At 44.6% G+C, this 144,179-nt stretch overlaps 1 protein-coding gene across 2 annotated transcripts; it reads left to right on the forward strand.

Annotated features, from left to right (window-relative positions):
• Window positions 1–205: 205 nt before the first annotated feature.
• OSER1 (oxidative stress responsive serine rich 1) lies at window positions 206–75,489 on the forward strand. Of its 2 annotated transcripts, XM_086932568.1 has the most exons (4): window positions 206–348; window positions 32,753–32,869; window positions 34,186–34,290; window positions 73,992–75,489. In XM_086932568.1, exons 2-4 carry the CDS (start codon window positions 32,793–32,795, stop codon window positions 74,677–74,679), a joined length of 870 nt encoding a protein of 289 aa, XP_086788694.1. In that variant the 5' UTR covers window positions 206–348; window positions 32,753–32,792; the 3' UTR covers window positions 74,680–75,489. The 2 variants fall into 2 exon arrangements, with proteins under 2 accessions (XP_086788694.1, XP_086788695.1); XM_086932569.1 differs by lacking the exons at window positions 206–348; window positions 32,753–32,869; window positions 34,186–34,290 and adding an exon at window positions 46,715–46,841.
• Window positions 75,490–144,179: the final 68,690 nt, after the last annotated feature.

Below are 144,179 nucleotides of genomic sequence, written 5' to 3' on the forward strand. Positions count from 1 at the left end.
TACATTTTAGCATTAACATATATTCATATATACATTAATATATCTCTCTTTTTCATTTGTCTCTAAAATGGCTTCTACATTTAGATCAACAAACCTGTTTCTTGTGAGAAAAAGGACACACAGCTCTATGGCACTTGTTATGCTTGAAGATATGGCGTGGGGAGTGTACCGCTCCTCTTTTCTCTCGTCTCTATGGGTCTCTGACGTCACTCAGAGTGGCGGTGTTGTTGCAGAGTCACCGTGTTTGAGCACAAACGAGCGGCTGATCCGGTGGGAGGATAAACACGGGGGCTCCCCCGTTCATCTAGACCTGTTCGCAGCCCCCTATCCACGTTGTCCGGCTCCATGGTAAGTACTCCGCCTTACCCATCGTAGTCCAACAGGAACGAGCAAGGAATCTATAGGTATCAGAGGGAGATCGTGCGTCCCATAAAACAAACATGGAACTTTACTGGGCGTACAGAAGGGTCACAGTACACTCTGTATCCTTAATTTTATTCCTTTAATTTGGGTATTTAGGTTGTTGTTTAGGTAGCTGGTCGGTGGGTACCTAACGAGTATGGTGGAACTGTATAACATATACTGATAGGTAACTGATTATTGGTAGCAATACGCTGTATGCCACGACTGGTATAGTAGTCACGCTGAATACCTGGTCACCATCCGTAAAAGGCCCTCGTAGCAGGCAGCATTGTACATTAGAAAAGCATATACGGTTAAGTGCTGTAGTTGTTGTGGGGGCAGTTTAGTAGAAGGCAGTACAATTTGTAGAAATTCGATGTAGTGGTTTCTTGAGAAGGGGAAACTGTGCTTGTCCTTTCACGTCTAGGCTAACGGCCTTCCAGGTCTTACGATCACTGAAATACCCACCTGAGTCTTTTGAACATTGTTAGGTGGTAGTCGGTGAATTTGCTGAGTCCTTGTTACAAAGTCGTGTGTGGCAAGTGTTAACGTGAACCCTAGGGTCGCATTCTTAAACGGTGTTTAGCGCACCGAATTTGATTAGCACTGGACGTCTTGAAATAACTTAAAAGTGGGCGTGTGAGGTCCGAATTTTTTCGGCCACATTTTTCTGCTTGATATGTCGTGTATCAGTTGACTTTCTGGGTAGGCCTTTGTAGTGATCTACTTTGTTTATAGACAGTTATTTAGTCTGTTCCCCTTTCTGAAATAGCTACAGAACCTGCAATTGCATGAATGCCAATTATAAAATACACCAGCACATGGAGTACGAATGCTAGGTCTTAATAGTAATTTACCTATAGTTTTTCAATGTTTATTACTTTTTCTGTATCGCTCCCTATTGTATATTTTACTTGATAAAGAATACATTGAGGCTGTATCTTAAAACTACATCTTACTGGATGCACTTGAGACAAAACCATGTCTACAAATGTGAACGTTGTGTTGGTTAGTTTAAAACACAAGAGCTTTAATCTGACACCCCAGGATACTGTGGCATAGATTAGTAAATTTAGGGACACAAAAACTGGGATTTGCGGCACAAAAATCTGACGTTTGTGGCAGTTTATTTTGCTACAGTTACACATTGCTGTAGCGTCCTCCCCTGGAGCATGTAGGAGACCATGCCACACATTATTCTTCTATTTTAAAGGATAAGGGAACCCAATAGGCAATTGGTGAGGGACCTTCGGTGCGTATATAATTTCTAAAGACAGGGGTCCCTAGGCGGTTTAGAGATACCCAGGGTAATAAATATGGGCTAAATAGACTCTATATTCTTTGTCCAGCCGGACAGTTTAATATTCAATAAGTGCATGGAAAGAATTTCATACAAAATTCAAGTGGGACAAAGCCTGCGTCCTACTAACACAAATAGACAGACAACCGTATAAGAAGGAATTGCTATCGAAAAGAAGACTACTTCCTTGAAGCGCAAACTCTAAGTGACAAACAATGTACCAGAAGCTACCTCCGCAAGCTTGTCCATCGTTCCCTGAAAAGGGATTGGTATTGTCAAAGAGATGTACTTTTGGAACCTAAGACCAAAAAAACACAGAACCGGCTTGTCTGTGTCACACGCCATAAGAAAAAGTGTTCTGAAACACTGGAAAGTAATCAATGCAGGTATATTAAACCTTGAACGCCCCATCTTTGCCTTTAGAAAGGCGAAGAATATAAAAGACCACTTAGTACGTGCAGCACTACCAACTAATGAAACCAAGGGCACTTTGAATGACCTCTGGGGGCTCCCACGTCTCGCTGGCCATGTAAAATGTGGTGAATGTATCGTATGTGACACTACTATAGAAGGTAAAGCCTTTGTACATGAACAAATAACTTTTGAAAGAAAAAACTTTACAAATTGTAATACTGCCAATGTCATAATGCAATTTTTTTTGCCCATGTAAAAAAATATACGTTGGTCAGACCACACAGAAGGCCCGTATTCGGATCTGCCAACACCGGAGTAGGATACGGTGCAGGACCGCCAAAGCACCATTGGTGGATCATTTCATCGCATCTGGGCATACTGAAATGGACTTTAAATGGACAATCATTAATGTGATTAAACTTCCTTCGAGAGGGGCAGATATCCATCAGTTGTTGAACAAGGGAGAACTGAAATGGATATTAAAGACTAACAGTATCCGCAATGGTTTAAACCGCGACCTCTTTATTATAATATATGCTGGTCTCTTAATTAAATTCTTCTGCCCCTGCTCTAGAAATCAAAATGTATGATTACCAATGTACTGTTTGGTTTTTATTTTTCTCCATGTTTTTAACCATTTCTATTTTCCATGTTTATAATTTCCTTCACAAGTGCTTCCTATTTAGTTTCACTCCTTCCGCTCCATCTTAAAATGGCCGCCATTTTTCACCCATGAGATTACGCTCTCTAGGACAGTCACATGACACACATCACATGACCGCCTCCCCAATTAACTTCAGTCGTTCACGCTGCGCTGTCTCGCTGTAATCCGAGCAGTTACTCAAGCAACTACTCGCCGGGACTGGGCCATATGGATACAACCCGAGATAACCCTCAGTAAGTTACGCTGCGCATATTGCTGACTGAGCATTACTCTGTGCACACAATTATTCCCGCCCTAATTGAAACTCCACTTCACAGGTCTTCATTTGTGAAGTCAGCTGCTGTCTGCTATTGCAGCACTGCGACTTGTATGTCCTGATAAGCATATTGCGGCCAGTCAATGTACATACCATCCAGGTAGCTACACATGGGCTATTCCTTAATACATGTTTGTTCTCTGCCGATTCCCACCGCGGAAATCATACCCAGCGATCCCAGCATATTTGAATATTAATTCCCTCTGTAAGCACTTTCTCCCCTTACATGCTAATTAAGAATTCACATAGTAAGATTCTCATCAACATTCACTTAAATTACAGGACACTGTATTAGGTCCTGAGTCACTTTACCAAGTGAATTGAGCCCAGCAACCTCTCCTCGTCGTTCGTTGCCCACATACTGGCTCTAACCCGGTAAGAAAATATAGCCAGCACCTCGCGTGCAGCCCTTCACCCTAGTATCACATGCGGTAACATGCACGGCCTTTAAACCTTTGTCCTATTAGTCACCACAGCAAATCACTTGCTACTTGGCTCTTCTCTATCCTTTTATTCTTTCCTTTACTGTAAGCGTCTTAGCATTCCCCAATTCGCTACACAGCCTTTACCACACAGTTAATTAACCCACCGAACCATCAGCGGTTGTCACCACACAAATAATAAAATTTTTTTGTAATATATGGTCCGACATTGCCCATAGTAATTGTATGTATTTCCCTTCTCTCCCCCTAACCTTTTTTCCATGATTTACACCACATGTATCAACAACTGCTTAATGTACTCAGACATGAATATTGTAATGTTCGGAGCTAATTGTACACATGCATGAATTTCATAATGTCCTGAAGATGATCCTCCTACCTTGCCCTAGGGATTGAAACGCTGTTGATAATTTGTACACCATGTGCATGTAATACATTGTGTATCCTCTTGTGCAATGGTGTTTCCATGTAATTCAAATCTGCTATATTCTATGTTATGCAGCCTCGCTCCCCTTGCCTGAATCCTTCCCTAATTGTTGTCTATTTATTTGTGTTAGTAGGACGCAGGCTGTGTCCCACTCGAATTTTGTATGAAATTCTTTCCATGGACTTATTGAATATTAAACTGACCGGTTGGACAAAGAGTATAGAGTCTATTTAGCCTATATTTATTACCCTGAGTATCTCTAAACTGTCTAGGGACCCCTGTCTTTAAAAATTACACATTATTCTTCAGCATTCAACTGTTAACTGAACACACTGTGTCACAAACTATTAGTCATACCCAGCCACACCTATCAGATTACATATTACTTGTAAGGAGTCTGAAGAGCAACGCTAGAATCTTCATACACAGGACACGTGACACCAAAACTGAACCTTTTATATCCGAACAAACCAACATGCTTTGAAAAAGTTGTAATGTACCCACAGTTTTCTTCCAGTTGAAGTTGATGGTAACCGTTGTTCAGTTCAATGCAGGAGAAGACTTTGGCATCGTTAAGCTTCGTGATCATGTTCATAATGTGTAGACCTGGCTGTCTTTCTCTTTCGAATAGTTTGTTGGCCTGTCACTTATCAACACGAAGGCGAACTTAATCGCCACTGTCCTTCTTTTTTTTTTTTTTTTTTTTTTTTTTTTTTTTTTTTTTTTCCCCACAACAATGTGCGAAACTCAGTGTGTCGGAACAGGAGCGCTCTAGATGTTGGCGAGCTTTAGCAGTGTTTTTAGCTGTTTCTTATTGGCTTTCTGTAGGTGAGAAGCAGTTTGCCGGTGTGCAACAGGGGGATATCTTCATTAATGTGAAGCTGTACCATCATTGTCTTAAGTTTCCCAAGTCCATGCAACAATGTCGGGAGTTGATTCACTGTTTCAGAAAGGACATTAAAGTTATAGTTAAGAGAGATTAGTCCCATGTCAGCAGCAGTATATAAACTTAATAAATATGGACTCGACGTACCTGCGAATACTTGAATTGGTGTTTGCACTCTCGTTTTCTTGTGCCGCATGGGTTCCACAAAGGATCCTTTGCTCTGCACTGGTGTAGAAGCTGCCCAGGTGTACACCTTTTCTTCTCAATGGCCTGAGACATGGTATTGGAGACCGTTCTTTGTACTTTTATGGTGCACCACTGTCTATAATGAAAGTTTTAGGGTAATTATTCAACTTGAGATGGAGTTTAGGACTATGTCCAAATGAACTTTGTTGCATCTTGTGGCGATTCTTTTCAAGTTTATGTCTCTCCTTGCAAAGGGCCAATCCTACATGCGCTCGTCAGTCTGTGACTGACATCACCATCGCACATTCATTTTCCTCACGGTCACTCGATGATGACGTCAGCGAACCGCTGGAAGATGAATTTGATACGGATCAACTTTGTTTTGTTTCCACTTCCCTTAGTTGGTCTTATGGGAGGGGCTAGAGTTCTTCTAGAACTTTCCTGCATCCAGCTTCTCTTCGTGACCCACTCACTTTCTGTTTCTGAAATGCTTTTCTTTCCCTCAGCCTTTGCATATTTGTCCTATTAGAAAGACATTTATCTTCATGTGGGAAGGAGACTTCACAGCGTAAACACAATTTCTTTTTGGAGACATCGTTTAGTGAGCCTATGCCTTGTGTTTTCTACTTACTTTTCATGCTTAATGCTGATTTTATTTTGTCGTTTTCTAGCTTCCATATCAACAGCTTGTGGTTGCCAATGGCCAGACTAGCATTTTTCCCATCGACTTTGTTGTGTTTGATGTATCATCCTAATGGACAATCGAATATCCAGACGTGGGTCCAGTGCTCACTATGCTACTGGATCCAAGCTACACGTGACTGATGAGTCCCGATCATTGCCAAACCAATCTGGGGTAGCTTATGTTCCCGGGAAGAGAGTATCTATCCTGCAGTTTGACTGGACTGTTCTAAATGTGCAGGGTAAAGACAGATTTGCATACAGCTATGTCCAACTGGAGGGGCATGATAGGCACAAAAAAAAATAATTATGAGTTGTAATGCTACTCACAATGATTGCAGTAGTTAGACATATTGCAAGCATTCCTCCCATCACATTTTGTGTATTTCCTTATGTTTAGTAGATGGGGTGACCTTGGTGCGAGGGCAGTCTGACATTTAAGTGCACACCCAGTAGCTTGTTAACAGAGGGAAAGACAAAACATTAATGTTGTCTTGTCCGTGAATAAGGGGGACCTGCTGAACACTAGGGCAACTAGTAATGTGGGCAAGATAAGCACAGTTGCCTACAAGCGAGATGCCAAGTTATACGTTTCAAAAGGGGGTGGTGATGGACGGAGCATCTGAATCAATCAAACACTCACACCCAGTCAAAAGATCTGGGTTTAATCCATCACCGGTTGTATCACTTTGTTCGCCCTAAGTTGGCAGGGTATGCTCAGACGTGAGTCCCTTGCTCACTTGGCCACTGGATTCAAGATAGCCTGGCTGATGAGGATTATGAATCCGAAACCGTTCCTAGGATGCTTATTTCCGGTCCAGGGAAGACATGGCTTGGCAGTTCGGGCTGGACTGTTCCCATGAGGCACAGGGTCAGACTGATTTGCATATGGCCATGTCTGAACTGGGGTGGCTGAGTGAGCTAAAGAATGGTGATGGATTAAACCCAGATCAGTTGACTGGGGGTGAGTGTTTGATGTGCTCAAACGCTCCGTCCATCATCCTCTTTTGTATCACTTTATAAGTTTCAACCTTCTCCGTGGACTGCAGTCAACTCCTGAAGATGGCAAATAGGCCAATCTATAGGTAAGTGTTTCTTATGAGGGCAAGGAGGCTAATGGTTCACTCTTGGGTATTGACGGAGCTCATATCACCGATTGGCTTGCAATGATATTGCAGCAGATGCATGAATAGACTTTTTTTTCTCGCCTATGTACACAAGGCCTATGGAAAGATGTGGATTCTAATAGTCTTGGGGGCGTTGGTATAGCCAGTAATGCAGAGAGTTGTGCGTTCCATCATATCAAACCTCAAGAGATTGAAGCAGCTATTGGTAAGACTATACCTCATAACCCCCCAGGAATTGATAAAGTCCCAGGCGGTTTGCTTTTATCTCGGATCAATATCTGGGGCCTGTATCTTTCAGTCGTTTTCAATGTCATCCTAACTGGAATGAGCATTCCCGAATCATGGGCTGGGGTCAAAAACATCCTTATCTTTAAAAAGGGTTCACCTTTAGACCCTGCTAATTATAGGCCAATCTGCCTTATTGAGACTACCCAAAAACTCTTTAGTAGGATAATACTTACAAGGTTACAGCAATGGTTGAATGACCCGGCAATCCTGAGCCCACTACAAGTGGGCTTTAGGAAAAACACATCAACGATAGACCAACCTTTTAGACTTCAGTTGATCTACTGGAAAACAGTTCTGATGACACAGGTTGCACCAGGTGATTTGAAACATGGGAGTTCCCAAATATCTATGTAATGTCATTGAGAGGTTACATGTTAACAATTTTGCCCAGGTATGCAGTGGGAAGTAGGGCGATACGACTGCCCCATTCCCAGTGGGCTGGGGCGTAAGACAGGGATGTGTAGGGGCTTCCGCTTTGTTTACATTGCACATAAATGACCTGACTTGACTAGGCCGCTGCGCAGCAGTGGGAGTAAAGGGCACCCAGCTGGTTACATGCAGACATGTGTACATGCGTGTGCACACGTGTACGGGCTGCGCAGGCGAGATTCCTGGCTTGCGCAGCCCAGGAGCAGCTACAAAGTGAATGGTGTGGCAGGACCTATGCAGAATTGGGTGGTGACATGGAATAGGCTTTATGCACTGTGAAGAAACATGTCAGGGAAAGGTAGTGTGTTTTACTGTTTTCACTTCATTATTCTCCTATGGGGATGTGGAGCCCATGGGCTAGTGACACTTTCCTAAGGCCTACAGATTCCAGACACGCACTAAAGTCCACTGTAACTGGCGTGAGAATTTTTCTGCAGAGTCCAAAGTCATATTTGTAATGCTTCTAGGTCATCCAGAATTGTTATATTGCTCTGAGTCAACTCATAACCAGGGCCAGGCTGGGGGCTAACTCTGCCAGGCAGATTTAATGCCCTTCCTCTCCAAGTCGTGGCCTCAGAGGCCCAGCACAGCACAACAAGCATTCCAAAGGCGAGGGCCTCCATGCCAAGAAGAGAAGATTGGTGGAGCTACAGGTTCATCCATCAGTAGCTGACACCTGGTGCCAGGCACTGGACCGCTCTGGAGGGAAGGCAGCCTGGGGGCTCTCGGAGACCGTGTGGCAGGAGACCCTGGACGACGCCATTTTGAACAAACCCAGAAGCCTGGTCAGGAAGGAGGGAGCAGGGGGCAAAGAAGTGATGTATCGCTGTGTGATAGGGCTAACAGAGACTTCCTGCCAGTCCCCTCCCCAAATCTTTAAAAAGAACTTGCTCAGGAAGAGGAGCTCTCTGGGGTCTGGTCTGCTGAGGCAGAGGGTGCTGGATCCTGGCGCAATGTGCAGTTGGAAGGAGGAACCCCCTGACTGTCCCATGATCCTGAACAGCGCCAGGAGAAGAGACCAAGACCAGTGCACAGAAGCAGGGGCCTCTGCGCAGGGAGTAGAGGCCCAGGAGAGCCAGGCGAAAGGCTGGCGCTGGGAGCCAGTGAAGACAGCTCCCTGCTGAATCCACCCTCTGTGAGCCCAGGAGGGTGAAGAAAAGTGCTCCCTGTGGCCGGGGAGCGCCACCAGGAGCAAGAAGAGACCAAGGTCACCAAAATCGACCGCCTTGGGCCGAGATATGCCCCCCAGAAGGCAGGCAACCGTTGCCCTCTAATTGGACCGACGACTAAGTGCATGGGGCTCTGCTGCCTGCCTCAAAGGTGCCCTCGGGGTGGGTCAGGTCACTGGGACTGCCTCCAGCAGAAGGGAAGCCGGGGAGCGCCGTCGCACTTCCTGTGAATATGCCCTGCAGGGGAGCCAGGAACCCACCCTTGCGCCCGTCGAAGATGGAGGCGGGCGGGGAGCACTGCTGTGCCCCCGCAAGGAGGTCTTTAGGGGTCCGTGGCCCCATCCCCCGGCCCGAAGCAAAGTCTGGGAGTGCTGTCGCGCTCCCCGTGAAGCGGAGCCCGGGGTGCCAGGAGCCCACCCTGGCCCCCAAAGAAGATGCCCTGGGGCCTGATACCCCAACCTCGGCCCGATTCCAAGTCGGGGAGCTCCATCGCTCTCCCTGTGTAGATGGCCCCGCGGGGGCCTGGGATCTCCAACTCCGGCCCCCCTTGCGATGCTGTGAGGGGAGAGTGCCGTCGCACTCCCCATAGCCGAGTAAAGGAGGGGGGAGTTCCGTCGCACTCACCCGGGCCTTCGTTGGGCCAGCGACAGTCGGTGTGTTGGCCTGCCGGAGCAGGCTGACCAAAAGTGACGTGCCGGCTCCCGCGGCCGCACACCGAAGAGTAGGCTGGGCAAGGAGCCGGCCGGGGGTGGGCTCCCCGAGCTACCTGATAAGGGGTCTGGGTGGGACCTGGCCCCCAACAGCAGGAGAGGCTGGAGGTGGGCTCCCCGAGCCTCAAGGAAGCACCCACCAGGGGTTCCGGGTGGGACCGGGCCCCCCACCGAGGGAGGAACGAGGCGCGAAGCAGCAGCGGGGGAGCTGCTGCTCTAGTATTCAAGAGTGCCCATAATGCCTTGCAGGCCCGGACCGGCCTGCAAGGGAAAACAGCGTTTAACCGGCAGGTGGTGGCCCCAGGAGGACGGGGTCACCACCAAAAGTGTGCAATGGTGCAGGTGGAGCTGCAGGAGAACGCAGTCTCCCCCAGCATGAAGAAAAGGAGTCCCTCTCTAAGTCTCATGGGGACTTGAAAAGAATAACCCCTCAAGGGCTCAGCCAGCATGTTAACTCCTCTTGGGCTGGAACTTTTGTTCTACAGCTGGAGGAGGATAAACAAGCATTTACAATGCAATGGTTTCGCCTTTGGAAAAGTTAGAGTTATTGGCATTGTATATGCCAAAATTTGTATTTATGTTTTTGTTTCGAAAACAGATAAGTAAATGGCATTGTCATTTACATTGCCATTACCTTTTTTTTGCAGTCACTTGGCACTCTCTAGCACTCCCTAGTACTCTTTTTGCACTCTGCATTTCATATGCACTCCCTGTGCACTCTGCACTCCCTATGCAGCACTCTGTATGCACTCTGTACTCTATATGCACCCTACACGCTCCACTTCCTATGCACTCCCTATGCACTCTGCACTTTTTATGCAGCACTCTGTATGCACTGTGCACTTTGTATGCACTCCACACTTCCTATGCACTCTGCACTTCCTATGCACTCTGCACTTATCATGCACTCCCTATGCACTCCCCTGTGATTTTGTGTTTTGTGAATCAACCTATTTGTATCTAGGTTTGTATGCAAAATCAAATTGTATTTGTAAAATTGGGTGAGCTAATTGTGATCACTTTTTTATGTAATCTTGGTACATCAAGCCCTAATTTATCAATGTTGTGTAGTGTCAAATAACCAGTGGTTGACACTCAAGCTGGTCATTTCTTGACCGCAGGCACCAAATCACCATAACAATGGGAGAAGGAAAAATCTGCATATGCAATGCGCATCAATGTCACTTCATCATAAGAAGCACTTTCACAGCCTTCTTCTGCCCTCTATTACAGTCACAGGTGAAATAAAAATGTAGTAATGTGTATTTAATATGCAGGTAAATACAAAATTCTCACTGCATATGTTCCTATATAAACAACATGCTGGGGTCTAAGAAGCTTGTGATCATATTTTGTTTTCACTGGTGTCCTGAAAAGGCCTCCTGATTAACAGAGCACTATAAAAAATAAATATTATTTCAAATGGAAGTGTGAAAGAACATTCAAGTTATTTTACTAAGGTAATTCACATGAATATTTTCCATGTATTTAGGAACTGACCATATGAATTAGTCAAAAAGACATTTTAAAACAAGGGTTGCACTTGTTTGGTGTATTTAAAAGGGTGAGTTTTTCAACAAGTAAATGAATTGCCATGAATGTTATAATGCGTGAGAGCTACAGGTATAAAAAGTGAGAGATGGCTTCGAATTGCAGTCTTATATGCCTCTGACACCCCACCATGGTGCCTTCGAAATGTCGAATACTTTTTAACTTCTTGTCTTACTGTAAAAATGTACCTGGCCATACATGAGCCTTGCGCATGGTCAGCCAGTAAACAATATAAAATGTCATCCCTCAATTCTTGGCCACTTATCATAAATCATAGGTGGGGTAGAAACGTCACAAGCAATTTTAACCTTGTGCCTAAGGTTGCATGCAGTAGAAAAACTGATTATTGCTTTGTCACAGAAAAAAACATGGCAGCAGAGGTACACAGGGAGTGGTATTAGACTCGTCCAATCCCCGTAAGCAAATTTTTGTAAACATGAATGGGAAACTGTGACAATACAAAATGACGTGTACACAATGGAGGGAAATACCAGATTACTCTCGATTTAGCTAGCTATTTTGAGCATTAGCCTTGCCATTCCTCAGTGATGGCTCCCATACTAAACAAGCATTGGGAAAGCCAATTGGTGTGGTGCTGCTGCCAGCCTTTTGGTGTAGTCAGTGATTATTTTGTTTTGCCATCGTTTTTACAAACCTTTATATTGAGGAAGCTGGTGGCCCTCCTCCGTCTAACAAACAAATGGCTAATAACAAAAATACTTTCTGGGTAACAGAAATCAAACATTGCCATGGTAGCCCAGGGCACTAAAGAGAACTACTTTGTGTGTGGATAGGCTTCTTCTGAGAGGGCAGAATGGCGCAACTCTCAGTGAAGTTAGCCAAGGGGTGAAGCTTGCCTGACCCTTTGCCACAAGTTGTGCTCTATAGTGGGCAGAAGAAAAATGTGAATGACACAATATCAAACCAATGGATGATGAGGAGGAGCTGAAAGCCCCTTGAGTAACTGTACTGTACATATCATTTTAGGAAAATCAAAAGAGCAAAGCTAACTCCAGACCTAAAAACGTATCTTGTCTACTTTAAAACTATTCAGTCAAATTCAAACCAAGAATTAATCAAAGATAAACTTGAACGTCCAACCCTGATAACTAGTAAGTCCCTGCTTGCCATTCACTAGGCTCTACCACAACCTGAACCACTGCGCACCACCAGCAGGCACGCCACCCACATTCAGACAGGAAGACCCATATGAGGCCCTCCCTTGGTGTCGCTACGCTGACATGCTGCTGCTCTGTTCATTTCCAACTCACAGCTATCTGCAATGCTAAACACATCCTACTGCACTCTCAGACGTCACTCCCTTTTCCGGCCACCAAAGAACACACGACCTGCTAAATTCTCGAAAATACCAATGCCGGCCTCTGAAATTTGTGTTTGTCAACAGAAATATGGACATTCTATAATCAGCCGAATACTGCTACGCGTGGTTGAATATTCAGATATAAAAACTGCAGTATTATATGTTAATATGCAACACTGAATATTTCCTGTCGGATAAGAGACGGCATCTCAGTTTGCTGGACAAATGCCCCGTCACTCAAATCGGTCCTGATAATATTGATGTCTCTGCAACCACAGGGGCACTTTGCAAGCGGTAAGGAAGTGTACTAATGGCGTCATTAATTTGATTTTAGCACAGGGTCCATAGCTCTTGATTCTATGATTCTGTCACAGGAAGAGCTGGATGTCACAAACCACATTCCAATGAGCCTTCATTCGCCATATTCGATTCCCAAACTGCATGATGTGTTTGCGCATAGTATAGTATTTTATGATGTATAGAAGTGCGTCACATGCTGAATGTTAGGCGGTATGTGTTTTTTAAGCAAAGCACAAATACACTGAGTGAAACATATAGGTTTATGGCTTGTCATTACGTGGCATGTCGGTCGTATTACGTGAATGCAGCGCACGGACTTCCTATCCCCCTGCGCTAGTTATGTTACTTTATAGGGCCAATGATGATTTGCGTCAGAAGTGAACTCAGCACAGAAGCAAAAAACATTATCACTGCAAGTGCAGCGAGATTGGAAATAGTAGGCACAGTGGCGCACAACTCTGACACCAACACTTTCCACGCGTTCCCTCAGAGTCCGCCCCTTCTGCCCCCACAACCCGCCCGTCGAGCTCACCTCGCGTGCCCATAATGCTGCCCAGTTTCTCATCAGCATACCTGTGCGCCACATGCAGACTCCCAGACAGCGACCGTCACGTGTTCCCAAAGACTCACCCTCGCAGGCACGGCCCCCGTCGCAGCTCCCACTGGCCTCCGCTGACGTCGAGGGTTCCCCCGGAGTCAGCCACTCACAGCGCGGCTCCCGGGGCAGATCCTGATGACGCGGCGAGGCTCCAACCAACGGCGGCGCAGCTCACGGGGACAGGCCCACTGCAGCGGCCAATCAGAGCGCGCCTCTGCCGACGAGCCTCCGAAAAGCCACCAATGCGGTCGCAGCCCCTTTGTGTCTCGGCCAAGGTGCCGAGCAGCTGCCGGTTGACCCCCGGGCGGATAAAAAAAATGGCGGCAGCACCTACGAGGACACGGGGGGGCGGGAGAGGAACGGACGGCGGGAGGGGGCGGGAGAGGACACAGGGGGCGTGAGGGGGGCGGGAGAGAACACGAACGGCGGGAGGGAGGCGGGAAACGTGCCGGGGGAAAAACACTCACGATGCCCAGGACAGCAGCAAGCACGGCCCGGCCGGAGGAGACTCGGGGGCGTTCCCGGCGTCGCGTGACGTCGACAAAAGCCAAAGAATCTCGGGAACGCCCCCGTGTCTGGTCCGGCATTGATGGACAGGCCCCTCGTCCAATGGCTAGGCTCCATTTATGGAGCTAGCCAATGGGACGGGGGGGCGTGTTCCATAGTGCTTACTATACTCAATAGATTTCTCTGGAGGAGGAGCCTAACGGCTCCGCCCCCCAGCGAAACCTAAAAACCATCCACACCAACGGATGCGTAATTAAACCCCGAGTTCAGGGATACCAAACTCGACATTGCACCATGCTCCCCGAGCCAGCTAGGATTATAGCGTTAATAACCCCGGCGGCCCATTCTATCCAACGGAGAGCAGGCTACCTCGCAATAGTGAAGCCCTAAGATGGCGGCACTTCACTATCAGGACATGCCAACTTGGTCAGGCTTGTCCTACCTTACACTTACAATGCACCCTGCCCACGGGCCTACCATAGGGGTGACTAACATGAAGCTACGGGAAGGTTGAAGGGACTGGCAGGTAGGTATACCTGCGCAGCCGACGTGACAGTGCAAGACTGCACGTGGGTCTCGCAATGACCGACCCGTAGACATTCGTTTACCAGGCCGCTCCTGTGGGTGGCACAACACGTGCTGCAAGCCCACGAGCGGCATTTGCATTTACAAGCCCCGGCACTCCTGGTGCACTAGACTAGGGACTGACAGTAAACCAAATAAGCCAAACATGGATACCATAGATACATCATTTTAACATAGGGAGCACTTGCGCTATGGCACTGATCAGCAGTGACACGGCGCCCAAAGCATATACCAGCAAAACATCGTAACACAGTAGAGGCAAACGGAAAACATGGAGGAGAGACTCAAGCCAATGATGTCAGGTCTAACATCATCCATCAGCTGATGTTCGAGCGATGAATAAGTGTGGAAGTTCATGTGCTATTCTCACTAGAAAAGTGGTATTGTAACCTCGGGATTGGCTCATGGATGGTTAATAGATGTAGAAGTGATGTCACTGAGGAAGGCACAAATGGGCTCTTGCATGCGTCACCAAGGAGCCAGGAACCTCATGTAATATGGTATGGAAGGATAAAGGAGAACGGTGGCATGGAAGTAAAGCTCAGATGCCACTGTCAGCGGAGAGCTGTCAGCACAGCAGAAGGAGACCCACAACGCGCTGAGGGAGTGAGTGACCCCATAAGTCACCATAAGAGGCCATTGCCCGGTTTGTACCAGGGGCATTGCCAACGGACCCTACCAGACCAAGCAGAGGCTGCAACATGCCCTAACGCAGGCCTGATCGAAGGACGGGGAAATGTTTACTTGTAGTACTTGGGGTGTTTGGGTTTTGGTTATGGTTATAGGTAAAAGAGGGGAAGACCTCTTTTGAGCATTCCCCATCCTAGGACAGGCACACGGGGATGACAGCCTCCCGCTCTGCACTCGCTCTGCACTCGGTCTTTCATAGTACCAGACTAGCGCCTAGAAGCAGAAGAGTGCGCGGGTCTATGAAGGTGACCGTGAGTAGATGTCACCTGCTGTCAGTCCTTACAGTATAGGTGTGCTATGTGGGATGCACTTCTGTGTGCCTGGGGAGTGGGTGTACATCTGTGTGTGTGTGGGCTAGCGTGTGTGTGTGTGCGTGTGTCTTTGTGTGCGTGTGTGCATGGGTGTCTGTGTGCATGTGTGTCCGTCGCCACCTCAGAAGCAGTGGTGAGCATGTCACCCCCTATGAAACTGAAAGAGCAGGTGGCCCAGGAGGGGACATTGACGTCCAGCAAAGCAGCCGCCAGATGATCGATCAAAGGCAGGCCGCAGATCAACTTGGCAACGAGGCCTTCTAGATAGGACCAGCAGTGGGTGTGTGCTGTGCTAATGTGCAGAGGGTACCGTTCTGTGCTTGTTAGAATGGTTGGTGCATGTGATCAAATATGCCTGTCACAGGGTGTGCATTGTATGCTCTTTGTGTGCATTCCAGGAGGCTGTGTTCATGTCACGATGATGTGCGCATGCACGTGTGCAAACTGTTGTAGTGTGTGCCTGTTGCAGTGTGTGTGCGTGTGCTCATTGTTGTGCTGGGTGTGTGTACAGGTTGAGGTGTTCAGCGCATGCTCTGCTGCTGTCTTCATGGGATGGTGGTCTTTGTGTGTATTGTGGCGTGTGCATGCCGCGGTGCTTTGTTCACGGGTTGTTGATTTGTGCGGTTACACTCGTATGAACCTAGAATGGCGTGTGCATGTTTTGCTACCGTGTGCACGTTGCAGTGGTGTGCACACGTGATGGTAATGTGCCCGTGTTATGATGTTGCTCGTATTATATGCCAGGTCCTCATTTCACAATGTGTTTATATTATGGTGTGTGCCTAATAGGGTAATCCGCGTGTTTTTGGGGTGCTTTGTGCATGCTCGAACGCTGGGTGTGCATGCTACTGTAGGGTGTGCATGTTACGGTGTCTCACGTCGTGTACACTCAGTGCTGGGAGATTGCTCCGTATATGGGATGTCCAGGTCTGAGTCCAGAGACGCATTAACGCATGCCCCCCTGACCCCAAACACACACAGGCGCTGCCGGGCAGTTATTTCTGGTAAACACCACTTTAGCACCATGAATTGGATTAAATTGATCCGGAGCAGGAGGTGTGTTATTGAGACATCACTGTCTCGGTGATGGATGGGCGCAGCGCCGTCCCATGAGCCGTCTCTTACCTTGCATTATCCCTTCTCTTCTTTTCTCTCCCTCTCTGAACGTTCACTTTTCTCGACGAACGCTTGTCTCTGATTGCTGACCTCTCCCATCTCCCTCGACCTTTATTATGTCTCTCCTTTACCTCCAAATACTTGATTTTTTTCTTTATAAATCGGTTCCCATTTCCGCGTTGGTGAGACCCGTGTGCGTCAGTCAGTGAATGAATGAATGTGTTAGGTTAGTCTGGAAGGTGTGGGGGGGGGGGGGGGGGTGTACTATGTTGTGATTTGAATTGACCTCCTAGAGACATAAGGGCCGAGTTAAAGGTGGGCGGCTCTGCCAAAAAGTGGCACGTGACCTCGGTGCTCCCGGCCCCCCAGGAGTGCAAGCCCCCTATCTAGTGCCTCATTAGGTGTGAGGCGCAAACTCCAGTTCCGTGGTAGCTTGGCATCCCGAGGGTAATTGCCAGCTGCAGTCAGTATCGCACGCCTGCCACTTTCATCAGGGTCAGCTACGGTCAGTGACTTCAGGTCAAAGCTGCCAACATGTGCTAACTGTTGTAGTGTGTGCCTGTTGCAGTGTGTGTGCGTGTGCTCATTGTTGTGCTGGGTGTGTGTACAGGTTGAGGTGTTCAGCGCATGCTCTGCTGCTGTCTTCATGGGATGGTGGTCTTTGTGTGTATTGTGGCGTGTGCATGCCGCGGTGCTTTGTTCACGGGTTGTTGATTTGTGCGGTTACACTCGTATGAACCTAGAATGGCGTGTGCATGTTTTGCTACCGTGTGCACGTTGCAGTGGTGTGCACACGTGATGGTAATGTGCCCGTGTTATGACGTTGCTCGTATTATATGCCAGGTCCTCATTTCACAATGTGTTTATATTATGGTGTGTGCCTAATAGGGTAATCCGCGTGTTTTTGGGGTGCTTTGTGCATGCTCGAACGCTGGGTGTGCATGCTACTGTAGGGTGTGCATGTTACGGTGTCTCACGTCGTGTACACTCAGTGCTGGGAGATTGCTCCGTATATGGGATGTCCAGGTCTGAGTCCAGAGACGCATTAACGCATGCCCCCCTGACCCCAAACACACACAGGCGCTGCCGGGCAGTTATTTCTGGTAAACACCACTTTAGCACCATGAATTGGATTAAATTGATCCGGAGCAGGAGGTGTGTTATTGAGACATCACTGTCTCGGTGATGGATGGGCGCAGCGCCGTCCCATGAGCCGTCTCTTACCTTGCATTATCCCTTCTCTTCTTTTCTCTCCCTCTCTGAACTTTCACTTTTCTCGACGAACGCTTGTCTCTGATTGCTGACCTCTCCCATCTCCCTCGACCTTTATTATGTCTCTCCTTTACCTCCAAATACTTGATTTTTTTCTTTATAAATCGGTTCCCATTTCCGCGTTGGTGAGACCCGTGTGCGTCAGTCAGTGAATGAATGAATGTGTTAGGTTAGTCTGGAAGGTGTGTGGGGGGGGGGGGGGGGGGGTACTATGTTGTGATTTGAATTGACCTCCTAGAGACATAAGGGCCGAGTTAAAGGTGGGCGGCTCTGCCAAAAAGTGGCACGTGACCTCGGTGCTCCCGGCCCCCCAGGAGTGCAAGCCCCCTATCTAGTGCCTCATTAGGTGTGAGGCGCAAACTCCAGTTCCGTGGTAGCTTGGCATCCCGAGGGTAATTGCCAGCTGCAGTCAGTATCGCACGCCTGCCACTTTCATCAGGGTCAGCTACGGTCAGTGACGTCAGGTCAAAGCTGCCAACATGTCCCAGGGGAACCTTCAGGGTAATTCCTGAGAGGTGTGTAACTTGGTACGGTTGCCACTGATTACTATTAAGTAAAAACACAGAATAGAAGGTATTTACTGCACCCAATACCTCGCCCGCAGTGTCGGTCCCTGCCATATCTGTTAAATACCTCATTCCCACCTGGGGCATTAATGTGACAGGGGTAACATGTGCCACCTGGGGAGACCCCTCTGTTTGACTTCGCTCCACGAAAAGCTCATGTGGCAGGGGGCACCTGTCCGTAGGCAAGCACAGGGCAGCGCTCTTCAGAGGGTTGATTTCTGGTGCCCCCGTTTGGAGGTCTGTATTCTGCGAGCAGTGACAGGCACAGGTGGGCTTTCTGCCAAAGTCTTGTCCCAGAAGTGGCTCTCGTTCCGTGGATGCAGCCCCGGTGGAGCAGGAAGCTGCCTATTGCAGCACTGGGGGTGGGTCAGATTTGCCCCTGCAGCCTGTGCAGAGATGGCAATCCGCCCATGCTGAGGGGGGCAAAGTCTGCCAGCCAGCCTCTAAACCAAGCCCACTGTATGTTAGCACAGTTCAAATGCATGTTTAAATGCGTGTTTAGTCATCTATAGCACCAAGAAGCTGGTGTAGCTGCAAAAACGAAATCATAAAATGCCACAAACACCTCTCACCGTCTTGCCTGCCTTTCTCGGCCCAGCCATTGCCTCCCCCACTTTGTCTCACACCCTTTAATTTCTCTGCTTCTCGCTCTTTTTCAGTCACTCTGTCACTGGCTAAAGTAAATTGCCGTGGGGTGGGGGCAAATGTGTTAATGGCAATTAAAATCCTCCCTGCTGCTATATTTGGAGGCTTTGGACGGGAGGGCCCTTCTTAAAGGCCCCCAAACAGACACACAAACAAAGAGGGGCTGCAGGCACCGACGTGTCTGTCTTGCCCCTTCTCCCGCTCTCTCTTTACCTCTGACTGCCCCTTCCTTCCTTGTCTCACTGCCCTGCACACGTCACCCCCCGCCCGCCCGCCCTTCGCTCCTAGAAACACGTTGTTAATCGCTGACCGGAGCCGCGCGCTCAGAGGGCGCGGACCCAGATAAACAGGGCAGGGTGGCCCCGCCCCCGGAGCACAGACTGCACGGGGATTAACACGACGGATTTTAAGGACAATACTACAAATGTTACTTTGTTTCGGGTTAAGGAGGTCGACATCCGGGTATCGAAGGCCAGCACCAGGAAACAGATGCGGCTGACTTAGAGCTCGTGCACACAGGACAGTGTTCAGGCCCAGTCTTCAGACTAGTATCCCAGACCATTCTCCAGTCTAAGGAACTGAGTCAGCCACTCACAGCGCGGCTCCCGGGGCAGATCCTGATGACGCGGCGAGGCTCCAACCAACGGCGGCGCAGCTCACGGGGACAGGCCCACTGCAGCGGCCAATCAGAGCGCGCCTCTGCCGACGAGCCTCCGAAAAGCCACCAATGCGGTCGCAGCCCCTTCGTGCCTCGGCCAAGGTGCCGAGCAGCTGCCGGTTGACCCCCGGGATACCACTATTTGTGAGGACACGGGGGGGGGGGGGCGGGAGAGGACGAGGGGAGCGGGCGGGAGAGACGAGGGGGGCGGGAAAGGACACGGACGTCGGGAGGGAGGCGGGAAACGTGGGGACGGCGAGAGGAGGGACACAAGGCAGGACAGCAGCAAGCACGGCCCGGCCGGACCAGACTCGGGGGCGTTCCCGGCGTCGCGTGACGTCGCCAAAGCCAAAGAATCTCGGGAACGCCCCCGTGTCTGGTCCGGCATTGATGGACAGGCCCCTCGTCCAATGGCTAGGCTCCATTTATGGAGCGAGCCAATGGGACGGGGGGCGTGTTCCATAGTGCCTTACTGTACTCAATAGATTTCTCTGGAGGAGGAGCCTACGGCTCCGCCCCCCAGCGAAACCTAAAAATGTGCTAGCTAGCATTCGCGCCAAGAATTTTCAATTCTATTAATGACACGGAGGCGAGGATTATACTTTTTTTTTTTTTTCTGCTACTCACAGCAGCCAATGAAAATCGTTTTGTATGCAAATAAAAACGACATTTCCCATGATGCTTGTCAATACATCACAGCCTCTATAGCCCTATGAGAGCCACCGTATCCGGTTTCTCCTCTTTCTTTGCTCGAACCTTGTCGTTCAAAAAACATTAACAATTTTCAGTCCAAAATTATTATTATTATTATTATTATTATTATTATTATTATTATTTGAAGCTCATAAAGCGCGCGGCTACCCCCAATGGGGTGTCCCATCAATCACCCTCCAACATGGAGGAACCAAATCTGGAAAGTTTACGTCTTCTTAACCAGAAGTACTTCTGCTCCGTCTTCTTTTCCAGAACCTGAAAGGAATGAGACCAGGAAAACCTGTAACATCTGCTTATACAGAATATCAAGTACATGTGGGTGGGTAATTATTACCAACATTGTAATAAAACCGGGTAGGATAATCCTCGCCTCTGTGTCCTTAATAGAGTTGAAAATTCTTGGCGCGAATGCTAGCTAATTTTTTATTCTATTACAGGACCGGAGACTTCGGTTTATGCTAGTTTAACGTTTATCAAAAGCAACTACAGTTATATCACACACCAGTGTATAACGAACTGTATAAATGTAGATTAAGAAAATCAATCCGTAAAGCTCAAGATGGCTTGAACATTAGAAATCATCAGAAAATATTGAACCCCACATACTTTGCATCAGCTGGAAAGCATATGTAACAGTTCTTGACAAGATGTAGCCCTGACATTACTACAAAATGAAACTCCTTCCCGAGTAGATACTGTACCTGTAAATGCAGGGCTTTCTCGTCATAGGAACACCGACGGGTAGATAGGTCTAGTAACATAGCTTGTACTAGAATTGCTGTCAACATATTATTAGTTGGCCATTTATCAACTAAGGAAATACTGTAGAAAAACCTCCCACAGAGGGGAGTATTCTGGTTTGGGGGACTTCCCTACCCTAATAACTTTCAATAAGTAACAGATTACCGGCGCAAGGCCACCGGTTTGCCCTCTATCTGAGAATGAACTGCAGAAACGGCCAAACAGCAGTTGCGAACCGAACAATACGCCAATCCCTATGACATTATTCCTGATAAAACATTCACACTGTGGGGAAAGGAAGCCTCCACAGAATCCACGCGTCTTGGACTTACCGACGAACCCAGTCTTCCCAGGTGGAAGAGTATTTTCTTTCAGATTGGAAGGAACCTGGTTTGTTAAGTGAACGCCTGCAGTGTGTCCAAAACCAGGCCAGTTCCCTTATTGCCAGAAAAACTTTTGTCATAGAGGACAGAGCTTCGATTTACCATTGGGCGCTTCAGCATGAGGCCCCTGGAGTATCTGGGAGGGCCACGGAATCCCTCTGGGCAGGTGCAGCCCGTCTCAAGGAGTACTGGAAAAAACCAAGGGGAAGACTTCCATAGGAGAAATGTTAAGCTCACCTCTGCTAATTGACGTGATATTTGCGTCCCCTCTACGGGAATTGGAATGGACGGAGGGAAGCCTAGTTCAGTTCCACCGACCGTCGCGCGACAGGGTGTTCATAGTTTTGCTGATATGGAATGTATCCTGCACTGACCGAAATTTGATAACTTAGGCCGAATGTCGGAAGTCCTTCACTATCTCCGCTGTTAGAGATGACCTTGTATCTTCTAGCTTAATGATAACGCCTGTTGAGTAGGATGTAACAAGACCTGTGAGGGAGAGGGTCCAGATCGTAAGCGACCCCACTTACCGCTCTAGGCAGTTGACCTGAATATATAACTCCTGCAAAGACCACCTGCTTGCTAGGGGGAAAAATGGCGCAGTGTGCTACCCGGGCCTTGACGGCTGGTGGTTGACACTAGACCGAACTCTGACTGTTCTAGGAGAGAGCGAGGCATCAGAGCCGTAGGACAGGCAATTTGACTGTGTCTGTGGGTCCCGAAAATGACTGGAGGGGCAGGGAAGATTGTTTGATAGATGATGTTAATAGCACCACTACTGTGGCAAGCGCCCAAAAGGGAACTGTCTGCATGGATAGCACCGGTATGAGCTCCTTTTAGAGATCCCTTTATTCGGAGCGTATAGGACCTAGTTGAACTGTATGGGAACGTCCTAATCACATAAGAATTCCACCATTGGAGACGGACAAGGGGACGAGATAATCCCGGAAAGTTCTAACCCAAGAAACACAAAAATACCAAATTTACAGCCAGAATAGGCCATTACATATTGTAACCCTGAAGGGAATTGGAAGCTGAAGAGATCTAACGTCAGGAAAGTAGTGAGGCTAAGGCCTATGTGTGTGTGCTAAGAGGAATATATATCCCGATAAAAACGATTAGGGGAATGCCCTGTTCCCTTAAAGGAGTAATCACAGATTTCATTAACTTGGTGAAGCACTAGAGCGCTGAGGGGAGCCCGAAAGGAAGGACCAAGTACTCCAACCATCTGTTCTGTCATCGGAACAGCAGCAACGATGGAGGAGAGGAAAGGTGGCGAAAAGATGGACGCCCTCTTTTGAACGTGTATGTTATGAATAGGAAAGGGAATTGAACCCTAGTAGTAATCCCTAAATGGTCTGTAAAGGGCCGGCATTGTGAAAGATCCTCATGATTCCAGAGGGTGTGACCAAGAGAGGAAACATTCCCACATATGTTGGAGACGTCCTGTAACGAATCTGTCCCCCATGGGGTACCCTAGCTAAGGGCTAGGTACTGCAGCTGCCATTTCGTCAAATTGTCCATCCTGATGAAAGGATTTGTGTCTCTCGGAAGAGATGGAGTAGAGGAGTTCTACAAAACTCTTATCGCTTTTGTGTCCAGTTCGCTACACATCCGGAGCCACAGGTGTGGTGGATTCCTTTGCAGCCAGAAACATCTGGTGTATTCTCCACAGCCTTGTTCAGATATTGTTTTGGGAGGAGTCCTCACCATGTGCACCTACTTATTTCGGTTTGCTCTACCACACCAGTATTTGAGGGGTCAAAGTAAGGAGAAATTCATGTCCAAAGGATTTTTGTCACTGATAATGATGGCCGGCTATCAAGGCTTGCTACACAGTGCTAGGGACGGTAGTTTCTGTGGCCCTGTTGACCGACTCTAGGACGGGGATATCCCAAGCGTCAACAAAGTTCTTCTAGGTGGCTTTTCTGCGCTCCTTCAGATAGATCCCATCTTCCTTATCTCACCCATGCAATGCTAAAGGGTGTCTGTATGTAATATTGTAGTGCAAGGCACAGAATAGCGGAGGAGTACAGGGGGAGCCAACCCTATGCACACAAGAGGTAAACATAATGCATCCAGCCCCTCAGCAATGCTGTAGTATAGGTTATTCCAGCCGACAAGGGCGTAAGAGCCATATCGTAATACCAGGAGCGTGTGCTCACTCCAAGGGCTAACCTATTGTTGCAGTCAGGTAGGCGTATTAAAACCACTGCTCTGTGTAAATTACGAGGTACTATGAGCCTCGGAGCAAACTGGGGACGCATGCGATGTGCGTAGTCCAAAACGTCCAAATGTAGCCCAATTGGGCTACGCACATCGGTGCGTTATCGGCTCCTTTCCGCACTCTGCAACTAGGGAAAGCCTTTGGCGGGTAAGCACGAGGGCGCGGAGCGAACAGGAAATATTTCCCGACAGTCACCAGATAAAGTACATTGCCTATACTGTAGTGGTCCAGTTGAAATTCTTAACAATTTGTGTTCTGTGTGATTCCCTAGGATCAAACCTATAAGGGAATGTCTCAAGGGATTGGTCTTGTGGACCTCTGGGCTCATTGTTATGTAGCAAACCCAGGTTGAAATGGCTAGCTCCTATTTGCAAGAGTCTGGGCACCAGAAACCACAAGGTGGCCCGTGGGATTTTACAAACTAATCTAGCTCCCCCCACCCCCCTGATTTTTGCAGCTTCACAATTGCTCATAATTTCCTGGTTTTAAAGAAGGTATAATATTCCTAAATAATCGGGTCAGTTTTATATGTTGTGAATTTTTTAGGGCATGGGAGTTTTACTATATGAATAGTTTTTTTAAAATGCTACTATTTTCAATTAGATTATACTCGTTTATAGTTAATTCATATTTTAACTTATCATTTCCTGTATGTTCAAAGTTATTTATGTGTCTCTTTTATGGTATCCCAAAAACCGAAATAAAAAGTAATATGATGATATTGCAGATGTTTTCTGCATTAAGTCTCCAAACTACTCGGCGGCTGGTCTCCTAAATACTTATCCTGGTGGGGCAGGGCTGAAACCCTAAAGATGATGGTAACCCCATTGGTAAACTACTTAGCAAGTATGCTGCCGATGACCTTCTCGGATGACTTCTTACGCAAGGTTGACAAGCTCTTTGGTACATGCTTGTGGCAAGGGAAGAAGCCCAGGATATCCATAAAGAAGCTACAATTAGCTAAAGACATTGGCGGCCTGGACATTCCCAACTTCAGAAACTATCAACTGCATTCCTATGTAAGCAGGGTGCGCAATGGTTGGCAAGAGATCTGGCTTACATCCCGCTGTGGTTAGATTTTGAGAGATCCCTGGTGGGTAATGTCCCCCTCCCTGCCCTTCTTACCATGGACCTTACACACCTCCCCCATTCAAATTCCATTATACTGAACACAAGACGTGCTCTTTTGAGACTTGATCAAGCCCACAAAACTGGCTTAAAATTCAAGAACTCCACCTCCGTAGCCTTATGGCGTATTCCAGCCCTTAAAATAGATGGGGAACCCCATCACTGGGAATATTGGTCAAAAAAAAGGTATTAACTTGGTATGCGACCTCTATGATGGGTTGGACCCCTTACCGTTCTCCTCACTCCAGGCCCTACACCAACTTGCTCCAATAGACTTCTATGATTTCCTGAAGCTAAAAGCACTTCTGTCTACCCGTGCTTTGAAACCCTCCGAACCTTGGCTATTGACCAATCTAACGTAATTCAGGACATCAGGACATTTCGTCTCCAGGATATATAAACTCCTCCTCCCTCTCCCCCGGAAAACTCATAGGCGTAGTGAGATGCGTTGGGAGGCAGAACGGAACTCAACGGGCATAACATTCGAGTGGGACACAATCCATACTACTGCTTTTCTGAACAAAATCTCTCGAATAATGTCACAAACCAAATATATGCTTTTGAACAGAACATACTGGATGCCAGATACACTTTTCAGGCTTCATCTACGAGATAACCCTAAGTGTTGGAATTGTGACTCAGGTGTGGGAGATCTGGCCCACGTACTTTTTGACTGCCCATTATTGGGGAAATACTGGGGAAACATTTTGATTGCATTGAACATGTTTTCCACATCAAACCTGTAAGGGAATTTGTCTATGTTTTACTGGGAGTACTAGACCCAAATCTTGCCAATGATAATGACCGCCAGCTACTTTATCTAATGCTCACCCTGGCATGTAAAGTGGTGTTATGTAAGTGGAAGAATGCTTCTGAGGTATCCTTCAAGATGTGGCAAGATTGGCTTTCCTTTCTGAGGGGGGCGGACAATCCTGCCCTGCATTCCTCCCCATGGCGCACTTCTCGTAAGAAGCTTTGGAAATCTCTTGATGCTTCCTCCGTGAGGGAGTGTAGGCAAATATACTCGCTTGACTGTGAGGTTTGATTCGCCCGTCACTGTATGCTTCGTGTCAACTTCCCATTGCTTTTGTTGGGGTACACGGGCACCTCATCCCCTTAACATATCCTTATGCCACTCTCCATAGGCACTAGACAATGTGAGCGTATTCGGATACTGGGGGAGTAAGACTCTGTGTGTGTTCACTGTATGTTCATTGTAGTGCAACCATATATATTTGCTTTCATTCTATGTTCATTCTAGCGCAACCATATGTATGTATTTGCTCTGATTGTCGCGTTTGGGTTTTTAATATGCGTTCTATTGCATTTTATGCTATCTTGTAATTGTGTTTTGCTCTGCTCTTATTTGGTATGTTCTGCTGAATTATGTACGTCACTCATTTCATGATTTAATGTACCTGTAAGATTTGCTTTCTTATTTTCGTTTCGTTGTTTATTTATTTTTTCTCTTATTTCTATAAAAATGATTTGAAATAAAAAAAAAAGTTAGTTTCCTGACCCATTTAATTTCCTAACCTCTGTTTATGCAGGAAACCCCTTTACCCAGTTGTATCTGAATGCTTTACCACAGTTGGCAAAAAGTGCATGTGAGGAATGCATTTTTGGCAATTGTTAACATTAAGGGTATATATTTTCCAAAAGTTACAAGGCCAGAGAGCAGCATGCCTACCTACCAATGGAACACTTAGTACACAAACTCCACGCAAGTCATGTAAGATTTAAAGTCTGTGCAAGCTGCTCCATTTGAGTTGCCTACAACCATCCTCCATGAAATACTGATTCTCCTGTGGAGTGGAAGGTAGGATGAAGAAATTGAACATTGTAGCTCAGGCGTGTGGAAATAAATAATATATCTAGTTTGCCATGGGATATGTTGCTTCACAAATCTACTTGTCCTGTTGGTACCATGCAGTGCGGTGACAAATTTTGCCAGCAGTCTCATTATATAAGAGGTTTTATAATTGCCTTTCTGACTATGATAGGCCTAATACTATATTTAGGGTTTGAATACTTGCAGTATCCCTATTTTGCTACTTTGCCGCTGATCTAGATACTGGAGCTGGAGGTAGTGGTAAGCAATAATTCCAGGGTTGGAATGTCCCTTTTGAGTTTGCGCAAACCTACTAACGTTCATGTTTTAAGAGTTTTCACCAGCTTCTCTAATCCTTTTCCCATACGGAGAAAGGTTGTATATTTACTCCTGACAAGGGCAGAAGTAAATCTTCCAGGATTCGGGGGGGGGAAAAGTGGTTGGAGGGAAAGTGAACTGATAAACGCACAACAGATTTTCGCATGAGCAAATCTTTACATGCATATTTGCTCATACTAAAATAAAGTTCACAGAAATTTTCTAGGAGTACGATTTCCTGGTCTACTTTGTGAGACTGTGAATTAATGAAAAAGTAAGTACGCATTAATCCAAAGACACATACCCTGGGTGCACGTTTGACTTTCTTTAAGAGGTAGGCAACTAATTAGGTATGGCGTTAACCAAGACCTTTTTGTTTTTATTAAAATTCTAGCTCTATCCAACTATTGGCTAGCTTCACTTGTTAAAGAGCAAATGCTATCAATCCAAGGAGCATATCGGCACCCAAAGTAGTTTTGTTCAGTGCCAGGAACTATTGAGGCAATATGTTTTTTTTTTGTTTGTTTTTTTATGCCAAAAATACTTTTACTTTTTGACAATGTATGTTACAATGGTGAGGGTCCGGCATCTCCCACAACTATAAAGTTTTACAAAAGCCATGTCAAAACAAGACCTGCATTGACAAAACCAAGCGACTGACCACCAGTGTGAGACGTCTTGGCATTGCCAATGCTTGCCCCCCCCATGTTTGCAATAATTTTGTTGAACGTGGTTACACTTTTTTTTTTTTTTTTTCATTGTTAAAATTTTTGGGAAATACTAGTGTACTTCAATACATTTGACTAAATATTGCTTCAAATAAATGGTGCCTAAAAGTTCACAGTAGTTTAGGAAAACATTTATTTCCTAGTTGCATATTTTGTGGACAATTTTTATTTTTTAACCAAAGAATAATCAATCTTGCTTTAAAGCTTCTGCAAATATTTGCATTTAATCAGAGCATTCTGGGAGCATTATACATAGCCTCATGTTGTAAAACTTTGCAAACGTGTGTACACACGTTGTTTACTGGAACCACTATCAATAGTGCAATCCGAACATAAAAAATGTATTTATAGTGCTCACCCTAATAATAAAGTCTTTGCATTAATGAACCTTAAATACAAGTTCGAACAGCATTAACATATGGACCCAATATTATCCCCACTCAAAACAATTCCCTATCCAACAACATAATATGGTATTGATACTGGCAGCCAACGTGTTTGTGGTGCAGGGAATTTGGCCTACTTTTCCCAAGGACAAAATAAACATGAGCACTTGTCATTGATTCCCAAACAATATATACTGTGTATCGGACTCTTAAGAGGTACTAATGTTGGCTGCCTCTCATGCTGCATAGTGTAAACTGCCCACTTGTGTGAAATATTTATTATTGTAGCAGGAATTAAAGTCTGAAGTGCAAATATCATAGGGCTAATGTAAAGTAGTTATTAGTTAAGAAGTTGTTGGAAGTAGGTCAGTTCCTAAAGAAGAGTATACTTTTTGGATCACTCCGCCTTCACACTGTCTTCTACATCAGTGGCTGGGATGCATGTCCTACCTGTTCCTCCTGGTGTTTTCTGCAGCATTTGATACCTTGTCTAACTCTACTCTGCTTATTTGGATTGGATTGCAGCATCTTAGTGAATGCACTTACCTGGCTCAAATTTTTGCTTGTTGGAACACTCCCAGGTTGTTCATCATCTGCCGTTTTATTTGCAATTTAGATCTGTTGTTTGTGGAATGTCTCTGGATTCTCCCATAAGCCCAACTTTTTGTATTTTGGGTGGTCTTCACCCGATTTTTCCTCAAGTTGTGATACAATCCAGGTCTAGCTTTCGATGCTACTATGTGAAGGTTGCCATTCGGAATAGTGCCTTAGGAACGATTACCTACAAAACTGAAGTGAGGATCATTGGAGGCGCTCCTCGACTGGGCCTCACTATTCTGGCCCTCTGAGCACTGCTCTCCTTCTGTCTCTTCCATACCATTAACAATGTGGATGTCTGCATAGATCACAATGTTGGCACCATTAAGTTCTCTCTGCTTTTGTCATATGCATTCTTCGAGACTGGGCCTAACCTGTCTAGTGGCGTCGCCTTCCTTGTGAACTACTTGAACTTAGTGCTCGATAGTTATACTTTAAAATACAATTTTGTGGATGGGGCGATCATTTTCGTGCCATCAACATCAATCCAACCATCTTTAATTTGGAAAACATCTGAAGACCGTGCTTCTTTGTGCAGTGGTGGTCAGTCTGCTGACTAAAAGGATCCAAGAGATTGGCTTCTGTTTTGCAAGAGTTGTGCTTTTTAGATTGTGACATCACAATTAGATAGTTATCCTGAAACAAGTGTTCTTTATTTTGCATACCTGGCTCAAGGTTTGTGTCGGGAATTTGAAAGAAAGCATGTTTTTGACGTTTCTCTCTCAAGCATTTTAGCATTTAGACTGCTTCTGTGTTAATACAGTATGCATTTTTGTAAGGGAGACGTACTTGCTTGTCCTGCTGATTGACTAGTGTAGCTTTCATACTGAAACATGTCAGTGAATAACACTGATCATTTATAGACTTCAAATTGTACTGAGGCCAGGGTTGAGCCTCCGTGGGAGTCACCAGGCGGGCCTTCTATGGTGCCCTGCTTTTCTGTTCATCAGGGTTGTCTTCCCTGGTTTCAGGAGGGCTGGAGCCAGCACAGATTTTGAAGATACCCATGCAAGATAAATATATGCACACGCCTAATCATAATGAAACTAATTTTTATAGTAATTAGCCTGAAAGTCTGGCTCTCCTAGACCTGTTCTGACCAACACTGGCCTGAAGATCTTTCACAGTGTAGGCTTAATAATTGTGTCATGGGCGAACTTCCTTTCCATTTATTAGTTGTAGTATCGTTGTGAATTGGTGTCGGGTTAGAAACCAACAGATATTTTTTCTGTCTCCTGAAATAAAAGGAGCTTGTTGCTGACTCAAGCTTTTCTGTTTATCCCTCCTCAATGGTCTCCAAACAAATAATGCTGTAGAGTCGACTAGCTGGAGTCCAGAAGACGTGAAAAACCGGAATGGCTGATGTTCAGTCTGATATCGCATACAATAGTTTGTAGGAGTTCTGCCTGGGGTTGTGAAGCGAAAGACCTATAATTCGAGTGTCTTTGTCCAAATGTATGGTAGGCACATCTAGTTAAGTTATGAATGCAGTTAATGTAAACTGCAAGAAACCACCTTTCACTAAATGCTACATGTAGACTCGAGTAAAACCATAAATACCTTTATCTAACATATAAAGGCAACATTTGATAAGTCTGTGTGCTAAGCTAGAAACCTTTTTTACTGATCAAAGGAATCTGCCATGTATACTCCTGAGCGGAGGAAGAGGACGCTGCTAAGACAGCAAACGACTACGTGACATCAGGTCAAAATAGCTCCAAAACTAAGCACCATAGGTGGAGTCGTTTTTTTTTTTTTTGGTTTTTTTTTTTTACAATGTGTATAGGCATTGTCACATCATCTCTTTGTCTCAAGTGATCCTCCTTATTATGAAGTTATTATTTGTTTCAACTCCACTACATCTTATCATTAAGCACCTGGTAGGTTTCATGCATATTGTAAACGCAATGTCTTACAAACAATTGCACGGTGTATTGAGAAGTGTGCCCTGTGCACATGTTTATTTGTTGACTAATTGCATGACACTTTCTTCCAGGAAATACTCATGTTTCGGTGCTTCCTTTGGCGTGAGTACTTCTGACTCACTCATGTAAGAATGAGTCAGTCCTTGTTTGCCTAACTGTTTTTTCTGTGGCACGTGGATCCGAGTAGTCGCCTACAGAAGTAGGCGGGGACGCAGAAAATGATCTGGAGCATTAAGATGCGCCACATGCACGAAGGACAGCTGATGGGCACAGGCAGAAATGAGAAAACCAATAGGAGTGGGCCAGTCTCTAAAGAGGTCTATATAAGCAAACTAATTTGAAGAGGAAGCAACTAATGAGCGTAGATATAATTGAATTAACGGGCAAATAGCATAAAAGACCATTGATGCTGAATTGCAGATCCCATTGAAGTTTTAGAAAAAACGGTTGCATTGGAGATTAGATTTCTCCTGTTTGGGAAATAGCAGAGATGACTTAGGGCCAGATGTATGAAGCTTAAATGGGTTTGCAAACTCCGAAATTCGCAGAATTTCAGCGTTTGCGATCGTATTTGAGCAAAATGGTATGTATGTAGCAAATTTCAGTGCAAAATAAGGAATTGCAAATTTGCGATTCCTTATTTTGCGATTGCATTTAAGGAATCGCAAAATTTGTGATTCCTTAAATGCAATGTATGATGCAAAAAAAATTGCTAATTGTCCCTAAGGAATCGCAAATTACCACCAACTTCAAGTTGGTGGTAATTTGCGAATTTCTTGAAAAATGCCAATTTTTGCATTTTTCAAAGTGCCATGTGATGCACATACATGCCCTTGGGGCATGTATGTGAACCACATGTGCACCCATGCTTATTTCAGGGGTGCAACATGGTGTCCTTTGGACACCCTTGAAATTATTCTCAATTTGCGATTAACAAATTGCGAATCGCAAATTGAGAATAATTTCACATTCATTCCTATGGGCCTCCTGGCCCATAGAAATGAATGGGAAATTATTCCTTAATTGCAATTAGCAATTTGCTAATTGCAATTAAGGAATTTTAAGAAATCGCTAAAAAATATCGAATTTTTACATACATACCATTTTGCAATTCTTAAATAGCGATTCCTTAAAAATCGCTATTTGAGAATCGCAAAAGTGTATCTTGATACATATGTTTGTTCACAGAAAGAGGAAATGTGGAATTTGTTTAAAGACTTGGTGAACATGGCGGTTTGCAAAATTTGAAGTAAAAAATAAAACCAACCGGTGTCCTCCTTCAATAAGGTCTCATGCAGATATGTGAATGAGTTTTTTTTAAAAAAAATGCAGCCGTGAGAACAGAAAAGTTCAGTCTGAGCTGGATTTTAGCCTTCATAATGCAAGCCTTTAGTATAGCAAACACGAAACAGAACTCTGAAAACCAGAAAAGAGAAGAATCGGAATATGTGGCAAAGAATTAGATTTGGGCTTTTAAATAGAACGTAAAGGTAAGATAATTTGATCTTTAGACATGTTGCATGCAATTTAGTAGTTACTGACTTTGGAACCCGAGGACAAACTTTCTAACTTTCCAGAGATCAATTATGGTTTGATAACTGGCAAATCATTTCCTCACACTGTAATTTTCCGATGTAAGTACCCGCAACTTTATTAAATTAATGTGTGAAAATCCCGATTTTTGGCCGTCCAGTTTCAAGCTCCCCATTCTACACAGGAAACCATGTACAGCAAATGTCTCATCTATGAGTTACTCCAATGTTAATACAGAAGTTCTCCATCAATCGTTCTTTTGCTTGGTGCCAAGTATACTGTACATATTGTTTCTGGCATGAGAACATTAATCTTTATAACAGACGCAACCAGCCCCCCACTTTCCCACGCCAATCTGTGTTGATCACCAACAGTAATACTCATAGAATTGTAAAATCTGACAAAAAAAGATTGATAGTTGTACCGAGTGCCAGCGATGCCCAAGTGCAAGAGTGGCGAGATGCTGGTGCTTGGTATATGAAATATGGATTAGCCTAGCCTAGGGAAATTTTCGAGGCTGTGTTTTTTTAACACAAAATTGAACTGAATTCATAACCTGCTGTTGTTGAGTCTTAAACAAATCCGTTTTCACTCTATTTAAGTTAGCTGTATGAGCTACATAACAGTTGGCTCGAGCAAAACCAGTATGTTCACCCTTTTTTCGCTGGTTTTATTTCAGATTTCTTTATCGGTTGGGGATTGTGGTTGAACAGTTGAGCATGGAGCCCGACGCTAAAGATGGGGAAGAGGAGAATCTGCAGACTGCATTTAAAAAGCTCCGGGTGGATGCTGATGGGTAATTATTCTGTGCAGTTTAAGCAAGGTCTGCATCCACGTTTTTGGCAGTTAATGTCTTATGTGTTTAAGGAATTCAGGGGCAGATGTATCTAGCACTTTTGAGTCCGCAAAAGGGCAGATTTGCACAATCTGCCCATTTGCGAACACAAAAATTGCTTTTCCGATGCAGCAAACCTAATTTAGCGATTCAGTAACCTGTTACCGAATTGTTAAATGGGTTTGCTGTTTGGTATTAGCAAGGGGCGTGTTTAGGGCGTCCCTTCCTAATATCGAACCGCATCGGTATGTATGAATGTTACAATTGCGGTCACAAACCATTCGCATTTTACCACCTACTTGAAGTAGGTGGTAACCCATTCGCAAATAGGAAGGGGTACCCAAGGGACCCCTTCGTGAATGTTTGTAAAACTATTTTAAGAGCAGACTGTGGTCCCACGGACCACTGCCTGCTCTTAAAAATGAAAAGAAAACATGTCATTTTACGTTCTATAAAGCATCTCATCTTCCTTTTCAGGAAAACGGGCTGCTTTACAACAAAAAAAGATTGCTTTATTGAAAAGCAAACACGGACATGGGGGTCTGCTGATCTCAGCAGGCCACCATCCCTGCTTTTTTGAGATTCCTAGGGGGTTGCAAATTGCGACCTACCTCATTAATATTCATGAGGTAGGTCATTTGCAACCCTTAGGAATCGCAAAAGGTGTACTACACACCTTCATACATTGCATTTTACGATTTCTTAATTGGGAATTCTTGTGATTCGCAATTAGGTAATCGCAAAATGATAGATGCATACATATGGCCCCTATTCTGTATAAAGGTGTGTTGCATTTTAATATGCACATCACTGAACGAAAGAACACAGATGTTTCCAGACAGCTTTATCGCAGAATGTTGGGGCTCTGAAGAAGGCTACTGAGAAAAGGACCTGTGATTTTTAATGTTCATTGGTACTGTTTTTCACTGTGATATGCTTCTTGTGCCAAATACAATACAAACCTACGTGCCATTCTGCGATTTGCACAACATTATTTTGTATTTTCATCCTCGACCTAGCTATTGCTTTTTTGACTGCTTGAAATTTAGTCTTAAAGCCTTCCATTGCCAATTCCAACTAACCCAAAAATAAAACATTCCTTTTAAATTTCACATTTTTGGACTTATTTCCCTGATAAAGCACATACATAGGGCATGTGGTGCTCTCTAAATATCAACAGTGCTATTTTTTTTTTTCGTGCGAGGAGTGAGCTGATTTGTAAGAAAACAGACATTTAGGTTTTTGGTCTTTAATACCCCCGTTTTCTTTTTTTGTAGGTCTACTGTATGTCTTTGTGAAGGAACAAGTCGAACATCAATCAGAGCAACTGCAGAAGAAATAAAATCCAAAGGTCTATGTCCTTCCAAAGAAAGTTGGCACGGGTAAGAAATGAACAGTTTTTCTGTTAATTGGACATTCATTCTTAGATCCATGTTTAAGTGGTGGTTGATAAATTTGTTGGTAGTTGTGGCATGTTTGTACCATACAGCACACATGATAGTAATAGCACATGATTGAAAGTTCTATGTAGATAACACCATGTGCAAAGAACTTTTATTCTGAAGTGAAAGTTAAGTGTGAGAAAACATGCTATACATTTACAAGGTTGTCTTTGGAATACCTTGAACTCAGTTGAACTATATTGCATTGAAGGATGGATGTTCCTGGATGCCTGGTAAGACTTGCTTCTGCCTAGCGTGAATGATGCACCCTACTTTGAGTGATTCGGTTCCCACTTCAATCTGATGAGATGCTCCAAGATCCTGCGTTGATTCTCTTTGTTTGTCTCTTGTACGCCACCATCTGAGCAATTGGTAGCCCTTCTGTTTGCTCTTTCCTGCCAATTCTTTCAACAGGAACGCGGGCTATCCTGCCCCACTCTTCGTGAAATGACTCTCTTGATATTGTACTTTCAGCCCAGAGTAAAAACCTCACCTTATGCTTCCATGAGATCAACACCCTTGCCCTACTTCAGGGACCCTCAGTCAGTCAAAACCTCGCCCATGACATCGCCCTCATCATTGTCTGCTTTTTTCATTCCTCCTATCCTCCACAGCCCATACCCAGCCTCCACCGTTGTTCACGCTGTTCCGGAGGACTCCACGTTATAGAAAAGTTGTCCTATCAGGATTTATCTTTGCACGAGGAATCTTCATGTTGTTTACCACTAGAGTTCCATGACATTATATACTAAGACAATGTGAATTTCCCAGGGTATTTTGTGGTAACAAAAATTGTCAAAATTGCTCAGATTTATAATTGTATCTAGCCAAAGTACGGTAACACGGTTTTCCACAATGCCCGAATTATAACACATTGCAGATTTCCATTATACACCTTTTACTAATGTCTGCAAGCGTTCACAAGTCCCACAATATTCAGTTTTTAAAATTCCATAATAGCCCTCTAGAGCCACTGACTGGTTTGGTTACACCATTTTAAGATCCAAGTTAAAGATTTGTTTTACTTACAGCTCCTGCATCAGAGCAGTCCTGGGTGAGTGCATCTTTGTAAGATCCATGCAGTCGACTATGAATTGTGAGGCAGACATATGATGCGTTTGACAGTCCCACAGTTTACCTAGATGCAACTGGCGGAGGAGCTGCACTTTCAATGACTAGTTTTTAGTGTTATAATTACCCAGAGTCCGCCTCCGGGCATGGTAGGCAGTTTTGGTCCATGGTTGTAGATACTGCCGTGGTTTGATCAAGGCACATCATCAGGTCTCACCAAGGCAGCACATGCGCTGTCTCTGCAAGACCTGCTGTATCTAGGGTATGGGCTTAAAAAAAACACCCATCTTTTTCGTAGCTTCCTCTTACTTAATCTTCATGTTAGTTATTGAGAGCATTCCTTTATAGGCCTCGGCTAGTAACACGCAAAGCGCGTTTTCACCAGAGAACTATAGCTGGCGTCTCAGCCGACAACGAGCTGGAATGTGGCTACAAGACCTGGCCGCGCGCGCAGCGTTGTCCCATAGGATAACGTTGCGCGCGTGAACTTCTGCTGTTTTCAGCATTGCAGAAATAATCTGATCGCGTTGCGCGCCTAGTGAGCATTTCCTTTGGAATGCAGGGGGGAGTCTGCAGAGGGGCGCGCGGCGCTGTTCACGAGGCGCGCGGCGCTGATAAACAGGCTGGCTGCAGTTAGCATAGTGTGCCGCCTGACTTTTTTCAGCTGTAAGCAGGAGCTTGAAGCTGATCCCTTATTTCAGCTTTAAATGAGGTTTGATGATGTGCGTGCCTGCGTGTGAAATACAAGTATTTTTGCAGCTCTGCTTGTTTTAAAAATGTATACCTGTGCGTTGCTTCTAACATCCCTGGTGTCCTCGTGCCTTTTTTATGCATGCCTCACATGCAGCACCCTTAGAAAACACACAGCCCTATTTCTCCGTTCCCGCTTCACAATTTGCATGAAAACAACCAAGAAGGCTGAGGCGGCTCTGCAGCTGAATCACTCATGCGCTTAGTGCCGGACGTGACTCAGGAGCACTGGCAAAGCGGATTTCAGTGGGTGTTATAATAACGGTTGATGTTGTGTGTGCTTGCATGTGAAATACAAGTATTTTTGCAGCTCAACTTTTTCTTTTATTTACCCTTTACCCTCCTCAAATGAATCACCCCCTGCTATTCTGGTACTGGGAATAAAACTCTCCCGATGGTTCTCGCTCTGCGAGTCATGCAATATTTGTGCTGTAGCACGTGAACTGTCGTTTCATGGACCTCCGTAGGATAAAAGTTCGAGCTTGCCCTGCCCTGATCAGAACCGGGATGTAGCTCAGTCTTCTGGAGCGGGTGCATTAACCCTCTTTGCTAGTTCAACGTTCTTCTTGGATACTATGAAATGGTCAGGTTCAGTACCAGTGCACAGAAAGCAGAGCATCGGCTGTGTCTTTTGCGGTATATGTACTCTGCAATGGTCCTCCTGTGCATGCACAGGATAGGGGTTTTAAGGAAGAAAACAGAGAAGGGAATGTAAAAAAAGAAAAGATGAGTGAGCATTGGACTGAAGGGGAGCAAACACTCCCGCTATATAATTGATGCCTAGGTGACGCGCAGCAGAAAGGTGGCAAGCAGTGATTGGTATAGCGCTACGTTGTCATTTGCAGTGATTCGTATAGCGCTGAGTTGTCATTTTCGAGCTTCTGATTCTTGGGTGCAGCCACTGTTGGCGATTACCCCTATCCATGGTGCCCTTAGTCAACACTTTAACAGACCGGAGCCGTGGAGAGCAGGTAACCCCCACTTAGTTACTTTTATATAGCGGCTCTGAAACGGTCACAATAGTATAGTATGTATGTTAAGTCGCTGTCCTCTTCAGCGGTGGAAGAGCCATGACCCTTCCCTCTCCGAGCTGTGAGGCACATAACTCGCACCCACAGTGTGGATAGCTATATAGCACGGACCTAGCGCCAAGAAACATATATTGGGTTGAGGTAGAGAGGATTGTGAGGTACAGCAGAGGCCGAGGTTGAGAGCAGAGCAGGGAGGTGCACAGTGAGGGGAGGAGGGAGAAAACGAGTTGAGGTAGCCAGTGACAGAAGTAGATTTAGGCACAGAGTGGTGCAAAGAGATGAGGAAACAAGATATATAGAGGGGGAGTAGAGCAAGCCATCTTGGGAGATCGGTGAGGGAGGTGAGGTGCAGAGGGGTAAATACACTAAGATTTAGCAGGTGTGGAGGGGAAGAGTTAGAGACAGATCGGTGAGATATAAGAGGGGGTGAAGTAAGAAAAAAACTACATGATAGAAATATTTCTGTTTAATTTGAGACTAGGGGTGAGAGGGTTAAACTTGGGCAGGCTGGGCAACCACTCTTTGGCGCTCTTTACGACTGGCCCAGTAAACTGCAGCCACGTGCTAACAACACAGGGTCACAATTATACGTGTGATAGATGGCATCGCACCGCACCCATAAAGTCCAATCCCCAAATGAAATGTGAGCAGGTCCAATGTGCTGAGATTTACTGGGTACAAATATCCAGTAAACACTGCAACGCGCAGATTTACGACCATTTCTTCCCAAATCCAGTCAGATTCCTATCTCACACATTTTACGTTTGAGGGAAAATACTTCCTCGTAGGATTAATTGCAGATTCTTTCTTTCTAGCGGTTGAAATGCACGGTCGAGATTGTAGTTATTTTGGAGTTAATGTTTTGGCCGAAATTATTTTAACGTGCGTGATGTCAAGTGCTGCTTCTCCTCCACTGATTATCCACAAAATGGTTATTGGAACAGTTGGCACCTAGAAATCCGGCCAGTGTGTACCATGCCATCAGGGTCACTGGAAGTATGCGGCAGGGTGGGGGTCAAATTATGTGGCGGGGTTCAGTACATTTTGTGGGAAGAAAATGCAATTTAAGCAGCCCTACGAAGCACATTTTCTGACCATATTACTTCATTATTTTGATATTTTTAGGCTTGTTAACACTGCCTGTGTATTAGCTGTTCCTCAGTACCAATTTAGCAGTTTAATATAGCAATAAGCTACAGAAAGTGACGAGTCAACCTTTGCAGAGGGCCTTCCCCTGAGTGGCAACACGGTTCGCTGTGTTTTTTTACGTATGGGCACAATGGCGGCTGCTTTATTTTGTCGTATTAGCATGTTTAGCATGGCTCCCGCTTCAGGGACACCGCACTGAGCTTATTTATTTATTTTGATTTAATACAGAGCAAGGCGCACACTTCACGGACACCGCTCTCGGTTAAATTCATAATTTTTTTAAATGTAATACCGAGCGCGGCGCCCGCTTCAGGGACACCGCGTTGTTTTTTTTGTTGTTTTTTTTACTTAATGAGCGCAGCGCGGACACCACGCTCTGCAATGCAATAAGTGTTGCTTTTAGTATTGTAAATGACAATGCCTTTTAATTTTTTATCAAAGGCATTGGCATTTACAATGCCAATGGCTCCAAAACTCGCAGTGCCGAGACCTATTGCATTGTAAATGCTTGTTTTGTTTGGTTTGTCTGCCCCAGCTTGCTAAGTGTTCTGTTTACTAGTGCATGAAACTTCTGTCCACTTGCCGTCCCTTGATCTCCCCGTGCCCCCTCCTCACCCATCCTAAAACACTGTTTGCAGGCCTCCACCTACCCTCCAAGGCCACTGCTCATTTTTTAGTTTGTTTAATTTTCACTTTTGCACTGCAGTGCCATCATTTAATCTGCCTATGCGGTCTCTTCCCCACCCCCTCACCAAACTACTTGCCTGCCTCCACCTCCGAGATTGCTGCATTGTTTTTTTGTTAATTTCGTCTGTTTCCAGGGGTGTGGAAATTAATAAAAGATCTACTTGTACATGGGGCAGGTTGCTTCATAAATCTCCTTGTCCTGTAACAAAGTCCACTTGTCCCTTTGGTGCAATGTAGTGCGGCGACAAATTAGGGCAGCAATCTCATTATATAAGAGCTCTGATGTAGCCTCTCAGATTATACCAGGGCTCATACCATAGTAGTGTTTGAATACTTGCAATCGCCTTATGTTGCCACGTTTCTACAGATCTACATTCTGGGGCTGAAGGTAGTGGTAAGCAATAGTTCCAGGGTTAGAATGGCCTTTTGAGCCTGTGCAAACCTACTAACTTGCATGTTTTTAAGTGTTTTGTTTTCAACAACTCTTCTCTAATCTTTTCCCTTACTGAGAAATGTTGGAAATTTACTTCTGACAATGGCAGACATAAACCTTCTTCCAGAGTTGGGAAAAAAGTGGTTGGAGGGAAAGTGAACTTGCAAACACACATATTTTCCCATGAGCAAATCTACATGTGCATATTTGCTCATGCTAAAATGCAGTTCACAAATCTTTTCTGGGAGTACTATTTCTTGTCCTACTTCTGTAAATTCTTGGGAATTCACGAAAGCGGTATAGCTGCACTTAATGGAAGGACATATACCATGGGTGCACTTTTGAGACTTTCTTTAATAATTGGGCCCCTAATTTGGTCTGGTGTTGACCATGACCTTTTGCGTTATTGAAATTCTGTACAGTAACTGGTTACACTGAATTTACATTATGAATATTTTTGGGAAATACTAGCATGCATCAACACGTTACTAAATGATGCTGCAAAGAAATGGTAGCTAAAATTTTACAGTAGTTTAGCAAAACAAATGTTTTGCCTGCTTTTTATTTTTTATGAACATTTAGTTTTGTAAGCAAAGAATCATCAATCTTGCTTTCAAGCTTCTGAAAATAATTACATCAAATCAGAGAGCATTCTTGGAGCATTATACATAGCCTCAAACTGCTAAATTTTGAAAACGGGTGTACACCACTGTCAGAGTTTACAACATACAGCGCTCACCCGAATAATAAAGGCTTTCAATTAATGAACCATAAATACAACTTTGAACCGCTTTAACATATAGACTAAAATATGACCTTAATTGCAGACAGTGTCCTTCCCTGATCCATAATGTGGTACTGCAGACTGGCAGCCAAAGGATTTGTGCTGCAGGGAGTTGGACCTACTTGTCCCAAGGACAAAATACACATGAAAACTTGTTGCTCTTGACCCCAAACAATATGTCCTGGGCGTCAGGCTTTAGGAATTCCACATCCCTGGTTCACAGAATGCCGCTCCTCAAGAAACTACCAAATTGCAGTTACAGACGACAAGTCTGTCATCCACAGTGACATCCATGTATTTTGTGGGTGAAACCTGTTCAGCCTGCAGCACACATACAAATATTTCCCATGTAGCCATTGCACTATTTTGGATTTAGATAACTAAAGTGTCACATTATCTGAACCTGTCTTACAATGGAACACCCAGACTTCACAAATAATACGGATGTTGTCAGATGGAGACTAGGAAGGGGACTTGGACAACGTAGAATATGTTTAGTCGGACACTTCTTCATATGTTTTTTAGTTTACAGAAAAGTGACCTTGACATATATGTTAGTGTGGCAGGCCTATGTGAGCCGTGGGGGGGGAGGGGCACTACTAACACTGCTCTAGGGCAGCGACCTTGTTGGTCACACTCTACTTCACAAGAAGCTCACAATATGCAGGGGACGGGGTTTCATGAACATGTTATTATACTTAAGTGGATCATCATTTCATCAAATGGCACTGATATTGATATATATGTAATGTTTGTGCCAAAGTGTGCAGCAGTATACATGCAATTATTTGGATGTGATCTGGAGGTTAGGAAAACATGGTAGTGGGAGCAATGACTTGGTTTAAATTCCATTAAATATTTTTGATGTTCCTTGCATCCGCTACCACGTCTTTGCTGGCACTGTATATTGGTATAAAAAAAAAAGGTGCAGTACCTTATGTGGCCAAAAGAGGTCCCAAGGGATACCGAGTGACAGCCTGTGGTACTGCACCTTTTTTAGGTCTCGCGACCTATCAATGCGCGCAAGCGCATTGAGCGGAGCGAGAATTCAAGTGCTCAAAATACTCGTGAAACCAAGGGTTTCGTTCGTGCGGTTTTCTTTGAGTTCACATGAATCACGTGACCAAACAAGCACGCTTATCAGCCTCCCTCCCTCCCTCCTAATTGCATTTTTTCACGGCCGCACAGCACATCAAAGGGCTTCTCCCAGCGTGTGCTGTGCGGCTTCTCCTCCCCTAATTATTCATGGCTGGCCGCTTCAGTTTCCCGGCCGCTCTTGGATTGAACCCTGTTTTCCTGCACCAAAGGTAATTCTAGCTCTCTCCTTCTCTAGCTTTCGCTCTCCACCTAACTCGCCCATCTATCTTTCTCCTCCAATCTACTTGCTCCCTGCTGCTAGTCTTCCGCGTCACTCTCTCTTCCCACTCGAGCCCACCTCCCACCCCTTCTGCCGCTCGCTCTCTTCCTCCTGTCGCCTCTCTCTCCTCTGGCACTGTCCTCTCTCGCCCCATACTTCCCCCTCTCTCCTCCTGAGGCAGTCTGTGTGGGAGCACCGCAGGCCCCGGCGCACGTGCAGAGAGCAGTGCATTATACTGCCTCGTAGGCTCACATGGAAAGCAGACTACGAAACGCAGTGCTCTCACCCGCAGCTGGGCAGCCAGTAAATTACAAGCAGGCAGTATGCAGATTTATTCTCCCGCTGTCTCTTCCTCCTCTCTCCGCTGTCTCTTCCTCCTTTCTCCCGCTGTCTCTTCCTCCTTTCTCCCGCTGTCTCTTCCTCCTATCTCCCACTGCCTCTTCCTCCTATCTCCCACTGCCTCTCCTGCTTCTGTCTCACCCCCCAGAATTCCCTGCGTTTCTTATTTTTCATAAACACCGGGTTGTCTCTTGCTCATGACTCTCACCTCGCTCCTCCCACGCGCCAGTGTTTCTCTTACGCTGCTATTTGCCTCACAATCTCACTTTCTCCCACTCACCTCTCGCCTGTCTTCACTATTTCCACCCCCACTCTCTGCCTCCTCTGCAGTTATCACTCCCACACCCATCTTTTCTTTCCCTCCGCCATTTACCTTCTGTGATTTTGTTCATACTTTTACAAAAAAAGAGAGGGAAAGGGGACATCGCTCCTATTTGATCTGCGCCGCTTTTTATCACCCTCCAGACTCTCCTCCTACTCCCTGCTTTCACTCTGCTCTCGCGACAGATAACAAACCTTATTTCTTCTTTTTATTCCTCAATTCATTGCTCTGGACGAAACCTGACGATGAAAACAAAGTCTTGGTCCCCAAAAAAGAGTTCTAGTGCCCACTGTCTGCGCCCACCGGTACAAATTAAGCACCGGCATTCACAATGTGTGTTAAAACGAGGCGGTTCTCTGAGCTCATGGCCCTCGTTTCACTATACTGAGATTAAACTACTTTGTGTGCATACGCCGCAGTGGTTGCTACAGTCCCAATAACCCTGGAAGCTGAGTTGACGGAGACGGGAGGGCAGTGCATGCTCTTTGGAAGTTACTTCTCACCAGACGTGGGTAGGACACCCGTGAGTGGAACAATATTTTCACCGCATTTTGCCAGAGAAAACGCAAGATGTGTAATACACTATTTCAAGCCTGCACTGCGCTCGCAGTGCATCATGGGAATTGGCATCCCTCTCTTGGCTAGGTCTTAACAGCCGATAACGAGGGAAGCCTCGCGGAGGACTGCAGCGCATTCAGATTGAATCGGAACCAACGTGCGCATCTGTGGGTTAAATCCAACAAACACACAACCCTTGGTCAAAGTGCGCAGTCGATGAGGTTTCAAGTCCAATGTGTCTTTTTGGCAAATCTCCCATTTGAACAATTATGTTCCACAGATGACGAATTTCTTTTATTAGTGCCGAACTCATTTTTATGGTGCACAAATAGTAGAACTTGCTACATACCTCGTATTGCACTTTGAAGTTTATTAAAACATACGGTTATGTCTTATTACTAAACACATATGTCTAATATGCACTAAAATAGCACGTAAACTCCGGAATTAATAAAACCCTGGTTTGGCTTTGTTACCATAAAACCAAATGATTGTTTATTTAATCACGGCTTCCCCGTTTCACCACATTGTGTGAGCTTGGACACTTTTTTTGCAACACTGCGCCTCAAATCTCTCACTTCACCAAATTGAGAGTGCGAGGAATCGGCCAATGCTCTTAAGTCAGACATGCTAAACCTAGAACATGCTTTACAATTTCATTTTTTATGGACACGCTTCATTGTTTGATAGGATGTCAATTCTATTATTTTGTAATTAGATTTATAAGAGCGTGTACCACTCAGCGCCACCCCAGCATTAATCTGCGCAACCATTCAACAACAACTGGTTCAAATATATTCTCTCAATGTTTCAAGCTTTATTACAAATGTCACAAAAAGATGTTAATATTTCACTTCTGTTTTTGGAACTTCGTCACAATAAAATACACTGAACATAATCTTCACAAAAGTTATTTACAAAAGTTTAAGCTATTGCCATTATAAATTAAAATCACTTTTATTTAAGTATTAATTATTTTAAAAAATTAAAAACCATTGTAATTTGTAATATCAATACATCTAAGTCACGTAAATACAAAACATGTTGCATTACAAATACTATAGGTGTCACATTTGCGAAAGTTATAACTATTGGCATTGTAAATGACAAAGCTATTAATTTAGCTATTTTCAAAACCAACACATAAATAAAAAAAATTGACATTTACAAGACCAATAGCTCAAACTTTCCTAATGCGAGACCTATTGGCAACGCCAGTGCTTGTCCTGCTTAGTGCAGATTAGAACAGTAAATGTTGCTGTACCCACAATAATGGACTGCATAGGTAAATACATATAAGGTCCCAAAGGCGAGACCGATTGCATTGCAAATGCTTGTTTTTATAAAGAAACTTATGTTTGCAGCCTACGTTCATGGATGAGATCACCACTAGGGTTCACAATGAAATATAAAGGGGGAAGGTGGAACGTAACATTCCTAGAATTTCCCACTGTCTCAGTAAATATTTATTTTCATAATTCCCTTAATATGTTTCTGTATGTATTATGTTTGCTCTTAACCGTTTTCTAAAATATTCCACTAACACTTTGCAACTTTCCAGAATTTATTATTCCATTTAATTTTGCAAGCTTGTCCAGTGGCAACAACGCACATTCTTTGTCATTCTATAGTACGTGGTAATTATACTTCATAGACTAGATCAATTGTGAGCATCATTTCTTATAATCTTTTTAAAACCTATTTCATATCATCATGGTTAAGTTGAGTAGTTACAGTACGCAGCAGCGGAAAAAACAAACCTTTCTAACACTCTGAGGTTGTTATGACTCCTCCCCTAGTTGTAAGGCTGGAAGACCCTGCTGCAGATACCTCTAGACCTATACACCATGTTTATCTGTATGCGGGCTCACTGGAATTATGTGTTAGTGGAGGAACAGATTTGCAGCAGGGCATACTGACCTATGCATCAATAAATGGGCAACTTATGCAGTTAATTTTTTGGCTGTATACTCTTGCTATATTATCATTTTAGCACATATTGATACAAAAGGGGTCCAGAAGCTATGCAAAGTTTTTTTTTTTTTTTTTTTTACCAGTTCATTTTCAGTTTTATTAGCTTTACACACCACTCTCGACCATCATATACAGTATCTGAGTGTTAACCCTACTGTATTGGGATACATATCGAAACATGTTGCAGTCTTTTAAATAGTTATCGTAGTCTGAAGCTATTGGATGTTGCTGATACAAAGTTTTCTGAAGAATTAGAAGTATACAGTGGGAGCCTGTTCAGGGGCTGTGGTTCATGCTGGAGTTACTGTGTTTCAGCTGTGATGATTATGGTCTTTTATCACTGACAAACCAGGACCCGACCTACTATAGCACTGCAAACTGGGTATTATGTACATTCATATACTTGCTGCTATTCTCAGTTGGTATCTTGCTGGCGCTGCACCGGCTTTCCTTGTAACAGTTATTTTTATGTTCTGTCTACAGGGAGAATTCATGTGTGGTGTGAAAATGATCTGACCATTACGTGGTACACATAATATATACTGTACAAATTAAGCTGCATAGAGGGGCTGTGGTGGCATCCATCGGCTCTTGTATTGGATTTCATAGATGTACACAATTTTCAGTAGTTGAACTTTAAAGTCGTAATAGTTTAAAATTCCTTTTTGCTTTTGTGTCATGAAACCTACTATATTGTGCTGGTCCTCCATCGGGTCGTTTTCAATTTGTGGACACCTGGCTGGATGTCTGATACTGCCCACTGCTGTTCTTTTCTTCCTGGCTGGGTTGCTGACCATCTTTATATGGTCTGTCTTGACAGTGCAACTGTCCCTAGACAATTAAGTCAGTATCACCAGGGGAGGGGCTCTGGCTCCACCCACATGTTGGGAGCCAGGAGTACATGTTGTAATTGATTAGAAGTGCTTGCTCTCCACACAGCTGTGATCACTTTATTATCCAGCTGCCTGAGCTTGAGTTTTCAGGGCACACGCATGCCATTGTAATGTTACTAAAATGTATTAGATAACTGTATAATTTATGACATTTCTCTCTGGCAGCAGCACAGAGTGGAGAAGGGCTGTCATTACCGTACATTGATTTTTCGATCTGGCTTGACCTCCCACTCCCGTCGCCCATATTTTTTATTGGCCCGTCTTTGTCCTTCGTAAATGCTGTCTTCTGATTCCTAAATAGGCTTGTTAGTCCCTCCTTATTACGGCCATGTCGTCATTTGTAACCTCTCATGGCTACTGGCCGTTTACTTGGTTGTTACACCGTACGTGTTCTATTTTGTTTAATGACTTTCTCCTAAGTTAGGCACGATACACGCCATGCTCGCGGCCACTTATTTGTAATGCCACAGGTCTCACATTTAAATATAAGACCTATAGCATTGCAGAAATGTTTGTACTCCGTCTATTCCTCCCCCCACCCCCCCCCCACCCCCAAGGGGCTGGATATCGTTGTTGGTCTGAGAAGTGGCCAAACACGGCGGGCGCTCAGAGCACAGGAGCAGCGAGGGCGGAGGAGCCCCGCTGCAGCTTAGCGGCTGCTAAAGTGTGACTCGCCTAGGGGGGGGGTACTGGGGCTGCTGAAAGGAAGGTGCGGCGGTGGAGAAGTATCGCCGCTGATCGCCAGGGGACCCGACTTGGTCCCAAGCCGCCGAGGTGAGGAGGGAGTCGGCGCATGGGTTCCTGGGGTACAGAGAGGCACCCGATGTGGACAGCTTTGTGAGGACGGATTGAAAAAAACTCTTTCTCTCTCTCTCTCTCTCTCTCTCTTTCTTTCTTTCTCTTTCTTTCTCTTTTTCTCTCTTTGTCTCTCTCTCTGTCTCTTTCTTTCTCTCTCTCTCTTTGTCTTTCTCTCTTTCTCTCTCTTTCTTTTTCAGTGCTGGTTTCGCTGTCTTGCTGGAACTGAAAGATATGTATTCCACTTCCTGGCGGTACTCCCGCTCCTTAACGTACCATTATGTGCCATGCATCCTAGTACCGATCTCAAATAACGATTCAGATGAAGAACCTGGACCACAAATCTGAGTGAGATGGAAAATAATGCGTGGCGTTAGCAGTGCAGCTGCAGAGACCAGGGGTCATTAACAAAGCACGCTTTAGAGGTTCGAGAACGTGCATACTCGCTGAGTTCTGTTTGGTAACTGTGAGAAGACGTCCCGATGCTAAAGGTGGGAACAGTTGTAGGCAGGGGTAGGGGAGCAGCTTGCCAGCTGGTTACAGCCAGGTCTGTGCAGGACGCTCATGCACATTGGGAGCACATTGAAAGGCAGCAGCCAGGACACTCAGACTGACCCGCTCTGATTATGAGCAGAACTGGCTGTATGTACATGGTTGTCATTATAGATTCAGGGAATATGTGAGAGAGACATGCTCATGATTTCTCAGTGTTTTTCTCTGCCTGAATGGTAGAGAAGTATGGTGGTCTATTTATGACCAGTTGTTACATTTCCATAATAGGCAGTCTTCCAGAGACCCGACTGTAAAAGAGGCCTAGTTTTCATTGCAATCTCGTCAGACTATGAGCAAATAAACGGAAACCACGTGTGCTCCACACATAACAAGTTGTCCTGTTTCACCCCCATGTATTGAGCCAGCGTGGTCGGAGTGGGACAGAAAACAGACACATGCACCAACATAAAAGTGGCTCCAATTAGCCAATCACAGTTGAAGAAGCGACCCACATATGCAAATCGGGGCAGTTTTGAACTTGCAAAGACTTGTTTTGTAGGTGATGTGGTAATTTCAGGGAATTCATGCAAAACCAACACACCAGCCCATAAAATAGCCCCACCCACAACCAAAAACTGTGCCCTGTCAGACCAGCCGTTCTGGCACTGCGATAATACCCTATAGATCAGTCCCGTCTTGTGAGCCAGGACCTTTCCAAGTGGATGGGGGAGGAATAGCAAAGCTACAGCCACTGCGGCCACTTTCAGAAAAGTATTGGTAGGGCACCAGTGCTCTCTTCTCCCCATCTTGTCCCAGCCCCTAAGTTCTGTCCACGCACTACCTCCTTTGCTCACACTTTACTGAAGCTGCTTCTCCTCAGACGTAGCACTCTCTACTGACACACTATGCTCTGCTCATACCATGCCCCACCTCCTCACACACTGGCTCCATCTGCTTCCTGTCCTCTCTGCTCAAAAACAAGCACCTGTGCTCACACCATATTCCCTCTGCTCTCCGCCCCTTCTCACTCACTAGCCTCTGATCGCAAATAGCCCAATGTGTTATCGGCCTGTTCTCAGATACAGATCCATCTGATCCCTGGATATTCTGCTCATACTCTGCCATTTTTGCTCACTCACAGCCCCTACTGCGCCCACACTTCCCCTTTTACTCTCACACTGCCACTCTGCTCCTTGACCCTCCTGCTCACACAGTACCCCTGCTTACATCCAATCTGCTCCTTGTACCATCTACATGTACACTGCCCCCTCTGTTTACACACTGCATTGCATCACTGCGCTCTGCCCACTGTGTTCATACTACCCTTTTTCATCACACTCCCCTTTCTTCTCACACAGTTCCTTCTTCTTTCTGCACCTTCTGCTCTCACATTATTCTTCTGACACCACTTCTGATCTCACATCCCCTGAGTTCAAACACTACACAATATGTTCCCTGCCCCTTCTGCCCACACACTGCCCCTTTCCAACCATTTGTCTGTTTTATTTGTACATAGCCCTTTTTGCTGCCACAATACCCTCTGCTCTCAAACTATTTTCTGATACCTGTCTCTCCCCCTCACACAGTGTCACTTTGCTCCCACACCACCCCCTCTGTTCACATACTGCTCCTTTTGCTTCCAGTCACACTGTCCATTCAGCTCTCTGCCCTAGTAGCTCCTCGTAAAGAAGTACCACCCCTTTCCTACAGTCACTAACACAGTGATCCCTTATCTTCAGTCTTCCTTAATAAAGGTGTTGTGATTACAGGGCTTCCTTTCTTCAAGAGCAGAATAGAACAATGAGATTGCTCAGACCACCTAACCTGAGAAAATTGCTGGGGCTCATGTCCCAGAGCCGCATAGAGGTTGATGCCTGTGGCTAAAGAAGTTGTTTACAGAAATATACATGGAAAGCAAAACGTGGAGTACATTTGAACACTGTATTAGATAAGCCCAGTTACTTGGATGATCCATGCAATAGTAGAGTAGGAGCTGAAAGCAGCTTTGGAAAATGTTCATGCCACCCACTAGAATACCTATTGAGCGCAGGGAGCATGTTCTACTGTGCAAAGAATGTTTGCGGGAGGGGGGAAACTTTATTCTTAGCTGCAAGAAAATTGTGCATGTCCCCTCAGTGTTGTTGCACGGCACCATAGCTGATGATCTCTGCAATCAAGTCATATCAACAGTGATTTTCCTCATTTGGATAAATTGCCAATCTTCTGTTGCCTTCTTATCCTCGCCTAATGCTGTTAGTGCTTTTGCCCATACACTCATCAATGAAACTAGATCCCATTTCAGTACCATCTAACAAACGCTTTGTCTCACATAGGTACATATTGCACCTGCTTCACAAAGGATCACACAAAAATGTGGAAACCTACAACTCTTAGACTCCAGTTTTTGATTTTGTTTTCAGCAGATTCAGCCGAAGTAAAAAAAAAAAAAAGGCTGAGCTACAAATGGAAATCTGTGCAAAATGTACATATAAGTCTTAAACTTACACGTTTTCCACCAGCAGAAAATCTTCCAATTTACCTTTGCATATTCCTCAATATTTTCCCCTTTTTCCCATTGGAAGAATATTTTTAGGTCTCGGCCTAGCGAAAAGCAGCGCATGCGCTGCTCTGCCATGCAGAGGACTTTTGGAATCTATACAATTCCAGTGTGCACGCGAGACAAACAAGGCAAAAGATGTTCATGTGGATATAGGCTCCTTTACTGGCGGCATGATACTCTGTGGACTTATTTTTTTCGCCGTCAGTAAAGCCAGTCCCCGCTGCACATCTTCTGTCCCACCGAATCCGTACGCGGTACTGAAGATTGAAAGCCTTTTGGGGTTAGGCTTTGACACGGGTAGCTCTGGCATCTCACTCTCAACAGATAACCATCGTACTCTAAAGATCACACCAAGACCTGCCGACGGCCTATGAGCCCGATCCACAAGCAGTGCACCATTTACGGCTGACAGCCATCCACAAAAAAACCCTTTCATTTTTAAGTCATAAGAAATTTTGTCCTCATATTATAGTTTGCAGTTTGTGTCGTACCCAGAATAACCGAAATAACCGTCCCGTTAGACTAGCCACATGAGATTCATGGAACATAGTTATTAGAATGTGGTGCTGAATATTTATTTTTATTTTTTTTAATTTCTTTATTGGCATTTCATATAATAGTACAATAGCACAGCAATGAAATCAACAAGAATAAACCAAAACGGACCATTCCACTTCCGAATTCATCGTCCAATGGAAAATACAGTATGTTTTTCACATAACTATGGTTTACAAACCTCTAAAGGAGACTGTCTACATACTGGAAAGTCGACACTTAATTGAAACAATAAGGGAACTGCTGCAGGAAGGCCTATGTCCGCATCAGATAAAAAAATAATTTTGAAGAAGTCTACGTGCTATAAATTCAAATGGAGGTGATCTGAAAACGTAGTCAGGCTGCACGGCTAGGTAACAGGTGCCGCCTTATCTTGGAGTAACAGGCCCATCCAGGTGTACCTGGAAAATGGTATCAATAGAGATACCAAAAATTAAGGCAAAGTTTTATTTAGAGGCGATTGTTAACTATTATCTTCATTTAGTGTGTTATTATTTCTAAAGGAATCCAAGTACTCTGCGATCGTCGGTCGCAAGGTAAGCTGGCATAGAGCAACATCGCCATCTTGCGGTCATTCTAAGTAAAGCCTCTGGCAGCATTATCACTAAAATTCATGAGTAATTCACGAGTGCAGTTTTTATTATCAATAGGAATGCAAACATCGATAGAAAGGAAGAGGCATTGGATTCAGGAAACTGCTCTTGAATCGTAACACAGAGGCAACAAAGCGTTTAATAATTTACTCAGCCTCACTGAAGAATAGATTTCCTTTGCTTTAGAGGCGATAATCAATAGCATTTTTTTAACGTAGGATCAGTAGCTCGGTAATTTGTTGGTGTTTGCAAGCTCCTCTCTCAATCTCTTTTCTTACACTGCAAGTGGTCAGGGATTTAAGCCAGTAAAGGGCTGGAGTAGCTTCCTTTCTAGGTGGGGAAAGGTAATGGTGCACACCAAATTTCGTGTTAGTGCAGGGGAAGAGGTTTCTCTGTGTTGGCTTTACACATAACATATCCCGGGAAAGCTTTCGCTGCGGATAAAAGAAGACAAAATGTGTATTTGTACGACAGGCTGCATTTCCCCAGAACAATAGCCCCCACCCCCCAACACCACCCGCTGGTGAAAGAGCAGATGATCTCCGTCCTAAGCATCCCTTGGCGTATTTGTGACCCTCGGAGCTCACACGCGTCTGTCTCCGCTAATGAAATCAGTGGCACACAGGCATTGTTCGACTGGCTGCTTCCCCTGCAAAGAATGTCTGTGGCCTTGCGCACAGACCAGCCCAGCCAGCAACTCGGCAAGAAGAAACCCGTTGTACAGTTTTCAATCCTTCCAAACTCTAATGGGTATTCCAAAATCTATGTTTATTTTTATCAGAACATCTGTCTGTCCGCGGGTAAATGGGCACTGATATTGTCGCCGGTCCCATCGTGATAATGTAGACTCTCTAAGATTAAAACCATTAGGGCCTTTGAAAGAAGAACATGCTTTCTCTTCTTTTTTTTTTTAACGAATCAGTGATTGATACGAATGTCAGAATGAGAAATGGAAAGGAAGGAATTCTCGTGAATTATCCTATTGCAGACATTTAAATGAACTATGAAGCAATTGAGCCCTGGTGGTGTGAATGAATGTAGTCAAAAGATTATAAAGGAAAACTATGTGAACACGGTAATGCAATTTTCTAGCTACTTTCCATGTGACACAGTGCATGTGTTAATAATTTCAGACACAGTTGCGAACAACGCATGTTATGGAATATACACAATAGGTTCTGACTTAAATGTAAGGCAGATGCTGCAGCCCGCTCGGATACTTAACGCTGTGACTTTCGCTGGAGACTGGAGTTAGCAACAAGACAATAATAGCTGATTTCAGCTGTGTGCATGCGAAACCCAATGCACATCCATAGTTTATTTCTGTGCTCTGCCAGGGGTCACAGGTCATAACTCCCGCACAGGGCCCACTCCCGGATGACCTGCCAACTTCCTTAGACATATTACCAAAAACTCAGCCAACACGAGTTGTATTTTTTTGTGGTCGTTGTTAGCCGCAGTTTTATTACCATTATATACCAACTCCTTTTCCTGTCCCCTGGGCATAACTTTTTATGGCCAGGGTCATAAATCATTATCATGGCTTATCATAAAACATGTCATACCTCATCCGTATGTCATAAATCATTTGTGTCATGATAAATTGGACGTCATACATGATTAGCGTCGCTTGTCATAAATCATTTTGTCGGTCATAAATCATTTGTCTGTCATCACTTATTTGCATATCAGAGGATCATACATCATGTGTCATAAATCATTAGTGTACCATAAATCATTTTTGTCATGGACCGCCATAACTTGGACATCATAAATCATTTGCGTTACATTGTCGTAAATCATTTGTCTTCCATCATTCTTAGTCATAAATCATTTGCTTGTCATACCGCCTTTGCATATCATAGAATTGTGTATCACTATGACAGTTCGTTATTCCGCTCTCTTATAGGCGTATCTCCTTCCTTGGCCCTTTTTGGGTCCAACTTGTTCTGTTGGTTTCCACGCCCCTTTGCATGTGGGGGGTATCCTCTCCCCCAGCGGTAGGCCCCAACTCGCTACCTTGCTAGTCTCTTTTGTGCCTGGCTGGGTCTGGGCTGCGAACGCCGTCTGTTTGCTACCCCCTTTTGTCAGGCCTACTCACCCTGCCATTCGTCATTCCATAGTGAGTGGCCCTCCTACACATCGCCCCGTCGGGGTGCCTCCATAACCATCCGCTGTACCTCTTATACGCCATGCCGCCAGGGTGGCTTACGTCTTTCTGCGGCTCCCCCCTCTCTGTGACGCCCGTACTTCCACTTCCGCCGCTCTTTTTCTGCTCCCTTCTTGCCGTTATATAGTAGTACGCTTGTTCACCGCTCGGCTTCATCGGCATCTTCTCAGCTCGCCATGGGCCATACATGAAAATAAAGTTGGGAGACAGCCAGCTGCAGCTTATGGAGGACTTATATAGCACCCAACGCCAAATAACCTCGCCCACTTCACCACTGCCCCTTACGGGCTCCCAGTACTGACTCACCGGATATCAACCGGTGGCAGGAAGCTGGCCTGCTCCCCTCATCTTGCCATATGCGCTGCTTACACCTGCACACTTATTCAATGTGATTGTGATGTGCCATTGATCCCCAAAAAGAAAAACCTGGGCTTCAGCGAGTGGCTTGGGTCTCTGGCATCTCCCCAGCTGCTTGTCCCTGTGTGCTACCCCAGCTGGCGACCCATAACTCTGGAGATATGGACCACCGGTCCCTGTTGCCCCACCACAATTGGTGTCCCTACAATGATGACATAGAAACTGTGCATATCATGATGACATAGAAACTGTGCATGTCCCCTGAGGTAGGGGCACAATTACAGTCACCCCCATGAAAGGGACGTTGTAACCTGCAAAAGTAAAGCTTGCTGACCTCGCTCGAGAAAGATGTGGTCACTTGCAAGATTCTTGTAAGCAACCTTACCGCTTGCTTGACGTTGTGGTCCATATCCTGAGGAAATATACATGTTCATATGCCGGCCATTTCTCATGGTAGGGTTAGCCACTCACTTGGATCCACTTTTTTCGCCACTGCTTACAGGCCAGGCTGGATGTGGCTTGCTATTTGTCGGGAACTAAACAAGAGCATGCAGCCCATCTCCCCTACGGAAACTCCCTTCTCGAACTGCAAGCATAACATTCAGGCTGCAGTACGTGGTTGTCGCCAGACAGTGATGCTCTAGCCCTGCTGTCCACCCTGGTATTTTTTTTTTTTTGGGGGGGGAGCCCCTATGTGAAAATGCATATATAAACTCTCTATGCCACTGTTTTAATGCCGTTATCAAAACAAAACAAATGCCAGTGCTGAGAGCCTGAATGAGAGGTAAGTCAACTGTGGAAGAAATGGTTGTTATGAATGCAACATAAAAACCTGCTTCATAAATTGCAACAAATGACTTTTAATATTTCTTTTTAGAGTTCTTATAACACTGAATTAATTTAGTACATGGGAATACAAAAACAGTTTATATACATACTATATACAACAAGAAAATCACAATAAAGTTTTAAACAATGCAAACACTCTTGGCCAATTCAGACATCCAACAAATCATTCATACCAAACACATAAACATAGATTGGACTCGGTGTCAGTAAAGACTTTCAACCATAAATTTTGAGGACAGAATCCTAAGCACGGTCTGCCACAGTCAAAGTCTTTTCAAGAATCCAAATTAAACAAAGAGTCAATCTCTTGCTATTCACAAACGTCCGTTTGTGAAGATGTTTTTCCAATGACCCGAGACCAGTAGGTAGGTCGACGCGTTTCAAACCCCGCAAATGCCGGGGTTCTCCTCAGGACCAATAATGCAACTGAAACAATAAAGAACATGGCTTTAGGACTGCAATCTATACTCAGACTGGCCCCTGTAATACAACTATGCAACTGTCATACCTTAAATTCTTCAATTGAAGACCCAACTGGTAGAATGTGGTATTCCCGAAGGTGGTAGTAAGCGGGGGCTACAAATGAAAAGAAAGATAACCCACAGACAACATTTAGTGCAGGTTCCCATTCGCACTACGTTCACAACTGGGCGGCGAAAATGGCGATTTACTTACACTCAGTGGGAAAGACTCCTCTGGCCCCGTTTTTCTAAATTAGCGTTCGGCGGTGAGGCAGCTACATCCGCTGTGAGAGGGAGATGAGACAAGAGGTTAGGGAGTGAGTGAAACCGAGACCGATATCCTTAATGCCTCGGCGGTGAAATAATGTCTAGCAAACCTCCGCAAGCTGGTTTGAAAATCCCGGTGGGTCCACTCGTTGTGTCTCCCTGGCTCACTCCTCCGTGAAGTGTCGATGGGCTGGGACTTCCTGTTTAGTCGAAGAGCTAGCAAACAGGAATGATGGGAAATGTAGTTCAATCAAAGGTACGTAGTTGCCCTTGCTGTCTGAACGGCTGGTGGCGAGGCAATGCGGGAGAATCTAGCTGCTGGGTTTATAAATCTCAGATATTTCATTCAGCCCACTAAAAGCAGTATTAAATTTCATTATTAGCAGCACTTTGCGCTGACTTAGCATAGCCTCCAAATCGCCTCCTCGTGGGTCTTTTTCGATTTTGGACAGGACTGTCCATCTTATGTCAGTCTGTTCGTGCTTTTGGCTTATCCAATGGTTGACTAACGGCGCATTCTCGATCCCTCGCCGGATCCTAGATTTATGCTGCGTGATCCGGTGTCTGATTTCTTGCGAAGTCTTACCAATGTACACTTTGGGGCAAGGGCAGATGATCGCATAGACCACATTGCGGGTTTTGCAATTGGTAAACACATCGTGTTTCCAATGAATGTTGTTGTTGACTGAGAACACCGATTCCTCTAATGTTGTTTCACAGCATATACATGTTCCGCACTTGTGGTGCCCTTTGGTTGGGGGTAGTCTAAATAGGCTTCTTAATGTGGGGGTTTTTTCAATGGGAAGGGCTTCAACACCCCCACTATTTGCCTACAAAAAAGACAAGAGCGTGGCTAACCATATTGTAAGGGCAGCCCTTACCGCAATGTTGTTTTTTGACTGTTTTAATGCCGGACATGACAGGCCCGGGGCCTCATAGCTGCCAGAACGTGTGCGAAGCCATAGGGAGCGGGGGGTTAGGGGGCGGGTCCCTGCAGGTATTAACTCGCTGGGCAGTTTCGGCCAGAGGAGCCCAGAATACCGCTTTCGCTCAGTCATTCTCTTTTTGGGTGATGGTCTCCTCCGAAGTGCGTGTCGGGCAATGGCAACGTCCACTTCTAGCCCGCGACTGTGGATTACACTAGCTTCCGTTTTATTATTAACTAGCAGCCCGTCCTGACGTTGTCCGGGAGCAAAAGGCTGCTTCTGGGCCCCCGCCCGCCCTGACCTTAAGGCTGCTTAAGCTTTTCTGTTGCCAAGCTCACGTAATCTCCCCCACAGTTCCCAGCGCCTTGAAACCTTTGAGGGGTAAGATGTAAGCACTTTACAAATACCAATTTGTATTATTATTATTCATTGCACCAAGGACGCTGTTCTCCTGTCCTGGATTTTTCACAACCTAATAAACTCTGGGAGGGGTCATCCCCGTTCACGTGACGTCGAGCAATCAAAGTGAACAAAGTCACTCAGGCATGGCACGGAGATGTCTGGCTGCCGGTTGCTGTTGTGGAAAAAAAGTCTCTGCATGCCTAAGCTAATCTGTGATCCTCTGCACAAAGCCCCTTCTTTCGGTAATTTCCCCTTCACGGGGAAATCCCCGCGCGCCGTCATCACCCCACAGCGGTGCGCCTCCATATGGGAAAAGCGTCTTTCATGACGTCTGAAACAATGCCTCTTTCTCAGGGTAACACCCCTTGCTCTGGGAAATGCCCTGTCTAATTAACCCTCCATTCAGGGGGCCGTCCGAGGAACAGAGACGGGTCTCTTTCCTCAGGTCTGCATGGCTAACAAACATCGACAATGGGTAATCAGCATGCTCCTGTGATGACATCGGTTTGGACTTGAAATACGGGTCGGGGACGTCATTACCCTGATGCCACCTGCATGGCTCAGGGTCGACCTCCGCTGTAAATGCCGGTAAATGACATGCTCGTGTTCAAAGTTCACAATCCTAAAAAACCTTGTTCTGTAAAGAAATGGCTGTTATTGACACACCCACTGAGCACAGATTAACTCTCACTAATGCACGCCTACCTTCATGAGCCTTTTTAAGGTGCATACAAGGACCCTGGAACAGCTACCCGAGGGAAAAAAGGAATTCTTTAAACTGTTCTGTAGCCACTATTGCTGAAGTAAGAAAGAGACCGCGAGAGTGTACGCTGCTCCTCCCCGCGCTCCTCTGATGTCAGCACTCATGTCGCGGCCGGCGCTTCTTCCATGGGACTACTTTTTTTATATTAAATTTTTTAAATAACGTATATTTGTTTTTTTTAATATAGCCTATGTCCATCTGCTTGCCCTGACGTTTTCAAAGATGTATTGGGTGTTTGGATTGGTGGTGTAGTTTTCGAGTTTACCTGGCTCAAAGGACACACTTCTCTCTTTATAATAGTAGTATAGATTGAATTTTTTTGTAATACCTTGACCCAGAAGTATCGGTTAACTTGGCGGCATATCCAACTCCAGTCGCGCCATTCATGACACCTTCGTGTCTGTTAGGCACGGGGGGAACAAGGGACCTGCCCTAGATCATGTGGTGTAGGACGTCCATGCCCTCGACTCAAACCCCCAGTTCCTCAGCCTTGCCCTCGACCTCACCAGCCGTTAGTCCAGGCCTTCCCCTTGCAGAGATTTTTCCTGCCATCCGACAGGCCGCGAGGTTTGAACCGTGTTTAAAAGTCTGGGTGGCGCAGGGCGTGACCTCACCTCCCTGGGGAAACTGGTTCTGGAAAACCTTCTCCAATTCGTTCTCTCGCTGGCTCGGTCTTTTTGGTTCCCGGGCACTTTGCACGCGCAACAGTTGCGTGGCGGACGCACACTCATTTCTGTGCATGGGGGGTTGGTTAATCCGCCAGAGTTACCGGCTGCTTGAGCCTTCCTGCCTGGAGCCTGGTGCCCCGAGTTCACAGCAGCTCGCCATCTGAACTTAATGACTTAGTTTTTCTTAGCCAGAGCTATTGAGCCACATCCATTATTATGAGCACGGGGTTCCCTTGTGACCAGCATCTGGTGCTTTCTAGTGATATATCATACCGGAGATGTGTATTGTATTCATGCAGGGGCGCCAACGTTGTGTATGCTTATTCCGCCGTTTGTCTTAAGCGGAGTCCCACCTGTTGATAGTTGCTAAAAACAGCAACTGTTGACCTTTGAACCCTTCCGGCTCCTGGCGAACCGTGGCAGGGAGCAAACAGCGCTGGGTTAGCACGTCCCTTTACTAACACTTAAAACCGACGTTGGAGCCCCATAAGTCCATAGCCCTCTTCTCTGGAAGAGCGCCAACACCTCTATCCGATCGCCTTCATGCACCCACCATGTACACCATAAAGTTTCCAATTACTGTAGGGGTTGCACTGTGCCAGTCTGATCGTTCAGCAGTGTGCTTCAGAAGGTGTAACTAAATATGGGAATAATCGTTATTTTCTCTGGCAGATCACCAGATTCCGGGCGTTGGAGATCTCATGATCAACGCCTCCTGTGGGGTGCCTTTTTCTGCCAAGGCGTTCCCATACAATAACTCCTTGAGCTTACGGGCACGCACAGCATCGCCTACTATCGCGCCCTCATTTATCGGGGAAATTACCATTGAAAAAAGAAACCAGGCTTTGCACCTACCACCACTAGGCCATAGTGACTCCTCGTCATCCCATCAATGCGCTGCCCGCAGCAAGCAACCTTTACCCCTAGCCAGAAGTAATCTTTTTACATACATAGCGTGGCCCCAAAATACTGGAGCGCTATCGTGAGATCCAGTTTAGTGCCCCCTGGCACGAGAATTAACATTTATCTTCCTGGTGATAGAGAGATTTGCCCAGAATCACAAGCTATTGGGCAGGGGCAAAGACTCGATCCTGGCGGAGGGCCTGGGTGCTTAGCTCGGTAAGGCATTTGTTTTTTAAAGCGCTACAATGACTTTCCATTCTGTTCATAGTTAGGCTGTCCGACCCTAAAGGCATAATGACTGGCGGGTACAAAGACCTTGATGATAGCGTATTTTTTTTATATGCACGAATGTACTCCAAAACTAATTGCTATCTTGTTTGAGGAGATCGCAAGCTATTGTAAGTTTCTAGGAGTTGCCGCCTGCCCTGGACTCGAACCCATGAAACATTGCTCTATTTAAGGTGTACAATCGCGCTGCGGTATTCCTTTGTGCTGAACAACAGATCCAGCGCTTCCTCGGAAACAAGCTAGCCCTTATTAATGACCCGCAGCACACCGCCTTGCGGTTTGCCTTTGTCCCCGGGAAGCCGATAAACCATTCCATGCTTCTGCCTTAAAATGCACCACCGCTTTGTTACCTCCCTTTTACATTTTTTAACATCCTTACTGTTTACATATGGGTTGCTGTTCGCCGAGGGGGGGGGGGGCTAAACTGCACCCCAAGCCACTGTGTGCTGGTACCTGGCTGCCGCTGTACTCCCTGCTGCATGCTTCTGCTCCTGTTACCTTTGCCTCGGCTCACTGTCGTCGCTGCAGGCATCCCTAGACCCTGGGATGTCCGGTGGGCTCAGCACGCTTCTGCGGGGATATATATTTTTGCCATTGACCTGACAGTCACGTCGCCAAAGAATGTGACGGTCCCCTGCTGGTGGGGGGAGGTGGGGGGGGGGGGGGGTCTGTTGCCTCAGCAGCACTCCACACTCCTTCCCCTTGGCCTGCTCAACGCAGAACTCCTGCGAAGTCAGGAGGCTGACAAAGCTGCGCTCCAAGGTCACATCGGAGCACCGTGCCTTGCCCCACTCCACATGGTACAGGCGAGGGGTGGCCGGGTCACACTGCCGCTAGTCCGGAGCTGGGGGGAGCAGACGTGCCTTCCTTCCGCTGGGGTCAGGACTAATTCTCCTCCCGAGGCCGGTGGAAACCCAATAGATTTCCCGTCTTGGTTGTGCAGGGGGTGCCGGTTCCGCGGGGGAGCCAATTAGGATTGCTGACCTGGCACTCGAAAATACTTCTGCGCCACTCCCCAGCTCCATGATGTAGTGACGAGGTGCAGTATGGGGAGTGGCGTCTTATAATACCTCCACAATTTTCCCGCCATGAAACGGGCGGTTGCTGCCATTTGGGGGAGGGTCAAACCTCACTTGGCCCCCCCATTGGCCAGGCGACTAGGCGCCATCCTGGCGCGAGTTTTTACCGCAATGAAAGTGCCCCTTCTGCTTCGGGGCACTTCCCGGCGGCTAGAACCGGATCCTTCCCGGGCTCTGGCGTTCATTATGGCACCGTCCCTCGAGGCCCCCTTCGGGGGCGACCTCTGCAACAGGGGGTGCCCAGCTCTGCAGTGTCTCTGCCTTTGATATGGACCCAATCCGCCCTCTGTAGCATCCGCACTAGCTGTGAGGCTTCACTCCACGGTGCTGCCTCAAGCCATGCGCGGGGAACAGACTTGACTCTGAGAGAGCATCATAAACCAGGGGCTGACATGCCTTGCCGGCCCTGCTGCGGCTGGCTTGCAGGCTCCTTGTGTCCGCGGGCAGATCACTGCTCCAGTTCTGAACAAGCATTAAAAATGCAATAGGTGGTCTTGCCTCTTATTGACTTAAAGCCATTTGCTTTGCTATACAATACCATAAGCAAAGCAAATGGCTTTAACTTAATCAAAGACGAGACCTATTGCATTTTCAATGCTTGTTCATTGTGCAGAGACCTTTTTTACTGTACCTCATGGAACCTGGGGACATTTGTTTGCTGTTCACACCCCCTTTACTCACATATGCCAGAATTTGCTGGCAATTTTATGTGCTTAAATCAGCAATGTGTGAATAGCGACAAAGCTAAGATAGTATGGATATGACTTGCTTCCTAAATCTCCCTCAGTCATCCACTTGAAAAATGAATGTTTAACTAATACACCTCAAATTCACTGCAGGTTATACGCTACGCTCCATCTGATTCTCGAAGTCTGGATTCTTTTGAGTCAGGATCTCAGAATTCTCGCTCACAGATTATTGTGCATCTAACTTCATCTTGGGTCCCTGTATGTTTAAGTAGGGAACATGCTTGCGATTTAGGAGTAAATTGGCTAGTATTTTAAACAAATTAGGTACAACAATGCCTGTTGATCCGTTGCTTTGCCATGTAGCTGTCACCAATGCATTTTACTCTCAAAATTTAAGGCTTGAGTACTATTTTGCACCTGAGTGGCCTGTGGGGTTAAAATTTTGGCTGCTAGACTTTGTCATTCACGCAAACCGTTCCATGTGGATTTTGAGCTTGTATCCTTACAAGCCTTTGTTTGCATAAATCCATAGGCGGAAGAAATTTATGCCCATTTGAGTCGGAGGTTGCAGGTGGGGCCCACCACTACTCCTGTTTTTTGGGGGATTGGCACTTACTTTTCCTCATGAAACTTTGACCCAGAGCAAGAGCTCGAAAAACACAAACGGAGGAAAATCGGAGGAAGAGAAAGGAAACCATGGCAAAGGGAACAAGCATTTGCAATGCAATAGCGCTCGGATTTACGTGAGTTTAAGCTATTGGCATTGTAAATGACAATGTCGAATGACCATGCCTTTTATTCATGTTTTGAAAACAAAAATAAAAGGCATTGTCATTTACAATGTCAACAGCTCAAACTCTCGTAAATGCGAAACCTATTGCATTGCAAATGCTTGTTAATGCTATGTACTGTCGTCCTGCACTATTTAGCAATTTTCGTGTGCCACTAGAGGGTGCCAAAGGACCACTTATAACCATTCTACACTCTCACTAGGCTTGTCTGCAAGCAGATAATGTTTTAGCAAAAATACATCTTGAAAATATAGAGTGGCTAAGTAAATTCATTCGAAAACCAGCATTGGCAAAGCCAGTAGTTTTCACTTTGCCAGTGGTTTGTGGTACTCTCCATCGGCCTTGCCCATTCCAGATACTTTTATAATATACCAGCTTTGGCAAAGTCAGTAGCAGCAGCGAACCGGCTCAACGTTTAGAAAACTTTGTATTCTGTACCTTAATGATGGCCACCACATTGCCGCATTTTTTTTATACTTTCATACGCTCACGATGAACCTTGTGGTGCGTAATGCAATGTTTTATTGTCAGGGTGGTATGGGTTCTTGATAGAATGTCATGGTGTGTGCTCCTGATGGAAGGTATGGTAAGTGTAGAAGGGACTGATAACATCTTTCAACATGAAGTTTAAATCCTGTTGGAAATTCAGTTGCAAATTATGATTTAAAGTTCACCAATGAAACTTGGAAAAGTTTGGATCCAAAACATTTAGGAATGGCCACATTTAAGAACTGTTCCACAATTTACTACATATTTTTATGCAACCTTCTTATTCAGAAAATAGTTAATTTTTAAGTAAATCACATGAAACCTGTGACCACACATTGCTGCAGGTCAAATTAAATATTACCATCATACAAAGGGAACAAGCAGCTATAGTTTCCCATTCAATAGGGACTGAGGAACACACATCAGTTAGAAGGTTAAAATGGAACTAGTACCAAGTCACTTTGAGTGTAAAGGTAAGCATCCTGGAAACCAACCTACTGTGGAGAACTGGACGAGGTGGATTTGTGCTCTAAAATCTACACTTCTCAACAACAACGTTAACCCACACGGACTGAAGACGAACACCTCACAACTCCGGCATAACAACACAAAACTAAATCTAATGATACGTAACCTAAAGAGGGCTAAAAGAGTGCATGGGATTGTAGGAACCCAAGAAACAAGGGAAAAGTGTAAAGATCTATACAAAAAGGGCACAACATCTGCTATGGTCTCTCAAACAAAATAAAATCGAGAAAGACAGGACAACAATACACAAGCTCTCAAAACCGCACAAACCATGTCGGCTTTGGCAATACATAGCCAGCCTGGAGAAAGGTAAAGTAGATGGGCGCAATTCCGTACATGCAGGTGCATGGCAGAGACACGTTTGTACAATCTACATAGAAAAGGAAGACCTTGGAAGCACCGGGGTTCGCCCCATGGCGAGCTCAAACACTAATGAGGGGGTCTCAATGGAATTTATGGGCAAAGAACAAGATTACACCGCTGTTGAAAAAGTAATCGAAAAGATAAGAAAAGACTGGGCACCCGGACCCAAAGGTCTTCCAGGAGCAATCTTTAGAGAAGATCCCGTACATTGGGGAAAAATCTTATCCAATCTGTTTATCGATTGTCGATTGCAAGCAAAGGTGCCTGATTCATGTCAAGGGTAAATTTTACTGGATTTTATGGGATTTCGTAAAGGCTGCTCTACAATTGGCAACATCGTGGCCATGTCGTATCTAAGTCAGCAAGCAAACCGTAAAATAAACCAGTTTTTGCATGCTTCGTAGACTACTTTGCTGCCTTTGATGGGGAGCCTCGATACAAGCTCTGGGCCAAACTGCGCAACTGGCATATCCCAGCAGGTCTTCTCAATGCCATTATCTCGTTGTAGAGCAACACCTGGATCAAAGTAAAGCTAGTAGACAACACCACAACGAAGAAGTGCTGGACAAACCGTGGATTAAAAAAGGGTGGTGTACTTGCCCCTACTTTACATAATCTATATACCGCTGATCTGGGAAAGAAGCTTCACAATACCAGCCTTGTAACTCCCAAAATCAGAACGAATACATTTCAAATATTACAATACGCAGATGATTTAGTGGTGATGGACTACACGAGCATTGGGCTACAAAGGGGTCTAAACGCCTTCAACAATGACCACGAAAGAAACTAACAAATAAGCGCTCAAAAGACCAAAGCGGTAATTTTCGGTCATTATCTAAAAAAAAGCATTGTTGAAATGGCATTGGGCAAAGAGATCATTTTGGCTGCAAAATCCTACGATTACCTTGGGCGCTGGCTAAGCGAAATGGGTAAAGCAACGCTATATCTGCATAAAATGAAGTCCAAAGCACAGTCAACAACCTATGCCCTGTGCAAACTACACGAGCTAATGCTAAGTCCAACAACAGTTCCCATCCGAAAAGTAATACAAGCTCAAATCAGGGCAACTATAGGGTATGCACAGCAGGCATTTCTGGGCAAAATGGAATCTGTTAGACAAAGCACAACAGCAGGCCTATAAACGCATTTTTAAATTGCCAAAATTCACCCGCAACAGACTAATTCGGTTGGAATTTGGAATGAAGCAACAAAACAAAGAATGTTTGTGAAAGCTTTCGAAATGCTACTATCAAGTACTCCCAACCCCAGCCGGAAGCTTTAAAGCATGCTGAAGCCGATCTACGGGGGGGTCAACTAACCCTTGGCAATGTTATATGGAGGCAGCAGTGGAAGAGTTGTGTTCAGCAATACAAAATTGGGTTGGGACAAAGGAGCAATAAACTATCTGGCCATTGAAAACTCAATAAACAGTGCTACCACCTGTCACTCAAAAATGACCCAGCAGACTATGTAACAGGAAGAGGTCAACTTGGGCTGATAACATCATATGCAGGGCATAAAACCCAACCCTACCTTAGTCAAGCCCTGGGAAGGAAAGTACTAAAAACATTTTATGGGCCAGACTAGTGCCCCTCCCAATGAAAGAATTAAATCCAGGTTTGACGTCTCTTGAACTCAAAATCAGATGTAGAATTTGTAACATTAAATCTGAATATCTGCTACATTTGATTTCTTGTTGTCCAGGCATGCTACAGCCCCGTCAAAATCTTTTAAAACCAATATGGCTGCGTAATGGGGTCCGACAGTGAGAGAAGCAGCTGTGGTTCTTTGTTCTTGCACCGTACCCTCAGACTTGGCCAGATTTGGGAGATCCATGACCGAGCTGCGTCTTAGGCTTATTAAAGAAGAGGGGCCAGGCAATACAGAAAGCCACCTGGTCTGTTAAATAATCAGTCCTCAGCAACTAGTTTGTGGTGATGCCGTTTTAAATGCCAACCTTAGTAGACATACCAAATTTGCAATAAGGTTGAACTGGTAATCTCTCACCTTTTTTTAAAGTATATAACATTATTTTTTTACTGGTTAAGATAATGCTGTACGTGAACTCATTTTGTATGAACTTTTTAAACAATTGTGATCTTAATTTTTTAAATTAATGTTTGTAAGTCCTATTGCAAATGGTTTTAAGTAACTGCAATAAACCAAGTTGACCAATAGCAGCTGGATTATAATGGCTCCTGTTATGGAGAAAATCTAGTTGATTATTTTATTTTTTTTTATACTCCGTAATTTCTCTTGGGTTTTTGTTTTGTCCCGTGCACACATAGGATTTATTTTTTATTTGTTACAAATTTGGCTCCCATCAACTGGCTGTAGCAATCTTGAATTACTAGTCAGCTAGAATTTCCAGCATGGTGGTTATCCTACAATGTTGAGATACCAGTGTAAATCAATCCCCTTTGTAGGGTGGAGCACACTTCAACTTTTGGCAAATTAACATGTTTGGCTTAAATGCTTTTTAAGCAAGTTTAATTTGTATTATTTTACACACATACACTGAGCAGCAATAGCTTCTCTTTTTATTTGTTAATCCCACTGTCTTCAGTCATTTTACCTCTTAAGGAGACCTTGGTAAAGCCAACACACCTAGCTTATATTAAAACTGCTACACAGACCTTTTTGCTTGGCCATCGCTTGTGTCTGTGCTATTTTATAATATTAACACGTTTAAAATCTATTGTCTGTATGTGCAACACTGTTGTTTTTAGTTCATTAGTGCCTTCATGTTGGTACACACCAGTGTTTGCGTGAGTGCTTCAAGGTGTGTTTTGCTTGCATTCTGCTTGTCTGTTGGTCTGTGCATGTGCTTCATGTATGTTGGTTTGTGTGTGTCTGATCTCTGTGGCCATGTTGTGTGTTTTGTCAGCAATGTGGGTATACAATTTGACTGTTTTGAGTGGGGTACTGCATGTTGTGTCTTTGAGTGCATATTCTGTACAGAAGGGGGGGGCAGAGCAACTGGCTTTGTCAAATGTTTGTTTTTTCTACTTCGCTAACATTTTATTGGTTTCTGTTTGTTTATAGAAAGTATTAAATGCTGCATTTGCTAGTAAAGTTTTTCTCTTATGTTTTCATTGTATGTCGAGAAATGTGCAGTCTTTGCTAATGTCTCAGTAAAGTGCGTGATAAAGTGAAAAAATAAATGTGGTAATGATTTGATGCGATGTGTGAAATATGGATTGTTCGATGTGAGATGATAGGAGCGTTTGCCTATTCCGCTATGAAAGGGTACGTCAAGGTTGAGTTGAATGAACGTAAGTGAGTAAGAATTGCATCGAAAATGATGATGGAAAGCTTTGGTATCTTTAAAAGGATTAGCAAGTGTCTGATGCAGTGTTTAAGGAGTAAGGTGTAATAAACACATACTGGTGGCTTAGGGGTTTGTGGGTCTTGAAAGCCCAGAAGTAGGCAGGATACTGGTGTATTTTCTTTTGTTAATTGCTGAGTTCTGCGTGCTGTTGAGTAGGGGGTGTTTGAATGTCGGGAACAGGGCGAAGTACATGATGGGGAAGATGACTGGGTGAGTGTGAGCATCATGTCTGATGTCCTTTTCTGAGAAGAAGGGATTATAATGTCAATTGAATCATGCAGTGACACATTATTTTGAATGCCTTTGGTCTATTTGCCTTGTTTCAGTCGGCAAAGAGTGTTAAGTCCTCTGCTGTGTATGTTAGTGGTGCCTTTCTTTGTAGTGTATATTGCCAGAGTATACAGTTCTGGAAGAGGACCGGGATGATTCTATGGGCGATTGGTTCCTGACGCCCTGTGAGGAAGTAGTACTGTCAGGTCTTCTGTGACAATATATGCACCTGTAGACCCCACATCGGCGTTTCTTGTGGAAGTATAATTCTTACACCAATTAGATTTTCAGTGGTATTAAGTGGAATATTGCTGTTGTGTAGATATTCGCACTAATTGGAATAATTTCCTAGGCATTGTCTTCCATGAATAAAAACAAAACAATGTTGTTTAGGCAACAGAGCTAGAAGCTGATCAAGAGCACTGAAAAGAAGGCATTTGGCTGCTCAACCGCCTTCAAAAGCAGAATAGAAACGTGTAAAGCATGTGTTCTTTTGGCTAAATGGTTATTGTTTTGCACAGTTAAACTACCAGTGTAAGGCAATGGCATAGAGCTCCAGATCTCATTGATACTGGCCGATATATTTGAAACGCCAGGACACAGAGTTTTTTTTTGTGCGTGTCTGTCTGTCCCCTTAGGACACAATGTTGAAATAAATTGTCAGTTGTATGCTCCTATTAGTGGTGTAGCCACTGGGTCACCTACATTTAAGGCATGAAGGCAGAATGTCATTATAGTTGTAAACTTGGCTTGGGCTTCTGAGAGCACCGGGGGAAATGATTCCTAGAGGTTTTTATTTTTTGTTTAACTTTTTTTTTTTTTGAAAAGCAAATGACTAGGATCGTTAGAGTCTCCAGACATGTGATCACCTTTATCATGACAAAAATTGCATATAGAATTTCACAAATGAAAGGAGCAAAAATAAGGGCATGGAAATATCCTTTTATCCCCGTGGTGACATCTTAGCCTACAGCTGTCTTTTTTATTTTTTAAATAGTTGTTTTCCTGTACCTCTCCACTGTTGTGAGTCTGTAGAGGTGGTAGCTGCTGCCTTAGAATTTTTAATGGGCTCTTTAAACTAGATCTGCCTCACCAAGGCTCAACTGCAGCAGTGTGAGCTGGGAAGGAATAGGCAAGAGTTCACAGCTTGCCTAAACTAAAAACAAACATGGCAAGGACAAGGGGACTTAATCACCCCACCAGCAGTGCGCAGAGAGGTACGTTTGCAGAGGGCTGGAAAAAAGAGGCTTGGCCTCCGACCACCTCTCAGCAATCCAGCTCTGTGTGGCTTACTGGAGGTAACAGGTGGGTTAGTTGGCCCCCCAAGGACTCTCAGCAACGAAGGGGACTTCATCATCCAAACAAGAGCGTGGCAGGAGGTGCATTTGCAGAGTTGTGGAGAAAGGGGACAGGGCCTCCGCGAGATGCCGGCTTCCTAGAATAAAAAATAGTCTTGGCAGCTAATCCGATTACAGCATGGGGACTGTCGGATACGCAGGTAATACTTATCCCTATATAAACATTTTTTTCCCAGATAATATATCTCTCAAACTACTGAAGGGATTTACACCAAATCGCAAACAGCACAATCTGGGTACCAATATCTAGCTTCCAGCCCAATTTGGTGTAATTCCGTCCATCTGTTTGGGCTGCAGGTGTGTTCCAAGGTCCTAGGGGAATTAACATGGAGTAGACCTTTTTTTTTTTTTTTTTTTTTTTCTCAGCCCCCGTTTGATGAACCACCCTCAACTGGCGACCAAAGATGTAGGCACTGCAAATCACCTTCTTGATAAAAACTCTGTCCTAATTAGAGCTATCTACTGGCGACCGCCTGTAGGAGATATATATGCTGAAAAAAAAAACAGAAGTTTCACACCAGTTATAGTTAAGAATTAGCATTTAAAAACCCCATTAAATTCACAGAAAAAACCATAGGTTTGACACCGGTTATAGTTAGCTGGAAATTTTACTGACATAAAACCATTGAAATTCCCACGTTATAGTTAGTTGGACTCACTATAACTTGCGCGTGTAATGCACTGCTGATGACATCACATATTACATCACTCATGACCTGGTCAGTGACATCACTCATGACATCACTGATGACACCATCCAGTGAATGTGTGTCTTTCTGAAAAATAAATATGTTTTATATATGTATATGTAAAGGTCGATGGAAGAATACATGTTTAAATAAGTGTCTTAATGGATGGTTTTTAAAAAAAAAATTGATTGGTTAACTGGCTTATTAAGTGTATCTTAGTGAATACATATATTAGCGAGTATTGTTTAAATATTTAAATGTTTGTATCAGTGTTTCATTTTGTATATAATTGGCTGCATGGGTTGGTGACTGACTCACTGTATGAGTTTAGAAGACAGCATATGTGCAGGACTGTATGGGTGGATGAGTGTGTATATGTGTGTGTTAGTGAGTGAATGACTGTCACACTAGTATCTTCATCATTAACTACATTTGTTCTAATCTAGTATATGTGAGTATTGATGTATTTAAGTGAGTATATGTGAGAGTGAGAGATTGAAACAGTTCTTGTTTAAATAAGTATGTGTTTCTATAAGTGATTGTTTAAGAGAGTAAGTATGTGTGTTTCCTTAGAAGTAAGGTGGTAGTGTGTGTATAGCTGTTTATGCATTTAAATGTATATTCAATAGTTTATTTGCATGTGTGAGTAACTTTTTCATGACTGTCGGTGTGTAACAGGTTGTATAGATGTATCACTACATATGATGAGTGAGGATATGTATGAGAGACTATATAGAACTATTGGTGAATGAGTGGATGTGTATATAGATGGTGGAATTACTGAATTGGTTGTAACTGGTATGGATATCTTTTTTTTGGAAAATTTTAGTTTCTTTTTTTGAATGTTTTTCAAGGGTTACATTACACTGAAAGGAGGTCTGTTACTCTGTCACAAGGATGGTGTCATCAGTGATGTCACTGACCATGTCATGAGTGATGTAATATGTGATGTCATCAGCAGTGCATTACACGCGCAAGTTATAGTGAGTCCAACTAACTATAACGTGGGAATTTCAATGGTTTTATGTCAGTAAAATTTCCAGCTAACTATAACCGGTGTCAAACCTATGTTTTTGTCTGTGAATTTGCAAGGTTTTTTGAATGCTAATTCCTAACTATAACTGGTGTGAAACCTATGGTTTTTTCAGTGAATTTGCAAGGTTTTTTGAATGCTAATTCCTAACTAAATAGAAGGCCTCAAACCTATGAAATGTATAAATTTGCTGTTTTGAGTAAGTATTAATTATTATTATTTTTTTTTATCATTTTTTCCTGGGGCGCTCTGGGTGCGCGCTCCGGTAAGCTCTCCGGAAAGCGCACCCAGAGCGCTACTTTCGTTCGTGAAAAAAATATGAATGAAAAGTTAATAACGCAAAACATTTCGTACCATACAAATCAAAGCAGTTTTTTTTATAAGGAAATGGAAATGATTTTGCATGTCCGTGAAACTATCAAGACGTCACTTCGGGGCGCCGCGTAAGCGCCCCCAGAAGCGCCTACGTTTGCGCCGCATATGCGCCCCGGAAGCACCTACGTTTGCGCCGCATATGCGCCCCGGAAGCGCCTACGTTTGCGCCGCATATGCGCCCCGGAAGCGCCTACGTTTGCGCCGCATATGAGCCCCGGAAGCGCCTACGTTTGCGCCGCGTGTGCGCACCCGGAAGCGCTCCGGTGCGCGCAGCGTCAGCGCGTCAAGTCATGTGACCTTAAAATAACACTTTTCATTGGTTGCTAACAGTTTTTTTTTTTTTTTTTTTACAAAGAATGAAATCCCCACCCATTTCCTTCACTTCTTCTTTCACTTTTGTGACTGAAAGACCTGTTTTTTGCTCCTGGATCTTTCTTGGTTTACCATGGCTGCCAGAGAATCCAGCAGTGATGAAGAGCCTGAGTTCATCAATGAAGAGCCTCCTCAGCCAAAGGTGAAAAAGAATTTTATTTGGAAATTTTTTAAAATACCACCTAACCAGAAAAAGGTGAATGCTCCAAAAGTGGAGTGCAGGATCTGCAAACAAGTCCTGTCACGGGGTGACCCCCCAAAAAATACTCTTTTGGGAACTTTACAATGCTCCTGCATGAGGAGAGGAAGCACCTCCAGAATTTTGCCCGGGAAAGTGTCAGGGCTCTGGCACAAGAGGTTCCCAGTGATGGGGCCTCTACATCCACCGGAGGAGCAACTACTTCTGGGAGAGAGCAATCGCAGGAGCTCGTGCCAAATATTCAACCTGCTTTTAACAATGCTGTCCTGAGATGCAGATACTGCAATCAACTCCTTACCTATGGGGAGCAAAGTGTCCTGCTCATGGTTCGACCATTGGAGAACCATCACTGCCGTTCCCAGCCCTAATTTTTTTTGTTTTTTTTGCTCCTGTTGAGCAGTTTCCATTCCCTGTTTTTGTTTCTGTTCTTTAAAAAAGAAGAAAAAAAAAGTTCTTTCCGAACTATCTCCAATTCTCATCAAAGAGCTATATTCTTAAAAAAATGAAAGAGTAAGTGAAATGCAGTGCATTTATAATGGAAAGGAAAATGAGTAAGAAAGAACAGAAAAGTATGAGAGGAGAAAGGAAGTGAAGTAGGGGGACTGAAAGAAGGTGAGTGTTGGGAAAGAAAGTAAGGAGAAGAAGAGTGAATATGGGGAATGTGGATATTCAAAGAAAATGTTGAAAAGGAACGGGGGTGTGGAAGGGTAAGAAAAGATGCATTGCTGGAGTTGAAGACTGAAGGCTTCATTTATGAAGTCATGCGTCACTTTAACGCCACCAGAGCATCACTTTTTGTGACGCATCAGTCCAGTAAAAAATGCACCTTATTCAGTCATATTTACAAAGTGGCGCATCTAGATAGATGCGTCACTTTGTAAGCCCCTGCGCCACATTATTCCTGCGTCAGGTGTAATGTATGCAAAAGGGACGTATTGACGCAAGAAAGGGTCGTAGAGGTGACACAGTGAAATCTATGAGATATCAATGCGTCACTTTTCTGACGCTGTTGCGTCCAAATCTTACGCCTGTTTCACAGCAGGCGTGCAGGCCATATCACATGGGGCTTGGCCCCATGTGAAAGGATACATTGCTGGAGTTTCTTCATTTTTGAGACACACTCCAGCAATGCATCACTTTTGCGCTTACAGATACGTCTAAAATACTGACGTATCTGTAAGAACTTCCAACATAATACTTCATAAATTTAATATGACGCATGAGTAGAAGACTAAAGGCCTCATTTATGAGGCTATGCGTCACTTTAACGCCACCGGTGCGTCACTTTTTGTGACGCACCAGTGCTGTAAATAATGCATCTTATTCAGTCATATTTACAAAGTGACGCATCTAGGTAGATGTGTCACATTGTTAGCCCCTGCGCCACATTATTCCTACGTCAGGTGTAATGTATGCAAAAGGGACGTATTGACGCAAGAAAGGGTCGTAGAGGTGACACAATGAATAAACTGGGGGCCTCATTTATGAAAAGTGACGCATCGCTGCGTGAAAACAGCGCTGCGTCACTTTTCAGTGCGCACTCCTTACGACATTCCTGATGCGTCATATTTAATGTATGACGAATCATGTCACAAGGAGTTACAGATACGTCAGAATTTCTGACATATCTGTAAGCGCAAAAGTGACGCAACTCCAGTAATGCGTCCTTTCACATGGGGAAAGCCCCATGTGAAAGGGCTTGCGTCAGTCTTACGCCTGCTGTGAGGCAGGCGCAAGATTTTGACGCAACAGCGTCCTAAAAGTGACGCAGTTAAATCTCATAGATTTCACTGCGTCACTATTACGAGGCTTTTTGCGGGGGAACGCCCCCTCTGCATACATTATACCTGACGCAGGTATAATGTGGCGCAGGGGTTTACAAAGAGACGCATCTACCTAGATGCGTCACTTTTTAAATCTGGCGCAACGAGGCACATTTTTTACACCGCTGGTGCGTCACAAAAAGTGACGCACCGGCAGCGCAAAACTGTCGCAAGGCCTTCATGAATAAGACCCTGGATTTTTTTTTTTTTAAATGCCTCGTGGGACCCTATTTTAGCCCCCACATGTACATGTAAATGTATTGCGATTTATATAACGCACGTATCACCCGAAGGCATCAAGGCGCTTGCCTTGGGAACCCGTCCTGGTATTCCCCTGTGAGATACCATGAGGGTATCCACAAGGTGAAAGCCCGGCATCCCGCCGCGAGGGGCCGTAGTGGAGATTAAGCAAGCTATTGCCCAGAGTCGCAGAGTGTGAACCCGTGAGTCGAGTAGGCACCGAAACGAGAATTATCGAGTCCGTGGAGTTTTTGAGCCCAAGAGCCGCCGAGGTGGGGAATTGAACCCTGGTCCAGGACCGATCTCAGCTTCCGGGTCTGCCGCCTCTAACCCCTGAGCCACACTTCTCCACATCAAACCTAGGGGGTCAGGGGGGGTCTACCCTGCCCCCTTATAGTCATTTCCCCCTTTTTTTTATGCCACCTCTTGTGTCTCGATCCTACCGAGACACAAGATGGCGGCCGCTCCGGACTGTTTCGAATGTTTACAGACACCCGAGAGCCAATCAGCTTTCCGCGCGCAAGTCGCGTGTCGCGCCCAGTGCGCGCCTATAGATATATATATTTTTTTGAACCTAAATTACTCAAAATCCACCGGAGCACATATCTTGAGACATAGCAAAGGCACATCGGGCTACCAGTCCCTACAATTTTGCCAAGTTTGATGGAAATCCATTTAGCCGTTCAGGCTAAAAGTGAGGTCGACCGCCCTATGGAAATTAACATGGGGAAAACACGTTTTGGGACCCCCCTTTTATCTCGGCCCCCGCTTGACTAATCCCCCCCCAAACTTTCAGGGAAGGACCGGAGCTTGACGAGGCCATTTTGAGGAAATTTTCAGGCAGATTCGTCAACCGGCGCCAAAGTTATTCCAAATAGAATTTTGAGATTTAACATTGAAAAAAATTCTAACTATAACTACCTACTGGCGACCGCCAGTAGGTAATATATATCTCTCTATCTCTATCCTCTCAACCGTTGGAACTAAGCTGTGAAACATCAATTTATTCTGTCTCCGAAGCAGCAGAATTCCTATTTTTCCCCCTATATGCTGAAGCTGGCTCAAGAGGGAAGTTTCCATTGGTTTAAGTTACAGCTTTTATCTCAGTGATTGACTCAGAAATTGACTCCAATGGCTTGTAAGAGTTTTGTATTGTTTAGGAAGGTGCATACAGCCTTACATAGAAGCAAAACTGGATTCTAGTTTTAAGTTGGCTAAAAAGCTTCACACTCTCGAATACAATACAGTGGGCATGTAGTTTGATAGCGTTCTCAATTTTATGTGGGGGGTCTAATCTCAAAAATAGTTGGATTGTTTTTCAACATGGCGGCATTTGTGCACGTAATTCATTGCATTAGCAGAAGGATTTCAACTAGTCTAAGTGTGTACATCATTTACAATAGCAGTAAATCACATTTAAGATGGGATCTCAGGCAAATGTATATTGTTTAATAGTCAATATGCCACGATCTGTTTGCATGCACAACAGATCTACAAGTGCTGTCTTCATTGGGATTCAATAGTTCTATAAAGTTTGTCTTCAGAGACCTCCTGAATGTTACTGAGTTCACTAATAACTTTGATTTAAATCTCTCATTATTCTAACTTGTAGGTCGACAAGAAAGAGTTCAAGAGGAACAGTCCGAACACAACGTAGAAGGCGCTCCAAGTCTCCAATTCTGCATCCTCCTAAGTTTACACACTGTAGTTCGAAAACCTCCATGTCTGGCACACTACTGAAACATAAGCTCCAAATAGAAACTCTAGATGGTGGTGTTTGTCTAGGAAATTCTGCCAAAAAAGATCCCCCTGCCACTCTTGAAGTCCTTGCTAGCGGAAAATTTGATGAACGCCCAGAAGAATCTGCTCCTGAACCAACTTCAGACACTGATGTTGCTAATCAAAATTCTGCCATTTCATTGGTTTCTGAATCGAGCCTGAAGCCAAGCCAGCCTTCGGATTTCCGATTAGTGTCCAAATCCAGTGCAGCTAAAAAGTGTACTTGCAAAGGTAAAGAATGCCAGTGTAAAAACTGGCAGAATATGGAAGTGTACTCCTTTTCTGGTTTACGGAACATTATTTCTGAATGTGAGAAGAGCGTGATGGAGGACTATTCACAGTCTCTGCAAAATAGAATCCAGATTTCAAGCACAGGATCATCTGGATCACTACGCTCTTGTTCAGAACAAGCAAGGGCATCCGTGGATGACGTAACTATAGAGGACCTTTCTGGTTACATGGAATATTACTTTTTTATTCCCAAGGAAATGTCCTACATGGCTGAAATGATGTACACATAATAAGTTATCATTGTGCTGGTTTGACAAGATCTCTTGTAGGTACAGCAGTTACAAGGTCCCCAGCCTTGGGCATCATTCTTAAGATGAGGCTGCTTATTAGGCAGGTTTGCTTGTAATTAAAGATAATTGGTAAATCTCACATCGCATAAAGTAACTTGCCTTTGTTTAACTCCAAGAATGTAAAGCAGTGGCTACGGGGTAGGGTTACAATGTGTGGAAGTTGCTTTAGTAAAATACTCCTTTATTAAAATTGCTTTTTTCACTCTTAATAAATCTTTATTAATGGGTTGATTTCCTTGGAGTACATTGTTTTGAAAATGTATGCATTTGTCAAAGGATAGATTTTCATTACTCTTTGATCACCTCTCAGCTATATGTAATGAAACTTGAACTGGACACCCTAACTTGCAAAATGTTCCATCTGTTAGCAAATTGTAATAATTCATTTTTTCCTGTTAAGGTTGCATGCAAACAGTTGTTGTTTGTCAGTTGGATTACTTGTATATCAAATGAATTGAATGAACAGTATAGCTAATGCGTTACATTTGATAGTCAGTAGGTTTAGATAATTCCTGAAAGGAATCTGGATTGGCAAGTCTGTTTTCTTTGAGATCAAAACTTATTTCTTTGGCCAAAGTTTGTTGTGCAAAATCTTTGGTAATACAATACAGTATTAGCTTTCTTCTACCCATGAATGGTGGAAAGCTGACTATGTTTGTGCACTGCTAATCAAATTGTCGACTTTCGGTCGTGTTTGGGGGAAAAAATGTAATTGTTGAAATTCAAAACATTAAAGTGTTTACATAACTGCGTAAGTGCATAATTTACTATAACGTCAACTGATTATTATAACTTCACCCACCAAGAAATGTGCACACACACCCACACAGGCACCAAGATCATGCATGCTCCTTAACACCTGCTTGCTCAGCATGCACCCCAAGGCAGTCTGGAAAGTGATGGATAATTCTGGATGGATCTGTTTTTCCTCATTGAAACATGACTACTTACAGCATTAACACTGGGCATCCCTGCTGCCATCTCTGTTGGAAACCAGGTTGTCAGACACGTTTTACAACACCGGCCCAGAAGAGAAATCCCCATAATTTTTTCAGGTGCACTACATACACAGAAGCTGGAACAAACTACATGGGGTATCTCAACTGTAAAATACAAATCACAGGAAAACCTGATCTACCGTCCCCAGGACCATGAGCCAATTACACAAGGGACATTACGGATTTCATTGCCCCCCTAGTTCTCACTCCAGTGCATTCATCCTCATAGGAGATCTCAATTTCCTTCTAGAAGACTGTACTGACCCCAACTTAGCAGCACCCCTACACAGCTTTGGCACCCTGGGACTAATCCAAAGTGTCACTACACACCCACCCACAACACACATGTGCTCTCTCCTGGGCACATCCTAGACCGTGTCTTCACATCCTTCCACCACAATAACACGCCAACTCCAACAGCATCAAAGAAATCTTCACAGTTGTCAAGGATTTCCCCACAGCAGCCACAGACAGCCGCTTGTCCCACAACCAGATCCCTTGAATCTCACCAGAAGTATCCAGAAGAAGTCAATAACCACCACATGGATCCCCTTCAGCAAAGAGGCCACTGCAGCAGTTATGAAGACAATACACTCTGGGGACATGTCGGACCCTTGCCACCTTCAAGCCTTCATCAATGGAGAGACCGCCCCCATCAGTGAAGCTCTAAACCCTAATACTCAATACCTCTTATCAGGGCAACATTCCTACAAAAACATACAGCTGTAAATAATGTCGTAAACAACCTCTCCGCTAACCAGAACAGACTTACCAACTATCAACTGATATCCCTGCCCCTTACCAAGGCCCTTGGGAAAAGCCATCCACAATTTCCTCTCCGACAACCTCGTCAATTATAAGCTTCTTGACCCCATGTTGTCAGGATTTGTATCCAACCTCAACACAGAAACCACCCTCACAGCAGCAACACATGACATCTAGATGATCCTCTACGGGGTGAAACTGCAGCCCTCATCCTCCTATTCTTATAGCCAGTCTTCAACACCTCCCAATTTATTGTGATCGGACAACTCCACGAGGTGGGCATTCACTGACATGCCCTCAATTGAATTGGTGCATTCCTCAGTCGAAGAACCGAAACCATCAACGTGCCAACCCACTCCTCTGAAGCATAGGAACTCATTTTCAGAATCCAGCAGGGCTCCTTGCTCAGCCTGATGCTCTTCAATAGATACATAACTCCACTGGCAGACGTCAGGACTCTCAACATAATCATCCTCATGTCAGACGACACACTACTGATATGCTCTCTCTGACACAACACGCAACACCACAAAAAAAGTTCATCTTGTGTGCGACTGAAATGTCCAGCTGGATGAAGTCCAACTCCCTCAAGCTGAACAAAACCAAGTGGTGGAATTTGGGAAAGTCACCTCACCAGTGGTCTCCACCTTATGGCCTATGGCTCTCGGTCCCACTCCAATGCCCAGCTCGCTAGCAAGAAACCTCCAAATCATAAACAACAACCTGGACATGGCCATCCACTTGAACGCAATTCCCTCCTCCTGCTTCATTACCCTGAGGATGCTGAAGATTTCCAAGTGGCTTCCAGACAGCACAAAACATGTCACCCAAGCCCTCATCGCCATTAGACTGGTCTATGGAAACAACCAACCAGACACTAAGAAGACTTCAGACAACGAAAAAGGAAAACAATAATATGTTAAAACCACACAGTATACAGCATGAAAAACGTGAAGTGGTATAGGTCATTTACCATAATCCCCTAAGTAACAAAAATAATGTGCCGGGCTATGTCCCACAAATTAGAGCCAGGCATGGGTTAAGAACTAAATGCCTTTAGCGATACTGTTCATAGACGCTGGCCCCCTAGATTACAGGAATATATGACACAAACTGAAATAATCATATATAGCAATCACCACGGTTGCTTAGTAGCCACAGCCATATTGGTTAGTCACCACTAAATCTAAGCCTGACCGCCGACCTCAAGAAGGTAAGGAAATATAGCATAGAATTACTGGGGAGCATTTGTAAAAAAAATAAAAATAGGTCTAAACTGTCTAAACTTAGCTTTCTTTAACATAGGAATGATTTGACTTTCTTGGGGCATCGAAAAACTGCAAAACATAAAAAAATGCATCTTGTCCTGTGGAGACTTCCCATTTGCAGCCACATGGAAGGAGCGTAGCTGCAAGTGAAGCGGGCGACATGTTAGCAACAAAAAAAAGACTGCCCTTCGGAAACAGGACCCGTGAATACACGCATACAAAGATCAGAAAGACCGTCACAACCGCTGTAAACCAGCCATCCAGTCCAGAGGGGCCGGAGGAAAAGGCCAAAAGGAGGAAACCTAATGTCCTCATTTCCAATGGCAGCCCACCGTTTACCATAAACGGTGATGCCAGCCAATGAAAATGAGGGGTGGGGCTTCAAGCCTTCTTCTGAAAGTCCTCTCTTACAAAATCTCTCGCGGAGCAGTACTTTGCACTGCAACGCCCACGCGAGTCCTAAAAAGTGATGTTAAATCATTACATTTCCAGTTAAAAAATACTCCGGCTATAAAAGCCAACAGTACATTTCATGATGGAAAACACATTCTCCCTAAAAAGGCTATAGGAGGCTTGCATTGGTAATACCAATAAAGTAGGTGACTTTTGGCCTTGGTTCTATGACAATGTTGCATCCAAGATCATAATCAACTGTGGGGCATTGCCGATCTTGGCACACCCATCCATGGCCAATTTGAAGCAAGGTGACCACTATACATAAAGTGACAGGTGTGTTTGTAAAACAACCTCAACAAGGCTGGGTAGGGCATTAGCAGCCCACCAAGGCCATAGTATGTGGCGGGGGCGGGCTGTAGGTGATTGCCATACCACTAGCAACCCGCTGTAGGTCTAAGTGTGCAGTACAGCTCATCAGAAAGGTGTTCTGTTGAGCCTGCAGTAGCCAAAGCTGCTTCTAAGTAGGGTAGAGTATTTAAAGCTCTTTACTCATGACCCTTACTCCTAGACGTAACTTTGGCAAGCCGGGATAGGGGATTGAGACATGTGGCACGTCTACACAGGTGAGTATGCTGTTAAGCCTGTGGTGAACAAAAATGGAATGGGGGTTAAAACCTTTTGCTGTTGCCTCCCCTATTGCCTCGTACTGGCACATTAAACCTTAAGTGTACTTTTTGGATTTTACAAGAGTCATGAATATATTCATAAGCTGTACCAGCCGAAAATTAAGCATCATGTTCCATGGGTTTAGTGACTATTGCTGCTGATCTGCAAGTCCTGATTCCCAAGCTCTTGAATTCGTTATGCAGTAGAGCCCTCCATTGCTGACCTAGGCAGGTGCAGATTATGTGCAGCAACGTTTCCTTAGGTGACAAGGTGACCCCCTCCCCCATTTCCCATCATCTTGCCATTTGGTTTTAAAGTCTAGGGTAGGTAGCACTCCCAACCTCATGGACAGTAACTTTCTTTGATTTTGAGATAGGTGGCCTCAAGGAAGGGCTGGTCCTTTCGATTGTGATATGTACCAGCCAGCCATGCTCTTGTTTGGCTACTGCTCCTTTATCTTCCTCCTGGCTGTGTAGTCTGATGGTTTTGTTCAGTATTCTTTTGAACACATATTAGCTAGTGGCCAAGTTTCTCTGCTTTCGTCCAGATTTCTTTTAAAGTTGCCCATGCCTCTTTGAAGATTGATTTCAGACCAGACCTAATAAGCAAGTGACTCTTTGGCTGCATTCTTCAGTTTGTTGCAGAATTTTATGAATGCCCCAGGCCTGTCGAGTGTCTGCTTTACTAGCAAAAACTCAAGCCTGACTTGCGCTGACAGTGCCGATCTTGGTAGTTGAACGATTCTCTTAAAGATCCACGTGGTAATTTTGTCCAACTGGCTGGTGTCTGATCCCAGCATTATTTCTCCTCCATACGAGAGGATTGGTTATAAGTTTGCCTTGTGGCCTGGGGTTTCAGATTATGGCCGGGAGGGATTTCGATGGGGTTGAAAAGTCAATGTTAGTCAGCGCTTTCCTTTCATTGCCTTCTTTATATGGGTGGAACGAGGCCCTTGAGTCTATCTTAACCCCAAGGTAAGTATAGCTGGATGTCTATTGTTGCTCTGTTGAGAAGCCATCTGCTCTTCTTGGAATTGCGCCAATTTAGTGAGATCACCATGGGTTTTTTTTAGGTTGATTTCTTACAGATTGTCGACTTCATATACTGCTAAGCAGTTTTATCAGCCTTTGTAATACTAGTCTGGTATTACTAAGAAGCATCACAGGTCATCTTCATATATGATATTTGATAGCGGGAGGCTGCCAATGCTGGGGCGTGGGAGATCAGCTCATCCAAGGCAGGAGAGATGTCCAAGATATACAAATTGAATTAAAAAGGTGCAAAAACGCATCCTTGTTTGACCAAATTGATGTCTTCACCTCTTTCAATAGATGGGTACCGTCTCTCCTACCTTGATCTAGGGTTTGTATAAAGTAGCCTGATAGCTCTCAAAAGGTTGATCGCTGAATCTTTTCCCACAGTTTGTTCCACAGGACGTAATCTGACGCTGCTTTAAAATCAACAAAACACAAACAGCAGTGTGTGGTTGTCGTTTGCTCTTCTCATTATAAGGCCTACTGCCATCAAGTTTAAAAGTGTCCCATGGCTCTTTGAAAACCTTGTCTGGTTTAGGGGCAATCTACCTGTTTCAAGTGCCCATTCCGATAGATCTTGGAGTAGTAATGTAGAGAAGTATTTGAGATCTATTTGAGATCTATGTTCAGCAGTGAAATTATGCAATGAGGCCCATCCTCCTTTATAGATTGGGTGAATGATGAACCCCTCCAGCTGCCTGGAAAGAACCCCACTGCTACTATTGTCGATCTTAGTTATGCCTGAGGGCAAGTAGTGCAATGGAGCACGAACCATGCTTCTACCCTGGGAATCTTCCAAGTGTGGCCTGAGTGGAGCGGACATATCAAACTCCCAGCAAAATGCATCTTCAGGTAGACTACCCAGGCTTCCTCACTGATGGTGGAGTTGTTTGCTGCCCTTGTTCCGTTGTCTAGTTCTTTGATCAGTCTCCAGAAACTTCTAGAGACTTTTTTCTTCGAGGCGTATAGAAGCTTGGCCCAGAAGGCTTCCTGTCTTGTTCCCTTGAAAGCCAATTTCTCTTTTCAAGATTTTTCTGTCCCTGCCTACCAAAAGTAACAGTTCAGGATTCTGGGGGAGGCCCTGTAGTTGCCTGAGAGTTCTGCTGATTTTACCTCTGATTGATCGGATGGATCTCTACATGATGACACTCTTTCAATGCGCCTTGCACGCCCCCTTGTCCAGGATTTTTGTTCAATATTTAGCCATCAAACGGGAAATAAAAATATGCCAGGCTGCTACCTGGTTCGGATTGATGGCTGGACTGGCTTTTAGAATTTCTACAGCGGCTCTGAACAATTCGCAGATGGTATTTGATGTCCACTTCAAACGTTTGAGATCTTCAGTATAGGCATGTTTTTAGCAGGATTCTTGTGTGGCAAAGTTTGCACTTTTCTATTCCTTTCCATATTGTTTGGGGGTGGTGATCACTCTCCGGTAGGTGTGTGTAATCCAGGTACGCGAAAGTTGTATCTCTTTACCTAGTCCATGTTGGTGGAATATCACTTTGCGATCGGCCATTTAGGCCTATCAGGCCAGCCAACTCGAAAGCTCTGAGCAATTTCGGTTTGATTTTATCTTGACTTTTGTACCATGGGTGACTTTTGTCAGGAAGTACCCCGGTTACGTTGATGTAGTCGTTGTCCAGGTGCTGGAATAGGCTGGAATTGAAGTGACTGGTGATTAACAGGTTGGAGGAATAGCTGATGCCTTTCAGCTGCTGCAGATGTGTAATACGTTTATCCACTATCATGGGTTTCTCTCTGGGGTTAATGTAAACATTTACCAAGATCAGGGGGTTAGGAGGCTTTTGGGACCAACCGTCCAGACTGAGTGCTGGGTGGGGCTGGGGGGTGTGTGTGTGCGCTCGTTAAGACCCAGGTTTGCTGCACTGCTATTATATCAAATGCCTTCAGGTATGGTTACTGTATATCCAGCTCTGTGCCTGTGCAGGTAAGTTGGAATCTACATAATGTAAACATTTACCAAGATCAGGGGGTTAGCAGGCTTTTGGGACCAACTGTCCAGATTGAGTGCATGGGGGGGTGCTAGTTAAGGCCCAGGTTGCTGCACTGCTATTATATCAAAGGCCTTCAGGTATGGTTACTGTATATCCAGCTGTGTGCCGGTGCAGGTAATTTGGAATTAACATAAAGGGATAGACCACCTTTTCCTCTTCCAAAGTGAATGTTTTTTTTTGTGTGCGCCTGCTAAACTCCACAAACCCTGTGAGGGGGGCGGGGTGCTTGTTAAGGCCCAGGTTGCCTTCAGGTAGTCTACTACTGAAGCATTCTCTATTTTTGAATGCAATCCTCCATGGCTTTATAAGAATATGGTAATGCCACTTTTTCCATTGACAGCAACACTTGGTTGCATTGCAGTTCAATCCATGCTTGTGGTCACAGACAGGGCAGAAGGGAGCCAGCTCTAACATTGCTGATCATTTTGCATTTGATGATCCTTCTCTGTTGGCAAGCTGGCATTCCAGTTTGGCTTGGATTGTCAGACAGACTGCTGAACACAGTGAGTCGAGGATGGAGGGATGAACGAGTGACACCCCAACGCGCTGCTCAGGCTAGACCTTGTAGAGCCTTTCTCCTTGGTAGAATGATCTTGTTGCAGAAACAATGGATATTGATCTTCCTGAAAGACAGCAACTTCTGTGCCCCAAATCTCTAGCAACGTTTTGTGTCCTAAGATGTTTGTAGAGAGGCCCTTTACAGGGAATGTGACACTGGTCGGTTCCATGACCTGCTTCCCTGTCACAGATAGAAATCTAATGGAAAAGATGTAGAAAGATGTGACTGACTCCAAGCCCTGCAACACCTTTATCAGTTTAAGGACAGTTGAGCAATTTAAAACATCCTGGGCCCCCCTAGACTTATATTCCTGGATCCATAGGAGCGTGTGTTCCTGATCTTTCAGGATTTGCCAATACCTTCCCCTTGCCTTGGAGCAGGAATGTGGGTTCCTTCAGCGAGATTTGCTCCTGTACGGGCAGTTTCTGGGGTGTGTGACTGCACCTCAACCCTTGTTTGCTGATATTGAGCTTTATTTAGGGTATGTCCATGCATTGATGGACAGTTGGCCTTGAGTTGGATTGATTCTTTGTTGATTGTGATCGGCCCCAAGGTTCCATTGGTTTTAGGCGGTAAGCTGCTACTTATTAGGCAATGCAAACTTGTGTTGGACGTTGAAGCGGACCTTGTGGATTTTGGTTCTGTCCGCCGGCACATGGGCTACTTCAGCGAGATACTGCTTTGTCAAGAGGTGCAGCACTGATGGGGTGTCCGTGGCCAGGCTGGTTTCCTCCATTTCGTCAATTTCCACAATTTGCCTCTCCTCTTCATGACTGCCCACGCAGGGTTTCTCTTGTCCCCATATTCAGGCCTGACTGAGTTGCTTCTGCTAGGCTCCTGAGGGCTGTGGATTTGTTTATTACAATGCTCCATGCTGGGGGCTCCTGGCTGTTCATTACTCTCGATTGAGTTGCACCTTACTTCTCTGTGATTGCCATATAGGATAGTTGGCAGCTGGACTAACTTGTCAATTATATCTTTGCATGAGCGTATCGCGAAGTTAGTTTCGATCTTTCTTGTGCATGGGTTATGAGAGCATTTAGTTTTTCCAATTTCTCATTCATGCTGGACACAATACTTGCCTAGATGTGGAGTAGGTTCACTTGAATGTCCATTTTGTTGGCATGGTGGTTCAGGGCCTTTATTGTGGCCTGCATAGAGATTATAAGAGCGGCCCACGCCTTTTTTGTGTCTAATGAACGTTACACATTGGCTTTGTCCCCAAACAGAACTCCTCCATTCCTGATCCTGCAAAAGGCTGGTTAGTCCAGGGCTTCTCTGTGGTGAGTCTATGCAAGTAGGCAAGCTCACCTTAAGTGTCAAAAGCATAGTATGATCTTTGAGCGCTCTCCAGGTTGCCTGGGCCAAAGGCAAAGGATGGTATGTGCCTTAGTGCGGATTGCAGAATGGCTGAGGACTAGACCGCCCCAAGGGACCCATCCCAAATGTTCTCCGCGGCTGTCAGTCAGTTTGGGAAAGAACGGTGGTGGTTGTTTTTTTTATGACTACAACAATCGGGGAGAGAGGGGCCGGAAGGGGCCCTCGAATGGGATTGCATTGATTCCTGATCTAGCAATTGAGGGTGGAACTAGGCCCTGTGGTATGATTGCTAGCATGGCTGTCCTCCGATGCAAGGTTATGGCGGCAGCTCACACTGCCTCTGGCGGCTTTTCTAGTTCTTACTGTTCGGTGACTGGAAGAAGTCTGAACTATTTGACATCTTAGGGGGAGGTCAGCTAGTTGCTGTGGCCTCACAGTTACTTGGGTGGCTTCATGCTCCCTCACATCAGTCTGGCTTGCCCCCTCTATAGCAGGGTCGGACTTATTCATGTGGGAGCCCTCAGCCAGTTCCTTTTGTTACCCTTTTGGACGCTGTCTCCCCCAGAGTAGATTCACGCTTCCTCTTTTTGGGCCATGGTGGAGCATGGACCCTGGATTTGACTGATCTCATCCTGGCAGATGGCTCTGGAAATTACTTTGGCTTGCCTGATTTTGGAATAGAAGAGATAGGTTGCAGGTATGGCATATAATAGCAGCTTGTATAGCAGCCGTTTGCTGACTCTGTCAAGAGTTCTAGATGCAATTCTGCCTGTCATTGATATCATTCTCCTTATGACCTTACCCAGTACCGCCTCATCCCGCTCGAGTTATCTGTGTGCTGTCGGTGCGCAGAGGCAAGGGGGGGGGGGCACAAGCACACTGTCATTTTGTCTTTGAGGCACAAAGAGCTAACTCAGTCTAATGAAGGTGCTCAGGACTCTTTATTGCGATGAAGTAGGGCCTCAGTTGGAAGTGGAGAACTGAGGAACAAGGGGAAAAATAGAGGGCTGAGGGAGGGAGCTCACCCGGTCACAAGCTGCACCAAGACCTAGGTGGACTGCTTCTGCAGAACAGGGCTCAACCAACCTGTGGTGACTGCGACCCCTAGCATGTTCCTATATGTATAGGCCTCAATTGTGCAGCTGACAAAACTAGTACGCCCACAGTACTAGTGGATCTGTAGTTGAACCAGGAGCGAACCGCTCATGTTTATTTATATCCTTGGGTCTGCGCCCGGCCTCTTGGATGCATGTTGATACATTATATCGTAGTGGCCAGATGGCTCACTACATCCCTCCTAACCTTTGCACACAAAAATGAAAAAGAAAATACGAAAATAAAACATAAAAACAGCTTTTCTCAAAACGTCTGCCACCCCTGCCATCTGGGTGTTCTTCTCCAGCTTCTCAGCACACAAAGTCTCTCAACCTCTGGTTGGGGTGTGGATTGTCTCTCAAACAGTATGGATCACCTCTACATATTGCATGGGTATCCACCCTGGACAACGGATTCCCCGCAGAGCTCGTGAGCATCACCTGTTGCCCGATGTTGAGTGTTATCACAGATGTTTTCTCTTGAATCACTGGCTTAAAGCTCCCAATCTCCCCATGTCTGGTCTCCCACGGCTATCGTTCGTTCGCAATCATCCCTTTGATCTAGCTCACTTTCAGCTTTCTTAAACCATGATCTATTTCTGGACACCACCAACGCACCTTTCTTCACAGTGACCATGGTGCGCTTATCTGACCATTTCCTAGATCTCATTTTTGAAAGTAGTCCTGAATTGCCACCCAGGATGTCTGTCCTTAATCACTACTTTGTCTCAAACTCCAATGATTGATTCCTGCACATGGCAATACTTGTTTGCCCTCTCATGGTTTCCCCCTCTCTTGCCTGGGGTGGACTCTTTATCAAAAGTCTTTGGAGCTGACCGGTACCAAGTCTCTCACAGGTCTTTGCATCATGAGTTCACTCTGGGCACATCCTGTGGTGGAATGAGGCGTTTTGTGATAGGCTGTTAGAAATTGTTGTAAAGACACCTCTAGCTCCGTTCCTTGGTCTGCACCAATTCTTAGGGCTTTATTCAGAGTCCACATGAACCTCTCTACCTCCCCATTCGCTTGTGGCCACTGGGGAGTAATTTTTCTGTGCTGAAGGTAGTCCTAAAATTCCTGCCCATGAAAAGTGGCCCATTATCTATTTTCGCCTCATCTGGCATTCCAAGCATGGCAAATTTCCATTATAGAGCAGGTTTTACACACTCAAAGGACGTGGACCGAATGAGTTCTACTAATGGGAATTTTCTTTGACTGTCTATCTTACAAGTATTCTCCTCCCATCCAGGAAACTCCTGAAGTCCATATTTTGCTTGGACAAGGGTCGGTCACACAGTTCTTCTGTGATAATTGAATGTGTGGCTGCATCTACCCCAGGTATCAAACAGGAATTGCACCCACGCACTATCTCCTCCATTAGTCGATCCATTCCGGGAATCATACTTTCGACCATAGTCATGCCTTACCCTTTGCCAGTTCCTGATGACCTTGATGGGCAAACTCTGCAGTGTGTTTCCACAGACTCTGAGGCATCACAATGTGTTGTCCCCTCAACATGAGCCCTTCTGAGCTCTTGCTCAATTTATCTCTGCAACTCCATATACTGATCCTCGCCTCTCTTTCTTCATCTATCAGACTGCCCAGTTTTTCAGGAAATCCTTCCACCTGTGCTCCTTGAGTGCCTTCTTCACTTTTCAGAGGCAGACCCCTTCTTTGGTCGCTTCCACAATTTCCTCAACTGACAACGCTCTGTGGTCGGCCATCTCAGTAATGAGTCATAAGGAGTCTTCCACTCACCCATCAGTTTCCTTGTGCACCCAAGGATCTTCAGCCATGGGATGTCGGGAGAGGTTATCAGCTGGATTATGCACCCTAGATCGACAAGCAATATCAAAATTGAACTGTAGTAACTGCACCACCCATCTCTCAATTTTGAGTGGACCATTCCGGGCTGTTCCGCTGAACAAAGGCAGAAGCGGAGTGTGAGCGGTGATCACGCAAAACTGATATCCATGCAAATAGATGTGAAAATGTTGACATGCCCACCTGATGGCTGACATCTCCCTTTCTATCTGGGCATACCGGGTCTCTACCGCAGATAGCTTCTTACTGGCATATGCAGTCTCTGAAGGGCTTCCTCTGTAACAGTATTGCTCCCAGCCCTACCGTTCTAGCATCCATAATAAGCTCTGTCGGTCCCGCAGGCAGAAGTAGGCCACTGTGGTTCCATGAAGTAACACCTTCTCCACATCTTTAAAGTCCTGGGAAGCTGCACTCGACTACTCCCACGGCTTGTCCTCCTTGGTCAGCACCCTCAATGCTTCAGAAATGCTCACTAGTTGGGGAATGACTCTCCTGCAATAATTAACCATATGCAGGAAACTGCGCATTTCCGTGGGGTGCTGGGCAATGGCAGCTGCTTTGATAGCTTTCACCTTCGTGGGATCAATTTGGAGGTCATCCTTCGAGAATCAATAGCTGAAGAATTCAACCTCATTCGTTTTGAAGGAGCACTTGCTCTTGTGGAGTGTGAGCCCTGTTAACCCTTTGGGCGCAGATAGAATTCCCCCACCGTGCGGGCGAATTACACGCGTGCGCAAATCGAACACCCCCTGGCTGTCCGATGCACACGCCCGCCGTTTGATGCATGCAAGGGGTTAAAGCAGTCACTGCAAGGCGTCCCTCAGCCGGATACGATGCTCCTCCAGAGTGTTTAAAAAGATTAGCACATCATCACGGATGTTGATAACACCAACCAATCCTGACAAGGCCTCCCTTATATCATCCTGGAACACCTCTGGGGCAGTCGATATTCCAAAACTGAGCATCTTTATGCTTATCAGTCCCACATGGGTCGAAAAGGTGGTAATATGTCGACTAGCCTCATCCAACATGAGTTGATGGTACCCCGAGTTGCGGTCCACCTTCGAAATCATCTCCCTCCATTGATGTCTGCCACTATCTCATCGATTGTTGGGGTGATATGCCTTTCCCTTTTGATTGCCTTATTTGATAAATGCATGTCCACACACAATCTTATAGCCCCGGGCTGTTTTGGTTTAGAGGCAAGAGTGGGTCCTGACACCTTTTCGATCACCCCTGCTTTTTTCAGATTGTCCAGCTTGGCTTCCACTAGAGGTTGGAGATGACCAGGCACTCTTCAATGCCTTGGTGCCACTGTTTTAACAATGTGCAATTTCACTATGGCATCCTTTAGACAGCCTAGCCGTTCAAACAGCTGCGTAAACACCAAGATGTTTTCCGCATGTGACAAGTGTACCTGTTTGGCAAACAGTACCAATCCCAAATTCTCGGTGGTGTGGCATTCAAGCAGGTTTCCTGCTCTCTCTTTGGTAACATGAAATCCTGTCCATGATGCCACGTCCCCATGACTCGCCTCCACCTCAATTACTTCTTGCAGAGGTATGGGTGGGATACCCCCATAATTGTATATCTTTCCTTGGTTTTCTTTAATGGAGGTGGTTGATTCAGTAGTCTGCATCCAGAATGTTTACTGACACCTGTGTCAATGAGAGCTGTTATAGGTGTGCCTCGAATGTTCATTTTACACATCGGTGGAGATCTTTTCTTGTGGTTGTTGCTCCCAGTGAACAACACCATGAATACTTCTCCCTCATGTTCCTCCTCAAGATTCTGCTTTTTTTTGCATACCACTTTCGCAGCTTAACTTTTCCAAACTTCTTATATTTACCCCTGTCCACCAGCCTGCCACATGGCACTCGGACATGCCTTCACAAAGTAATCCAGTTTTCCACAGTTCAAACAGGTCCCTTTTGCCGTGCAACCTCGCAGGAGGTGACTCAGGATTCCGCAGATCCCACACACCTTTTTTGGCCGTGGAAGGTTGAGCCCTTCCCTGTCCGGACTATTTTCGGATGTAGTTTACTCCCTCCTTTACCTTGCTTGGTGTGGCTGATGTGATTGCCACAGGTGTAGGGCCAAAACTGATTCCATCTCTCCTGTGTCCGCTAGTTCCTGGGATCTGCTCAAATATATACCGGGCTGACAAAGAATTTATTTTCTCAAATTGGCAGACCGGTAACCTTGAACCAACAACGCTTTTATTTCTACTTGCTTATCAATGCCTGTACATGTGCCAGCTAGTTCTCGCAGTCGCGCAGAGAACATATCTACTGGCTCCCCTTCTCGCTGATGAGCTTGCCTTAATTTGAAATGTTTTTAATCTGGATTTAGTTGTGGATTGAAATATCTGTTCAGTACGGTTCTGCCGCATCGTGATCACTGTCATCACCTGTATTTGGTAGTTCAATAAACAGTTTGTACAACTCATCCCTTCCCATGTGTAGCATAGTAGCCCTTTTCACTGCGCCATCGGTTTCGTGGGAAGTGCAAAAGTAGTGATCGAACTTCCCTATACACTTCCTCTATCTGCTGTTGCCGGGTCGGCTAGTTGGTTAAAAGGTGGTAGTGCTGCCAGCGATGAGTGTTTACAGTGCTCACTTGTAGATTCTTGATCCTCATTTGCCTGCACCAGCATCTTGTTTCAATTCACACTTCACTAAGCCTCTCACTACTGTCTCTTCTCTAGGAATTGTCTTTAATGTTTCTTTTCTTATAATTTGAATTTTGTTATTCACTTGCCATTCACTCCTTGGCGTGCTTTGCTGCGTGTGCGACCACTATTTTTTTTCTCCACTTTTTGCTTGGCCTGTGAACTGGTTAGGGCTGTGCACAACTCTTCTGGTTATTTTTTTTTTAACTTCACCAAAGTCACTACTTGTGTTCGTGGCCACTTGGTGCAGTCTGCCTTTCTCTCCTGCACCGGGGCAGTTACACACGGCCTAACCAGCTCCCATCAGTCCTCTTCCTTGGTCTCTGCCGTGCCCCCAGGCCTCGAGCAGCACGGGCCTTTGAACACTGCTCCGTGCGGCCTCACTCTCACCACTGAGGCAACATCTGCCAGCTTACCTCCGGGGACTCCTTGGCTTCGGCCCGCCCACTCTGCTTTTCTGCGGTGCAGGCCAGCGCTTCCTGCTCCACTCAGCCACACAACAGCAGCGCTCTGCTTCACTGCACCTCATTAGGCGAGACACGGACACGGCTCAACTCCTGCACACTCACAGCGGCATCGCTACAGTCAGTGCTTGTTTCTGGTCCAGGGAAAACCTGGCTTGGTAGTTCAGGTTGGAAGGTTCCCATGAGGCAGTGTCAAGGCTGATTTTCATATAGCTTGGTCTGAACTGAGGTGGTGAAGTGAGCTAAAGAATGATGATGGATTCAACCCAGATCTGTGACTGGGGGTGAGTGTCTGAAAGGTTTCAGTGCTCCATTCATCATCTCCTTGTGATTGCTTTGTTCACCCTAAGTTGGCAGGGTAGGACCAGACGTGGGTCCCTTGCTCACTTTGCCACTGGATTCAAGCTAGCCTGGCTGATGAAGGGTGTTACCCAGAAACCGGTCCCAGAATGCTTGTTTCCGGTTCAGGAAAGACCTGGCTTGGCAGTTCGGGCTGGACCTTTTCCATGAGGCACAGTGTCAAGACTGATTTGCATATTGCTGGGTCTGAACTGAGGTGGCGCAGTGAGCTAAAGAATGGTGATGGATTCAACCCAGATCTGTGACTGGGATAGAGTGTCTGAAAAGTTTCAGCACTCCGTCCATCATATTCTTGTGTTTGCTTAAGATCTGCCAGCTTACCTCTGGGGACTCCTTGGCTTCGGCCCGCCCACTCGGCTCCTCTGCAGTGCAGGCCAGCTCTCCCTGCTCCACTCAGCCACACAACAACAGCGCTCTGCTCCACCACACCTCACCAGGCGGGACACGGCTCAACTTCCGCACACTCATAGCGGCAACGCTACAGTCAACAGCACCTGTAGCTGCAAAATGCCGCTTTGTGCCGTCCGTTACAGCTCCACTGCTCCAGCACCTCCTTCTGACACTTGAACACCCGCAGATACCACTGTGACCAGGCTTCACCCTCGCAGCTTCGCCGTACCAGCTCCGAACCTTGGCTGCAGCAGCTTCGCCGGACCAGCTCCGAACCTTGGCAGCACGGCACGCTGGATACTTGCAGCGGGGTAAGACAACCTTTGTCGCCAATGTGGTGATTGCGACCCCTAGCATTTACTTATACATATACAGGGGCGGTGCGTCCATTAGGGAGTTTGGGCGTTGCCGCCCCTCTCTCACTCACACAATGCAATCTATCTCAGGCCACTGGAGCTGGAGGCAGTCGGCTCAGAAAGGGCAGGCAGCACTACAGGAGTTCAGCTGCAAGCGTCTGATTGACATCCACCATAATAACATGTATCACAGGTGGCCGGCGGAGCGCACACCAACAGTGCACATGCCCTGTTTAGGGCTTAAAAAATGTGCGACTAGCCCGAAAATACGCATTAGGCGCAGCTCATTAGAAGAGCGAGGGTTGTTCCATACCGCTGTTCTAATGAGCCGCCTAGTGCGCATGTCTTGGCTGGTCGCAAAAAATGTTAAGCCCCAAACAGAACATGTGCACTATTGCTCAAGCCAATCCTGGCGCTGCTGCTGGAGCAGCGTCTGGCCAGTAAGTTTAGTTTGCTTAATATTTCTGCTTTATTTTAATCTCCACCGCGCACGACCACCCCTTCCCCCCCCCCCCCTCCCGCTTGTATTGGAGCGCGACTGTGCTAGGTGGTCATATCCCTATCGACTTTCATGTTATCCGACTATGCTTGAAGTTCAATTTTGTCGCGGGCTCGGTTGGTGCAAACTAAATGCTGCAAAACTGCAATTTTAGGAGTAAGGATTATAGAAAAGGAAAGACAGTTGCGCACATTCCGAAATACACAAAAAATAGCGCTATAGGTGGCAGGTGGCTGATGGATGAGAAGGGAGTTTTATTAATTTGCCTTAGGAAATTTGCTTTACTGTATGAGTGGTTTAATGAATGTACGATTGCAATCAAGAAAGGGGGCACAGATTATGGATCTGGAAGTTAGGTTTTAAAAGACACAAGAACTTTGTATTGCTGCTGTACGAAAAAATACATAACAAGTGTCAAAGACAGACCTACCTGGTGTTACATCGTTTCTTGCTCTGCTTTTGTTTTTGCGTGTGTTCTGTTTCCAGCATGCAGCGCAGTTTGATGTGCAGGGTTGATGTTTAGTCTTTTGGACTCCCTCTAGGCACCCTCTCCCACCTCACTACCATCATGATGCCCTCAGTCATCATTCCCACTTTGCTCCTTCTGGATCTTTGGCTCCTGCCAGCACACCTGTCCTACTCCTCCATGGAATATCTCGCCTCACCTTGGGCATAGACGGGCTTTCTGGCGCTCAGGGGTATTTCTTTTTTTAAGTTAAGTTTAAAAAAAGGTTTATTTGGGCAAATAATGATAAAAGAAGATAAACAAACAATTGAAAATATATATTGTACTATTGATCACTCTGGGTTACTATGAGGTTGAGAATAAAGGGCAATGCAATGATTTGTTTCAGGCCAGCGTGCTGGGGAACGAAAGAGGCTCCATTATGGTATTTGGGTGCACACAAAATGAATAGGTTCTCCACTGAAATCACCAGTCAATAATGTAAATTATGAGGGTCTTGGCAAAAGTGTCTGAAGCCGGTGACCTGAAGACTGAAGGTGGGGAGCTGGTTTCTGGCGTGTTAAACATGTAATACTCCCCTGTGTTTGGTTTCCAGTTCCCTGGGCGAGGCAGGTATGCCCGTTAAACTTGTGGGTGCTGCTGAGCTCATGTCCTGGGCTGGGAAGCTTATGTTCAAGGATATTTTTCAGCACCTTATTCCTTTTTCATGTTTCCATATTGCTGCTTGGAGTCTTGGTACAGCACTGTGGCTATTTAAAAAATGCTCACTTTGATATTACTCAGTAATGCATTGTATCTCGAAGTCTGTTATGAAGCCCTGTGGTTATACTGAATAAGCAGCCACCTATGTTATATGACATCTCTTTATTAATGTAATAACCAGTACTGGTAATAACTGCACATTCACAATTACTTTATAACCTTCTTGCTTTCTCAAATTTGCTTGAAAATGCTAGATTTGTCCACTCTTTTTTCAAACTTTTCTCAGGGGGGGGGGGGGTGGCGGGGGGGGTTGTATTTGGAACAAGACCTTGGTGTCTTTTCTGTTGTTTTTTTGTGGGATGGGGATGGCTATTGAACTAGTGTCCATGGTGGGACTCTGTTGTTCTCGATCAGCCTTTGTTTTTGTTTTTTTCCTTTCATGGGTTCAACCGTTCATTTGGAGCATTTAACAAATGGGTGCTCATTCTGACTTCCGTACAAAATGTGAAGGTTAATGTGCTGCAAATTGTACATTTACTATGCAGCATTTTCTACAGGGTTTTCGGCGTGGAAAAGGAGCAAAGGCCATATTAATGGAGTTACTAGGTTGTTTTGTAAATTACCTGTCCTGTTGCCAAAAGCTTTATTTTTGGAGCAGTGGTTGGCATTTTCTTTATTTGCTTGCCGCTTCTTTACCACATACCTGCCCTGCGTGCTGTGGGTCCAGGTAATTTGTTCAGGCAATAGTTAGTATTTATGAATACATACTGAAAGACATTGGTAAAGCCAAAAGGTCTGATGTTGTCCGCAAGTCTTTTGAAAGTTCTTGTTTTGCCATGGTTTTCTAAATGTTATCATTCAGGAAGCAGCCTGGCATTTGTCAATCTAAAAAAAAATAATAACTGGCTAAAGCAAAAAAATGTTGGGTCTAAAAAAAAAGTATATAGTACCATAATGTTCTGTGGCACTGAATGGAACTATATTGCGTGTGGCTATCCTCCGTGTGAAATGGCAGCAGGCCGTAACTCATAGTGAGGTCACCAATAGCTGAAGTTGGCTGACACATTGCCCTGTGATGCATGCAGAAGTGAGTTAGAGAAAAATGTGAATGACACAACCACAGACAAATGGATGAAGTGTGGCTGTAAACCCCTGACTGTCATACACATACTTTTGTAAAATCAAAAGGTCTTATGTAACACAGACCTAAAAAAGCCAATAATTCTGCCACTGCTGCCAGGCTCTTGCTTTGACAAAGAACAAGAGAAATAAAGAAAGGGAAAAAGGAAAGAAATAAAAACATTAATGAAAGGTGGAAAGAAAGTCGTAAAAAGCAGGAAACAAGGAAAGAAGAAACAAATGCTGAAAGACGGTAAGCAAGGAACGAAAGAAAATAAAAAGGAAGGCAAGAAAGAAAGAAGGAAATAGACATGAAGGAATGAAAGAAAATGAAACGAATGTAAGACGAAAGTGAAGAAAGAACAATCACTTCATACATCTGCAGCAGAGCTGCACCTGAGGTATTGACCAAGAGCACTACTCTGGTATGGCAATTGAAAACTAAGTGAGAAAACTACTGAATCCATTTATATTCATGCTACTTGTAGATGGACTCTTCATTACATAATCTGTCACAGTGGTCGCTTTGCCATAATGAAGCTGCTTTGTAGCGCTAGAAGTGAACTGGGAATGAAGGAGCAGTAAAGAGGGAAGGAGTAAACTGGAAAGTGAGGTAAAACATTGTTTTAGGCCTTGTTTGTTTTACTCGAGTGGCCTCCCAAAGCTGCTTAATAGCTCAGTGAAAGGACGCCTTGGAAGGAGGGAACAGAAAAGGGAACTGTTAGAATTGAGGGTCTCTAGTTGGCAGAGGTCCAAATAGGGACCCTTGCTTCTAGTCAGGGAAAGGGGGGTACACTCCTGGATAACTCCTGCTCACCCCCTTAGTAGTTTGGCCCGAGCAGAGGCAGTGTGTAAAGCATTTGTGAACACATTCAGTAATACAGTGAAAACACTACAAATGGACACCTCACCAGTTTAGAAAAAAAGTGATCTCTACTAGACTGAACACAAGACCAAACGACAAAAATCCACAATACTGTAATCATAAAATAAGAATTTAAAATGGTAGAAATAGCTTAGTTCAATGTTGGTGGTAAATGCAACATTTTACTTTCTAAATACCTTCGATGTGTCATGCAAAACAAACAAAAGGGTTGCACGGAAGTTGATGCGCCATTCCTTACACTCAGGGGAATGGATGCGTCGGTTCCATACTGCTGCGCAGGGGAGGTGATGCATTGCTTCCTTACTGTGTGGGGAGTTGATGCGTCGTTTCTTACTGTGGCCCGGTGATGATGTGACAAGATGGCGACTCGATGTGATGCGACGATCTGGTGTGATGCGACAAAATGGCGTCTTTGATGCGATGCAACAACGTTGGATGCGATGCGTACAAGCCCGACGGCCGTGCGGCAAACTCGGTACATTCTGAGCCACCACAGGCCCTGCAACACGCTTCTCTGGTGATGCAACGGCGACCCCTGCGGCGGCGACCCCCTTCTCCGGTGATGCGACACCCTTCGTCGGTGATGTGATGACAACTGCTGCGGCGGAGACACGCTTCTCCTCGTTGTGCCACGCTTCCAGCGCCCAGCAACACGCAGTCTTCTCAGATGGCCCAAGCAACAGTAGGCACCTCTCTGCAGGTAGAATTCCCAGCAAGGGAATTCAGGGGAGCTGGTGGTGAAGTCTTGCATCTCTGAGACTTCAGGCAGGAGACAAGCACACTTCAAGCCCTTGGAGATTCTACTTCAAGATGATAACATTTCACAAAAGTTCTCTTCCCCTTTTCTTGGCTAATAAAGTAACCCCTGCAGGCCAACTCCAGAAATAGCAAACAGCACAGGGGCAGCCTCTTCCTTCAGTTTCCTTGGTTCTTCTCCTTGGCAAAGGTTTGTCTTGATTCCCAGAAGTGATCTAAAGTTCTGGGCCCCAATATTTATACCAGTAAAACCTTTGTCCTCTGAAGGCAGAGGGTGCCTGTACCAAGCCAAAACCAGTTCTGTGCAGCTTCCTGGCAGGAGGTGGAGACAGCATTGTTGAAGGCAGACCTGGCCCTGGTAGCTGAAAGGAAATCTACACATATTCTCTATTCTATGAGGACTCAGGTCAATGAAAGGAAATCTCTGCCCCTTCCCACACTCTTTATTCAATGCAGGTCCTATTCAGCCGAGCCCTGACCCATCAGACTGCTGGAGCCAAGGCCCTCTCCAGCCCCCTGTCACTCACAAACCAGACATGAACTACACAAACCTAGCAGAGGCTTGCTGGATGGGTAGGCAAGAAAATACCTACGATCTAAAAGTGGTATTTTCAAACACAGAATATAAAAATCACCCTCACTAAAAGATTTATTTTGACATTCTGAGTTCAGGCATACTGAACTCGAATTTCTACCTAATTCCCTGGGTCGGTTAGGATTATAAGATGTTATAATCAAACTGCTCAAACAGCCCATTCTGGCCTTATAGAACAGGTAGCCTTGCAATAGTGAAAAAATGAAATTGGCTGTAATTCACTATCAGGATATGCCACACACATCAGGGCATATCCTACCTTTTACATACAATGCACCCTGCCCATGGGGGTACATTGGGCCTACCTTAGGGGTGATTAACAAGTAGAAAAGGGAAGGTTTAGGGACTGGCAAGTGGATGCACTTGCCAAGTCGACATTGCAGCCCCAGGCTGCACACAGGCTTTGAAATGGCAAGCCTGAGCCACATTTTACAAGCAGCTTCTGTGGGTGGCACAACCAGTGCTGCAAGCCCACCAGCATCATTTGATTTACAGACCCTGGGCACACATGGTTCACTGTATTCGGGTCTGACAAGTAAATCAAATAAGCCAATCATGGAGTCACTAATCCTTTACAACCATTTACAATAGGGAGCACTTGCACTTTGGCACTGAATAGCAGTGGCAAAGTGTCCAAACCATCTAGACCAGCAAAAACACAGGAGGCAACGGCAAAAAAATGGAAAGGAGACCCATGCCAATGGTGCCAGGTCTAATAGGAACGAATGGCGAGAGAGAAGCGATTATTATGGCACTTGGATGTTCATATAGTGTGTATGTTATAAGTCTGCTTTCAAGTGTTGCAAGAGAAGTGATACAGGAAGAACTTTAGGGAGTGTAGTCAAGAGGCAAGTTTTTTACATGTTAGGTGCTTGTAGAAATGCACATGGTGCTCAAAGTTGTGTTAAATTGCTACATGAGGAATAGAATAGAGAGGAACACAAGAAGGATAGGAGTGTTGAAACAGCCTTTGTGTGGCATATGCACTTAACCTAATGCCCTTTTCCCTCACTTATTAAATGTAATAAGGTATCCCAATGTTATCATACGGGAGAGGCAGGCCTTGGAGTAGTGAAAAACAAATGTAAGAGTTGTTTAATACCAGCACATGCAAAAATTAAAAGTACATGACCAACTTTTTTATTATACTGCACCCTACCCAATGGGCTGTCCATGGTCTACCCAAAGGATGTAAAAAACAACCAGAATCCTTGGGTCTCTCAAGAACGGCTTGGTCCGTAAAGAGAGACAGAAGAAACTGATTACTGTGTACCTCTGGTGGGGTTCCTTAATTAGGGCGTAATCCCATCACCCACTGAGGTGGTATGCTTCATTATCTGGGATTCTCCTCTCCTAGCCCCGCCAAGGGCTACAACCCCCTCACTCTGAGGAAGGATCTCAGGGATGTTTTTTATTCCTACAAGGTTGAGGCTATAATAAATCCTCCTGATGAGAAGTCGCTTAAACTGGTTGAGTAAAAGGCGCAGCGTAAAACAAAAAATAATAGTGTTGTAAAATTTGAAGTTAAAACTGACTAACAGAGTGAAAGACACTTTATTAATACGTTCCTGATGTCAGGGTTAAAAACAGAGCACTTGCAGTTGGATATTATAACTTCTTGTGGTGGACGTAGTGGGGTCTACATGTTTCATCAGGACCATGAAAACGAGATTATTAGTGCAACTGCAAAAAAGTGTAGCAGTAAATAAGCACAAAAAGATTTTTAACCAGGTAACAAATACCAAACCAGTAATCCCACTTTTGGTGTATCCGATTTACTGGTTGTACCCGTCATTCACGGATAAGAAGCCTCACCTCTACCTGGCAACAGCTCGGGGGGGAGGCACTGCTCTATCCGTCGGTACTCCGGGTCTGCGAACGAGCTGGAGCCGGAGGATGACCTATGTAATAAAAGGGAAGGTTTAGGCCTGGCAAAATGCTTATTTTTCCAGGTCGAAATGGCTGTTTAAAATTGCACACAGGCTGCCATGACAGGCCAGATACATTGCGAAGAGCTACTTCGATGAGGGTCGCAATCAGTGCTGTACGCCCACTAGAAGCATTTAATTTACAGGTCCTGCGTACATGTATTACTTCTTTATTAGGGACTGAGCAGTACATTAAATGTGCCTATTGGGTGTAAGCCAACTTCACCATGTTCAACGAAGAGAGCACAACCACTTTAGCAGTGGTAAAGTGCGCAGAGTCCTAAAGGCATCAAAAAACGAATTCAGCAAAACAAAAGGGGAGTAGGCAAAACGTAAGGGGGACTACCACCCAAGAGGGTCAGTTAGGCTAACACATATAAAATATAAAAGCAGCCCTGTGAATCATGTGCAATACATTATTGATGGATATGTTAAATTCAGCCATGTTCCATAATTGAAAGGACAGTAGAGGTATGAATTGAAGCCAGCAGTAGTAAAACCTTTTATTAAAGAAACCCCATAGTGCACTACTGGCCCTATCCAAAAATAATAAGAGCAACAATGTGATGTGCTAAAAGTAAAACTACAAAAACACCAATGCAAAGCAAAGGGCACAAAAGAGAAACAGACTGGCTATGCCAATATGTCAGTTTTTAAATGAATGTTGTATAGTACTTGTGAAGCATTACCTCCTCGTCCATCTTCCTCCCACAGTAATGACCAGTGCGCATTCTGCTCCTACAGAAACTTCAAGTAAAAAAGATACATACTAGTCCCCCTATCCCTCCAATCGTCTCCACTTGACGGAGTGAGGTTCTCTAGTTGAGATGATTCGAAAGCACCCAGAGTGACACACTCCCTGATGAAGGGCTCTGAATATGCCTGAAATGTATTAGGGATGATCCGGATCATGTTATAAGATGTTCAATCTATGCAAACTGACATGAATGAAGTGATTAACTCATGGAACTATTCTTGACGAATTTAACATTTTGAACAATAAACAGTTTTGCAGCAATCCTTTGAACTTTAGTTGAAATTGTGTTTCCATTTTGGATACTTGCTGTGCACTTGAGGGACGTTTCCCAGTTGGAAAAAGTGACAGCTTTTTTAGGTCGAGCAGACCTTACTCTCAATGCGTGAGCATTGAGAGTGTCTGCTTCAGACCTAATGTTGCCCGTTATTGGGAATGTGGACACCAATCTGACACGAGCGTTTCCTTCGCAGTTTTCACCGCGGGAGCGCGCGTCTGACCCGCGCATGCGCAGAGTACCCGCGCATGCGCAGAGTAACTCACAGCCCTTGCTCACACAGACGCAGGCAGGCAGCCCCCACCCCTCTGCATGCACGCACGCACACACAGGCGAGCGCATGCACACGCAGGCACACACATACAGGCACACAGACACTCGCTCACACACACACACCCCTCCCCCACAGTCACACACACGCACGCACACACACACATATAAAGCCCGCCCCACCCCCCCGCACTCGCGCACATGCTTCCTCCCCCCCCCCGCTCAGCAACCCACTCACCGGCTTCCTTCGTGCGGCGGCTCTCCTCAGCTGCAGGGCCCGGCAGCAGGACTCTTCTTCCCTCCTTCGGCACCGGGGCGCAGGGTAGGCTCCTGCCTGCTCCGGTGCTCCAAACACGGCTCCGTCCAATCGCGGCTCTTCCGTGGGAGGCGGGGTAGGCTCCCGCCCTCCTACTTCCTGTTTCCTGTTGTCGCGCCGGCCTGCCTGACTTCCTGGTCGCAGGCCGGCAGAGTGACGGCGGTGATTTGCGGTATTTATTTATTTAGTTATTTATGCATTTTTATATAGCGCGGACTTTACCCGAAGGCGGTATTTATTTATTTATGTATTTATGCATTTTTATATAGCGCGGACTTTACCCGAAGGCGGTATTTATTTATTCATGTATTTATGCATTTTTATATAGCGCGGACTTTACCCGAAGGCGTCAGAGCGCTTCACATTAGGAACAGAAATGAAACATAATGAGAAACATTACAAAAGAACAGGTTGCAAAAACATACGTTACTTACATAAGGTAATAGTGACAATTGTGAGCAAACAAAATACATGAGGTAGTAAAAACTATGAGCAACCCAAAATACATGAGGTAGTAAAGGTAATAGTGACAATGGTGAGCAAACAAAACATATTGCATTACAAATGCTATAGGTATCACATTTGCGAAAGTTATAACTATTGGCATTGTAAATGACGAAGCTATTAATTTAGCTATTTAAAAAAAAAAGAAACATAAATAAAAACTTTGCCATTTACAATACCAATAGCTCAAACTTTCCTAATGCGAGACCTATTGCATTGCAAATGCTTGTTTCCTTCTGTTTCTGCCTCCCGGTGGGGCTGGTCTTACGCATGCGGGCTTCCTCCTCTCTCGTGTCTGTCTCTTTGCCTTCTCCTGCCGAGTCCTGCCTTAGCGGCCTCGGCGTACCTTACTTCTTTTACTGCCTCCCGGTGGGGCTGGTGAGTCGCACACGGGCTCCCTCCTCCTTCGTGGTGTCCGCTTCTGCGTTTCCTTCAGCTGGGCTTGTGGGACGCGTTGGTCACCCAGGGAGGGGACGTGGCTTAATACTATCTTGCTACGGTTCGGCACGTTGCATACTGCGCTACTTATGGGGGCTTGTGGAGGTGACATGCTGAATTTGGGAGTGCCGATGGCCGGCCAGTGGCATTTTTTTCTGGTTTTCATGGCGATATTGTGCTTTTTAAGTGCTCTTGCGTGCCGTAGGGGTCTTGCAGGTCATATTTGTTTGTGGAATTATGGAGACTGGTACTGAGTTGGATTCTTCTGCCGCTGAGGGGTCTTCTGGATCTCTGGACGCAGTTCCTTCCATTGCTGTGACCTAGCAAATTGATTAATACTGCGGTGGTAGCTGCTTTGAGTGATAAGGACTCTGCTCCTTCCTTAAAGAAAGCCAGATGTGATCTTGGTACTTCCCGAATGGGGACGAGGATGTGGAACTTAGGTGTCGTTTTGTGCAAGGGTCCGATCTTAGGGATGTCCTTCAGCACATTAGTTCCAACCTGCTGTTTCCCGAGTCGGAAGTGAATGTGGAAGACGCAGATTTCTTTTCGCAGTATCAACGTAAAGAACCAGAGTCGTTGCCTCTCCACTCCTCTGTCTTGAGGGTTTTGGACATGGAATGGAAGGATGTAGATAAGGGTAGCTTTCCCCGGTTTCTGGCCAAGAGATATACTTTGCTGTGAAGGTGGAGTCTTTGATGGCTGGCATGTCCTCTTAGGGTACTATTATTTTCGAAGATGCTTCCCCGGCTGATCCTGTTGATAAAAAGGTGGATGCGGCGGTGAAGCACACTTGTTCTGCTGCCAATTTTTCCATTAGGGCTGCAGCCTATTCCTCCTCTGCCATCCAGTCCTTGCTGAAGGATTTCCAATCATTGGCTGAGTTGTTGGAGCAGGGCGAGGACATTTCTCCCATGCTCGCTCTGATGGAACACCAGGTGCGTCTGCTTTCTGACATCTCCTTTGATTCTTTGGGGGCAGCGGTTTCTACTGCAGGGTCTTCTGTGGCTGTTCTTCGCCAGTTATGGCTCAGTTCGTGGATGGCTAATGCAGCTCAGAAAGGTATGCTCATGAAAATCCCTTTTTCTGGCGGAAAGCTGTTTGGTGCCCTTGTGGAGGATATGGTCAAGAAGTCTGCAGAGGATTGTAAACTGCTGGCTCCGGAGAGGGCTGGGCATTCCTGTTTTTTTGGGGCTCAAAGGGCCTTTGGCTCGGCTCCTTAAGGCCGGGCTCATCAGCCCTTTCGTGGAAGGGGGCATGGCCGGGGTACTCCTTCCTTTGACAAATCCTGGTTCCCTGACAAATCTCCTCCTCTTCTGCTCCCTCCAAGTCATGACTGGGTTGCTCCGGGAGTGGGTCCTGTTGGGGGTCGGCTTTCTCTCTTTCTGGACAACTGGAGGCGAACGGTGTCAGGTCAATGGGTTCTTCAGGTGGTGTCGGAAGGGTTTTCCCTTAGGTTCGTCCAGACTCCCCAGACTGTTTTTGGGTAACTCCTTGCCCCGGTGACGCTCTCTAGAAGGTGGCTCTGTTGGAAGTCATCCGTTGTCTGGTGGAAAAGGGCGCTGTCATTCCGGTACCCGTAGATCAGCAGGGATTGGGAGTGTACTCTATTCTCTTCCTGGCGAAGAAGCGCCCCGGGGACCTCAGACTGGTTTTGGATATGATGTAATTGAATTGGTTTGTTTCTCCCATGAAGTCCAAAATGGTGTCCTTGCAGGTGATTCTCCTTCTGATAACTCAGGGGGATTTGCTGTCTTCCATCGACCTGCAGGATGCTTATCTCCATGTGCCGGTCCATCTGAACTCTCAGAGGTTTCGCCGATTCTGTGTTCTGGGTCAACATTTTTAGTTCCAGGCATTGGCCTTTGGCCTGTGTTCCTCCCCCGGGTCTTTACTAAGGTTCTGGCCCCTCTGATGGGTCATTTACATGGGAGGGGTATTAAGATCTTTCCTTACCTGGATGATTTGTTGATTTCTGCTTCTATTCTTTCTAAGGCGGGGCTCCATGTCCAGGAGGTTTGCCAGGCCCTGGAGGGGCAGAGCTTACTGGTGAATCGGATAAAGTCCTGCCTGGTTCTTCTCAGGATCTTACGTACATTGGGGCACACATCAGAACTCAGTTGGGGTTGGGGTTGGTGTTGGTGTTCCTGCCTCCTGCATGGAAATTTCCTCTGGGGTCTGCAATACGGTCCCTGTTGTCGGGCACTTGCCATCCTGGTTCTGGGTCCAGGGTCTGATGTCCGCCTCCTTGTTGGTGGTTCCGTGGGCTCGTCTTCACTTGTATCCCGTGGTGAACCACATTTTGTCTCATTGGTGCCCCTGTGGTCAGGATTTCAATCAGGGGGTCCTGTGTTGGCCCGCGTGAGGGAGTTCTGGGTTGGTGGTTGAACGACGTTCATCTATCCCGGGGTCTTATGTGTCTGATTGTTCCTTCTCGTGTGGTCACTACGGATGCCAGCGGGTTGGGCTGGGGAGCTACTCTGGGCGATGCCTCGGAGCAGGGCGAGTGGTCGCAGGTTCTGATGTCCTGTTCCTCGAATTACAGGGAACTAAAGGCTGTTCAGGTGGGTCTCTTGGCTTTCGCTGCCCTGTTGGTAGGTCACCATCTTCGGGTGCGGACGGATAACTAGGGAGTTGCAGAGTTCGTTCCCTCAGTTGCCTCAGTCGCCTGATTTGTTCTTGGGAGGAGTCGAATACGGCATCCCTGTTGGCAATTTATCTCCCGGGTTGGGAGAATGTCGTGGTGGACTGTCTGAGCAGGGTCTTTCCCTCCATGGGGTCTTTGTCTCTGACCTGGTTGATGTTCCGGACATTGCAGTAGATGTTTGGGTGTCCGGTGGTGGACTTGTTTGCGTCTCCGGACAATGCCAAGACCCGTTGTTTCTGCACGATTATGCCTTGTCTATACGCATGGAAAGTGGATGCGATGTCCTTCCTGTGGCTGAGGGGCCTGTTGTATGCTTATCCGCTGGTTCCCCTGATTCCAGCGGTGTGAAGATCAAGAGGGAGGGAGCTTTGGTTCTTCTGGTAGTCCCAGTTGGTGCCGTCGCCCGTGGTTTCCTCTCTTGTTGGAATTGGCAGTGTGTCCTGGTTCGACATTACCGTTCGATACGTTTCCTTTGATGGGCCCTCTGGTTCCTCTCCCGGTGTTCAGGTCCTTGGGTCTGCAGGCTTGGCTTTTGAAAGGGAATCCCTGATCCAGAGTGTTTTTGTCTGTGGAGGTTGTTGTCGTATACAGCAGTCCATGCGCCCCTTGACTTTGAAGTTCTACGCTAAGCATTGGGACAACTTTGCTGGTTGGTGTCTTTGCCAAGGTTGGTCTGTTGAGTCTTTGGATCCTGCTTGTGTTCTGGATTTTTTGAAGGAAGGTTTGGCCCTTTCTCCCCTCCGTGCTCAGTGGGCTGCCATTCGGGCTTTTCATGGGCTCTCTTTTGTGTCTGTGGAGCCATTGGTGACTCGTCTTTTCAAGTCTCTTGCTTTTTAACGCCCCCGACCGATGCAGTCTCCTCCTCCATGGGACCTTCTGTTGGTGTTGGGGGCATTGCAGGGAGTTCCCTTTGAGCCTTTGAAGTTGGTGGACTTGAGGTTTTTGACTCTCAAGGTGTTTTTTTAGGTGGCTATTGCCTCTGCCAGGTGTGTTGGAAGCTTTCCTGAGGTGTGCTCCGTTTTTGAGGATTCTGGAGGATCATGTGATCTTACGTACTCATCCTACTTTTGTCCCTAAGGTGGCCTCTTTCTTTTATCGTGCTGCTGAGGTGGTCCTCCCTGTCTTCTTTCCTGTTCCTTCGTCGGCGGAGGAATCTCTATTGCATCTCTTAGATGTTAAGTGTGCCTTGGTTAATTGTTTGTCTCGCATGACTTCGTTTTGTCAGGTGGGCAGCTTGTTTGTCCCTTTTGGTCTGGCTTGGCAGGGCCTAAAGCTGTCTCTTTCCACTCTCAGCAGGTGGATTAAGGAGGCTATTCTTTTGGCGTATGATGCTCAGTCTGTGGTTCCATCTCATCCTATTCTGAGGCATTCTACTTACTCTGTTGCTGTTCCTTGGGCCACCTTTAAAGGTGTTTCCATTGAGGATATTTGCCGGGCGGTCACTTGGTCTTCGCTTCATACCTTCATGTCTCATTACCGGCTTGACATTGGGGGGCAGCACTTCTGTGTCCTTTGCCTCGAAACGTCGACATTCAATGGTCTCGAAAAGTGCTTTCTAGGAGACCGAAACGTCGACATTCACCTTATCCCTGTTTTGTCTTATTATTTCTGACCTGGGATAGTTGATTTTTAGGTCCTGCTGTGTTACTTCTCAAATTTATTTTTTCCTTGTACCTGCAGCCCTAATTATTCAAATGGTTTTCATCTGTATATGACACTTTTTACCACTTGATTTGTTTTGATAAAGTCTATTTTTATAAATACACCTTTGTGCTTGTTGTTTATATGTTGTTTATGTGCTAATACCTTGTTTAAGTCATTTTCAAAAATGTCAGTCTCTGTTGTGTGATGTATTAGCTACATAGAGGGATTATTAATCTTTCCCTTCAAATTAATTTAAAATCATCAAACACTATTCAAACGAATTCCCTTAAAGGCACTCATACCCCTTTATCTAATTACCCAAGCCCTCAAGGGTATTTTGGGTCGCTCACTTCCTTCTGATCACTTTGCCTCTTCAGTCCTGGAATCTGTGGTTTCTTGAGATGTGTGTCTCTCTCCATTGTTGTCGATAAAGTTTGTTTTATACTGCCTTCCTTGTATGGGCTGTGGTCCTTACATGAAGCTGAAGTTGCTTTGGTATCGGCTCACTGGTGATTACTGTGGCGAGGAATACAGACGAGGAGGGAATGCCCCGGTTACTTACCAGTAATCTTCATTACTCTGAGTCCTAGTCTTCCTCGCCACAGTACAGTTTCCCTTCCCTCCCGGCCCTCTGTGGTGGCTTGTTTTCTGCGCCTTTGTTTTCAGGTCGTGCTGGGACTTTTGTGTCCTTTTATATGACTGGTTGTTGCCACTGGGGGCCATATTGGATGGATAGGGAGACTAGTATGAATCTTTTTTACTTGGAGTTTCTGTAGGAGCAGAATGCTCACGGTTGATTATTGTGGCGAGGAAGACTAGGACTCGGAGTAATGAAGATTACCGGTAATTAAACGGGGCATTACCAGTAAATAGCATAGGAATGGTATGTATTTTGTGGAAACAAAAAACTTTTGAATAATATTGGTGTCATTTAAAAGGTCAGGTAACAGTTGCATTATCAAACAAAACCTAAACGTCCATGTAGGTTAATAAAGTCAAAATCAGATAATTTATATAGCGCGCTACCCTCCTCCCATCTGTACTGCTCCCAGAGAAGACACCATAAATTATCTACTTATCTGAGACACTGTAATAGCATTAGAATGTAATTGTGCCTATGACTCGAACAAATGAATAAATACACAAAATGATCACAGCTTTGTGGGGGGCAAGCACTTCTTTGTGGAAGCATACATTTTCTGCCCCATCAAACCATATTCTGATGTGGGCAGGACCAAAGAGCCTTTCTAGTATTGCTCACATAATTGCATGGCGACATCTGCGCTGTGTAGCCAGACCATAAAAATGCAGATACATTGCACATCATAATGGGAGGAGGAGGAGTTATTGGAGAGTAATTCAAGCCGTACATGGAATCGGATGTAAAACTGAGACATCCACACTGATCAAAAGGCCCAAACCTTCCAAGGAGAACACCTAGATCAAGTCCCCCAGCAAGTGACATTGCCTTCTTGAATCCCACATGATATCACCACTACTTGATGACCTTTCCACATTTGGTGATGTTCTGAGGGAACAAGCAAACTAGACCTATGCTGCCCTATGTGTCTGTGGATGCAGATAAATACTATATAGAGCCAGGTGTCTATGCTAGGCTTCAAGGCAATATTTCTCCTTACATCTGAAACTATTGAGCTTAGTAACCTTGCTCCTAAGGTCCTGCCATATGTTGCTGAGCTCTATCTCCAAAACATGTGCATACAATGAACTACCGTTGACAAATCCTATAGGTCAATAGCTGCACCACAATCCTGTACGGATGCACACGATTCAGAATGCATATGCACATATGTATTGGGATGCTACGGCAGTACCAGCATTATGACATGCATGTGTGTGTGTCAGCATGCATGTGCATGCAGATGTCATGATGCAGCAGCCAGTTTGGCTTTCAGCCCCATTGCAATGACGGATAGGCATTTGCATCACAATGCAGTGGTCGTTTGTTTTTGTTTTTAAATGCCTTCTTCCAAGATGGCGGACGCCCCTTTCAAGATTGGTAATTAAAATAAAAAGTGTGAAACAGCCACTTAGGAAAAATTTAAATAAAGGTTAAAAAAATGTGACGGGTAGGGGGAGCAACAAAGTAGTGGCAGGTACCCAGGCAACACTTTCAATACGGCTGACAACCTGCAGTGACCTTGGAGGACCCAAGCGCTAAACAAAAAATAGCTGAGCAGGATGGGGAGGCAACGAGCAAGCTTGGAGCGAGAGAGTAACATGGAGACTGTGGGAAGGAATATCATGGGGAGCAACACCCTGAATGTAACCAGTGGAAGGGTACAATTTATTGAACCAAAATGATTGTGAAGAAGCAATGCTGAAAGGGAGTGAGAAAATCAAAGAGGAAGGAAAACCATCAAATAAGAAGCAAACAAATGAGATTGACAAGAAAGCCCCATCCAATGATATGAAGTAGGCTGACCAAAGGCCACGGTAATTATTGCTATTCCTCACCATGGGTCTTTCGACCACTGAAAGTTAACGCTGTCTATAGGGAACACCTAAAAACAATGATACCTTTCACAAAAAGCATCATATTCTTTTAAGCCAAAGTGACATTTTGCAGTTGTTAACTGCATAAATAAATTGAAACTGAATTACTTCCATTTTGTCTTATAGGGCAGATGATCAGTGCAAACATGTCAAGTATGAGCTATCATTCCGCACTTTAGGTATTTTAGCTGGCAAGATACTTGTGAAAATGAGATTTTTTTGCAAGAAAGTACCTCTTTTGCGTTGCCATCCCCATTTTTGGCTGAATGGTATTGCTAGTTTTTTGTGCTCTGCACACTGGTGCACCTCTGTCCATGCCCCAGTGTATGTTTTCTATCCCTAAAACATGATAGAATTGGCTAATCCCAAACTGAGATATGTAATGTTGCAGTAAGGCCATAGTAAGGACAGAATCCTACTTTTAAATATTAAATGAGTTATCCCTAAGTAGGCCTTGTCACCCCCACGCTAGGGTGCCTTGTATTTAAAAGTTGGCATGTGCAGAAACGTAAAGTTGGCATGTACCTATGGTGATTACATCTCAAAGGCTATTTTTTTTACTGTAAAGTGCTGTGACTATCCTGTGAGAAGAATTTAAATTCAGAATAAATCTTAATGTTTATTAAAAACTCATTTGAATGGTAACATCAGATTTTGTAGAAATATATAGGAAAAGTTACTTTTTAAAAGCTATACTTCGTCTGCCTGAGCCTTCAGCTGGCTAATTAGCATTAGCTTGCTGGCAGATGGCCCTGCATGTGCTTCTCCTTAATGAGGTGTGGAAACTGGTCCCAAAGCCGTAGGCTTTTACACAGGAATACCTGACTTGTGATGTACGTGACACATACCAGCTCAGGAAACATAGCTGAGAAAGATTCTGGAACTTGTTTAATTTCAAAGGTACCATGGTACCCTTCATAGTTAAGTGTTGAGAGAGTCCTATGGAAGAGAAGTCTTTTGTTCCAAAGGACCCGTGTAGCCAGGTTGGCACCAGCCCACTGGAAAGAGGAGCTGGTCCCAAAATTAGTTTGGTGTAGCTATAGAAAAGGGGACTGCTTATCTGCCTAACCACACCCATGGTTGGCACATAAGTACCCTTCAGAGACAGAAAGATTCTGCCATAACAGATTTGCCACAGGGTAGTGTACTGTAGAATAGTTTGCAGAAAGGCAAACAGGGTGTGTTGCAAACGTTGGAAGTGGTGCCCCTGGCCCCGGGGAGAGTTTTGCTCATTGGGTAGGCAGTGTCCAAGACTCACCACTACCAACTGGCTAATGATAGCTGCAAAGCGGGCACCTCACTCAGCTCATCAGAACACTCTCTGGACTTGTGGAAGAATAGAGGGGTACCTGCTGTTTGAGACCTTTTTTGATACCTGAGAGCTGGATCTGCTCCTACTTGTACCTAGCACTAAGAAGTGGATATGAAGGTTCCTCCTGTGTGGCTACAGGAGCACAACAAGCTGCATTTGGCCTTTTTTCCTGAAGTGTCCAGCTGGCCAGGAGCAGCTGGTATTGGACTGGACACTGCTGATGCCATCTGCAGGAGTGAGTTCTGTCTCAGAAGTGCTATCCCTGAGATACTGAGAGCCTTAGAAGTGACCATGGGGAGCGGCTCCAGTCTCTGAATCTGAAACATTTGGACATAAAACATTTTTGGACTTAGAAAGACCTCTGGAGTTTCAGTGGTGCATTGCTGCAACATAAGAGAGGTTTCATATTTTGCACTCCTGTGTCTCGGTGTCTATTACTGGTCGTACAAGAGGGGTTCCAGGGCCTCTGCTAGCCTGTAGCTGTTCCATTTTGACCCACAGTGACTCCCAATGTCCTAGTCCCAGTCCACCACAGTATCAGGGATCAAGGCACCACCCCTTATTTCATATCCCTCTTTCTACCCCATCTATAGCTGGTCTGTGTCTGCTGAGGAACAGCAAAACATCGGTGCACACACTTACAAGAGTACAAAAAAAAAGACGCCAATGCACAAAGTACTGACATGGGGTGGTGGTAGGGGATTAAAATAAATGGGCACATAAAAGACACACATGCAAGCACTTAGGCACACAGATCAATGCCTTTGGTTTTCATTTGGTGAACTATGATCTGACTGTGTAGCAGTGGGAATGTTTCCGTAGTAGTGCATAGGGCGTTTTTGGGCATAGATTGGTCTGTAAAACTGGGGTGGTTCAGATTTTCCGACAATCACAATGACATATCATGTGAATCATTATGTAAGAAGCAGTGCATGAGGGGACTTAAGGGCCAGTGGGAAGGGAAACGAGGGGTACTAAAAACACTGTGGCCTAGATGTATCATCGTTCCTATTTGCGATTTCTTAATAGCAATTTTTAAGGAATCGCTATTTAGAAATCGCAAAATGGGATGTATGTTTAAATTCGCTATTTTTTTGCGATTTCCTAATATTCTTTATTTGCGAATTCGCAAGTTGCGAATTCGCAAATAAGGAATAATTGACCATTCATTCCTATGGGCCAGGAGGCCCATAGGAATGATTGTGAAATACATCTCATTTTGCGATTCGCAATTTGCTAATCGCAAAATGAGAATAATTTCAAGGGTGCAGGGGTGTCTCAAGGACACTCTGCTGTACCCCTGAAATCAGCATTTGTGTGCATATGGCTCACATACATGCCCTATGGGCATGTATGTGCGTCATATGCCACCTTTAAAAATGCAACATTTGGGATTATTCTAAGATTTCGCAAATTACCACCAACTTCAAGTTGGTGGTAATTTGCGACTTCTTAACCAAAAATCGCAAAATTTAAAAGTTTCATACATAGCATTTAAGGAATCGCAAAATTGCGATTCCTTAAATGCTATAGCAAATTTTTGCGATTCTTTATTTTGCGATTTTTTAATGCATGTCAAAACATGCAAAAAGACCGTTTACGATTCGCAAAGGCCGAAATTCGGTGAATTTCGGCCTTTGCGAATCACAAAAGGCTTGATACATCTAGGCCTGTATTTTGTAAAATAACCTTGTTTTTAAGACCTTCAAAACAGAAATGAGTGTATGTATGTATGTGTTTTTGTCTGAGTGAGTATGAACAAATCCCAGGTGATATCCGACAGCTATCTTATCTTGCCCGACCGAAAGCTCCTGTACCCAATTATTTATCGAATAATACACTTATCCCCCCCCCCCCCCCCCCCAATCCCGAAGCTATTTGACAAACGTATTTCTTTTAAAATTTGGTGTCTCTGGCACTCAGTAGAGTCGGAATTATATTTACGAGCTCTCTGCCAAGTAGATTATCCACCGCTTTGACAGCTGTGTTCCATCTTTGGACTCAGAACCAAGGTTCATATTTTTGTAATTACTTTAACAAACCGCAGGCTTCAAGAAAACGGACCTGTTTCCACCACTAGAGGGCACCGCACGCTTCTATATGAACGTTTCTGCCGCGCGCCTCAAATTTAACTGAGCATTTAGATTTGGGGTATTTTTCAAATTAAAAGAATGGATCAGAGCTGACCAGGTTTAACGGGGAATATTTTTTTATGTGAACCGGTGTGTTTTCTCAGCGTGAGCGAGCATACCTCTCTTTATTCCCTTTGATAGCGTTTTCATGTCGTGCCCGATTTGATGATACATTTTATTACACAACTGAACACTAGGTATAAAGGTGGCCCAAATTACATTTTTTTGCCAGATCTGCTGAGCTTATATCGGAGCTCTGGGCTGTTGAAGGAATGCATCAGTCAGGGAGCGATGAACCAAAGAAGAGACATTACTCTCAAGTACAGATGTGTATAATTTAAATCTGGCATTTCCCTAGAGATATATTGAATATGGAGATGTTATCAGCTGTTTAGGTTGTCAGCAGCGAAGCCGCTGTCTCTTCAGTTAGACTTCTAAAACACTGGCCCTCATTACCACATCTTGCCTTTGAATGTTGTAGTTTTTATTTCTACCATGTCTCAAGCCAGCAATTAACATCAGTATAGTAAAACAAGCATTGGCATAGCCAATAGGTCTCGCCTTTGAGACCTATCAGTGTTTAGCCATGCAACAGTTAATGTTGTTGCAGTAAGGATATTGTGCTGCATAACTAAATACTTATAAGGTCCCAAAGGCGAGACATTTTGGCTATGCCAATGCTTGTTTAACATTGACACAGGGGTGCACATTCTATGTGGCCATATAATTGCAATCATTTTGATGGTAGCCATAAAATTCAAAAAACAAACTTTAGCTTCTGGAAGTCACTGTAGTGAGGCAAACTTGTTAGGTTCTGTACCAGTGGCATGTTTTGAAAGCTCAGGATGTCTAAACTCACCACATTATGATTGGAACCATCAGTTCGACATTTACTAGAATGTAACTAATGACGCATCGATAAGATTACACAGCTTTTAGTTATAAAATACCATTCTTTGGATTACATGAGTTAAGTGTTTCTAAATCTTTAAACACACTTTCCACTAGTAATTGATGATTTCAAGCCATCCAAAAATACTCTAGAATGTCACATGTATGTGTTGTGTTTGTGTACAGATCTTAAAAGCCTTGCACATGCAATAATGGGACCACCCACTGTGGGCAATAGTAAACGGAAATATGCATTCTTTTAGGAATGTATCTAACAGATGTAGCTCTGCCAAGAATGGGATTCATATGTTATTAGGACTGCCATCCGTATTATTGGCCAATTAGAGAAGGCTAATATTGGTAACACTGTTCATTCAGACAAACAATAATAAAAGTTATGAGCTCGCTTATTGGGTGAAAATAAAATGTTCTGTTTAATGTACATAAAAGAAAAACCAGTACAAGTGTAGAGAATGAAACTTCAGTTTAGCAAGACAGAGGTCAGAGTCCAGATAAGAGCTCTGACTGGGCTCCCGTGCTGTATAAATGGAAGGAGACAAGCTAGTTTCACTAATTGGAGCATCGGCCAATTTGCAAGGTGTTCCCCAGAAAACGTGTGTGAGATTTAATTTTTTCACCAACCAACAAGACAGCTAAAGAAATGAATGATTTTAGGTCCAACCCAGGTTTAAGTGGTTCGATAATATCTTCATTGTGAAAATAAGACAAAATGAAGAAATTGCATAAGGGAAAAATGGAAATCGTAAATAAGGTTTGAATTAAAAATATAAAAAATGTCAAAAGCCAACAATCAGAATGGTCAGGTAAAAAAGTAGCCATTAGAAGGCAGCAGTGCTCCAAGTGGATTCACTGGTGAGCATCAACCCTCACAGAGGCTGGCGGGGTAGGGTAAAGTCAACAGTTGGATTGATGTGCAATGTTCCTCTCTGGATAATGTTGGAGGATTTTTCCAGTGTGTTATTCTAAAAGACCTTTTAAGGTGGATCGATGCAGACTCATCGTGGTGAACCCAATCCACATGGAAGGCGTTCCAAAAGCTCCCCACAATTAACACACATCCGCAGCCTTCCTATGAGACCGCTGGTCAACTTAGAAATCTCAAACTGGTCAGCGGCTCCCTCTGTTAAATCCATGCTCTCTTTCAGGTGCGGGGGATCATTGGACATATTAGGACACAATACAGAACATTTTGTCTTCACTCCTTATGTGTTACCAATTGAAGTCATCTTTAGGCTTATATTTTCCAACCCTCTTGACCTCCTGTTTTCGACAGCTATTAGTGATAAGACATTTCCTCATAATCATGGCGATGCGCACCATGAGCATTAGGTAAGGTCCACGGCCATCTGCACATTCAGGATTACCAATCCAGCACCAGTGGCAATGAACTTCACAAGGAAATGCATATGGTGGACAAACACAAACTTCACAAGGAAATGTATATAGTGGACAAACAGAGGGTACTTTACTATACTGGTAGGTGGGTCACTTAGATGCCTAAACCTACCCGCTGACTCCTCCCCAAGTTCCTGCATGTGTCCGAGTGCGATTACTTTGCTCCACAGCACAGGCACCACCACAGTGAGTGGGTTGAGCTGCCTCTGTAATCTCTGTACTTTTGCATGCATTGCCTTTTAATTTTATTTAGAACATTTTAGAAAATATGCTTCCAAATTATGTACACCTAGTAGAAATGTTATTTATAGAGATGGAATTTTGTAAAATTAGGCATTTTTCATTTTAAGATACAAAAATGGTTCAATTCACAAAATGACCAACTCACATAGCATTGTGCACATTACATCGCTGCCAAGTGACACAATGACAAGTCAGTGTGACACCCTCAGCTAGTGCTGATTTTTAAGCCAATTATATTTTGCAAGCTGGGAGTTTATAGCCCATAGGTATAAAGTAAAAAATCCAACTCCATGTTCCATAATGCACAGTGCTATTGGCCAAAAATCCAGGACACTCTAACGGTGTGACACAAACACAGGACCACTCGGCAACCGCAGCACCTAAGTATACCCTAAGGACAGAAAATTAAATATTTTGAAATTGTAAATTCTAAATCACAATTCAAACAATCCAGAATGGTGATGCTTTTACATTCACAAAGTACCATTATGAATATGAAATTCTACAGTATGACTGCATAGCCACAATCACTAGCTAATAGATAAGGGCTGGGTTTTGGGCTACACTTCAAACGTTGGTACGAAAACTCACATAGATGTGAGTTTGTGGGTAGTCACACACATCTTACTGACAGTTTCCCACCTTAGAAATTTGATTTCCTGTCAAAAGAAAATATTTCCCGTGGGCATATGCAATGATTTTCTGTCCAGAAAACAAACATGTTTCCTGTGAGAGAAACAAACCCCCCCAAAAAATACATGTGCAAAGGTGCATTTGCGTTAAATTTTGAAATGCAAATTTTTACACCTAGTGGCAAATTTCCAGGATTAAAATTATGCTCCGCAATACTACAGAAGGCCTCTGGCAGTCATACATTTCAGGACAAGTTTTAGGGTGCTTTTGTGAAGCCATAACAAATTAGAAAGTTAGAAATTTGCTTGAAAAGTGGAAGCAGTTATCACATTTTCCTATGCCTTTTTGTATTAGGACCCACAGTTGCACATTTACATTTTCAAAGAGCGTTTTTCCCAGCCAAATTTATATTTGCGTGTGAAATATGCTTTTTAAATGGAGTTCCGAATTCTTAATAGTTATTACAGTCTATCATTCCAACAGCGAAGTTACCCTCTGTATTTGTTTTGGTAGTATAAACTCCTGCAAAAACATACCATTTCAGATATTTTTTCGTTGTGTGAGCTACAGAATGTGTTTAGCAGCTAAAGCTCAGAAAATACTGATTTTTGCAGAGATTTTTTGCAAAATTATTACAAAGATGAACTGGAAGTTACAGTCTTGGGTATTCATTTATTTTCCTTCAGCAAAAAGTTAACTCGGGTTTTTTGCAAATTTTAAAAAGCTAGCTTTGCCAGTGTTCTAAAACTGGCAACAATTAGGACACATTTTTTAGATGGGAATAATAAAATGCCAATTTTCACATTTCTCTTACAATATGTAATTTATTGCCAGCAAATTATTTTACTTGGGAAGTTGAAAAATCTTTGTATCTCAGTATGCAATGAGTCGTTCCCCTGACCCTGAACATAAACTGTACTATAAGGGTATTGTGCAAAAGAAGCAGTTATTTATGGCCGCCAAAAATGAAAAGAAAGCAATCAATAGGACAGAGAGCTCGCGCTTTCATAAACCTATTAGCATTGATTTTGGCCTGTCTTAGTTTAAGAATACCATTTCGGCACCAATGACACGCAAAGAGGTAATTGCAGCATAACAGAGAACAGCGTAACACAGCCAGTCCTCATAACTGAAAATAAGATGGAAACAAAAACAAGTGGTGCTTCTAAACATTAGGTATGCTTGCGTCTTGAGGAGCGCGGGCCGATAGCGCTAATGAAAAGGAAGCAATCAATAAGACAGAGAGCTCGCATAATAGCATTGATCTTGGCCTGTCCTAAATGATTAGTTTAACAATACCATTTCGGCACCAATGACACACAAAGGGGTATTTGCAGCATAACAGAGAACAGCGTAATACAGCCAGTCTTCATAACTGAAAATAAGATGGAAACAAGCATTGGCCATGAAAGTCATCGCGATCACGATGCATAAAACATGCAAGGGATGCGCGCGCAAGCACGCGTGCTTGTGCCCGTTCTAGCAAGCTGGTCGCCACTTTGGGAGCACTTCCCAAAGCCGCTATTAAATGTCTCTCCGAGTAGCGCATGCGCGCTGATTAAGAGAGACCTAATAAACGAGAGAAGTGCACTGCAAATAACGAGAGAAATGCACTGCAAATAACTTGCGCCTTGACAACAAAGAAGAATAATCAGAAAAACAGGCACGGTAAAGTGCGAGTTAATAACAATCTCATCGTGTTTTACGGCCATCCGTAAAGGTTTAAAAGAGAAGTACGCGCCCGAGTTTTAAAGGGGTAGTGCATTTCACACGATACGCTTGCTTAGACAAGATTCCATGACTGATTTTTTTATTTTTTCAGTTTTATATAGCGCAAACTCGCCCCGAAGGTATTGGAGCGCTTTATATAAGCACCGGTTACGTTACGCAAGGACACGCTCATTTTTGGTAGGTACGGGGAGATTAAGTGATTTGCCCAGAATTATAGGATGTTGAGCCAACGCCTAGACTCTAACCTGGTTCCCAAGCGCCATAGTTGGCATCTCTGGCCGTTAGGCCAGATACTAAGAGTGGCTTTTACATCTTAATTGTATACTGTTTACTGCAATTAATCTTTTTACTGTGAAGACATGATGGATGATGTGAGGTTTGGTGTGCATTGTGCCTGTTGTATACCATAACTGGTGAATTTTCGTGTTTGAGCCACACCCATAACTCAGTTTTGAAAGGTGTTTTTTTCCCTTCAGTAAATTTTTTTGTTTTTTTATTAATACATTTTATTCCCAACCCTTCTGCACAAATCCTTCGGTCATGCATAGCAGCATTTGGCCACAAGGCCTCCAGCCCCTGCACTCAACCCATCGTGGGAGTGCAACACATGCTGTGCCCAACACCAATTGTGCACACCTTTTACTCCACCCTCTGAGTCATTTTTTATCTGCCTCCCTCTTGCTCCCTATTTGTAAGTCTGCCTCGCACTCCTTTTACATTTTTTATTAACCTGTTGTGAAAGTTGGAAATCAAATCCAATTCTTTTTTCCCCACAGAAATGCAGGAAAGTCCACTACTTACAATGGCAGCAGTCAAGATATATTTTTGGGTTGCGAACCTTAGCCCTTTTTATTTTTATTTTTTCCCATTGAATTAGTCAAGTTTTCCAATCCTTTCCACCGCAGTGCAGGCATTTTATAATTGTGTCCCATGGCAGTGACTGCAGTGGCTGAGCACACCTACCATGATGTTCATATCCTCGAATGCCGGCCGCGATGACATGTCCCATCGGCTGCCATGTTCTTCTCATAGGTGGTATCACACCGTGGGTATCAAAATCTCTCCATCACATCACTGGCATTTTAAAATTGTGTCCAATGGCAGAGACTGCAGTGGCTTAGCACACACACTGCGATGTTTAAATCCTTGAATGCTGGCTGCAACGACATTTCCTATTGGCTGCCATGTTATTCGCACAGGCGGTGTCACACCTTAGGGGCTAGAATCTCCACTGCATCGCTGGCATTTTTCAATTGTCTCCAGTGGCAATGACCGCAGTGAGTGACATCTACCAACCGGGTAACACCATCTAGCATTTGAGGTTCTAGAGTTACAATTTGCAGCATTAATCTCCACACAAAACCAGACATCAAGGGCACCTTGTGAAGGGACTCGAGAGTGTGACAATAATTTTTCTCATCCAGAACATGAAATAGCAGTTCCCAGTGGATTTACAACATTGCTTTGCCCTTCTTCCCATGTCAGTGTCATCCATGTGTGCATGGACACACATTACCCGTGGAATTATGTTCCCTTGTTGTGAATGTGGCAATGTGTGTAATGCAGACTCCTCACACAGGCGTAATGGAATACACACAAAATGTGCATATGTGCTGTACACAATGCTATGAAATAATGATGTCTTGTCTTGTTTTCAGTCAATGGCGGACTAGAGGTTTGATGTGCATCATTTACTTCAAGGTGTGTCAGTTTTGCACTTTTGCAGCAAGTATGCCTACAAAGTTTCCCTTCTTCCTAGATGGCTCACAAACTTACATCCCAACCACAATTCCTTAAAGTCAATGAACTAGAGCGTGTGTTTTATGTTTTGTGTTGCGTATTTCTTGTGTGTGTTCTTTTTTCCACAGGGCACATTACCACAATAGGATGACATATTAATGTCTAGAAATTGTTGCCCTCACATTTTTTTAGGTCACTGAACCAGAATTCATGGAGTTTCACAAAGATAATCACCAAATTGGCCTTCTTTTGTGTTCTTTTTCCTTCTTTTTCCTTCTTTAGGTCTCTCAATGTAGATACTTCGGAAAAAAACAAATAGGCACATATTAGTCTTTTGAGTGTAACATCACTCTTCTCTAAAACCAACCAATTTTTTTTCTGGAGGACGTGAGTAAGGTAGGGATCTGTGCACCCCGTCCTGAAGAAGAATCCTAGCTTCGGAACATGTCGACAACGCACACACGAGGTATTGTGCATTAACATACAAAATACCTCACAATCACCCTTTTAACAGTGCCAGCACGGGGGCCCATTAAAGTTTTTTGTAGACCCTACGTGCTAGGTACTTTTTAAACCTCACACCATCACTTTTCAGAACTCATCACTCACCTAATAAAACACATAGACCTCACACGCACCACACATAGCCAAAAATTTAAAGTGCTCCCGCGTAGTCGCTGGTTAGAAGCACGCCACATCCTGATGAGGGGTGCGAAGACCCCAATGACGAAGCATGACACCAAGGGTCTTTTTGGTGTGTGAGGGGTATTTAAAGAACACATAGTGCTCCCCACCATTGTAGGGACTACTAAAAGAACTTCTAAATTGTGGATTATTTTTGTTTAATCAATTCTGCTAAGGGAGAACGGATCCACCTTGTCTCTCATCTTTTTTTTTTTTTTTTTTTTTTAATGTCGATTTGTAGAGCGCGATTGCTGCCCGGGGGCGTCCAAGCGCTCCCCTTTTGTTATATTTAGTGTCAGTTTTAGAGACAACAGATATTTCCATCTCTGGCTTAATGCTGTGTGCCACCTGTGATGTGTTTACTACCCACATGGCTGGTTACCCATGAATTTGCAAAGTACCATATGCATGCCACCTTTGCCATTGAGCCCATTCTGGTGGTCAGTATGTACATTTTATCAACCTAATCAACTACATGATGCCAATGTATGTATACAGTTCACACATGCATGACAATTCTTCAACATGACTGTCAATTTTGTGCTGATCTGAGTCATTGTGTATGTTGTAACCAACAAATCATCTCTGCCTATATCCACACATGTGTACCCTGCTAGAGGGAGATGGAGACAAGCGCTTATCGGCCGCTTCCAGACCTATTGACCATGGAGGAGCAAGACATCATCAAGAAGTTCCTACTCAATTGCCTGACAAATCAAGAGCTGTCAGCAGTTGGCGCCTCAGTTAAGGGCTCACAGAACCTATCCCATAGCTCTGACCCCAACAGTGAAGGCAATGGCCACCCCGCATTTATTTGCCACTGGTTCATTTCAGTACATGGTGGCTACATCAGATGTTCAGTATGGTGTTGCGAGATGTCCTGTCTGCATTGATGAGACACATGGACAGTTATATACATTTCCCAAGAAGAAAGTACTTGACAACTGTGAAGGGTGACTTGCATGACCTAGGTCGCATCCCACATGTCGTAGGATCCAACAATGGCACACACATTGGCCTTGTTGCACCTCAGGCACGTGCGCAAATCTATAGGAACTGGAAACATCATCATTCTATCAACGTGCAAGTTACATGCCTAGCAGATTTGATCATTTCACATGTCTGTGCAAAATTCCCAGGGTCTGCCCATGACTCCTATAGCATGCGGAACAGAAACATACCCCAGTTGATGTCACAACTTCAACTGGAGAGGGCCTGGCTTGTTGGTGAGTGGGATGTGTCAGTATTTTGATTGTGTGTGACCTTATCCACCTTATGTTCTTGCACAGGGACAGAAGGTGGCGCAATTGAGCAGCGACAACCATCGAGTTGGAGCACGGAGCGAAGGAGGTCGACGGCTAACGGCTGACGCGTGAACCGGCGAATTTGGCCGGTGCTGTGTCGCGGTTGGGAAGCACAGAGAGAGGCAGAGAGGCAGAGAGTGCCGACCCTGGACACCCTTGACCCCCCGACCTCACACGACATACCGACTGATTGACAATTAAGATCCAGGAGCCGAGCCGCGCCGGGGAAGTAAGCGGCGACTCCAGCACTGTCAGACCCGCCCTTCCGGCTGAAAGCTCGACTAACAGAGCGCAGCGGAGGAGAAGGGGAGAGCGACTGGCAAGGGTGCACCGGTGCGCCGAACGCGATCCCAGCGTGAACCCAGTGAGACCCCAGCTGTTCACCCTGCAGGTGCGGCGGGGGTGAGGAGGGTGAAGGCGGAATCAAAGCGGGGGTGAAGCGGAGGTGAAGTGAGGTGGCAGAGGCATTGTATCTTCTGGTGCTGGTGTGAGCTGTTGAGGAGGAAGCGAGCAGCGAGGGTGATCTTAGATCCTAGAGCCTCGAGCCTCGAACCTCGAACCTCAAGTTGTGAGCCCCTCCAGGAGCCCTCCCCCCTGGAATAAATCGTAACTGGAGTAACTAGATTAGGAATTATTGGAACAGCGAAGAGGCGAATGAGCGCGGAGAGCAGGAGAGTAAAGGAAAAGGGAGCAGAGGCAATTTGAAATTGACTGTGTTTACTCATCGAGCCAACTGCATTGCACCTAAGGCCCTCCATTGCTAGTCCCCGACGGCAGGTGCTTTATACCCCTGCAATAGCCCTAGTTGCACGGGAACAGAGTCATTTGCCATTTTTCTACTGGATATTACGCTGCAGCTTGTTCTGTACTGTGCTGTGCTGTGTTGTGTTGCCCCTGGCTACAGTTCTGGGCTGACTGCAGCATCGGTACCGGAATAGGCAGTGGCAGTGGCATTGGCAATAACCTTGTGACTGGATCCGGGCTAGCAGAGGAAACAAGCACACAGGCTCGGGCAAGTGGAGGTGACATATTGAGGGGTGCTAAGACAGTGTGGGTCCAGGGGAGGTACCGGAAACAACTGTGAGTCCACACCCTTTGGGAAGACCCTCTCCTGGGCTCAAAACAGGACAAACAGGCCATTGTAAATAAAGCGGAAGTAGGTAAGAGGTCAAGTAGTCAAGTACTATTATAAATACAGCTTATTGAATTTACCATTTTTTGTTCAGACTCACTAACTACTATAGTAGTGATACAAAAATTCTTCCACACGCATACTAATAATCAATATACCGGGGATGCTTTCTGGGAAGGAAAGAACAGTAGGTCCCCAGACAAGACAGGCACGAAAAACTCAAGCACCTAAGGTGCAAAAAAAGGTAAAAGCCCAGTTAAAAGGTCCAAACAAAACTCTAATCTCACCAATAGCACGGATGTTCGAAAGATCAACGAAAATACAGCAGAAATTCAACTTTATGGTAGATCCAGCTGGAGCACCTATGTCAATGGAATTAGATATAACCAAAACCGTTTACAGGACCCAATTGAGCGAATAAATGGTTTTGATGGAAAAAAACTGAAATATTAGAATCAGACCATGAGGATAACAACACTAGCAATACACAACAAAAAAACTCATTGTGTGAAATTATGGAATTAAGTGGGGAACTAAAAGATCATTGCCCAGTGTAGTTAACACACACAGAAGGAATAAATATGGATAAAAATGAGATGAAAGTGACAATACATAATTCGCAACTACCAGAAAATTTTACAGGATTAGTAATTCGAGAAACTCCAATACCACTAGAAGTCAAAAGTTGAAATAAAGAAAAAGCAAGAACTAGGAAATGTAATCAATATTCACACAATGAATACGGTTGTAGTGGAATCCACACCATTAAAAAAATCAGGAAAAAAAGGCAATGAATTAATATATGAATATCAAGACTGTGCCACTCCAGAACTTTTCAATATCAAGAAAAAAGACGGGGATGTGAATTATGCAAAATCAGATTGTGCTATCCCAAAGGGAATAAATGCCGAAAGTAGAGGCCAAGGTGAACTCCAAACACATTGTACAGGTAATCATGATAATTCAGTTAACATGAAAAAGTTAGAAGGAGATGATCACATTGATGAAACGGATGTTAAAAACCATCCTACTAATAACAGAAGGTACCTCGACCCAAAATCAAAAAATACAATAAGTCATGATCTAGGATCTACATGGGATATATTTTATCAAACATCAACCTTAACATTAGAGGCACTGACATATCAGTCAAATAAAATGGACACTCAAATTGAAATACTTGGAGTAATGGCCAACGCAGTCACCGGAATAGACTGAAAATTGGCAGAGTTAAATAATCTAATTAACAAAGCCCAAAAAGATGCAGCTTCCAACTACTTTGAATGTACTTGTGAACCTAGCATAAATAAACTTTCGACTATTCCAGATGTAGTAAACACCATACTGGAAGATGTCAAAGACTGTGTACACAAAAAATACGACAAAAAAAGAGGAGATATGTTACTCCCTGTGCAATAAATACGATGAGCATAACAACGAACCGGGATCTTCGGATAAAAATCAATTTACACGGATAGAATGGAACAAACTGATTCAAACGGGAAAAGGAATAGTCCCGAATATGGAAATCGAACTGATAATAGAAACTATACAAGAGGGCCATGAAAAGACAAATGCAGATAAGGAAAATCATCGAGCTCACAAAATATCAAAGAGACAAAGGAAAAAAATTTGCAAAGCCAGAAATAAGGCAAAAAAATGAGAATACAGTAAAAGTATATCCTAATTTGAAAAAATCAGTAGAAATCAGCCATGAGGGACCAGTGCAAGAAGAACCAGAAATACAAAATAGGGAGTTACTGGGGACCAAGCCGTCAAAAACAGCGGAAAATAATGGAAACTACTATGATATATTTACAAAGTCGGCAAAATATCAGGCCAAATGTAAACTACATACAACCAACCAACACAACTACGTTAGCGGACATTACGGATCGACAACCGGTCGCAAAGCAAACTAAAGGTAGTAAAGATCAAGCCCAAGATGAAAAAGTAATATGCGGTCAAAAGGGAAACAGATGTGTTGTTAGGAGCCATATAAGTGAAATCGATAATAACCCGAAGGAAAAAAAGAATTATCTGACTTTGGTAGAGTCTAATACTCTATCCAATAGGGATGAAAAGCGCTCAGATCAAAGACTACAGAGAACAATTCAACAAGATCAAAATAATTCTCTAAAAATAAACGCAAACTTGTCACCACAAAAAAAACATCAAGATCTTGAAGAACGGCGGTTAGATGAATCTGTGACCAACACTGTAGTATCAAAAAAAGAGATCAATGATAAAGACTGCAAACGTAATAAGGAAGATCTAATTATTACAAAAGTTGGTCAAGAAAAGCATATTATGTTTAAAGACCTTCAAACTTGTGACGACAAAAAAAAGATTAATTGCATTTAAAGAGGACGGCACAAATAATTTTTACACTATTATATGATTCAAGAGGCAGCAACGATATTTTAAATAGAGGTAATATCCTACAGCTGATGAAAACGATACCCTCATTAGAAAAAGTTACGACAAGAGATATTGAATCTGTGGGGTTTGTGCAAAACCCGGAAGGCAGTCAACCGCTCACACTCCTTACCGTAAACTCAATTTCATTAGTGGACCAAATTCTGCAGGAACAAGAAGTTTTCCAAGGCTGGGGGATAAAAATTAGTAAACCTGCATTCAAGTCTTATCCGACTCCGTTTATAATGGAAGACCTCCCAACAAAAAACTGTAAAGTGATAAAAAACAATCCAGTATATTCAATATTAAAAAACCCCTTGGGTAATACACATCAAGAGAAAGAAAAAGCTATGGAGGAAATAAAATTTGTAGAAACAAAACAAATAAATGAAAATTGGATTAGAACAGCATTACATGAACATTGACAGGACAGAACTCAATATAAATTAGAAGAAGTGAATGATGATCATCTATCGATAGGAGTATGTTCTTGGAGCATAAACGGATTATGTAAAAAAAGAAAAAAATGCCCGAATAGATTCCTTGTCAATCCTCTATCAAATCATATTTCTGCAGGAGACATGGGAAACGGACCCTTTTTTGTTACAAGGGTACAAAGGATACTATGTGCCTGCAATTAGGTGTTCCAAATTTGGTCATCCATGCGGAGGCTTGGCAACATTTATTTTGATTGATTTGCGAATTGAACATGAACAGTTGGTTACCAATAATAAGAACATTCAAGCAGTCAAGTTAAAATATCTAATAAGGGAGGAAAAAAATATGAAAACGTTAACATTAATGAATATATATATCCCACCAAATTGAAAATCGAGGAAAAATATAAGTGTCTCTCTAACAGAATTTTTATTGGAACAAATCATAGTTGATCCGACTGTTAACTTTATTGTTACAGGTGACTTTAATATAAACCTGCTACTACAACTAACGCAGGATGATTTTATACAGTCCCAAAATCACCAATGGTCAATCCCTGAACAAACGCTCGACATCGGAATAAATACTAAACATGATCCAATTGGAAAAAAATTATTGATGGATGTGGAAGCACTGGGATTAAGAGTATTAAATGGCCGGTTCTCAACAGACACACCCGGAGGTTGGTCTTTCCACACACAAAAATCAAAAACAAGAATAGATTTTACAATGATATCTATAAACGTTTTTGATAAAATCCTTTTCTATCGGTTAAACAAAGTGAAAGATAGTGACCATAGCCAACAAATAGTGGAATTGAAACTGGCATTTTCAAAACATCAAAATTATCTAACTACAAATGGCCAGATTGGTACTGTCAACCATAGGAAACTTATATGGAAGACTGATAACAAAGATGACATGAAAAAAAGGTGCAATAATTAATTAAAGATTGCTTTAAAGAACATATTATGCAGTCCGGAATCAAGCAGTGGGAACTATTCACGCAGAACGTAGTTCAACCGAAGGAAGTCACTTCAGGTAGTAGGAAAACGCAACAGACTAAAACGGAAAAAAGAGATAGTCATATTAATCTCCCATATGCAATCAAAAAAGTCAGGCGGATCCGTAATAGACTGAGGAAGCAGCGAACCAGGCTCCCAAATAACGAAGAAATTCAAATGCAACTTAAAAGTACTAATAATAACCTGAGGAAATTATTGTGGAACGAGAAAAATAATATCCAACAAGAGCTATGGACAAAAATCTTTCACACTTGTAACCAAGTAAACTCAAGGGAATTTTGGAAAATTATTAACGGTTTGAGTAGACCCAATAAATCTGTGGTGGCTTCCCCCTTAACTGAAGATGAATGGTTAGAATTCCTCAAAAAGACCCTCGACCCTGAATCGGGACTAAATACTCAGGATGATAAGAAGACAATGGATGATAGGAAATGAACGTGGAATTGATCTGGAAAACGCTTTTACAGAAACTGAAGTAACAAATTTAATAAAGAAACAAAAAGATGGAGCACCAGGACCTAACGGAATCCCGTTTGCTCTCTACAAGGAGGATCCAGATCTGTGGGCTGCCTATCTGGTAAAGGTTTTTAACGAAGTTGTCCGAACAAGCCAAATACCGAAATCTTGGAGTGGGTCACTAATATCACCCATCTACAAAAAAGCGAATTGGCAACTACCCGAGAACTATCGCCTAATCACCCGCCAAGATACTGACGCAAAATTGTTTCCGGGTCTTTTACTATCAAAATTGTCAGATTGGGCTAAAGAAAAGCAAACATTACCCCCAAACCAAACTGGGTTTATCAAGGGTTTAGGAACATCCACAAATATACTAATTCTATCAGTTCTAATGGATAAAGCACTTTTAGCCAAACAGTCCCTCTACTTTTGTTTTGTTGATTTTAAATCTGCGTTTGATTTTGTAAATAGGAACCTTCTATGGAAAAAACTGGAAGACCAAGGAATTCCGGCCTCACTACTGAAACTTATGTAATTATTGTACTCTGAAAACTGGGTCAGGGTGAGAATCGGTGAAAGCAGAACACTATCTAACAAAATACCTACAACGCGAGGACTAAAGCAAGGTTGTGTCTTTGCCCCACTACTTTTTAAATTATTTATAGCCGACCTCACCATTGCATTGAATGAAGTTAATGCGCATCCACCGAGGCTAGAAAGAAAGCAAATATCAAATCTACTGTATGCAGATGACGTTGTACTTGTTAGTCAAACTAAGGTGGGCCTGCAAAGACTAATCGATCGGATATCAATGTATGCAAAAGAGAACCAAATGGTAATAAATGAAGCAAAGACAAAAATAATGGTTGTTACAAAGAACAGACGACAAAAAAATAAAAGCAAATGGATGCTGGACCAAACACAGCTAGAGCAGGTTGATTGTTACTGGTATCTCGGTGTTATATTCAATAATAGTGGAACTTTTCTCCCGCAAAGAAAATATATTACTAGGAAAGCAAATTGCTTGGTGGGTGCATTTAGGATCATACAAAAAAAACTAACAGCACTATCTTATGGCCCTTTATTAAAGATCATATCCGCTAAGTTATTACCAACCTTAACATATGGCTCCAAAGTTTTAAATGGTAAGGATGCGGAGATAATTAATAATGCAGTCGCTAAAATCTATAAAATGTTATTCCAGCTACCTTACAATGCCTCGCAAGCACAGGTGAGGTTGGAGTTTGGGATAAACAATCAGCAACACGCTCGAAAAGGTCCAATCTTGAAAGTCTGGAATCAAATAAAAAATGACCTCGACAATCAAATGTCCCGAACACTATGGCAAGAAGTAAAAGACAACCGGAAACTGCAAGCTTGGGCATACCTAAATGAGGCAAAGGAAGAATTCGGAGTAATATCAATTTGGGAAAATGAAATTACCCAGGAAAGTTTCAAAAGAACAATCAATAAGCTGACAAATCATCTTTCCCTGATAAAAGACAAGGAGATACTGGTAAGAAGAAGGCATGCATGGCCAATTATAAATGGATTTAAAAAAAAGCAAGTCCAAGAATATCTCGTAACATCATGGTCACAGCAAAGTAAGCGAATTTTTATAAGAGCACGTTTTGGACTTTGGCCAGGTTTGTGTCATCTGCAGGCATGGAAGACTGGTGACAACAATACTATATGTAGGCTGTGTAAATGTGGCCAAGAGGAAATTTTGCATCTGCTATGTCTTTGTCCTGCATTAGAAGTGGAAAGGAAAATTACCCTTAAGAGATTATTTAATGCTCGTAGAGTAAGGACATGCAGACAAGCAATAATGGCATGCTTAAACCGGAATGACGTATTAATGAATTCTGCTTTTGTAAAACTTCTATCTGCGATTGGTAAAAAACTTGAGGAAAACTTTTATTAATTTTTTTATATTATGCAATATTAAAATAATTATGTACATGGTGTTTTAAACTTTTTATTGCCTGGTGATATTTTAAAAAGCATTTTTTAAAGATTTTAGTTAATCAAACAAATAAACTTGACTTGACTTGATTGTGTGTGTGACATCCTGACCTCCAAAAATATTGGTTCTGATCGTACATGTGTGTGTCTCAGAACCAGGTGACTCAGTGTATCCAAACCGGCCTTGGTTGCTAACCCCACTGAGAAATCCAACAACGCCAGGGGAAGTCGGCTTCAATGATGCCCATGGGAGGACACGTCGGGTAGTAGAGCGGGCTTTTGGGTTTCTGAAGGCCACATTCCGCTGTTTGGACGAGAACTATGGAACGCTCCTCTACTCACCCAGAAAGGTGTGTCAGATCACAGTCGCCTGCTGCATGCTCCACAACCTTGCATTGCGCAAGGAGATTCCTCTGATTCTGGAGGATGGGGACCAGCAAGAGCCCCCGGGTGAGAATCCTGACATTGACAATGTAGATGATATTGTGAAGAGGAAGGTCTTGACCTGCATTGACAGCTCATCATCAACTACTTCCCTTGAATGTAAGTATGCAGTAAGATGGCATGAATGTGACAGTTGCATTTGCTGTTGTGGTAAAGCAGTGAGGATTTGGTGGGATGCTGACTGTTTGTTGTGCTCAACTGTGGTGTACTTTGTGCATAGCTGTGTTCGGATGAACCCTTAACTGATGTATATGTTTAAGGTGTAGGTATGTGTTGTCTGTTCTGATCCTTGTACTGTGTACTCCAGGAGTGGAGTGTTGTTTGTTGTGACATCATATAACTGATAAAGTAAATCTCCTTGTTGTGTCATTGCAGGTCCCTTCGCCCTGTCATATTCCAATCTGACATGTCGGTGTAATGACATCATCTGCAGAATGATGCAATTCTGCCATGCAAAATGGACGTGAGGTGTCCCTGGGAATGTCTCACCCAGACATTGTGAGTACAACTCAGCTCTGCAAGCAACTTGCACTGCGATAGGATGGATGTTTCAGGCACAACTTGCTATTTCTCATGTGTTGTGTGTTGGTGCATATCCTGTGTTCCATCATGTTCCTCGTCACATTGTGTCTGTGGGCCAATACATGTTTGTAAATGTTCACCTAGGGTGATACCTCTCTGTGTGTGAACTGGATGTAGGTGTCCATGTGTGCCATTATTTTATGCCACATGAATCATATGACAACACGTAGAATGTCCTAAGGATATCCGGAAAATGTGGCCACACCTGTTTGGAGTGTACCAGTGCAGAGTTGCAGTTTTGACCCTCTGTTGCTGTGACTGTTTGGCTATGTGAAATTTCTTGGTGCCTACTTGACATGTCTGCGTCCACACTAATAAAACACCAGTGGGGTTACTCTGGCATTGGACAGTGCTTGATGTTTCCTAAACATAGTTGTATCTGAGATGTTGCTATGTGTAAACTGTGGTACTGCATGTTCCACTAGTGGCACATGTGTGATGTCACTGTGTGGATGTGCTTCTCCCCCTAATCACCTACAGGTGTGACACTGTAATAAAAATATGAGTGAACTTTATACTTCAAGGTCTGTTCATGTTGACATGTTTGGTATACACATCTGCAGTGTTAGCTTGTGCTGCACCTAGTGACTGCCCAAATCGTTTTGCACATGATGTCACTGGGTGGTACAGTCACAGTCAAGTTCATATAGTACTTAATCAGAAAAGCATACAACTTAGACAAAGGAATGTGTTATAGCTGTATTTATTTAGGTGCATATGGTGAGTTCAAAAAAGTGAAAAACAGGGGGAAGGTGAACACAGAGGGGTTCAGTTGTCAGTGATGTTAAAAGAACACATTTGGAGTAGTCCACAGTCAAACAGACTCCTTCCATCAGAATAGAAATATGTGACAGGATAGTCCACAAAGTCAATGTTCTGCGCACAACTGGTGACATTATGGGTGCCTCTGCTTCCTGGCGTGGGTTGGTGCATTGCCACATGAATCTCCTGTCAGCTTTCTCGGATGTCCCCAATTACATTTGGCGGGGGGGGGGTTCCACTGCTGTAGGCTCTGAGGTGTCTGAAGACACAGCGTGTGACAGCTTCTCTCTCCCTGAGGCAGCAACATTTGTTGATGTTGTAGCTGTGGTCTGGCTACTGGATGATGATGTTGTGGGGGAGTCGTGCCTTGAGCTGCATTGATGTCCCTCAGCACCCCAAAAAGCAGCAGCATTGATGTCCCTCAGCACCCCAAAAAGCTGGCCCATGATATTGATAAGTTGACCAAAACAGTTGTCCATGTTTCGCTGCAGCAGCTTGATCTCCCGGAGTTCGCAAGGACCTGGACCATCTGTCCTTGCTTGTTTTCATAGGCACCAAGGACTCTGGTGATGGTGGCTAGGGCTTCACTGTCAACAGTGGGCTCCCGTGCTTGCCCCCCATTGACCCTCCCACAAGCCCTGCCTCCGGACCTGTGCCCTTGGTTGGGCCTGCACCTACACACTGTCCCCTGCATCTTCGGTGAGCATGGTGTTGCTGCTCTCCTCTAGAACGGTTACTGTGGTGCAGGCAGCGGTGGAGGTGGTTGGTCCGCAGGTAGTTGGGGGCAGTGCTCAGAATTGATGTGGCTGCTGGGGTGGGAGTTGTGGTGGTGGGACCACTGATTGTTGTTGCCCTGGCTGGCCAGAAGGGCCACGTTTGTCTTCCACGACCAAATGTTGGGGAGCTTCAGCATCCGAGAGTTCATGATCCAGGGGTGGAGACTAGCTTTGCTCGGTGGTTGGAGTCCCTGCTGCTGTTGATTTAGACCAGCCTATTGGAGAAATGTTACATTGTCAGGACATGTCATCGCCTACCAACTTGATGCTCAGCCACTGTAGTTTTGGCATGTGTATTGTTCATTTTACAATACCATGTTTTCAATATGCAGGCATGTTTCAAATTTGTGTTGTCCATTTAGGAGTGCTCATCATATGTGCTGCGTTATTTGAATGTGTGTCTATGCATGTATTGTGGCCATATCACCTTCATGCTTTCCATCCTTTGTATTTGCACATATCATTGTGCACATATTGTGATGTATCTCAACATGTATTTCCTGGAGCCTTGGTGATCGTAAGTGTGAGTAGTCAGACATCTACTTGAGCATAGCTATGTGTGCAGTTGATGTGACAGTGTAGACATGGCTGCTAATAGAGGAATGTGGTGAGAGCAGTTTTCCATGCTGTTTGGGGGTGAGGCAAGAATATAAGATGGCTACCTACCTGTAAGGTGAATCAGAGTAATGAAATGGCTGCCACATGGCTCTGGAGTGGGAGGAATGTTCCATGCTGTTTGGGGGCGAGACAAGCAGGCCTGGAGGGAGTTGTAGTGGTGTTCTCCTGTCCCCACCCACCCCCTAGTAAGTTGGCTACCTACCTGTAAGGAGGTATTGAGGAATGAAATGGCTACACATGGCTGTAGGGTGGGAGGAATGTTCCGTGCTGTTTGAGGGTAAGGCAAGAGGGCCTGGTGGGAGTTGTAGTGGTGTTTTCCTGTCCCTACCCACCCCTTAGAAAGATGGCCACCTACCTGTAAGGAGGTATTGAGGAATTACATTGCTACCACATGGCTCTGGGGTGGGAGTAGTGTTCCACACTGTTTGGGGGTGAGACAAGAGGGCCTGGTGGGAGTTATAGTGGTGTTCTCCTATTCCCACCCACCCCCTCGTAAGATGGCTACCTACCTGTAAGATGAAGCAGAGAAATTAAATTGCTGCCACATGGCTCTGGGTTGTGAGGAGTGTTCCATACTGTTTGGAGGTGAGGCAATAGAGGATAAGATGGCTACCTACAGAAATTAAATGGCTGCCACATGGCTCTCGAGTGGGAGGAGTGTTACATGCTGTTCAAGGGTGAGGCAAGTGAACAGAAAATGGCTACCTACCTGTGAGGTAAAGCAGAGGAGTTTAATGGCTTCCAAGTGAGAAATGGGGTAGGATCAGTAGGTACTACATATGTGAGCATTGGATGTGATAGTATATGTCAATGGGTGTGCAAAACAATACATGACAGTATGGTGGCAGTTTTGTAGTTGGTACTTACCAGTCTCCACTCCCACAGCTATTCCTGTAATACTCTCTGGATGCAGGATGACAAGCACCTTGTCCTCCCATTCTGTGAATGTTAGTAGAGGAACAGGAGGGCCCCTGTCAGTCCTCTGAGCCGCCTTGTGGTTCCTGTTGGCCAGGTCTTTCACATAGGCCTTTTTGAGCAGTTGTGCGCAGGGTGGTACCTACTGCATTGACTCTGCTAACTATCCTGTCCCACATTTGATTCTTCCTGGCAAGTGAGGTCTCTTGGACTAGTGTTGCAAAAAATTGTGGTTTAACTCTAATGATCTCTTATACCATCACTGACAACTCATTATCAGAAAATTTGTATTTTTTTTTTGTGACATGGTGAATGGTGTGTAAGAGGGGTACTAGTGAAAATCAGAATGTGGTGGTGAAGGTGTAAAAGGTGTGTCAGGTGTGTGTTTGAGAATGATTGGTGTGTGGAGATGGGCGAGTTTGATGGTGTGCAGTGGGATATGTCTCCTCTCTTAGCAGTTGTGCTATGTTGGCCTTCAATGCTATATTTTTGCAAAGGATGCTGGTCAGGGAAGCGTTGTGTATTATACTCTGCAATGTGGGTGTGTCGACCTAAAGAATGACCATCAGCTGCTTTTTTCATTGGTGACTTTTCGATGAGCATTTTTTTATGTTGGCTTAGCCGGCCCTTAGTGGTCGTAACGCAGAGTTTGTAGCGAGTGGACCCCGGTCTCATTATAATAACTTCAGAAGTCATGTCGCTGGGGAATTGGCGTTTAGTTATCAGAAAATGCTTTTCCTTTTGCCTCGGTTGGAGTTTCAGTCTATCCGGCTGTGGCGGACGGAGTTTTTAAAAATCAGACTGCCGCAGATGGAGTTTTTCGATCCATGTATCGTAATGGGACCGTCGGATATTCCACGGACCTGGCGGGCCTTTTTTTTCTGATATCTTGTCAGAAGGCTTTTCCGACTGCATTCGTAATCGGCCTCTTAGTTATGTTGATGATTATATGAAACTTTATATAAGAAGTGTTACTTAGCTATGCTTGAGACTATTGAAGTGCTATATGAGATATACCACTTGTTACTGATGACACTAAAACATTCAACTCAACTGCAAGCTAGATGTTTAAGTCTTCTACTTTTATAATGTGTCAATACACATAAAGGTGTCCTTTGGGATAATTGTCCCAATAGGGGATATTTTGTGGTTGAAAATTGTAAAGATAAAATGTAGAATATTGTTTCTTATTGTTTTTTTTATTGAAGATGTCAGCCTCTTCTTTGCTAACCACTCCTGAGCTCACCATGCTCTCTCATTCATCATCTGCAGAAAACACAGTACGCAGTAAAACAAGACTTTCTCTTCTTCAAAATATAGTCATTCCTCCACACATGTTATGATTTTTTATTGATACCTCGTACATTTCTATAGCTGGCTTATGTGAAAATGCCAGTGTGTACAAAAACAGGGATTTTTGCAGATGCCCCTCCACTTTTTGCCCCCATTTGGACTACTAGATGCTGGTGTTCGACTCTGACAGTGCACCAAAGCCTGCTAACCTGACTCCATTGCCAGTGCTCTCTCCCTAAAAGTGACATGTGTAGCTGGCATCCCCAATTGACCATACATCCCTGTAAGACCCTGGTAAGGGATACTGTACCCAGAGCATGGGTGGTAAAAGGGTACTCGTGGCCTGAAGCACTGGTTGTGTCACCCTGAGTGACCCAGGTAAACAGGTGATAGCAACCCTGCCATTGCAGACTGCAGGAACAATGTTCACTACTCCATTTTCAACATTGTCGTCATCATGTGTAACATAGTCACTACATTGCTCTAAAGTATGTCAGTGACCCCTAGAGAAGGTCTCTTATGCCCAAGGTGCAGTATATTAAGAGTGTTGACATGTAAGTGCAAGCTTATATGTCTCTATAGTGGCTTTACCACTAAAGTACAACATAAGTGATAGGCAGTCCATAGGATAACATAGGACTTGCACCCAGGCATACCCGGGTGCTACCTCCTTTATGGTACCATCTAAATATGCCAGGTTTGGTGTCACACAACATGCCTTCTCTCCCCTTACACACATCTGGTGCCAAGGGAAAGCTGGCATGCACCCAGGTGGCTATCTAGTGGTTTCCTACCTGGTTACCTTAGCTGACATGTCTAGGCAGGCAAGCCCGGGTTTCCCGTCCCATCTGCCACCAAGACAGGCTTGTGACCTCCTGTCAGACAGTGTGAGCACTGCCAGGAATCAGAACAAAGGCTTGGACAGGAAGGTCACCCCCCCCCCCCCAAAGTGGGCTAGTGAAGTAATGCTTAAGAGCTCTTAGCTTCAAGGTCTGCACCACCTCCGATATACATTTGGGCTTTCCCCCCTGAGGAGGCCACATCCCTCCCCTTGCACCCTGTGTGCTTGGAACCTGGCAAGGTGGGCAATTAGATATGCAGGAGGTGTTCACCTCCGGGAAGGCTGGCCACACCTACAGGGTGGGCAGCTTGATCTGTATACCTAAAGTTAATTTCTTCCATTGTTAGGAGGGCAGATATAGTGGGCTCTAGGTAGAAAAGGTGACCAACAGCACTGGATGTGGTCACCTCAGGGACAAACTAGCTGCAGGGACTATTGGCTACTAGCTCCCACACCCCTAACTCCCCTAAATCTAGGATTTAAGGGACCTCCTGATACCAGAATCTCAGATCTGAGCAACTTACTTCAAGGAAGACCCTTGTTGCTGACAACAGGACTTTGCTCACCTGCACAAAGCAAAAGAGGGATACCTTGTCCTTGACGTAACAGATTTGGAACTGAGTGAATGACTCTTGGGCAAAACCTGACCCTCCCGAAGAGAGGGACCCTTGTGGAAGCCAGAAGCACCCTCAGTCTCGCCTAGGACTAGTGCCACTTGTCCCCTGCAAACTGCAGGTAAAAACTCTCACAGGATCTGAAAAATTGCTGGCAATCGGATCCTCCAAGGAATTGCACAAATCAAGGTGGCCCGTGCATTGTGGGAGTTGTAGTCATACCTGTCCCAAAGTCTCAGGCTGCTACAATACTCTTCTGGACCCAGGGAAGTGCCCGAATCTTTTTGTTGTGCTTACCACGGCCAAGGCTTGTTGGGCACTAGTCCAGTAACCCACCCCCACACTTGATGCTGCAGCTACAGAAAACATTGTGCAACCATCATCTGATGTCAGCAGCTGTGTACCTGTTGTGTTTGTGCATTTTGTTTCCTTGCAGCATAGTGTAAGCTGTAATAGCAGCACATGGGCTCCTGGTCAGCACCAAGGACAGCCAGGACAACTCTGCGCCCGGACTGCACGGGTTAGGTAAAATTGATCTGACTGTTGTGGCCTGGTCTTGGAGAACGCATGACCGTACCCCTATAAGAGTTCAAAGTAACTCGACCTGCAAGTGACCAGTGGATTTTGGCATTGACAAGTGGATTGTCATTACTATGTTATTTGATCTTTGTAATCTACTGCACTGATTTATTATTACTTCGAAAATCTATAACTTCCATTATATATATGATATCCCGTTCATTTTGGTGTCTAAAATAAGATAAAAAATACACTTTATTTTTTATAAATTGGTGTTGGATTTCTCTTTAGTGTTGTCAATTTCATCAATCATGTTGGTCCTCTGAAATGCTTAACACATGTTCCTCTAGTAAAGCCTGACTGCTCTATGCCACTCTTCCAAGGCTGAGCTTAGGATTTATTAGTGTGTATCCAAGGACCATCTTTAGGGTATTGTGATAATATTACATGGTATCGCCACCCAGCCATTCGCCATGATATTTCACTTTTCTACACTGAGCATCTAAGAAACTAACCTCTAACATGGGAAACGTCTCTGTAAACAGGAGGTCATACATTTCTAAGTGAATATCACCTCCCAACTTTAGTAAGCATGCCCTGGATCCCAACTGCATTTCTTCTGGATCACAATATTGTTTCTGCTGGATGGACCCGATTACGATGTTGGGCGGAAAAACCTCCGACCAGCTGTTGTAGGCTTCCCCCAACATCGTAGGTTTCACTCCGACCACCGAATTAGGATGTCGGTGGTCAGAGTGAAACCTGAGGGGGATTCCAATCTGCTTCAGACGGGCTCAAGTAGCCTGTCGGAGCGTTGAAAGCCACCATAATCTCCTAATGACTGCGGAGCCAGATTAAGCTCCCCCGTCGGGATTATGATGGCACTCTCCGACAAACTTTTCATGGCGGCTTTTCCGACATGGAAAGGCTGTCAGAAAGTATCTTTGGTGGCCCCCAGCAGGCCCTCTTCCATCTGGCCCTCCACTATTAAAAAGAACTCTCACCCACCAACCATCATTGGGTTCCCACCCGAGGGGCCGAGTGCCTCTCGGATGTGCTGTGATGACGCCTGGATTACAGCGGTGCAGGATTTTTTTGGAGTGAGTGAAAAAGTGCAAGTGATTTTAAAATTGCCTCTATGACTCCTCAAGAGAATTTTAATAAAGGGCTTGTAGGGCAAGGTTAAAAGTAGAAATGGTGGATCTCAAGCGTGACTTTCTTGGTCACAGACATCCGTTAGTGAAAACAGTGATCAGGTCTACATGTTTCAGCCTTTGGACGAGTAGTAGCAAGGCTTTCTTCAGGACCGGTGAGATGAGTGCACTGGGACCAAGGAGGTGCCGCAAGGAGGTGCCTTGGGTCCATAGGGTATCACAATTTCACAATTCACAGAAAAGTGTTGATGAACTAACTAACTGTAAGTTTTGCGGTTAATAAATCACTTCATGAGTGCACCTTAGTGTGTGCACTCATCTTACCGGTCCTGAAGAAAGCCTTGCTACTACGCAAGTGTATGCAAGTGTCTTTCGGATTTCATCTAGGATTTTTGACAAAAACACACACTCTCTCTCGTCTGTGCTTTGAAGGCCTTAAACAATGTTGATTAGTTTGAAAGATATTGTGGTTTACATACCCCTAACAATCCACAATCGTCTTTCTTTTCACTGCCCCTTAAGCCTATCTCATGGCTTTCTTCTCATAAAATGTGTTTTAACAAAATATTCCACTGACCAAGCTACGCCCGATTGTCAGCTATTAGCACTAGGACCTATTGTGGAACATGCTTAGAATGTTTATTTTATTGCTGAAAAAAGCCTGTGATGAATTCCAGGAAACAAACAATCCTTGGGTTTAATTGCGACACCTTGTAAAATAGCTGAAATATGGGCGAGATCTGTTCTTTCTCCAGTAAATAAAAAAAAACACACGACACTTGAGATTTATGGGTCCTGGGCAGTAAGCTCACAAAACAAAACCTAACAGTGTGGATGCGAGTAAGAATAATCCTTCATTTGACTTGGGAACAAGGTGCAGAGCAGAGCACAAAAGGGGCTGTATCGTACAAAGTGCCCTGGAGGTTCAAATGGGATGTGCGCCCTCATTTTGCTGCTGAGTACACTTTGGCATTATTGAAGGGGCTTCAAGCACTTGCATGGCCCATTCTGAATACCCATCGTGGCAACAGTAAAAATGTGCATCAGCCCAAACCCAAGAGGACATGTCCTCATTTGCATGGGGGTGTGGTCTCATACAAATGAGGAAATCCTTTGTCCTTGCAAACGCACCATATTAAAGACACAGGCACAAGAGGCAAAGAGGTCTTCAGGACATACACTGACTGTGCGCCATGTGGTTGTGGCTCACAGTCAGTGCACCCCATGCTCCCCCCATTGGTGGGCACCATGGTGGTCACAGTGTCAATCCACCATTCCCCTGCAGGTGGGTGTAGTAATGGCTCTCTCTTTCAGTTCACTGTCTTTCACTAATGCTCACTTCTGAGCATAGGAGTGAACTGCTGGAGTTCATTCCTGCGCTCAGGACAGTGCGTTTTCAGGGTAGTAGGGCGCCCTACCTGCTGTGCACAGAGTGCACTGAGGTAAGGGTGCTCTCTAGCACAAAGGAGATAGTGCGCATGTTGCATAATTCGAGCCTAAGTATTCACTTTCATTGCTGTGATGATTAGAGAAATGTATTTACTATTTTTCCTTGTAAGGTTAAGGTTGATCAGTTGGTTAGAGGTCTTCTGAAGCGATGCGCTCCTTGGCAGGTCAACTTAGCCAAAGCTTGCAGGTAAACAGAATGAGTACCATGGATTCAGGGTTGTATAAGTAATTATAATAATATGCAATGCATGCAGGTCACTTTACTTGTGATGTTCTTGAAGAATCTAGATTTTGCCCCCCATAATGCATATATAGTGTAATCTATGCATGTATGTTACAAAAGAGAAACAATGGTCATGGCTGTCTAAAAAACATGAAGGAAAGCTCTTTACACTGTTACACGAAACTAAACCTGCAACTCCTTTTAAGAGATACTTGGATCAGCTATCCCTGGCAGCAAAGAGAACCTTCTTTATAAAATTTAGGCTAGGTTGCCTCCGTCCGATACCCCACAAGTTTACCTGTTTCTTGTGGAGAGATCTCGCAGAGACGACGTGAGCTATCGCCCCCACGCCCACCTTACCCTGCTCTAGATCTAACCACAAACTAGGATGAAGATGGGAGTTGGAAAGGTAGTTAAGGGATAGCACGATGATGTCGGGAAGTAGTAGAGGACGTCCCTCTGTTCTGATGAACTGTGGTCACCAGCTGGATAGGAAGACAAGGGAAAACCTATTAGCATCAACTCACACAACCTGTTAGCACTCACTAACATGCACTCATGCGGGAGTCAATGGTTAGCTCATGTGTGGACATCGCAGGTCTGCCATCCTAATGAAAACAGGATAGAAAGGCAAGGAACAGAAATAAGCGCTCCTGCGCTATTCAACAAAAAATCAACCAGCGCTCCTGCGCTATCACAAGGAGAATTCAAAGTAACTTAAGTACTCCTTCGCGGTGAGGAAGTATGAAAAGCAAACAGTACCAAGAAGCACCCCTATGTTCCAGGACATGGAAAGGTACCAGGGCTAAATGAGGCCAGACAAGGTTACAGCTAAGGACACAGGCACTCCAGCGTGGTAGTGCCGAAACCAACAACTCTCTGGCGTGGGCAAGACAAAGTCATGAACAGGACCCCCAGCGCTCCAGCGCAGCAATGTGAGCACAAGATATCTCAAGCAAGGCAAAACCAAAAGTCATGCACTGAACCTCTAGCGCTCCAGCATGGCAAGGCATGGGGGCGTTAGCTCATGTCGTCTCTGCTAGATCTCTCCACAAGAATCAGGTAAACTTTTGGGGTAACGGACAGAATACGAAGCCCAAGTTAACCATCTCGCTCGGATGACATGAGCGATCCCGAGATCACTCTACAAGACATAGCAGCTATGCTTGCAAACATACAGGCAGAAAACCTCAGCCTGCGCCAAGACATGACGGCCTTACAGGGTCAAATGGCGGCTGGGGGTACGGGTCCCTGGGGTCCTTCTCCTTCTGTGGCAGGAGAGACTGTTACGGCCTCCCTTATTCTTATGGTATGCCCCCTCCTCTACTCAGCCAGACAACGCCATACAGGTCATAGCCCCCCACCCCGTGCAACTAGCTCCACCTGAACGCTTCTATGGCGAGAGCACCAAGTACAGTGTCTTTCTTCACCAGTGCCACCTGCACTTCATGGCCAGAGCCACTGCCTTTCCGGACGACACTTCCAAAATCGTTTTCATACTCTCCTATATGGGTGGTGATGCTGCACAATGGTCCATCTCCCTGGAGGAAAACGACGACCCCATGCCTTATAACCTACCCATTTTCAAAGAGAGTCTACGGCGAATGTTCGCCCGTCATACCTTTGTCCAAGCCGCGGACAACAAACTGCTTAATCTGAAACAGGGCAACACTGACCTGCTCCATTATATCACCACCTTCAGGAGATTCGTCATAGAAGGCCACTGGCCCAAAACAAAAAAGTATCCATGTTCTACATGGGTCTATGTGATGACCTAAAGGACCTGATTTCACAGATGCCTGATCCCCCGGAGGAGATAGGCCCTTTTATCGATCTGGAGATCAAGGTGAACTACAGAATACAGGAGAGAAGAAATGAGAAAACCAAAGAGGAGGTGACAATCGGTTTCTATCCTTCATGGATAAAACCAAAGATGAGACTACCCTTTCCCGTGACGTGCCCGAACCGATGCAGATAGGCGGTATATGAGGACCTCTCACCAATGAGGAGAGAGAGAAAAGGAGAGAGTGAAGGCAGTGGACGGTACTGACCTCACCTCTAGTCTTATCCGGTACCAAATGGAGGACTTGGCTATGGCTCTCAACAAGGAGTACATGGAGACTTTTGTTTTTGGCGTAATCGATGCCCCCCAGTTCCGAGTCATTCTGGGCCTGCCATGGCTGGTGCGCTACAATCCACGGATAGACTGGGCTTCCGGGATCTTAGTCTTGGATTCAGCTTACTGCATTACCTCTTGTTATAGTCCTACCAACTCCTCTTGTGTGCGTGCCATACAGGCCCACACCCTATCCATGACAGGAAACGGCATGGTCACGCAGCACATCGTACCAGAAGCATACCTGACCTTGCTGCTGTTTTCGATAAGAAGGGTGCCAACACCCTCCCTCCTCACCGTCCGTTTGACTGCAGGATTGATCTGATTCCTGGCTCCACGCTTCCTTGTAGCCGGATATGCTCCCTCATCGAAAAGGAAAATGAGCACCTCCGCTCCTACCTGGATGAATACCTGAAGAATGGGTTCATACGCCATTCTAGGTCACCTGTGTCCTCTCCTCTTTTTTTCGGGGCCAAGAAGGAGGGGGATCTCAGGACGTGTATCGACTTCAGGGCTATGAACTCCATCACCATCAAAAATAGGTACCCACTACCGCTGATCTCCAGCCTTCTGGACCAGGTAAAAGACGCCTCCATTTTCACCAAACTGGATCTCAGGGGGGCTAGTCAGAATTCGGAAGGGTGACAAATGGAAAATAACATTCAGGACCAAATTCGGCCTCTTCGAATACCAGGTCATGCCTTTCGAACTCCGCAGCGTTCCAGTTTTTCATCGACGACACTTTGAGGGACTTCATCGACATTGTCTGTATCGTATATATAAACAATTTACTTACTGATCTATTCTCATACCATGTCCAACATTACGCGCTGTCCTCCAACAGCTGGCTCGACATGATTTGTATGTCAAACTGGAGAAAAGCATCTTTCATACCGAGTCTGTCAAGTTCCTAGGACATATCATCACCCCAGCTTGTCTTTAAATGGATAGCAAGAAGGTAGACGCTATCTTGCACTGGCTATCCCCAATCAAGGTGAAGCACATACAGAGGTTCTTGGGATTCGCCAATTACCTCCACCGCTTCAGCACAGGCTTCTCCAGGATCGTTGCTCCCATCACTCGTTTGCTGTGCAAGGGGGTTCAGTTCAGCTGGGATGATAAGGCCGAGCACGCCTTTCAGGAGCTAAAACTGAAATTCACCACAGCCCACGTTCCGAGGCACCCCGACTCCGAACAACCATTCACCGTGGAGGCCGATGCCTCACAGGGGCTGTGCTGTCACAGAGGGACGTTGAGACAGGGCTTCTACAACCTAGTAGATGTTTTGTGCTTCTGTCTCATCGTTTACACAGATTTTTTTTGATTCATTACAGTGACCCTGAGGAAGAACTTATAAGGGTTCGAAATGCTTAGGGCTTTTCACTGTGCTGATTCGAAGGAATGTTAAAAGCATGTATCAATGTTTAAGGTTATTTTAGCGACATATGATATTTGAAAAAGCGTAATAAACATTCCAGTACCATCAGGCTGTCTCCGGAGTGATTTAATAAATTGGGATAAATTGGATTACTTTACTGGATTACAATGGATCACTATGGATTATAGAGAAAAACATGGTTTACTTCAGAGGAAAGTCTCCCTATTTCAGCAGTGCAGCAGCAGGGGGCACTAATGGTGCCCTTGTCGGCAGGACTTTTAGATATGCTGTGAAAAGGGGCAGTCACGGCGCTGTTATGCACGCATTCATTTGCAGTCACAGCTAAAATTGAATTATCAAAAAAAAGGGAAGGTGTGCACTTACTATTCTACTTTCTCACTTTCTAAAAGTGGCATTTTCAAACACACAATTTAAAAACCTAGTTCACTAAAATATGAATTTTTGAAAAAGGTCAGTGCAGGGAGCCCAAACTCCAAATCTTTATCTCTTCCCAATTGAAAGTTTCAATTATAAGCTGTTACAAGACATCTCTAATGATAACCTATGAGAGAGATAGCCCTTGCAATAGTGATAAACAAAATTACCTGTATTTCATTATCAGGACATGTAAAACACACCAGCCCATTTCCTGCCTTACAATGCACCCTACCCATGGACTTAGGGGTTCCTTACATGTAATAAAAGAGAAGGTTTGGGCCTGGCAAGTGGGTGCACTTGGCAGGTCAACATGATAGTTTAAAACTGTACTGACAGGCAGTGCAGTGGCAGGCCTGAGAGATGGTTATAAGGCTATTCGTGGGTGGCACAATCAGTGCTGCAGACCCACTAGTACATATACAAATAATTCCTTGAGGAATTATTCACAAAAGCGTTTCACACTTATATTGGTCACAAATGTGATCCAGAGTAGTAAAAGAATTACAACTGTAATCACAGATGTATTCCGATTTTCTCTGTATTTGTTTATATTTGAAGTAATTCATTGAGCATTACATCCACATTTCATGACATAATATATATAAACGTTGTGAGCAATATACACAAAGCCAATAGCAACGCTGTAACTACCAGAGCAATCCCATATGCTACACCAGTTTGTTAGGGGATTGACAGTAGTGTGACACCCTTTTCCCCAACAAGTAATATGGTCAGTACAAATAACAGCCCATATCTATCACAATTCTTGATATTCACAACAATTTCAGATAAATTTTAATCAAGAAATTCAAAGGCAAGAAAGGTGTGCAGTCGACGTTTCGGTCTTTAATGGCCACATGAGTCCGCAAGACCATCCTCAGGACTCAGCGTTGCACATAGGGAAACTCCTGTGGATACTTACTGGTGTCTTACTCACATATATTGAGATTTCAAAAAGGATTCTACTAGACCATCACAACTTGTTCAAGAAAACATCTCATTTTAAACTGAATAAATCTTCAACACAACAGAGTCTAGCTACTTCATGAGGTCCGCTAGTAGCATTTGATTTACTGGCCCTGGGCACACCAGTGCACTTTTCTAGAGACTTTTTAGTAAATCAAATATGCCAATCATGGATAACCAATCATAACAACAATATACTCAGGAAGCACTTGTACTTTATCACTGATCAGCAGCAGTAAAGTGCCCAAAGTACAAAAAGCAGCAAAAACGAAGTCCAGAATACAGTCAAAAATACAGAAGATAAAGCCAAAAAGTCAGGGGGAACTACACCAAAGATGCCAGGTCTAACAGGGTCTGTGAACTGCCAATGATAATCTTTGCATATGCTTGGATGGCACAACATATCACTATTTAATCTGGTACTAGTTTGCCTGAAAACAGCCACAACTATTTAACCATAACAAAGCACTATTTAAACTGTGGATTACTAGTGATTCACAGTGTTAAGTGTTACGGGAGGAGCCTATTTGCAGCAGTTCACCATTAAAGCTCGACGGTGACCAGATGCAACCTCAACAAGAATGATCAGAAGAATGGTCATGTCTAAATTCTTGGCACACTGAACTATGCAGTCTTGTACAATGATATAATCACTCTGTTTTCCCTGATGAGAAACGTGTGTGTGTGTTTCTTTTCTAACTTTAATGGTGTCGTGATGCTGCTTAAATACTTAACACACACTTTTCTGAGGAAGAGCCTGCAGCTGCTAAATTATCTTTAATTTATTGTAACTATGTTTCGGCCAAGGACAGTGCATTATTACTAACTTTCATTTTGCTAGGGAATGATGTTACAACCATGAAAGAAATATTTGGGAAGATGGAAAATGAAAACAGCTTTTCAGTGCTTGAAATTATGCAGCATTATATTGAATGGGGCTGGGTCTATGTAAAGCAGAAGAGAGGTTGTGCCGCAGAAACAATGTGTACAACTATGATGCCTCTTCTGCGGGCAGGTAGTAATTACTACATGCACAATATGAACACATCTATTGTATGAAGTGGACACACTTACTTCTTCATCTTTCTCAGATCATATATGTTTCAATTATTCCATCAGGGTTGTGCATATTCACCTGAATGACTATAATCAGTTCAAATTTGGAAAAAGATACTTCAAAAGCCCATCATCTGGCTAGAAGTGTAGTAAAAATCATAGTCCAGTGTCAGTGGGTGTACACTGCATGCCCATACATTACTATCAGTATGCTATATAATACATTCTTCATGACCACTATTTTGCGTGAAGGTTTTGAGAAAAATACACGGTTCATCACCAGTCTAATACTCAGTATAATTGGTTACCTTTTTTGGAGAAAATCTTGTACCCCACTTCAAATGTCCTTAACCAAGGGTGTGCGTCACATTGAGCACCAAGTCACCATGATTTACTTTACTTAATAGTCCTGTTTTCCTTGGCGTGAGGTGAGAATGCATTTCGACCCTTTGTAATTATGGGTCCTCCTTAGGATGGGTGGGGAGGGAGATGGAGTGGTGAATCTGGAAGGAGCAGGAATTCCTTATTAGTTATTAATCAGGCCACATCCAAGGGGAAGGGGGTGCTTACTTGGAGTTCTGTAATTAAGGGATGTTAGAACTTGTGTGACAAGAACAATGAAGTAGTAGTTGTAGGGAATATTGTGAGGAACAGCTGTGGTATAACCCGCTATTTGAGAAAAATACCTTATGAGTTTTCCGCAAGTCTTGTGGGAACAGGATTACCGAAGTACAACTCAAGCACATTAGTTCTGGAAAATTAGAGGTGTGGCGAGGTACTCATAGGCTGTGTAGTGAATGAGAAATGTGTGTTAGCACAGAACTTGATGGTCCTTGTGTAATGTAACTGGTGCTCATGTAAAGCACTCCTATACCTTTGAGTCGAGTTTGCGCTATTAAAACTGCAACAAAAAAAAAAAAGGGGGGACTGGTAAATGTGAGCTAAAAAATAGGGGAAGGAATATTATTAAACTTTTTGCAATTCAGGATGAGTAGCCTAATAGAGTAGTTTAGACTTACCTTGATGTCCGCTTGTGGGGCATGATTGCGGAATTTCAAGTGCATCTTAACTTTGGGAAAGGCAGTTATTATGTTTGCAGAGTTAATTGAATTCATAAGTTTTTTCCAACATAAAACAGAATCTTACCACTCTACTTACGTATAACTGCGCTTTAACCATTGTGTTTTTAAGAAATTTATAGTTTGTTTAAGTAAAGTAAGGCCTAATTACAATATGTCTGCAGCCATGCCCTGTGCCCAATCAAACTGCGGG

The sequence above is a fragment of the Lissotriton vulgaris genome, chromosome 7, assembly GCF_964263255.1.
Source record: "Lissotriton vulgaris chromosome 7, aLisVul1.2, whole genome shotgun sequence".
Lineage (NCBI taxonomy): Eukaryota > Metazoa > Chordata > Amphibia > Caudata > Salamandridae > Lissotriton > Lissotriton vulgaris.

Bases quoted from the DNA above. Each gene is read 5' to 3' on its own strand.
- OSER1 (XM_086932568.1), top strand. From the start codon at position 32,793: ATGGAGCCCGACGCTAAAGATGGGGAAGAGGAGAATCTGCAGACTGCA. The intron at 32,870-34,185 runs GTAATTATTCTG...CTTTTTTTGTAG, and splicing joins CTCCGGGTGGATGCTGATGG to GTCTACTGTATGTCTTTGTG. The intron at 34,291-73,991 runs GTAAGAAATGAA...TCTAACTTGTAG, and splicing joins TCCAAAGAAAGTTGGCACGG to GTCGACAAGAAAGAGTTCAA.